The following is a 142,815-nucleotide window of genomic DNA, read 5'->3' on the forward strand; positions in this document are numbered from 1 at the left end:
GTTTGCTTTTGGGTTTTGGAGTTAAACAGTAGGATTAAGTGAGGCAGCCACTAGCGTGGGACCCACACGACTATTACGCGGCCCCCTTCTTACATACTTAATCCTGAATTCATAATTAGATTACATTTAGATCATTAATAACCCTTATTACTCGTTTTGGATAGATATTTGGATATTTTGAAATTTAGCCAATTGTCATTGCCCGTTTTCTCTTCTCTGTTTCGTCATTGGTCCATTGCTACCGTTGCTCTTTTCTCACACCTTTTTTGTTCTTCCTTTTCCCCTTCAATTTTGTTGTGTTATGCTATGAGTAATTGAATATGGATATTACTGGACCATCATTGCTGTGTTTTTGTTTCTCTTTTCTTTCTTTATTCACTCCAATTATTGCTCTACTCTTTTTATTGGATTTGGATCTTTTAAATTTAAAATTTTTATTTAAAAAGATAAAATATAATTTTTATTTTAAAATATTTTTTATATTTTTTTATTTTATCTATAAAATAAATAATAAAAAATTATATTTTATTTTTTAAAATAAAATTTAAAATTTAAAAGACCTAAATTTTTATTTATTCTTATTTATCTCTTTCAATTTTAAATCAATTCTTAAAGATATTTTATTTTATTTTGCATCCTAAATAATACTACTTCTTTTAGATATTTGTTAACAAAAATTCTCTTTAATATTTTGTTTTTTCTTCTTCTTTATTTTTTTATGTCTTGGCAGGCTGGCAAAGATTTCAGTCTTAATTTATTATTCAAAATAAAATAAAATTCATATATGCTTCCATATCAAAATTTTATTTTAAGGAAACAGTCTCCTACAAGATTGCAAATGTAAATATTTTTCTTTCAATGTTCAATGTAATAAAATTTCATTATGGAGATGAATAATAAAAAATATACTCGTTATTTTTATTGTTGAATAATTAAAATTTTCATAAATACTAAAATCAATTACCATTGAATGTTGCTAATGAGAGTTATAATTCAAATGGTATAAACTTTTCAGTTTTTATACTCACCTGCGAAAATTACCACTTAATGTTTGTATTTCTAAGTTTGATTACAATAAAATAATCAGAAAAAACTTGATGATATTTTTTTGGTGACTTAACTTGATGATTGTTATATGAAGTAATATAATTAAAGCATATTATAAAAAAAAAAAACTATGATTTGACCTTGCAAAGAAAGAAATGAATAAATGATGAATATCACAATAATATTAATGGAAATTATTTGATTTGATTGTCTAAGCGTTAATTGAGGAAGTGTACATTAAAATGATGGATTCTTGACTTTGTGGTTTATGTTAACAGGGTCAAGTTTTGTCAAGAAAAATGAATTATTTTAGAACTTACTAAATTGATGTTCCTTCTTATACGCGTAAGTGAATCAGACAAAATGGCCTCTAGACTGTAGACGAGAATTGTGGACTAAACATAATTTTAAAACTAATATAATCACGCTTAATAAAAAAAAGAGATTAATAAAGGTATAAGACGAACTGGAATTCAACCGTTAGGCACACACACTTTACTATGCAAAAGCTAAACTAACACTCTCTATTGCAATACACAACAAATACATAGAATAATATATTTTAGGAAACAATAACATGAAGAAAAGACCATATATAAGTTTCTGTAAAAATAAAAAAATTATAAGTGGTTTCATTATTTCATGCATTGTTGTGTGCACTGCAGCATGCATGTGCTTTACGAGGTGGAACATGTTCAAAATCCTCGTTCTTTTCCTTCAAAAACAGGGTAAAAACAGCAAGGTAGCGTTTGGTGGAGAGACAGAGACGGAAAAACTGAGACTGAGAGACAGAGACTAAGAGACAGGGATTAAGATAAATCTCAGTATTGTGTTTGGTGCAAAATGACAGACAGGAATTGAAACAAGAATGAAACTCTAATTTAATTTGCACAAAAGGTAAAATTATAATTAATTAATTGAAATGAAAGTATTTTAGGTATAAAATGTTATTAAATTTTCAGTCTTCATCTCTACAAATTTCAGTCTCCTGTGTCCTTACTTTTTGGAGGTATTGAAATACTGAAATTTTGGAGATAGAAACAGAAATTTTAATACCAATCTCTAAACCAACAAACACAATACTGAGTCTCAATCTTTCAGTCTTTGTCTCAATCCCTCAAAACAAACGCTACCCAAGAGAACGAATAAATAAATGAGAGGAGTAATAAGATGTTAAAATAGATAATATGTCCGTTGATATATAAATCCCGGGATTATTTGAGGCCTTGAAATCATGAAATTATTTGAGAAAATTAATAAATATCACATTTGATGTTTAATCACTTTTATTGATATATATAATCATTATATATTTGATATTTAATTTTCATTTCTCAATTCAACTTTTTTAGATATATAATTAATCAAAATCGTTTTTGAAAGATTATTCGATCTCCATTTTAGTTTTCAAAAGATAAAATTAATCAAAAGAGTTTTCGAAAGATAACTGTGTTGATAGAGTTCGTCCTTCCGTCATCTCAATTGATGAGCTGGCTAACGTTCGCTGATGTGAAACATTAACTGACAGCGTAACACACCTCAAACATTATAATGACAAGATAAATTTGTTAAATTAAGTCAAATCAATCCCAAAACTCTAATCCCAATCTTAAGTATAAATAAGTCTTCTTCTCCAATTGGATGACCTTATATGTTCCCTTAGCTAGCATATCCAACTTCAATGTACAACAATAAAGACACTGACCTTTCATCCTTAGCCTTAGTAGAAGCACAAATTGAGATAACAAATAGTAGTGTAAGCTCATTTAATTTCAGTACAAACCTAGATTTCATCATAGAAAATAATCTGATACACCTATCAAGCTGGCCCATTTTCAAAAATCCAGAAACCAAGGAGTTTCTCGACACAATTTTTGTTGGGCATTTCACCGAACAGCTTCTCTGCATCAGAACATATATTGAGGTAACTTGATATACCAGTTGATCACTAATAAATCAATCTCTAAAATTTAGAGATTTTATTACATAGGCATGGAAACAACTTTGGGAGACTCATCCACACCACATGGTAGTACTTCCCCACAGCTGCCACCGCCATCAACATGAAGGAGAAGAATTATTTATACTTGAGATTGGAATTAGGGTTCTAACATTGGTTCTAACATCCAGGAAATTAAGGAGTAACAATAACAACATGAATGCAAAGGTTGACTTCACTAATAAAATACTTGTACTGAAGAATAGGTAGGATCCTTGCAGGTAAAAATTGCATAAAAAAATTCTAAAAGAGAAAAAAAAATACAGAACAAAAAAAAGAATAAAACTTTTGACAGAATCACCACCACGGAAAAAAATAAAACCCAAAAAATAGTAGCTCATGTCACAGTAACCACCACCGCCACCATTATTAGAACCTACGTCGCCACCATCGCCACCGTCTCTGCCTCCGCCTTCGCCTCCGTTCACCTAACACGTACCATCCTGCAAAAGGGTCACTAGAAACGCTCCAAATCAAGGATTTTGAATGCCGCAAGATCTCGCAGTGCCGCCGCCGATGCACCACCTTGGACACGAGCATTTCACGCCAAAAAAGAAAGGTTTTAGAGCGAAACAGGGAGGTGGTTGTTATGGGATGTGGTGATGGAGAGAAACATTTGAATGTCCATTCTGAACATTAAACGACGTCGTTTTCGCACTTGGAGGGAAAAAATGAAACTACGTCGTTTTAGATGTACCCTGTTATTAGTTGATATTTCACTTCACCTACCGTTAGCCACGTCATCAACTGAGATAACAGAAGGACGAACTCCACTAACACGGTTATCTTTCGAGGATTATTTTTATTAATATTATTTTTTGGGGATTAAAATGAAAATCGAGTAATCTTTCAGAGACGATTTTGACTATTAACTGTAACAAAAATCAACATGAGACAAAACAAAAGGTTAAAGTTTGAAAAGGCATAATTAATATAATTATTCATATATCTCTAATCATCTACTAAAATTTTTTAAACAAGTAATTTCATATTAATTTTCTATTGTGCAAGTGTATATAATAATCAATGAAATTATTTTAATCGTGCATTATATATATCTTCTTTTAAACAATAAAAAAAATGTTCTTTTAATGTTTGAAAAATTTTGTAAACAAAAATTATTTGTATCCATAATTTTTATGAATATTAATAAAAATATTTGTCAAAGAAAAAAATTGACGTTATACCCATTAAAGATAGGTTTCGTACAACAAATATATTCAAACTCTAAAATTTTTATTGATTTTTTAATAAAATTATCAAAATATCTCCACCTTTTATCTTTAATTTCAACTCTACCACTATATCTTCTTCTCCAAATCCCAAACTTTCACATCCCTTTATCATCACTACCTTAACCACCTCAACAACCCTTTAACATTTCAATGCCAACCACTAACAATCTCTAATTCTCTATTCCATAGTTAAGAGAACCATGCAACAATTCATCGAATGACTAGTGAAAATTCTGAAACAGGATCATGGCATTCTATCTTATTTATTCTACATTATCTACTCATCACTCCTAACTCCCAAACCTTTTTCTCCTTTTTTCTTCTGCATCATGTCCCATACTACATTCACCTTCCTCTTCTGATTCTTATCACTCCTCTTCTCTTCTTCCTTTGTCACTTATCACCGCCACTTCCTCCACCATTTACTTTTTTCGCCACCTTCACTCCCCATTTCCCCAACACAACCACAACCACAACATCAATAACCCAAATTTTCATTCTCTGTTACTCCTCAAACAACCATCACCTTCTTTGTTCTCGGCCATGGCGGTTTCAGCTCCGTCTACAAAGCTACTCTCTCTTCCGACAAAACCGTGACACTCAAGCTCATGGACTTGTTGGACTTCTTTTAAGGCAAACGCAGGTTCCACAACAAACTTTTTCTCTGTTCGAAACCTTCAAGACACGCTTTTGAATCGCAAGTGTCCCGAGCTTATAAACTGGAAGACGCGCTTCGACATCGTCATTTTGGTGGCCAAAGGGTTGGAGTACTTGTACCTTTGTTGTGACCCTTTGGCGATTCACTGTGACATCAAAAATGAATAATATTTTGTTGGATTATGAGTTTAGGGTTAAAATTGGGGATTTTGGGTTTGCTAGGGTGAAGGAGGAGGTTGGGGTTGTGGTGGTGGGGGAGGAAGTTCACGGTGGTGGTTGTGGTGGTGGCACTGATAGTGATGAAGAGTGTGATCGTAGTTCGGTGGTGGAGAGTACAATAAAAAAATTCGGACTAATGCACTGGATTTGATTTGGAGGTTGCCGAGAGTTTTGTGGCGGTGAGAATTTTGGATTCAAATGCGTCTTCGGCGGCGGCAGAGACTCCGCACGAAAGTGGGGTTAGAGAAAGATAGCCTCTCATCAGAAGGGGTGTTTGATGGGGTGAGTGTAGAAAGTGAGAATCAAAGGAAAGAGGGTGGAGTTGAGGTTAAAGATAAATTATGGGAGTAATTTGAGAATTTTATTAAAAGATCAACAAAAATTTAGTATTTGGACACTTTTGTTATATAAAACCCATTTTTAATAGATACAACATCAGTTTATTTATAAAGTTCATGAATAAAAATAGTTATTTTTTCAAACTTAATAGTTACCAAACAAATATATAAAAATCAAATAAAGTTAGACTAGATATTATACATAATCATTTATCTATTTATACCTAACAATTTAAAATTTTAAAAATAAGTAATTTAAAAATATAATATTCCAAATTTTTATAACTAAAGATCTAAATTGCACTATATATTTGTATTAAATTAATGCATATTATTTCATTCAAATTGATAAATTTTTTAGATATAATAGTAAGAAGAAATTATTTGTTATTATCTAAGATTAATTATCCTAAATCAAAAGAAAAATAGTCTTTCCTTCAAATCAAAATCAAAATTGAAAAAAAAAATAAAAAAAACTGTTATTCCTTTGTAGTTAGTTAGTTTTATCCAGCAGTGGCGTATGAAAGAAATCATTTTGAATGTGAAAGCTAGTTGTATATACTATAAAGTATAAACACATTTTCATAATAATAATATACATGACACTATGACAGGGTAATTCCCTAATTAAGTAATAAGTACGTACAATTGGATAATTGTGAGTGAGTCAAACGTAGGTAACCGGTTTTTAACTTTTTATGTATTTTTGCCAACAAAAATTGAAGTCATTTAAATTTTTTTTAAAAAAAAGAACATTTAAAAGAAAAAACTCAAAAACAGTAGCTGTTACTCAAAGTTAAGAATTAAAGACCCCAGCTGGATACCACCAATATGCAATAGCTAACTACGAAACAAAACGTGGACGTCATTATTCATGAATATTATATAAAAATTAAAATGTGATGTATGCCAATTTGCGAAAAAAAAAAAACATTGTTTGAATTTAGTCAAGTTTACCGTAATATAGGAGTTTAGCTTATATTTCTTCTAACGATACATATTACTTATTATGAATTAAGAAAATTTGTATAAAAATATACAATTCAAACTTTTAATATATATTTATTAAAATAAAAAAATAAAAAACTTTTTTAAGTACATTTAAGTAAATCTTATAAAATAAATCTTGACAAAATTTACATCCAACATTATATTAAATTAATATATATTCTTTATAGTTTTATTTTTTCTTGTTATTTTTTATGAGAATATAGAAGACTAAATACTAAATAAAATGATATTCATAATCATAATAAATTACTATTGGCAGGTTGTTAATTATTCCCTGAATATAAAAATCATTTCTCTTATTTGTGTTTGATCATTTTAGAATTAAAAAGTAATAATAATCTCATGCTAAAATATTTTTTTTATATAGAAACAGAAAATATTTTATATATTATATATATATATATATATTAATATTAATACTATCTGTTTTCCTATATAATATTTAAAGTAAGATAGTTATAAAATAAATTAAGTTCATTTAATGATATTTCTCATTTCTTTTATATATATAATAACTCAAAAAATCTATATATGCTATGTCAAAATTAAATCAAAATACTCTTCCGTAATATTTAATAATCTTTGAGGATTAAGATTTAGGTTTTTCACAAATTTTGATCGATATATGTATATAGTTGGTGTTAAAAGGATAAGAAAAATTTCATGTTGTTTATAGTGTATTAGTGTTTCAATCATTTTAATTATTAATTTAAATTATAAATATATATATAATACATTAATTAAAATCAACCGATAAAATTACGGATATTTTAGATATATTTAAAAATTTTTCAAAAAGATATCATTATTATCACAAGTCGTAAGTGAATTTTCACCAAGTGTCTTTTGGCGAGTTAAATCTCAAAGTAATTTTTTAAGTTGCACTCGAATTTTAAAATAATTCCTAAAGTTAATAATTACTTAAATTTATCCTTGAAATTACACTTCAAGATTCATAGTAGTTCCTGAAACATTTTTCCTTCATTAAAACCTTGAAAGACGTCATTTTGAAAAAAAAATAAGATAAATTCATAAAGGCACCTCTTTTTTTTTTTTTCAGTTCCTAAGCTCACATTATTTATTTAATTCTTAGATACATAGACAACATACACCTGATGAGTCATGAATACTGATTGTGGAGTGTAGAAGACAGACAAATGGACACTGTGCATTTGCACTTACATTTTTAAATTAAAATATTTTATAACAAAATGCCAACGACACAAATTAAACAATTAAAAAACAAATTGACATATATTCTTAAGTATTAACTGGTCGTTGATGGTTCAAACTACTTAAAGAAAGGGTATGTACAGGCTGCAACCGTGTCTAATTAAGCTAAGCAGCTAATCCAGCCTGTGAATGAAACTTAATAACTTGCACTCAAGATTTTAAACGAAAACAAAAAACAAAAACCAGAAAACCTTTGGTTTAAATATATATAATGCATTTGATTTTTTTTTTTTCCTTAAGAGCTACCAAATAAAATTTTTAATATATTCCATAAATTTTTAATGCTGAAAACGACTGCAAATCCGTTTGTCATCAAGACGTTAAAAAAAGATAGTAATTTATCAATTGTCAAGGATCTGTTTAGCAATAATTTAAAACTGTCAGAAAACTTTTAGAAAATCGGTACTAAATTTCGATTTTTTTTTTGGTAGTAAAAGAAATCATATCTTAATGACTAAATCTCAACATGCATTTTATATTGATTATGTAAAATTGAGATAATTAGTCACACACCCAAAAAAATAGCATTCTTTTTTTATTTTTCTTTCTCTAATATAATCCAAATTCTATCTTGTTCTTTTTCCCCCTATTTATTTTTCTTTTCTTTTTTTTTTCATCATTTCTTTTATTATGAGATTTTTTATCATATTTTTTCTTTAATCACGTTTTTGTTTTTCTTCTCTCATTTTTCATGTTCTGTTATTTATATAGAATATATGTGTTTTATCCAAAACTTTCTATATTTTTCTTCAAAATTTTTTATTTTTTTTTTAATTTATGTGTTCATTATAAAAACTTTCTGTTTTGATCTCTTGTGTTTTTATTATTAAAAAATAATATTTTTTCAGTGACTTTGTTGAAAAATTCTATACAAAACATATATTCATCTAGCATTTCTCATATTGATTAAATATGAGTTATTTAATTTGTTTTTCTAATATTATCCACAATATTATCAATATTAGAGTATATTTAACTCAAATGTGATGTGATTCAGAATATATAGAAATTAAATAAACTTAACACTCTCAACATAATATTTTCATTCACATGAAAATTCAAATAAGAAAAAGTAAAATATTGGTGCTAAATAATTAAGTTTTTTAAAATTAAAAATAAAAAAATAAGTGAAGCAAATAATAGTGGTTAAAATTTTTTAATATAATTTGTTGAGAAGTGAAATCCACATGAATAGAAATTAGTGGTGATTTTAAAAAATATGAGAAGACAAATAGAAATCGCTAGAGCCATTTTTAAAATTGACAATTCGGTGAGGTGAATTTGAATTTTGGTTTTAAAAAATAATGAATTGTCTTTTTTATTTATTTTTCATTTTTTTAAAATAAAAATATATAAGGGCGCGAATTTACTTTTATTTTTTAAAATTAAAAATGTTATCTGAAAACACTTGAATCCGCTTACCAAAGAGAAATTGGTCCCAACGAATTCTGAAATGCACCTCAAACAGAATTCTATACAAATTAAAATGAAAAATGAGGGTTAAAGCCTTAATTAAGATTGACCAATGATAAGGACTGGCTTGAGCGGTAGCTGGCTTTAATTGTGGAAGAAAGCAATAACGACGCTCCAATCTCCATCGTCTTCGCCGTCTAAACCAAATCAAATTTGTGTGGCAGCTGCTGCTGGCTTGAAAGGACTGTTGGGATTATTGACTTTGAAATTTTCTCTTTAGTGCTGCTTCCATGTTGAACACCAATGTAATTAAACGTATTAACTTTAATTTCTAGAAGTGGGGACCGCGTAAAAGTGACGGTCGTCGTTTCAACCATTAGCCTGCGATTGTTTAAGAAACTCGAATAAGAATATAAAGATGGAAAAGATTTATGTTAAGTAATTAATGATTTTTTTGAACAATATAAATAATAAATTTTAAAATTTGTTTAATTTAAATAAAATATATTATATTTTAAATTATTTATATAAATTTTAATATTAAAATAATTATCAGCATATTTAATTAATTAAATATCTGATATATCTATTATTTATATTATTTAATATTTTTATTGTCTACATATATTTTTTCGATAAAAAATTATATTTAATGAATAAGATATAAATAAAATTATTATATTTAAAGATATTAAATTAGTATATTTTATAATTTTTTTATAAAAAATATATAAATATAACAAAAATTACAGTTTAATTTTTATTATTTTATTAATTTTATATAATTTTATATTTTTATTATTTTTTTAATTTTTGTATTTTATTTTTAGTATTTTATTTTATCTTATTTTTAGAATTAAAATCCTAGGATGTGAGACCAAAAGATTGGAAAGAATTTATTCAGAAAATTATTGTCAACGATAAGATAATTAATTACTAAATTGCTGCAAAAGAACAGAAATTATTTTTAATATGAAAATAGAGATGATGTTTTGGTTGAATATTTATATTTAAAGTGCATTATAATATTGTAAAAATTATTTAACACACTTCACATATTGGCTAATATATTATCACGTGTCCAACACGTCTTTCATATGTTGACCAATATATTACTATATGTCTAATACATTTTCCACGTATTGGCCAAAATTTCTTAAGTGTCCAATACGTCTTCCACATATTGTAACATGTCCTTTCCCTATTAACTTTTTACTTATAAAATTCATCCATTTATAATTACACTAAATAATTCCAATACTTTTTCATATAAAAAAAATCAGCAAAAAAAAATGCTATTGCAAAAGCTCCAACATTATTTTATGCAACAGTGCATGTAACAATAGCACACGCAGATTGAGTAGAAATTAAAGGTAACTAAATATTAGATTATGTTACGTGTATATTAAAATTTATAATTAAAATTAATTATTAATATAAAATATATATTAAAAATAAATTAAATTATATATAATTATATATAAATATATTAATAGTTTAATTTATTTTAATATATAAATAATATTTTTTTAAAATATAATAATATATTTATTGAGAAGAGAAAATATTAGAAACTACTGTGTAATTAGCTTGTATATGTTACTACAGGCCTACAGCCCAGCAGAAATGAATTCTAATTCATGTATCATTTAATAACTTATTACTAAGTCAAATTTATCAGAATAAATTCATAATTTAGTTACATTTTTTAGTATGAACTGTAAAGGTTGGTTACCTTGTTTATCCTTTTTTATTTGTAAATAAAATATCTTCTATTATTGGAATACTTTAGGCAGCTTTAGACTTATTTGGAGTCATTGGAAACTTTAACATTTTTCGTTAGTATTATTTTCTTTTCTAGAAATTCTTAATTTTTTTTCTCAGAATTATGGTGTTTTTTTGTTAATTGTATCTAGTTTTGTTTAGGAATCCCATTCCTGCTATTATTTTAGCTCAAATGATATTAGTTGTAAGTTTGTAACTTTATTCATATCAATGATTATCTGTCTAATTTAAAAAGAAAAAAAAATCTAGTATAAAGTTGAGAAGGTGGCACACCCCACCAATTTCAGCAGTTTGCAGATTTTTAAAAGATTAAAGTTACATGCATATAATGATTTTAAATAAAATAAATAAATAATCTACTATATATATTAATATATAAGGAATAAAAAAGGTTGATTTTTAATATTTTATTTTTTAAATATTCTTTTTATTATATATTAAAATACCATAAAGTATTTTTTATTGTTAAGATTTAAATCCAAAATATGACAAAATTATTGATTATTGTTATGAGGCTAAACTAAGAGTGTGCATGAGTCGGGTTTAATTAGATTTAGATTTGGTCATAAAAAATTGCTAGACTTACTTTGACTCAACCAGGAAGTAATAAAAAATAAATTGGATTACACTGATTGACCTTATATAAAAATTAGTATATATAATTTTTTAATTTTATATACTAAAACAATAAAATTTTATTTTTAAAAAATAAATTTAATAAATATTATATCATATTTATACCAAAATAAATTATGTTAGAATAAAAAATAATACTGTGTAATATAAAAATATTACTTGAAATATAAAAGTATAGTATGTAGTATGACATTACTAATTTTACTAAAAAATATATATTTTTATTATAAAAGACAATTTTGAATCGAACTGAATGATTCAAAATATAATACGAACCTAACCTAAAATAACATCGTATAAACATGACAAACTCAAACCCCATAAAAATATGTCTTGAATCTGAGTTGGATCAGACGTTAAACACTCCAAGATTAAACTACTCTTCAATAATAATAATAATAAAATTTTATTACTCTATTTAGTCTTTATAATTTTATCAAAATTTTAGTTAAATCCTCCTAGTTTAAACATTTATAATAAATTATATTAGATTGAAACTTTCATTTACATTCTTTCTAGTTAACTATTTTTGAAAAAATATAATTATTTTTTTAAAATATTTTAAAAATAAATATTCTAATTATTTTTTAAAAAATAACAACTAATAAAAATTTAATTATAAATTTTTATATAATATAAAAAATTAATTATAAATTTATAAACTATAAAGACTTGATCAAAAAATTATTGGAAGTATAAGAACTAATTAACAGACTAAATTAAACCTAATAATAATAATCAGAATTACGTTGCATTTGTCTCCGATAGGTTGGGAATGAACCCTCCCCGTTAGTCATTGGCATGTTTTAATTTGTTAAATGAAACAAAGTGCAGCCAAACATATGCAGCCAACCCTAAAAATAAAGTATATATATGAAATAAAAAAATACATAAAAATAAAATAGTAAGATATATAACTAGCTAGGCAAATGTTGTTATTTGTGTGTCTCTTTCTGCTTTGCTGTTTTGAACCCCTCCCTAAAGCAAATCTAAGGTGGGTGTGGGTGCCAGATTCATATGCCATTGTTTTTTTTCCTTTTTAAGCTTGTGCTTAGCGAAGCATATTCATCTCATCACATGGGGGTATCAAACTAACAATTATTATACTATTTTTCTTCCTACATTTCTCATAAATTTGTGCCGTGACATTCGTCTGATTTTAACTCTCTGTTTAGATATGTGGTTATTATATCATAGTTCGGTTTAAATGGCATATAACGTTTTATTTCGTAACCGATGTTGTGAAAAATAAATCACGCTATAAGACAATATTTGAGTACTAGTTTAAGTTATAACGGACGAATCAAGATATTATAAATTTTTATGAATCAAAACAGAATTAAAATAATGTTAGTTACAACTAAAAATTTTGAATATGCAGCATTATTCATAAATTTATATGTATGTTCATCGACCAATATTTTAGTTCCCGACCCAGCACTTAACTAATTTTTCATTTTTAAAATGTAATCGATGGCTTTTGTTTTCATATTTTAAGCTAACAAGTTTTTTAATGGCTTTAGCTCTTGTTTTCCTTTATTAAAAAAAAGACAAATTTGTTCTAACCACTTTTTTTCGTTAGTTATTTTGAATTTTCGACATTTATAAACTACATATGGTTCGAGTTTTTTTTTCCTACTAATTGTAAGAATATCAGAGTCTTGCTTAAACTGAAGAGAACAAAAATTTTGAGTGAGAAACTAAGATGAAGAGAAGAGAGATTAGAGAGAAGATTCAGAGAAAAAAAAAAGAACGAGTGATTCAGTGTATTCTTCACAGTTGAGAGGGTTACAAACTTATATAGATAGGCTCAGTAGTTGCCTCACTAACAACCTGTGCCAGCTTAGCATAACAGAAAAGAAAGACTTAACAAAAAGGAAAAGCAGGAAATGCAACTAACAATTAACTCAAGAAGGAGGGTGAGTAACTAACTTAGAGTAACTAACTCTTCCAACAATCTAAATTGAACTCATACATACTACTCATCATGACCCTCACATTTTTCTTTTCTACATTCTCTATCATGCCCCTGCCAAGTTGAAGTTGTTGATTTCTCCAAGTTCTACACCTTTAGCTTGTCCCGGAGCTGAATGAAAGTAGTAGAGAGGAGAGTCTTGGTGAACGTATCTGCAATTTACACTGAACTGGAAACATGACTTACTTGCACCACTTTACTTGTAACACAATCTCTTACAAAGTGCAAGTCTATCTCGAAATGCTTTGTTTTTTATTGTAGTAACGGATTTGCTGCTAAAAGTACAACACTTTGGTTAGCACAATATGCTATAGGTGGTTCTTGGAATGGCCATTTCAACTCACTTATCAGACCTTTGATCGAAATCAATTTTGCCACTAAATCTGCTAGTGCCCTGTATTTTATCTTTGTGCTTGATCTAGCCACCACTCCTTGCTTCTTTGACTGCCAGGACACTAGATTCCTTCCCACAAACACACAGAAACCTCCAATTGACTTCTTATCATTTGGGTTTCTATCCCAGTCAGATACACAGTAGGCTGTGACTGACATATCTCAGTATTCTTTTGACTAACTTCTAGTGAGCTACTAAAGGTGTTTGCATAAATTGAACAAATTTATTTACACGGTAGGCTGAATCTGGTCTTGTCACAGTGAGGTATTGAAGGCTTCCTACTACAAAACAATATAGTTGGCGATCATTAAAAGCATCTCTTCCCACAGCATGAATTTTAAGAGTAGATGGCAGAGGTGTGATACATGGTTTGCAGTTACTCATGCCAGCTTTTGCTAGCAAGTTCTGCACATACTTGCCTTGGGACAACATCAATCCCTCATCATCAGTTTTGGTCACTTGAATCCCCAAGAAATAATGCAACTCTCCCATTTCTTTCAATGCAAAAGTTGAATGTAGCTTTTGAGTAACTGTAGTGAGGATTGTAGGGCAATTCCCAGTCATAATGATATCATCAACATAGATCAGCACATAGCTGAGAGACAATTCTAATTGCTGGACAAACATAGACACATCGGATTTTGTTGGTGAGAAGCCAAGTTTCTACAGTGCTGAGGAGAGCTTGTGATACCACGCTCTAGGTGCCTATTTTAGGCCGTAGAATGCTTTTCTAAGCTTGCAGACCAAGCTACTGTCACCTGAGGTATACCCCTGTGGTTGCTTCATGTAGACATCCTCAGTGAGCTCTCCATGTAAGAAAATATTGTTTACGTCAACTTGCCTGATTGACCAACCCCTGGCTAGTGCTATAGAAAGTATGACTCAAATTGATGTTTGCTTTACAATTGGGCTGTAGGTTTCAGTAAAATCAAATCCAAGTCGCTGAGAGAATCCTTGAGCAACAAGGCAATCTTTGTGCTTCTGTAGACTGCCATCTGCATTGTACTTGAGGTGGAAGACCCATTTGCTGCCTATGGCCTCTCTACCTGGAGGTAGGGGAACAAGCTTCCATGTGTTATTTCGCTGCAAGGCCTCAAATTAAGCACCCATGACCTGCGTCCAGTTAGGATCAGCCAAGGCTTGCTGTACAGTTTGGGGTTCTACAGATGCTTGAAAGGCCCTTGGCCTCAAAGAGCCAGTTTTGCTTCTTGTCACCATAGGATGGACATTAGGGACTGAAGGATTAGGCTCAGCAGCTGAGGTCTAGGGTAGGATAATTTCTATGTCTGAAATTGAAACTGGAGTAGGTATGTCTGAGGGTGCTTTGTGATGTGAGAATTGAAGGTGAGATTGTATGTCTAAGAGTAGGTTGAGGGTTGAGGAAGGCTGAGGAATTTGCTCAATAGCTGGTGGTGTGTTAGGTGGGGGAGTGTGAGGTTAAAGATGATGAGGATTGGCAGGAGGACACTGAGGCTGTGACGAAATGGAGGGCTTTGGGAGGATTTGTAGTGGAGGTAGAGGAGAAAAGGGTGGGGTTTGAGCTTGAGAGCTGACAGTATTGAAGTCTGATTCTGGATCTTTAAAAGGAAACTCTTCTTCATTAAAAACTACATTCCTGCTAATGACTATTTTTCCTGAGCTTGTTAGGCATTTGTACCCCTTATGAGAGGTGGCATATCCAAGGAAGACACGTGCTGAAGACCTGAATTGCAACTTGTTCTTATTATAAGGTCTCAGGTGTGGAAAGCACAAGCAACCAAACACCTTTAAGTCTTCATAGTTGGGTTGCTTGTTAAACAATTTCTCAGTTGGTGAGGCTCCATTTAGCACTTCTGTGGGAAGGAGGTTGATGGTTTGAGCTGCAATGGTGAAGGCTTCTCCCTATAATTTGGTTGGCAATGAGGCTGCAGCCAGCATTGTTAGGCCCATTTCAACAACATGCCTATGATTACGTTCAGCAGTGCCATTCTGCTGGTGTATCTGAGGGCATCGAAATCTGTGAATGATTCCTTGCTCTTGCAACAGTTTAGAGAGATTGGGATATTCTGCAGCATTGTCACTTTGGAGACATTTAAGTTTATCCTTTAATTGTAGTTCAACCATACGTTGAAAATGCAATAAAACTAATTTTAGTTGAGCTCTATTTCTAATTATATATAACCAAGTGTATCTGGAAAATGCATCAATGAAATTAACAAAATAGTAATTTCTATTAGAATCAGGTGTTGGGGCTGAGCCCCAAATGTCAGAGTACACAAGTTTTAAAGGAGCATTGTAAGATGTTTTAGATTTAGAGAAGGGTAGGGTGTGAGATTTGGCAATGCAGTAGGTACTACATATTGACTTATTTGGGGAAGAAGGGATATTACAAAGTTTTAACACTCTAGAGACTACAACTGCTGAGGCATTCCCAAGTCTAGCATGCCAGAGCTTGTGTTTATTTGATGCTACCTCCACTGAATTGATGAGGGCAAAAGGTGTGTGAACTGGATGAAAATTGAGGAGCCTATACATTCTTCTGACCACATCTCCATGTAGGATAACTTCTTTAGTGGCTTGAGATTTGACAAAACAACCATGAGAGTGGAATTCGAAAAACACTTTATTGTCACAGCAAAATTGGTTGACACTGAGCAAAATTTTGGTTATATTTGGCACTAGTAGCAGTTTTTGCATTATTAGATGTTTAGAACTCAAATCAGTTTTAAAATATGCTTTTCCAACACAATTAATAGCTAAACCTATACCATTACCAACAACTACTTGTTCTGTGCCTGCATAATTTTCTTTTTCAGCCATATCTTGTGATTCCGTAGTCATATGATGTGTAGCTCCAAAGTCAGGATACCATATTGAATCTTGAATAGTTGCAGGGTTAGCCAACACACTGCTAAAATTTGCCTTTGGTTGCTCAACTTGCTACTGTCTTTCTACATAGTCTCCTTTGTATTGAGGTTGTGTGTACTATCCACTGTCATCATCATCATATTTATACCAACAAAATCTGGCTGTGTTACCATATTTATTGCATATCTGACATTGAGGCCTATCTTGCATTCTTTCATAGCTCTGATTTTCTAGCCTGTTTGAGTAAAATTGTTGTCTTCTTTCATATTCTGAATGAACAAATTGAGTTCTGCCATAGTCTTGTGATTGTCTTGCATTTCTAAAATTTTGAAACCTGCCTCTACCATGAGGACCTCGTTTGAAACCTCCTCTTTGTGCAAAATTAGCCTGATATGCCTCTTGATCGAACTGTCTTGTGTGACTTGACTGAGCAATATTTTCCTGCAACAGATGATCTAATTTTGGTTTTCTGAATCTTTCAAGCATACTTTTGCTCACCAACTGTGATTCCTTGAGATCTTGTTAAAATTGAAGTGAGTACCGGTGCATAATCTTCAGTTAGGCCATGAAGAATTGTATTTATATGTTCACTTTCACTCACTATTTCTCCTAATGAGGTTAATGCATCAATTGTACTTTTGATCTTTAGCACATAGTCATTTACTGAAACACCGATTTTCATGCTACTGAGCTAATTTCTCAATTGTATTGCTCTAGCCTTAATTTGTGAAGTAAAATGACTTTCTAACTGTTCCAAATCTGGTAAGTGTATATGCACCCAACCATTTGAGTTGTCTATGGTTTGGTTATGGAGACTACTAACCAAGATTTCAACAGTGCATCTTGTTTCTTCCATATCTGATATTCTGAATTGACTTCTCCATTTTCAAGAAACTGCTGTGGAATTCTTGCTCCTGTAATGTGGTCCAGCAGATCGTTTCCTTCAATCCTTGCCTCAACTTGGTCCTTTCATTGTAGAAAGTTGTCATTGTCAAGCTTCATGTAAATTGGAGTTGCTGTAAATCCTGGTACATTTGCCGTTTGAGCTGAGTTTGCAGTAGGAGCAGAATTGTTTATTGTAGCCATGAGAACTAAGCTTTGATACCATGTAAGGATATTAGAGTCTTGCTTAAACTGAAGAGAACAAAGATTGTGAGTGATAAACTGAAATGAAGAGAAGAGAGATTAGAGAGAAGACTTGGAGAAGAAGAAGAAAGAACGAGTGATTCAGTGTGTTCTGCACAGTTGAGAGGGTTACAAGCTTATATAGGTAGGCTGAGTAGTTGCCTCATTAACAATTTGTGCCAGCTCAGCATAACAGAAGAAAAGGCTTAACAAAAAGCACTACAAGAAAAAGCATTTTTTTCGACGCCAAAAATCGACGGTTATTTCTACCGTCGATATTTTTCGATGGCTTGCTATCGATATTGCTAAAAAAATAATTAAAATAAAATATTAAAATCGACAGCCAGGTCATCGATAATTTTATGATGCATTAACCTTTGCCCTTCTATCGTCACATTGTCGATGAGTCAGGGGCCGAAAATACTTTTATTTTAAAATCGACGAATATGGCATCTATTTTATTAATTAAAATATTGACAACAATTGTCTTCGATAAATTTGAACGGTCCAGATCACTTTCTAAAATTAAATTAACGGTGTAGATTTGATGTATAAAATATATGCTTAAGGTGTCGATTTTTTTTAAAATTAAAATCGACAAATATGCCGTCGATTTTTATCACTAAAAACACTTACCCGCGTCCACTTCCCACGTCCAAAGTTTCTCATTTTACCCCAAATTCTCCATTTCATTACCAACCCGCGTCATTCTCTGCTGTCATCGTTGCTCCGTCACATTTGCGCCGCCGTTGCTTCTCAAACACCCCCTTAACACACACAATTTCTCAACACTCCCTCAAACCAAGAAAGTGGTGACTATGAGCAAATCATAAATCCTACCCAGTGGCCAGTGCCTCTGTCACACCCACTACTCCGATGCCTTACTCAGTAGCTCGGCACAGCAGCTAATCGCACGAGCAAGGATTTTTAGCGTGACAATGAACCCAAGGCGAAGTAGAACTCTAACGAGGTTCTATACCATTTTTATTTTTTCTTTATCAAGGTTCTCTTACTTTTAATGCTAAGTTTTGCAATTATTAGGATGAAACAAACAATAAAAAATAATTAAATAATTAAATCGAAATGATGATGGTGGTAAAAGTTCATCTGAGCTTACCCTTTCTATTTTTTATCAACTGGTTTTCTTAGGGGAGCCAACAAAGACAGGTGGTTGACTGATATGGAAATGAAAGCCGCTCACTTACATATCTTGTTGAATTGTCCTGAAATCGATACGTTTAGAAGTCAATACGAGCATATTCATAGGAGCAATAATTCTTTATCCAAAACTTTCAATCATGGTTCCATGAGCATGTAGGTTATTACATTTTGTTGACTGTACCAAAATATGTCAAAGTAAATCTTGTTTTTCTAAATACTATATTTTTTTTTGACAAAATCAGGTAAAAAATTCCAGTAATGGCATAACTTGTCCTCATCTATTGAGTTTATCATTCGATCCAAAAACTAGAGCCACGAGTATTGGTATGTTCAAGGTCAACAAGTATAGATTTCATACTCCTGAACATACATGTGGAAGAAAGACAGATGATACATGCATATATGTTAAAGGTGATGGAGGGAATGATGCATCTGACTAGTACGACACTCTTAAAGAGATTTTGATTGTTGAATATCCAGGTCTCGGAAAATGCGTAGACACAAAGACTACAAAATAATTAAAAGTATTACCCACTAGGAGATATGAGAGTTATGATCCATTCATCCTTGCGCAAAAAGCTAGATAAGTGTATTACATGCCATATCTACAAGGTTGTAAGTCTAATTAGAAGGTTGTGATTACATGTAAACCATAAAAAATAATGGAGGAGGCACAAAATAAATATGAAACCAAGGTGTATCAAAATGATGAGCCTCGACATGCTAGGATCATTTTAGAAATCGAGTTTCCACCGTCATTAGCATCTATATTAGGAGATGTTGATATGATACAATTTCAAGTAGCTGACCTCCAGGTTTCCAATGTAAATAATGAGGAGGACGATGACATTGAGATCTATAATGACAATGATGCTTACATTGATGATGATGGAAGTTCAGAATTCTCATATTAAGGTTTTAGTTGTAAATTCTTAATTTGCAAATCTGTTAATTTACTTTAATTCATATTTTGTAATTTCTTATATCGGTTATATTATGGATAATAACTTGCTTATTTCAATGTGTACAGGATATGGTTGGTAGAGACGGAGATCGCGGTCATGGCCGTGGCCGAGGCCGAGGCCGAAAGGGGAGGCTTAGGCTTTCTATTGGTCACCCCCTTGACTTGCATGCGGATCCATACACTCTCGTGGGTTCATCATCAGGCACGACTGCTCCGACCAATGAGAGACCGCCACCTATTGCTACTACTACCCCCTCTCGTCAGGAGCCTCAGATACACATGATGCCTATTTTGGGTGTGCCAAGACCATGCACTCAACAAGCCAATAAACCTTCCAACACTGCCACACATGGTGTGCAGAGTGATCCAGCTATTGTAGCTCCCAGTCAAGCAGGATCTTGTAGGAAAAGACAAATCACATCTAATGCTACCCAAGATACTCAGGGTCAAGGAGCATCCACTGCCACTAGTCACTCTTGCACAAGTGCTCCCAAGCTTAGAAATGATGGTGCCAAATGGTTTGTTATTTGCTTTAAATTTTACGAATAGTATGTCTCATTTTTACTAAGTAATATGTCTTTATCATTTTTTCAGTTTTTGATGTAGTTGGCACCCACCTAAGCCTGGCTTGAAGTATATTTCTCAGATTTTTAAGAAAAACTACAACAAGCCTTGGCTGAGTTTTGATGAGGCAGATGATGATACTCGAAAAATATGGTGGACAGAGTGGAGGATAAGTTTTATCTACCTTGTTTTATGTATTTTACAATGTTATATATCATAGTATGTTATATAATAATAAGATGTTATTTCTTTTTTTAAAATAGAAATGCTTTGACATTATTTACACGGAAGAGGATGATATCTATCAAGCTTGGAGGTTTAGGGCTATCAAGCACTTGCGAGGTATGCTCCATGCCATTCGCAAAAAAGGTGTCCGTCCATATTGGATCCCACCAGAAGTTCTTGGTGAATTGATGAGACGTTGGGACACTGATGCCTATAGACAATTACAAGCGAGAAATACAGCTGCCAGGAAATCGACTCGAGGTACCTCCCTTCACACTGCAGGAGGCACCACCTTTTTAGAAGCGAGGTTACGCTTGGTAAATTGCTTATAGAATCCTCTTTTTTACTTTATGCATTGTTTAAGTTATTTGGTTAAAGTAAAAATGCATGAGAGAACTTGTCTTGTATTACTTTTGAACTTGTCTTGTACAAATTTTACATTTTCATCTATGTTTATAATAACTCTCTTTTTTGCACGGTCCTGAAGCATGCATCCTAGATAGGTAAGCAAAAAAGTGAATAAGAGCATATTATACATGAAGAGTGTTTATAACTTGATTCCAATAATGCATGCTTCTTATATTGGCATCTAGCAATCTCATTATTAGACATATTAAGTTTTCTTCTAATCAAGAGGCTGTAATACTTAAAGATAATTCTTACCATGAGTTTTGTTGTTCTGAAAATTTCTTAAGGCCAAACAAGTAAGAAAAAATTCACAGCAATTCTAATGTGTTTGTATTGTAAGGTACAACGATTAATTTGAGTAGGATGAGCTGTAAAAATAACTTTAACCTCCTATAGCAGAAAAAATAAAATTGAAATCAACAGAAAAAGAAACTAGAATAGGTTGCTTATTGGAATATGAGCAAAAAATAAGGAAATAATTGTTCACATAAAGAAAACACAAGGATTCCACTATGCTTCTCATACTATTCATATTAGAAATAAAACAAGTACAAATAAAAATAAACCTACTTGTAGACTGTGTCATAAAGTTCATCAGGGGAAACTCCACCCTGCACAAACTGGTTAAAGATATCATCACATGATTTTGTAGTTTGTGTTATATTATTCCCTCTTTTTGAAACCCTGAATAATCAGAATTAGAGTTAAAAAAACCACCACAAATTGAAAGTAGTACTTATTGCAGAATTTTAGTGTGACCAAAATATATAGGTTGTGATAATGTACCTAGTTTTACTCGATTTTTTATACTTAATGGTGTACCTATTAGTTCTTGGTGCTTTGGCTACTACTTTATTATGTTTTCATAAATAACACTTCACCTTTGAAATTCTTATATAGCTAAGATATTTGGAGTAAATATGCTTTACATTACATATACGTTTTGTTAAAAATAATTGGTTTCTGCTTTTATTATCTGTCACATGTTTATTTTTACAATATTTTTATGTCTTTGTCTCTTTAAGATTGGTTCTTTCTTGAAGAATTTAATTATATGATCAGATTGCGATAATGTTCTATCCTCTAGGGACTTAATTATATGTAGATCATTAAACATATTATTTTGTAAATTGTTATTTTTATTAATCGTTTGGTTACTTTCTATATGAAGAATGACTTTTGCACGAGAACCTCTGTGTATCAGATTTATGACATAATATGAAAAGTAGATATCAATATTAAGATTTGATGAAACTTGATTAGAGAGATTTTATTGATTCATGACTTTAAGTATATACATCATTAATTGTTTAGTTCAGTACATCATCAATTGTATATCCATATTTGTTGATAATTTGGTTACACTATGTAGAATCATTCGCTTGGAAGACCATCACGTATGGATGAATTTTTTTTAGCACACTCATACTCGCAAAGAGGATAGGACTCAATGGGTTGATGAACATTGATGGAGAGGATTAATGTCGGTCTAGAATTTCTCAATATAGAAAAGAGCTTCTTCGTTGATAGCATAGTCCAAACCGGTAATCAATGCTCACATCAAAGTTTAAATTAAAGGTTGTCATAATGCGAACCAATATAAAAAACCGAGAGTATTTAATCCTCGGGTCGTTCTCCCTAGAAATTGTAATCGAGTGCTAAGTTATTGGCTAAGAGGGAATGGGGGTTGAGATAGAAATTGGCAAGAAAATTTAAAGGATAAGAAAATAAAGATGCATGTAAGGAATTAAACTCAAAGCAAGTGAAATAATGAAAATAGAATTTAAGTGGCAAAAAGAAACTCTTGGCAAGTGTTAGGAATTAAGGATTTCTATCCTAGTCATTGACCACAAATATGGTAATTGTGAAGAATTAATCCCAATTAGTCAACCATAACATCGAGGATAAGTCAAAAAGGCATAATTGATCTCAATCCACAAATTCTAGCCAACTCAATAATTAACTTAGTGAAAGGTTAGCATTAGTGAAAACCAAACCAACTAATAATCCTAATCACAATAAAGAATAGACATCAATACTCAAGGTCACCTAAATACCCAATTCCAAGTCAAGAGTGTGAAAAACTACACAAAAACTACAATAGGCATTTTATCAAACACTTAGTATGCACAAAAGAAAAATATCATAAATTGCAATAATGATAAAATCTATAACTACTAATTGCAAGGAAATAATAACAATCACTCAAACAAACATCAAAGGAATATAAGACATCAAAATTGCATTAATGAAATCAAAATTGACAAGTGTTCATAAGCATAGAAATGGAAAGATAAAGAAAAATTAACAAGTAAATGAAGAGAATTAAGGGCTAGAACAAGAAAATATATAGAAAACTAAACTAAAACAAAATCAAAACCTAAATCTATCAAGAAAAGTAAACCTATCCTAAATTATAGAGAGAGGAGAGTCACTCTCTCTAAAATTCTAACCTAAAAACATGCTAAAACTAACTGAAAAATGATGTATATGTGTTGTGGTATGTTGCCAATTTGGTATAGCATCCAATTCAACTTCAGAATTTTCAAAATTAGGCCAAAAGGTCCCAAAATCGCAAACCACATGACTTTTTAATGAAGTCACGTGTCCAAACTTGTGTGTATGCACAGGATTGTGTGCGTACGCACACTTGCTGATTCTTTACTTGTGCGTACGCACAGAAAGTTGTGCATACACACACATTGGAATGGTCTTCTCCTTTGTTTCTTCTTGTGTTATCCCAATGTGCATGCTTTCTTTTCACTTATCCCAAGCCATTCTTGTTTAATTGACCTGAAAACAATTAACAAAATACATCATGGCATCAAATGGAATAAAAGTGGAATAAAATTGGTCAATTTAGGCACGAAAAAGCTTGCTTTCACATTTAGGTGTAATTTAGAGAGAAAACACAAAAGTATGCTATTTAAGTGAATAAATGCGAGTTTATGTGATGAAATCCATTCAATTCATGCCAGAATTTACCATCAAATATGGATTTATCAATTCCCCCATACTTAAACAATAGCATGTCCTCATGCTAATTATAATCAAAGGAAGGGTAAGTAACTTATTTAATGAAACTATCTATATGCATGCAAGTATACTAAAGGCTATCTATTTCTATCTATACTATATTTTTCTATTGATTTAGCAAAAACAGACAACCAAATTTTCAATCAAGCAAATGGACATGTAGGGCTAAACAAAGAAATATTTCAATGTGATCAAAATCCAAAGAATCAATTCGAATTTCAAAATGAAGTGAAGCAACTTGCAAGAAAACATAAAATAAGAGGTAGAGATATAAAATTGAGTAATCAAAACCCTCATCGGATGTGTATATGCACTCTAATTGCTCAAGTATTTTGGGTCAATTCACTTAATTCTCCCTTTATCATTCTTTCTAAAGTTTGTTCTTCATCTAACTAATCAACAAATATTTAATGTATATATGCAAATATCATGAGGACTTTTCAAAGTTGTAATGAGACTAAGAGTAAAGGTAAGAGTATATATATATATATATAAGTGAGCTTACATTTGAATCTTTGATTAACCTAAGTTCTCACCTAACACATATACAACCTATACACTTCTAATATCAAGCTTAGCTACCCATAATCTCACTTTTACATATACACATAATCATGTATCAAATTCAGTTCAATCACATATGCATTGATTATTGAATTCCACATTGGGATAATTTTGTTCTCATTTTATTAATTCTCTTTTTTTTGAAAAACATAATATATATCAAAACATCAATGCATATGATTTCTATAATATTACATGAGGGCATACCCAAATTTTTAACAAAAATTAAAACACACATTTCCATCTACCCATGTTTCCCGGCTTTTCACACACTTAAAATTACACAATCTTACTAATTTAAGCTAATCAAAGATTTCAATTAGGGACATTATTATTTTTTTGTTTATAGCTAGTGTTGTGCTTAATCAAGAACAAAAGGGAAATTAATAGGCTTAAAGTGGTAAACAAAGGTAAATGAAATGGTAGGCTATTTGGGTTAAGTGGGCTATAAATGAAGTGATGACCTCAATCACATAATGCACGTATATACATCAAATAATAGACATATAGAATTAAACAAACTAAATACTCCAAACATAGAAGGAGCATAGCACACAAGAATAAAAATTGTAGTTAAAATATGCAACCACACATTAAAAGCTCAACAACTCACAAAGTTATATGTTCTATCTATCTTCTATGTTCCACAAAACAATTCAAGCAAATTTAAAACAATTTTCAAATCAATTCAATGGAACGCCCTAAAAAAGAATTCTTGAAATTTTTTTGTTTTTGCCAAGATTATTTCCTATGTATGTATGTATGTTGTGTTGGATGCAATTTCAAAAATTTTCTACTTCTTTTTCTAAATTTCACTATTCAAAAGTTATCACGAACAATTAGGACAAAATTAAATTTGGTACTATACTATTTACAATATCCAATCACAATTAATATCTATAAACTATACACCATGTAAAGATGAAATGCAATATTAGAAATGAAACTAAAAATAAACTAAGATATATAGAACCAAACAAAATAAGAGTAAATAATGCAAAAGTAAAAAAAAATTCTAACAAATATCCACAAAAACATAATACTAAAAATAAATAGAGTGCAAAGTATTTGGAAAGAGAACTTTACGTCCCAAAATCACAAATCCTCTCCCACACTTAAGCGTTGCACGATTCTCTGTGAATGTACACAATCCAAGGAGATAGAAGTTCTAAATTCCTCCACCTTCAGCTAGTGGATGAGGGGGGCTCGGGCTGCTGTATAAAACAAACAAACAGGAATTGAGGAAGAGTTCATAGTAGTGTGGTATGATAAAAGTCAAAGTGTGTATTCTAAATGTGCGCGCAATTAGAACACACATATTGGCCGGTTAAATGTCAACCAGACTATGAAAAAAATAAGCATGTGTTCCTCAATTAAGCGGCCTAAATCACAAGTAAAGAATAAGTACAAGTTAAAGTACAAACAAACCTACACGACCACAACTAACGTGAATTGAGTTATGAAATTATTGGATATTGCAATTGTGCATGTGAATGCTCAAAGTTAGTATGAAATACAACAAACAATAGTCAATTCCATAATGAAAAGAACATTACTTATTCATCCTCAAAACTAATAGAATAATCACATGGACAAAGTAATCGTTCCAAAAAGGGACAAGCTTGATAAAAATCAAGTCAAGTCACTCAAACAAATGCAAAGCATTATAGAACAAGTGCCTTGGCATGGGATTATATTGATTGGAAAACTAAGATAAAGAAGCAATTTAATTCAATTCACTAAATTCAATATGCACTTGTTAAAAATTTCACCAAATATGAAACTACGTATAACATTTCCAAGTTGGTTTGGTGCTAGTAAATCAAAGCCACAAACAAGTGTATTATTGAAATTCAATCTAAAACAACATCATAATCATTCAAAAGTGCACAACTCTTGATTAAAATGCCAAACAAGGATATAGTCCAACACATATGGTAACTACAACACATGCATTAAACTAAAAGTTCATTCAAGCATTTCATCGAACACTTGACGCATGGTGCACATATCTATCAACTTTCAAGCCAATTTCAATCAATATTCAGCCCAATTAATCATCAAAGAAACACTTGCAACTTATTTAAGCAATAACCAAAATAAAAACTAAAATGCAATTAAAAGTAGACAAGGTAAGCAGAGAAAAAAGAAAAGAACCCGAGTAATAAAAGATGAAGAATGGAGGAGAGGGAGTGTAAGTGCGTTAGGGCTTAATTCAAAATTATGCCCAAAACGACACTTGCGCGTACGCATAGACAGGTGTGCGTATTACACTAGGTGGTAAATGTAGGGTGTGCGTATGCATAAGCATGTGCGCACACACCTGGAAGAGAGGCAATTAAGAGGTGTGCATACGCACAGTTCGGTGTGTACGCATAAAAGGCAATTTTTATTCAAGCAAAATAGGGTCATATGTGCGCAGGCATAAGTTTGTGCGTGCACACCCAGTAAGGAGCAAAATTTGGAGTGTGCGTACGCAACTATTCACACGTACGCACACATCAATGGAAATGGGACTTTTGTGCATACGCACGGGTTTGTGTGCACGCACAAATCAATGAAAAAGGAGCATGTGTGCGAACGCACAAGTGTGTGCCTACGCACAAAAATCTGTTTTTGTAAAATTTTAAAGGCTCTAAAGCACCAAACATGATAACCAACAAAATTTTTCAACCCCAAAACTTATTATCCCTCAAAAACACATGATTAGAACTAAAATACAACTAAACTAGGTCTAGAATCCAATTAAACTAAACTAACCAAAAGAAACAAAATTCAATAAGTAAAAGCTAAAAGAAGAGAGGAGATAGAAGGATGTTACCATAGTGGGGTGTCTCCCACTTAACACTTTTGTTTATTGTCCTTAAGTTGGTCAATTAAATTAAGCTTTTTCTATGGTGGCTTGTGCTTAAATCCTTCCTTGAATCCCCACCAATGCTTGCATTTCCAATGTCTTTCGGGATCCCAAATCTTGTTCGTCAACACCCTTCCTTGTTGATCTTCAAGCTTCCAATGGGGTGACCAAATTCTTGAATTCTTATCAAGGCTTTAAATCCTCCTTTAAAAACTATTCAATTCTATCTTACACCATCATTGGGACTCAAATCTTGAGGGTTCAACCCTCATTAGCCTTAATCCACCATGCCATTCAACATTGATCTCTTTCTCACTTAGCATTCCACAAAGAATCCTAAGTTGACCATTTATTTTCAACAAAACATATTTATGTGGGCTAACGAAGTTAAAGGATGAGATTGTTACCCACTTAAATGGTGTATCAGATGGTTGCTTAGGAAGGGAGACTTCCAATAACCTTAAATTTTTCACTCCCTTGTGCTCCTCTTTGATCACCTCCACTTCTTGTTCAATCCTCCCCAATTCTTCAACCACTTCTTCAACTTCAATAAGCTCAATTTCTTCCACTTGTGGCGAATCATGCTTCAACTCTTCATCTTTCACTTGGGGTTCCAAACCTTCCCTCATCATGCACTCTTCAATTGAGTTTGGTTCCTAAAATTCATCTTCAAAATTGCTTTGGTTGTGGCATGAATGTGACTATTTTAAGCGGGCTAAGATTTTGGCCAAGGTAGCCATGATAGCTTCATGACGCTTGATTGATTCTTGTTGTTTATTATCATTCAAGGGAGGTTGAGGTGGAATAGAAGGCTCATCATATGGGAGAAAGTCTTCATATATGTAGGGTGATTCATAACGGTGAGGATATTGAGATGGTGTATATGGAGGTAGTTGGTCAAGGTGATTATGGGGGTAGTGATGTTGGAGTGATGGTGGTTCATAAGGTGGGTTGTGAGATGGATATGGAGATTGATCCCATGGAGGTATTTGGTGACATAGTGAGGCTTGATGGTGTTGTGGTTGAGGATAATGTTGAAGGTAGGCTTCATAGGAATATGGTGGTTGAGTTTGGTAATCATGGCAAGGTTCACCATAGTCAATTGGGTGGTATGCACTATAGGATGAAGTATGATCATAGCAGTATGGAGGGGAAGATTGTCATGAAGATTGACCATATGAATGTGACTCCTCCTCAACCCTTAGTGCACGCCATCATTAAGATTGTCATTCCCTACAATATTATAACAATTAAATTCCAAGTCAAAATGGTGAGAATTCATAGAAAAGAGAGAACATAAAAACAAAAGTTATCAAGAAATAAGAAAAAAAAAACACAATTCTAACTATTAACAAAAAAAAGCAAACAACCAAAAAGTAAGCTATTTACATATTAACATATTCACAATAGCTAACAATATAACACCATTGCAACTCCCCGGCAATGCACCAAAAACTTGATGGAGAGGATTAATGTCAGTCTAGAATTTCTCAATATAGAAAAGAGCTTCTTCGTTGATAGCATAATACAAACCGGCAATCAATCCTCATATCAAAGTTTAAATTAAAGGTCGTCACAATACAAACTAATATAAAAAATCGAGAATATTTAAACCTCGGGTCGTTCTCCCTAGGAATTGCAATCGAGTAATAAATTATTAGCTATGAGGGAATGCGGGTTGAGATAGCAATTGACAAGAAAATTTAAAGGATAAGAAAATAAAGATGCATGCAAGGAATTAAACTCAAAATAAGTGAAGCAATGAAAATAGAATTTAAGTGGCAAAAAGGAACTCTTGGCAAGGGTTAGAAATTAAGGATTCCCATCCTAGTCATTAACCACAAACATGGTAATTGTGAAGAATTAATCCGAATTAGTCAATCCTAATATCGAGGATAAGTTAAAATGGCATAATTGATCTCAATCCACAAATCCTAACCAACTCAATAATTAACTTAGTGAAAGACTAGCATTAGTGGAAACCAAACAAACTAACAATCCTAATCACAATCAAGAATGGACATCAATGACTCAAGGTCACCTAAATACCTAATTCCAAGCCAAGAGTGTGAAAAATCATACAAAAACTATAGTAGACATTTTATCAAACACTTAGTATGCACAAAAGAAAAAATATCATAACTTGCAATAATGATAAAATGTATAACTATCAATTGCAAAGAAACAATAAAAATCACTCAAACAAATATTAAAGGAATATAAAACGTCAAAATTGCATTAATGAAATCAAAATTCATAAGTGTTCATAGGCATGGAAATGGCAAGATAAAGATAAATTAACAAGTAAATGAAGAGAATTAAGTGCTAGAACAAGAAAATATATAGAAAACTAAACTAAAACAAGATCAAAACCTAAATCTATCAAGAAAAATAAACCTAAAATCCTAAATTCTACAGAGAGGAGAGAGCATTTCTCTCTAGAATTCTAACATGAAAACATGCTAAAACTAACTAAAAAATGATGTATATGTGTTGTGGTATGTTGCCCCTTTGGTATAGCATCCAATTCAGCTTCAGAACTTCCAAAATTGGGCCAAGAGACCCCCAAAATCGCAAACCACGTGACTTTTTAATAAAGTCATGTGTCCAAACTTGTGCATACGCATAGGGTTGTGTGCGTACGCACACATTGGAATGCTCTTCTCCTTTGTTTCTTCTTGTGTTATCCCAATTTATATGCTTTCTTTCCATTTCTCCCAAGGCATTCTTGCCTAATTGACCTGAAAACACTCAATAGAATACATCACGGCATCAAATGGAATAAAATTGCTCAATTTAGGCACGGAAAAGCATATTTTCACATTTAGGTGCAATTTAGAGAGAAAACACAATAGTCTAATATTTAAGTGAATAAATGCGAGTTTATATGATGAAATCCATTCAATTCAAGACAGAATTTACCATCAAATATGAATTCATCAAACATTCTCGAAAGACAAAGGTAACTTACCTTTATTCATTGTAACTGTTTTTTTTAATTGGAATGTGTAAAAAGAAATAACTTGATACGTTCTTTCATTATAATGTTAGATTTATTTTTTTCACATATCCCCATAGCTTTTGCATTATTGATACTTATAGTAGTTTATCAATCATTTCTCCTCATCGTAAGATATATTTTAAGAGCGTATGTTTCAGGTTGAGCAAGAACAATAGGCTGCTATAGAGGCTGGTGTAACTGATCCACCGCCTCTCTCTAAGGAAAGCATATGATTGAGAGAGTGGGTGGAAAACGCAGAGGCGGTATATGGCATGGGTGAGGTAAGGGACTCTTCCATGGTGCGACCTCGAGTTGATGGGCTAACCACGACCACTAGCACTGATGTTTTGGATCTTAGAGAACGGATCACAATACCCAATTGAGAAGTTGAACAACATGCCGCTAAATATAAAGAGGTTGAAGACCGCTACCAAAGGGAGAAAAGAGAGTGGCAATAGACTGTTGAATCCTTGCGTGAGGATCTCAACACTAGTAACTCACAGATGGATCAGTTTAGTCATCAATTGAGCAACTTGACTGAGTATGTGAGGGCGGTGGGTCCTAGTAGTTTTGGATCACGTGTTCCTTCACCTCCTCCTTTTACTTTTCCAAACTTCCAGAAAAGCACAGCCCCAAGTAGAAAACTCCCACCTATTCTGCAGCGACCAGGACAACCACAAAGTTCTCAAAGGGAGGATGATTCTAACGATCTTGATGATTCGGATGATTATTTAGACGACTATGAGTAGGTTATTTACTTTACTTTGAATATTTTGTATTATTAGTAGATTGCAATTTAAACGAATATAAGTCTAAGTTTAGTTATTTATCTTTTCTTGAGACCTTATGTTAGAGGATTATTTATTATTTTGATGAGTTTGTGAACTCATTATCTAATATTTAATATAAATTTTATTTTTATATTTAAAAGTTTATTTGTCTTGTTATCTAATATTTTGTATAAATTTTATTTCTCTATTTAAAAATTTATTTGCATTAATTATTTACTATTTTTCAAATAGAAAAAATAATTAAAAAATATAGCTATTAAAATCGACGGTAGCATTGTCGCTTTTTAAATTTAAAATAGACAAAAGAAAATAAAATATAGACAAAGAACTTGTCAATATCTAAATAAGTAAATCGACGACCGGTCTGTCAATTTTATATAATAATATCAACGGCAAGGTTGTCGATTTTATTAAGCGGGTAAAATCTCAAACTCATATTATAGACAGAAATATTGTCGATTTTATTAAGAAGGTAAAATTCTCAAACTCATATTACAGACAAAAATATTATCGATTTTATTAAATTATTATCGACAGCTTGGTAAATCGTCGATTTTATTAGAATTTTGAAAAATCGACAAGTTTAATAGTGATCACTTCTGCCGCCGATTTTGCCGTCAAATTTTAATATTATCGACAGCCTAGCCATCAATTTTAACGATGTTTCTTCTAGTGAAAGGAAAGCAGAAAATGACTAACAACTAACTCACGAAGGAGGGAGAATAACTTAACTCTTCCAACAATCTAAACTGAACTCGTACATACTACCCATCACTAATATATAAATAAGTAAGTTGAAGTTGCACAAAGACAAATTATATCTGTCAGAATATATTAGGATCAATTAGCATTTATTAGAATTATTTAGTATATATAAATATTTATTATAGTATATTACGTCTTTATTATTACGATACTTTTAGCACTTATAAATATCATTTTATATTATATCATTCCAGACAACTTGAACACACTCAATTATACACAAATCATTTCTCCACTTTAGTCTTTTGTTTCTAACATAATATCAGAGTCATGGTATCCTTGTTGAGGAGAATATGTTATTTTTCTTTTGGTGAAATTACTGTATTGTTCATATTTTCTTCCGTGCCATTTTTTTCATTCTCTTTTGTCAATGCTTTGATGCTTTTTCACCTCACCAATTAGCTCGTTAATCAACTACTTATTCTCATGGAGAAATCATATATTTTTCGTCACCTTCCGATAGTTTGCCATCTCTTTACACTTTGTCACTTTTTTAGCAATTCAGCAGTTTGCCATCTTTTCGGTAGTTTTTTCGGCAGTTGGCCAGTCTTCTGTCTGTGTTTTCTTGTGACAGTTCTGTCTGGATTTCTTTGTGGTTTTGCGTTTCTTTCAGACCGCTGCAGTTCCGTCTGCGCTTTCTTCCGACAGCGGTAGTTCCGTCTACACTTTTTTCTGACAGTTCCGTTTGCACTTCCTTTTGGCAGTTCCGTCTGCACCCGTTCTATCAGTTTATGCATTTTTTTTCTTTAATTGTTTTAAATAAGTTTCAAACTCAAGTTATCACTTGAGTTTGAGGGGGATGTCAGAATATATTAGGATAAATTAGCATTTATTTGAATTATTTAGTATATCTAAATATTTATTATAAAATATTACGTCTTTATTATTACGATACTCTTAGCACCTATAAATTCCCTTTTATATTGTATTATTTTAAACAATTTGAACACACTCAACAATACACAAATCTTTTCTCCAATTTAATCTTTTGTTTCTAACAATACCATGGTTTTAAGTTCAAAAATAAAATAATATCTCTTGTCAAGCAATCATTAGACGTTGATTTGGAAGAACACAGAATTAAAGAAGAATGCAATTCTGAAAATTCAATCAAGTAGTATAATAATAAGATGGGCAAAATATTTTTTTTTTTTAAATATTTTTAAGTTTTATTTTATTTTAATTTTGTTCTAAAAATTTTTGATTTGTATCAAATATACTTTTGGTGGCTAATTTTTCAAGAAATTTAAGACCAATTCAGTAATTATTTCATAAGAATAAATAACCCTTAATACAAGCAAATTAAGCATAACTTTTATGTATTATTGTTATATTGGTCTTAAATTTTTTAAAAATTTAGCCATCGAAGGTATATTTGATAAAAATCGAAAACTTTTGAGATAAAATTAAAACAAAATAAAATTTAGGAATATTTTTAAAATTTTTGTTAAATTTCAAAGACAAAAAATATACTTTATCTTAATAAGATTGATGAAATTAAATGCAAAGAATGATGCACATAGATTAGTGTTAGAACCACCAATTTTCTTTAACTTCTCTGCTTTTTAAAGTAAAAAACTTCGTTTAATATAAAAATCATCAAAATATTTATTCACGTGTTGACTTATGTGATAAGTCGCTGATACCATCGCATTTCGACTTTAGAATCCCACTCTCCTTGTTATTATGGATATTCTCTTTTAACTTTGTTAGAAAAAATAAACATTTTTAAAAAAAATTAAGTTTGGTTTGTCGTCTCAACTAATCAATGTCATTTTAACGTACCATTTCTATGATTATTCATTAGCAAACAATAACATTGTTTAAGTTCGCATACAGGAACGTGCTTACCAAATCATCACGTTCTACAAAGTGTACAAATCAATAATTAAGGATACAATAACTCTTTTATTTCAATGCAATAAAAAATATTTTGGTTTAGAGGATATGTAATTTGCTTTAATTTGCACCGTGTTGGGTGAACATGAATGAGTAATTATCGATCAATTCCTTTGTGTGTGTTTCTCATATTGAATATGCCTTCAACTTTGCTACTTAATTTCATGCCACGTTACGCCAACGTAACCTATTATCTTTGTACGAGGCTGGCATATAACATGTACAATACATGAAGCAAGGTTTGTGTACCAACTAGGGTATCCATTATTCTGCATTAAGCATTCTTAACCCTTGGTACCGTGTTTGAACTTTAAGACTAAGACGCTTCATTGACACTGGTTTGAATTACTAATTTATTATTGAGAAATTATAGATAAAAATGCATATTATGAACGTGAATAATGGTTTTAAAAAAATAAATTACTTCAGATTTTTAATTAATTAATATTAATTTTTGAAATTTTAAAAATAAAGATTCACATAACTCTATTGCTATTCATACAATTATTCCATTGTCCTATGTCCGCCACTTATTATACACCTTCTATTTCCGGTCCACCACTACAACTCGGCGTCATCGTTGGAGACAGCCGTCCAAATGCTGCCATTCCCCCTCATTCCGTTCAGACACAGCAGAACGCCGCTGTCCCCCCTCCCGCAGCCCGTGCAGACGCAGCGTAGCCACACCTGTCCATTTCCGTCACTTTTCCGTGTTGCTTCCATCTCTCCCATTCATGTGTATAGGAGCGTCGCTGCCACGTTGTTGTTTTGCTGTTTTCGTGTCACTCTTTTCTAGCGGCGACGTTGCTACGGTGTCGCGCCACCTTCTTAGAGTTGTTGTGGTATCGCTGCCGGCTGTTGCCGCGCGAGTGATTTCATTGCGCGTGTTCCCCATGCACCACTGCGGCTGTCTCGCACTGTCTCGTCGCCGTCTTTCCTCCGCTATCGTGGTTCTCCTCCTCTTCCTTTTCTTCCCCTTTTTCGAATGTGGATGTTCATTTTATTACTAGGTATGTAGATGGTTATTTTCATTTTAAAATGGATATTCAATTAATTTGGATTGGATTTAAGTAGTTATAATGAAATTCGCTGGATGTTCATTTCATTAAGTATATGGATGGTTGAAGAGCAATGATACTGATAGAGTTTTCAAAGGAGACAGTAGCGTATTGTTAAAATTAAAAAAATAAAGTAAAAAGATTTTTTGTTATTTGATTTGGGTAGAATTTTTTTAATCTTTAGTGGGCCAAAAATTTGACTCATTATTTACGTTGTTCAAATTTTTTGTTGTCTACCCAATAAAACCGATTATTATTATTTTCAAGTATTATTCCTTTCTCCTACATATTAATTAATTATATTATAACATTTAGTTAGTTAAAATATAATGTCGTTCAATAAAAAATTCAATCATATTGTTATATAAGGATTTTGTTCATCAACTACTTGAGTTTGATCTTTTAGAAGAGATGAAGACTTCCAATCATATATGGCATGATTAGTTATTATATTATCTTAATAAAATTATACTACGTGTACACTAAAAATAATCACTAAATTATTTTTTTGTGTAAAATATATATTAAAATATAAAATATATTTTAAAAATAAATTAAAAATATATATTTTTATATACAAATAAATGATGATTGATTTAGTGACTAATTTAAAAAAAAATCTTTTAAAATAAGAATATTGATAAAATAATAATAATAAGGTATAATTATCTTTGAATTTATAGTATTTATTATTTATAAACTATTATTTTAAGTTAATAATGATCAAAATATTATTTTTTTTATTTTACTAACATTGTTATTTTAGAAGAATTTAGTCTAATTTTTAGTGTATATATAATTTGTTTTACTATATAAGTTCAGATATAACTAATTTCAGTTTTCCGTACATTAAATTTAAATGCGTGGATAATGTCTGGTTAGAATATTTAAATTCAATTTTGCAGTTAATATATTATATTTGATAACTTAAAATGCATATATAATATACCCTTTAATTAAAAATTCATTAAAAAAATAACATATTAGCTAAAAAATTACTTAATTAATCAATTATATTAATTATATATTAACATTAATTATCAAAATTAATTACTGTATAAAATATATATTAAAATATAAATATATATATTAAATAAATTAAAATAATATAAATACATAATTATTGATTTTAATATATAAATAATATTTTGTTAATCAATAATTGTAATTTGGGAGTAGGATGCTGAAAAGATCTAAGAAGAATGATTGAAAGGTTGAGAACATACAATTACAACACACGTATCCAACAATTCTTTAATAAGGCACTAGTATTCCTAGATGACATAGATCAATGAAAACAACTCATACACTGTTATCTCATTATTATTAGAGGTTGATGTTGATGAGTATATCATAAATCACAATCAAGAATGAACTTCATACATATAAAGTTTCACATTACTATTACAAAATAACAAAGTGGGTGCCACTCAAATATGTTGTCTCTTTCCACTTAATTAGCCACTTAGCCCCACAGGGCACAGAACATGAGCCAAATGGCATATTTTGATGCTGACAAAAAATATTTATGATTATTCATATAATTCGTAAGTGCAAATCACTAATATAGATAGATAGGCTTATAAATTAAAGTTTTCAAAGTGTTCATAATTTATTTGTGAGATTACTTTAATTAAGGCCTAGTTAACATATATATGTTTATGCAAGTTGAGATATACTACTACTCGTCTAGGATTAGAATTTTTCTTAAATTACGGAATAATTATTCATATTTTTCCTTTTCTGCGGATAAAAGTTAGTCCTTACTCTTGTTAACGTATATGTGCTTTACCTATTACTTGTATATACGAGACATGTAATTTTATGTGAAATTATTAATAAAAACAATAAGAAGTTTTCAACAAACAGAAGAAAGAAGGAAGGATAGTTTTAGTGCGAGTTTGGTTGAGAGAGAGAGAGAGTAGGAGAAAGTGTAGTCATGTGTTTAGTTTTTTGTTAGTAAGTGTTTTGAGTGAGTTATTGAACCAACTTGATTACAAAAAAGACTTGTATTAGCAAAAATAGTAAAAATAAGAAAAAAGAAAAACAGCATCAAAATCATCTTGTAGCTTTCATATAAAACTTTAATTATGCAATATAAAATAATAAAATGATCAACAAAATGCTTATGCATTCATGACTTATTGGAAAGACATTGTCTTTGCTCATTCAGTCATGTAAGTAGGAAGGAAAAGAAGTATGATGTATGTAAGACAGTATCTTAATTTAAAATGAGGAGGCTTTCTCACCAATTTATCATCTTATCCTTCTTTATATTTTGATTAGTCTGCCACTGTGACCACTTAAAAGAGAAGTATCCTTTGAAAATTAAAATAAAAAAAATCCATAATCATAGGTCATATATCTAACTACCATTTGCATGACCACCTTCGGTAATTTAGGCTACTTTTGTTTATGAGAACAGGAAAATACAAGATATTAAAAATAAAATATAAAAGATAAAAATACAAAATTTTGTGTTTTTGTATTCTATTTAGTAATAAACTAAAATAAATTATGAAAATCTAATTTATTCTTATTTTTTTCATTCAAAAACTTTGAAAAGAAAAAAATAATAATAAAAAAATATATAATTATAAAAAAATTAACAAAAATAATAAAAAAATAAAAAATAAGTTGAGTCCTTTATTAGTTTCTTTGTATGGACGAGTGAGCTATGGACGAGTGAGCTGACCACTCGACCAACCCAAGTTGGTTTATATGTACCTTATTTGATGGTACACATATAGCATAGTTAACTAAATTTCTATGCACTCAGCCCAAACTAGGACCCAATTCCATGAATCTTTCCTAAATCTGACATCTATCCTAAAGTGTGTCTACCAATTTAAAGAAGAAAGTATCATCCATATCTGATCTCATGACTCAAGTTCTAGTAATCTCATGTTGAATCAACTTCATAGAATGTTATAGTCAGTTATAATTATTTGAGTACATCGGATCCGATTCAAGTGTGATGGTAGTAAAATGTCTAGTAAGTCCGTGATTTCTAACCATAGATCTGTTCTTAGGAAAACTTAAAAACCTACTGATCAATATTCATTGGAGCCTCCAAAGGAATTCCGGAGTTAATTTTCTTCAAACTTCAATTTGGCTTTATGGAAATATCTTGATTATGATCCGTTGCTATAACATACCTGAGCTTTTCTTATTTATGCCTATAATCCCTTCAACATTCCACCATTTAAGCTGAATGGAAATTCACAATCCTCCAACTTCAAACTCTCAGTCAAGTAAGTTTTTATTTTAAATTTGCTTACTTGAACACTCATCTCTCTTTAAGGCATAAACAAACAAATATGGATGACGCATAAAATTAGACGCACAAAACTAGAGCAACAATTCAGAATATGCAAAGTGTACAGAAATTGAAATTCAAAATCAAATTACAATGAATAATTGAATTCCAACAATAAACAAGCTTTGATAAAAAAAAAAGACCATGCTATACAATATGTAAAGAAGATGAAAAATAAAACATACCAAAAATGCAAGTATATATTATTGATGCATGGGTACACATGATTTGAGCAGAGCAAGTGCTTTATTGTGCAGAGTACATGAAAAAAAGGTGTGTGCTCTATTTCTTTTTTCAGTTTGGTGAATATTAGATGAACTTTTTTGTTTGTTCAAATGGAATGGACAATTCCTAATTGGAAGTATTACAGTACCACAACACCCTTACGCTACACAATGCACAAACACCCACACAGAACAATTAGATGAATTCTTTAAAATTTGGTTTAATTTTATTAGTAAGGCCTTGATGTAAACAAGATTAAGAAGAAGAGCACAAAAAACAACTTTTTTATATATTTTTAATATATTAAACTGTATCAAAAATTTAAAAATTTTAAATGTATTCTTAAAAAAAATCTATTTAGTCATTTCAAATTATTTATGACGCCTTATCAACTTTCGTATAAAGATTTTAATTATGAAGTCAAATATTTAAATAAAATGATTTACAAATAAATATTTCAAATAGTTTCATTAGTTATTCAACAAATTGCACCTAAAAGAAGAAGAAAGAAAGAATAAGTGTTTAGTTTAATGAAGCTTTAAATATTAGAATCAACAAAATATTTTTTCATGAGTAGCAATATTCTTAAGGGAAATATTACTCATTTATTTTTCTTTCATAAACAGAATTGATACAAAGCAAAAATAGCAAACTTTATAATATGATGACTGACCTATGTTCAACAAAACTTTCAAAGTAAAGCTCCCTTAATAAATATATAATGTTGAAATAAATATATTGGGGATAAAAGATAAGATCCTTTCACTAGAGTCTACAATATAAAAGAAAGCTATACATACTATAATTAGCATCTCAATAGAGAATGCTCAACTTGAATGCAATAATGCAGCCTATACACAAAGCTCAGACAAGACATTATATTTAGCAACTTATAACATGGTAGAACAAAATGTCTAAGCTAAATGGTTGAAGACAATTTAGGTGGACATGGTGGAAAAAAGACAGATCCACCTTGTTTTATGTTATTGTGTAGAATCATTTTATGTTGTGTCTTTTGGTGATTTCAGGAACCAATTTGGCACCTCTACTAGACAAGCTTATATGCACTTTATCAAATGGAGCACCAAAACAACTTCGTCATGTTCCAGGCATGTTGTTACCCGTGCTGGAAAGGATTATGAAGGCGCAAACGACCGAGAGCGAGAACACCGATAGCCACGTGTTCTCCGTGTACATTTCCATTGCGTCGGTGAATGAGAACCGTGCACGATTTTCGGCCCAGTTCCGAAGCCGATCGGCCTCAGCCGCATACAGTGCTCTACCCTGAAATGTAAGAATAGGCTGCAGTGTAAGTCCTTGCTCAAAATATTAGCTATCAAGAGAAAATTCAATTGACTAACAACAGCAAATACTCTCTTCGTTTCAAAATAACTCTAGCTTTCACTTTTTTTGGTTCATTGAAACATTAATGTATCTAGAATATAGATATATTAATGTTTCAAAAGAACCAAAAAAGTGAAAATATTTTGAAACTGAGGGAGTAGTTTCAATGAAATTTTAGGACTAATTATGTTTGGAAGTATTGCAAGATCTGATTCTTTTATAAATTACTTGTAGTACAAGAAGAAAAGAATAATATTGGTATAACACAACATAATAGATCAATAGAGAATCACCCTTACCTCGTCATCGAACCAGCGACCTCGCCGTAACCATGCAGTTACCAAAGCAAGTAAAATTCTTGGAGGTGTCAAGTAATTGATGGCTTTGCCTGTTCCCTTAATGACACGCATCCGTGGAACTAACGTTCTTGCAACGGTTTCCGGAAGCTCGCAGATGATGTTAAACATTTGCCTGTTTTGGACAGTTGAGCCACTGCGCACAAGCCGAAGTTTGGACAATTAAGCAATACTCATTCAAAATACAAGGAAATTCTCAATTCTTGGAGAATGATAGAATCGCCTTTGGCGAAGATAAAGAAAAGGTGTCTCCTCACATGAAGTTGACACGTATTATGTTAACCAATTTAGTCAAACATGTCAAACTATTTAACGGATTTCAGTTATCTTCACATGAAAATATCTTCATGCATAGAGCCACCGAAAGAAAAATATGATGGAACTTTCCAAATTCACAGGATTTGGAAATAAATCCAAGCAAGATTACAATTCCACGATAATAGGCTTGTAACAAAAGACATACCTTAAAAGCAAATCTGTAAGAACCATGCCTGGAGATGCCGTATGAACACCTACTTTGGATCGCTTACATTCCTTCAACAATGATCCTTGAAGTTGCCTAAGACCGCATTTTGTAGAACCATATCTGCACATTAATTGTAAGGGACAGCAAATTGTAAGCATCATTGGCAACACCATCGATCATGACTTTACAGGAACATATGTTTTCTAGAAACTACTTCCAGAGAATAACTCACACAGCTGTCAGAGGTGTGCTGGAACCACCGGAACCGGCACCGTCCATGTTAAATATGTGGCCTGCCCTGTTTTGGTTTCTCATAATACGCATGGCTTCTCGAGTGCAAAGTATGGATCCGACCAAATTTGTTGAGACAATCTATAATTATTAGAAACATACCAAGAATGGATGAGTATTGAGCTTGTCCAAATTTGATTTTAACAAAATTTATAAGGAACTAGTCATCAATAATTACCTGCTTAATGTCTTCATCACTAAATTGAAGCAGTGGTCTAAACCCTTTATTTGTTCCGGCATTGTTTATCTGTTGAAGAGTTTGAATGACAAAATCCAAAAGATTAGAAGCGAAAACATAGAAATTGCATTATCAATTATATAAGGAATGCTTAGATGTTTATCAATGAGGAAACTTAAATTTCACAGAAGAGATAATAGAGTGCATGCAAAGCCAAAGCCAATTCAGATATATAAATATCCATTCAAGGCATACCATCATCACATTACTGAATGTAAATATCACAATTCTCATCTCTATTCCAAATACTAAATTGTAAAGCCTATATAAAGTATGAAATATGACACATGCTCAAAGAAAGTAAGGGATACAAGTTTTCTTTCATAGTCATACTTTTTGTATAAATAAATGGTTAGACAATATAATCCCAAAATAATAATTAAAAAACAAACAACAACTTAGCCTTATCCTGCTTGGCAGATCCAAGTACATGGATCAAGCAATATTATAGTTCCCTATCAATTATCATTACTATAATTTAATCTCTATAGTGCTTATTCATAAAACTCAATATTCTCAACGGCGAGAAATCGAGAATAGCCACAACACTTACCCAAATATCAATATGTCCAAGCTGATTTACAGCAAAGTTTGCCAATCTTTGCACATCTTCCGGCTCGCAGACATCACAAGCAATGCCTACCACTTTTGCATGAGAAAGTTTCGTCAGAGACGAACCAAACGCATTGGAAATGCCTTCCTTTAGGTTTTCCTCCAGCTCTTTAACAGTTTCTTGCACAGACTCAGGGCTGCCTTCACCAAATGCGAGCGCCGAAGCAATAGCATGGTGTGAATAAAATGTAGTACATCAAAAATAACCAAACATTAAATCTAGTACTCTAATCTCTTAAGAAAACCAAACAGTTCCCCTAATAGAGAATACCACCTGCGAGAGGTAACGACGACTCGGTCTCCAGAAAGAAGGAATTCGCGAGCCAGGGCTTTCCCCAACCCCCTTGTGCTGTAACAAATCATTCAGAACAAGCAACAAATAAAGCAATGTCATACAAAAACAAAAGATAATTGTATTTTAATATCATTAAAGTAACTTCTAACTACTACTAACATAAGTCTGCACAATTTCATTGAACATAAACAATTATGGGAATCAAATACCAATAATTGGAGAGGAGGCCTTAAGTTAATGTATATACCTGCCAGTTATTACAACATTACGTGGACCAGCACGACAATGTTCCTCCAAAACCATGTTAGCACCAATCATTGTCCCAATGATAATTCCTCCAAGCCAGCTATACCATATAAGTGCATCCAATTGACTATCTCCACCTTCACAAATATAATAACAAATGCATATTAGAGCAAGGAATTATTTTCTATGTGCTTACAATGTAACTAGAAAATAATCTCTTAGAGCAAATAGATTTCCATACACATTTTTCAATTGGGAAACTAAAGTTGTATGAGGACCAACCTGACATCTGAAATCCAACTGCAAGGATGACCCCAGTGCTCATCATAGTCACAATATACCTTCCAATTTGTATGGCAATCTTGAATACAACACAAGATAGAAATAAGAAAAAAAGGGGGCAATTTTGAATAGTAATAACTAATAAGATGACTATTTTTATATATATATAAAAAAAAAACAACTTACTGATGATAGCACTTCCTCAACCTTGACGACAGCTTGGCGATACTCATCATCTGATTTGGAACCCATCATGAAATTCCTCAATAGAATAGACCTGAGTGAGTTCCAAAACCCACCTACCCTTTTGTCTTTCAATTCATCATTTTTCTTCAAATTTCTAATCTTTTTGTCCTTCAAATCACCCCCATCTTCAGTCCTAAACGCCCTGCACTGTTGCTTCACATAAAGCCCTTCACAATTATGCCCAAAACCAAGCACCCCAAGTGAAGAACTTGAGGAGCCGCTCCTATGAAACCTTGTTCTGTGTTGGTTGCTGAAACTCTCTGGAAAAACATGGATCTTCATAACTGTAGCCATAGTTAGAATTCAGCAGATCCAAAGTTCATGGAACAAACCACAAAAGAAAATGTTAGAACAAGTTTGGTGAGTACTGAAAAAATAAGAAAAACTGTTGAATTTTGAGTGGCTTCGTTCAGGTTTATTTATTGTTATCCATTGTTGGTGAAAAATGAAAACAATGTTTTTGTAATTTTGTGGCTAGAGTATATGAAAAGAGAGAAAATATCTCAAGGGAAAGAAACCACCGATCCAAGTGGGACATGGACAAACGTAAGAAGGAACTGAGTTGAGTGTGATGACCACACGTTACAGAAACCTCATCTTCATTGGATTGGTTGACACGTGGCAATGTGGGTCTGTGTCCACCTCACTTTTTCAGTTTTACTTTTTCCCACTTCTACCTTCGAACTAGAGCTGGAACAAGATTTGGATTATGATTACAGGTAAAAGACAATGTTGAAAGTTCTAGTTTCGATTTAGTCCTAACTAGAGAGTACTTATTTGAAATGTAATGTTAATCTTTTTGTTTTTCTTGATTAAAATATTATTTATAAATTTTTGCGTGAACTCAGCAAAATAAAAACATAGGGAAACTCTTTTAATGGAAACAAAATTTGCCACCATTATTAACGTGAACGTAACGATAAATGTTGTTTAGATTTGAAGTGTGTGTTACTGTTTACATTTTTACAAGTTGCAGCCATGTTATTATCATGACATAACATAACATTTATTTCTATATATTTTAAAAATTTATGAAAAATAAAACAATTACTGATTACGCTTTTTAAATTATTTTTTCATTGCTTTCTCTAACAGGTAATTGAATGATAGCCAATGAATATAGCCATTCCTGTGGAGAAGGAAAAAGAAAAATGGAGAGAAAATAAAAAAGAATGAATGATGCGAGATTATACTTCAATATTATATATATGTGGTGGTAAGAAAATTTGGTTGGGTAGGTAGTGGATATAACTATAGAGTGTCCCTTCAAAACAACAAAAAAATATGGTGATTTGTATTTTTTTTCTATTTCTATTTTTATTTTTAATATTTTTTATTTTTTAAATTTTATAATTTTTATTTTTATTATTTTTATAAAATCTAAAAAAATATTAAAAATAAAAAATAAAAATACAAACCAAATGTCTCCTTAAAATTCATAATTATAAGAAAAGTTTCTTAATTGTAATAGTAGTATAGTACTGAAAAAGGCTAAGCTTAAAATATTGTCTAAATTAATACAGACGAATATTTAGGGGAAAATGCATATGAATCAGTTCTTAAGTTTCTTTAAAAAATAAAAAATCTTAAGTTGGCAAGGAGGATGATATATATTGCTCGTTTGTTTCTGTACTCAACAAGATCACTTTTGTAGAAGCAGAAACAAAAGAATGTTTTATATTTTGATATATTTATAGAAATAATTTTTTTATTATAATTAGTATCAATTAATTCTTTAATATGATAAATATATAAGTATTTTTTTCCATGTAAAATTATAACAATTTTACTACGTTTACACTTTTTATAATAATAATAATAATATTTTAACATCAGTATTTTTTAATAATTAAAATGTGTTTTCTTTATTATTTTGTTAATTAACAAATAATTTAAATATATAATTAATTACTAACAACTATATTTATATACGAGTGTCAAGATAAAGTATTTGATATATGAATAGTGTTTTTTAAATTATAATCATTTATATAGCATAATTTTTTAAAAAGTTATGAGGTATAATCGTTTTATTATATACTTACTTATTAGTAGAAATTATAAAATATAATGATTATATATATACTAACTGTATTATCTTTTTAATAAAGTTTTAATTAAAAATATTTTTAATATATATATATATATATAATTTTTTTTTTTTTTCATACCTTGGTTTGGTTAGAGTTTACAGATTTTGAGATCCTGATACGAGCCACTTTAATATTAGGTTGAGAGAGCTTAAATCAGTTATATTTTTGGGATGATTATAATGAAGAGAATATAGTCTTAAAGTTTCTCTTTCCTTTTATTATATTGTTACTAAATAACTAATAGGTATTTATAGCCTTGAGTATATATTTTGATATCATGATTTATCAGTTTTTTGAGTTATGACTCTATTTATTTTTTTAATATACGTTATTTTCGTGTTAAGCAGATAACGTATCAATTTTATTTAATCGGATTCTCAGTATACTATTTTTGTCTAGAATCGTACTCTAACTTAGATTTCTTGACTTACAATTTCATTAAGTGAATCCGAGTTTAATGAACTAAACCCATTTGATTTTTTTGTTCCCACAAAAATTTTAAGCGCCAAAAAATGCTTAAAAAAACTTTTCAATTCCTTCTAGCGAGCGGTTGTAACCTCTGAGTTTTCGAATAGTTTAGTTTTCTCTTTCTAACAATCAATGTTGCATTTAATCTTTATTAATGAAAATTTTTCTTTAACTTTACTTTTCATGTCTAATCCTTCTTTCGAAAGAAAATCTTTTTTCTCCTTCAAAAAAATCTACCGACCCTTGTGAAGAAAAAATTTCAAGTTTCTTCACTTCTACAGTACTCTTGGGTCTTTTGAAAAGGATGTGTTTATCACTCTTGCTATTCAGTTGCAACAGTACCTTTTATTTAGATATGGAAACTTAATTTTTCTCTTCCTCCTTCCAAATCGTATTTGTTATTCCAATTTCATCAACCTAGATGAACAATTTATTGCTTCTATTTTGATGATTTTATGTGATTAGAAATATGCAGTTTTATAATTTCATCTATTAAATTTTGTATGTCTATGTTTTAGTAGGGGTATCACTACTTAGTTCTCCCCCTACTTTGAACATTAGTAAAATTTAGAAAAAATCGTAGAGATTTTTCTGGGTTTTTTTTGGGTCCCATAGTATTTCATGGAATTTTCCTTTTCGCAACGTAGTAGTGGTGCCCTTGTAAGTCTATCCGAGATGTCGAGGAAAAAGATAATTGTTGTTTCCAAGAAAGTCGGTATATCATCATCTAGACCTGCTCTACATCCTAACCTAACTTGGTGAGTGAATTTTTATCCTTGAGTTTGGGAAGAGGTGAAATCTACTACCTCCACCATCACTCAAGATGCACTACAAGAAAATGCTGAATACCATCGGATTTAGTGGCAGACATTAGTGGTGGATTTGTTGGCGGCGGATTTGACAATAAATTTGTCGAGTAAAAAATTACCGTTAGATTTAACTTTTTCACGATAAATTCACCGGTAATAATTGGAGGAGAAAAAATGAAAAAATGGTGCGATCATTACCGTCGGATTTACCGGCGGATAAATTTTTTGGTAATCTGAATTAGTGTAACACTGCGTTTTGGTCATTCATAAAGTATTATTGTCGGATTTATCTAACAGTAATCTTGCCCTAAATTCGAATCACGGACCCTTTCCCCCCTCATTTTTTAACTACTCTCTTTCTCTCTCTCTAACCTTCTCCTTTCTCTCTCCATCTTTCTCTCTCTCTCACAAACCACCTCCGACATTCTTTCCACCAGCGTAGGCCACCACCAACAGCGTTCAAAGACTACGTAGTCTTCTTGCATCGCGTTGGTTGCTCTATTATTGCTTTTTGTCGTTCTCGCTGCCACTGCAGCCACTGCTGTTGCCGCTGCTCCCTATGTCGCTGAAACTGCCTCCTTCCTCCCTCCAGGTATGTTGTCCTCCCCTTTCTTCCTACTTTTTTTTTAATTTATTAAAAAATCATAATGCAACTCTACCGGTTGGTCACTGTCGTCGCCACTTTGCCGTCTATGTTGCCACCACGCCAGAAATGTCCTTTGCACTGTTACTGTCTCCAGGTAACTTACTAATTAGTTTTGGGTAGTTAAACTCTAAATCCTAATTTATCTAATTTTAATTTGCTATCGTATTAGAAAATTTGTAATTAGGATGTTTGTATTAGAGATTTAATTGTTTTTAAGATTTAGTTCATGTATTAGTTTAGATTTAAGATTTTTTTTTTAATTCTATTTTGATGATTTTGTGTTTAAAATTTTGTTTATGATTGTGATTTTGAATTTTGTTTTGATGATTTTGTGTTTATTATTATGATTTTTGTTTATTGTTCTGCAAGTTTAAGATCTCCAACTATATTGTTCTAATTTCTGTTTTGGTGTTATTTGAGTTAATTATTTTCTGAGTTAATTAGTTAATTACTGTTAACTGGTTGAGTTAATCTTAACTTGTTATTTTCTGAGTTAATGATTGACTTATTATTTATTGTTGTTAATTTTCTAAGTTTATTATTATTTGAGTTAATTATTTTCTGAGTTAATTAATTGATTGTTGTTAATTGTCCAAGTTAATCTTAACCTTTTTTTCTGAGTTAATTATTGGCTTATTGTTTATGTTATTAATATTTAAGTTTATTATTATCTGATTTAATCATTTTCTGAGTTAATTATTGATTTATTATTTATTATTGTTAATTTTCTAAGTTTATTATTATCTGAGTTAATTATTTTCTGAGTTAGTTAGTTAATTGTTGTTAATTGTCTATAAGTTAATCTTAACTTATTTATTTTCTAAGTTAATTATTGACTTATTGTTTATTGTTGTCAATTTTCTAAGTATATTATTATCTGAGTTAATTATTTTTTGAGTTAGTTAGTTGATTGTTGTTAATTATCTGAGTTAATCTTAACTTATTTATTTTCTAAGTTAATTATTAACTTATTGTTTATTGTTATTAATTTTCTAAGTTTATTATTTTTCGAATTAATTAGTATTCCATTTTTTAATTTATTAGTTTAAAAATGATTGAATTTAAATATTTAAAATCATATATTAATTTTTGGGCAATTCACCTAAATAAATTGTTTCACTTTTAAAATTACGCAAATGTATTATTTTCAAAATGAAGACGCAAATACATTGTTTTACATATCTATGGAAACCGCTATTGGCAGTAGCGATTTACAGAAATACAGAATCTGCTGCTGCCAGCCGCGGATTACGTTGAGTTGTGGCGGCATGGAAACCGCTGTTGCCTACTGGGGTTTCTGCATAATTATGATTGGTCATAATCCGCTGCTGCCAATAGCGGTTTATGTGCATTGGGACACGTGTGTAAACCGTTAGAGGCAGCAGCGGTTTATGTTGAGTACGAAAACAAATAGTAAAACTAATCTTTATCTAAAAAATAATTACAAAACAAATAATTAATGGTATATACTATTTAAATAATATCATAAATAAAAAAATTTAATTTATCATTTCACAATATAATTTAAAAAATATAAATATGCATGTAATAAATTTTTTATTTGTATTTATTATTAAAAATGACACTAAATTACAAATAAAAAAATACAATACTCAAAGTATTAAATTATATATATTAAGGCTAATTTTTTTATTATCGTCTCTTTTAAAATTTATAAATAATAAAATAATTTTTTTAGCCAAAAGTTCACTAAATCATATATTTTTCTCTTTAAAAATCATTTCATTCTCTTTTATTTATATCAACTATACAAAGGAGATTCAGATTTTGTATTTCTGTAAATCGCTACTGCCAGCAGCGATTTCCATAGATATGTGAAAACAATGCATTTGCGTCTTCGTTTTGAAAATAATGCATTTAAGTAATTTTGAAAGTGAAATAATTTATTTAGGTGAATTGTCCTTAATTTTTAAACAATTTTTTTAAAAAATTTAAAATTTAAGTTTACTGTCAGATTTACCATCAGTTAAATTCGCTGGTAGTTATTAATTTAATTATTATTTAATAATATATTATCGTTAGATTTACTGGAGAAAATTCTGACGGTAAAAATTACTAGTGAAAATTTTCTGACGGTAATTAGCGGCGGGCGAAAAAAACCTCCAGTAAACAATTACCAACGAGATTTATACCATCGAATTTCTTTCGACGATAAATAAATTACTGGTGAATTTGTTTGGTAAATCAAACGGTACTTAGCGTTTTTCTTGTACTAATGAGCCGGATGCATTACGAGAAGCCGGAATTATCTTTAATTCTGATGTCAAAAACTTGTACATCATTTTTGCCTCGAGCCAAAACGATGGTCTCTGCTACTTTAACCACCATGCGATTTTCTAACCTAATTGGTTGTAGATGTACGAGACGTTGTTTACCCGTCTTGGAGTCCGTCTTTCTTTCACACCCTTCCAATAAGATATTCTTAACTATACAGGATGTGTCCCATCAAAACTTTATCCAAACACTGGTGCCATCATCCAAAGCTTTGAGTTACTGTGTTCTTTCCTTGGACTAAATGCCTCTTATAGGGTCTTTTTTTATTTTTCAACCTAACCATGTCCTTTAGCTCGCAAGGTCATGAGTTTATCTCTTTCCAATGTTATTCAAATAGGAGAATCTTCAATTTTTTCGAAGAATCCTATCATGATTTCAAAGAGAGATTCTCTCAGGTTGAAAGAATAGAGGGAACAACACCTTTTTTTCCTGACTATGAAAAATGGCAAAAAAGGTTTAACTTGTATTAGAACTTTAATGTGTTATCCCCTAAGATTCAACTTTAAGACATCAATGCTTTCGAGTTTGCGAGTATCCAAATACTTTTAGAACTCTGAAATAGTCAACCTTTAAGTCTTCGAACCATTCTGACTGACGAGCATGTTGTTCGAAATGTCATTGGTAAATATTTTTATGTAGTTTATTTTTTTATTTTTTTACTACATCCCGACTTAAGAATCTTTTGCTCCTTCCTGGTTGACATGGTTGGAGGTCTGGAAGCTATCATAGAAATGAGAAGGAGGTTGGCTTTTTCTGAGACTAACATTGTTATTAATTTAGGTAGTGGATACAGAATTTCTTCTTCTATCACGATGAGCAATATTCTTCCTCCTCTAAAATTTGACTCAGGAATTAGTCCTGAGGTTCATAATGTGGACAATCTTTCTCCCACCAATTCTCTCAAAAAGAGAAAACAAAAGAAAAAGAAAATTCATATCGAAGTAATAGGAACTCCTATTCTAACTTCTTTTGATTGTATTTTGAAAAAAGAGTTTTAAATTTCCAAATTCATCGATGAGTATCTCCTAACTGACATGACTAAATTTGATTTAGCAAAACTTTTTTTTAATGAGACTCTATCTCGAGTTTAGAGGATGTTACTTCGCTTAGCCACATATATTAGGGATGTCGAGAAAGAGGTTTTTAGCTACCAATCTGAATTGTCAAAGCAAGAAAAAGAATTGAAAGAGACAAAATCGAAAGTTCAAAAATTTGAATGAATCATTGGCCAGCCTTAAAAGGAAAGCAAAGCCTTCAAGCCAAAGTTGGAACTCTGGAAGAGGCAAAGAATACTTCTGATGCTAGGGAAGAAAAGTTCAAGAAACAGATTTTAAATCATATGAAGCAAATTGACGACTTCTTCGCATCAGATTTTCATATTTTTGGTTGGTCACGAGCTTACGAGATTCTGAGACCCTGACGCGAGCCGCGTTAACACCAGATCGAGATGACAACTTGCAAAGGCACTCCAATACTTAAATTAGTAGTACTTTTGGGATGATTGTAGTAAGGAGAATGTATCTTACTTCAAAGTTCCCTTCTTCCTGTATTATATTGTCACTAAGTAACCGTTAGACATGTACAATCTTAAATATATATTTTGGTATCACGATTTATCAATTTTTTGAATTATAACTTCTTTTATTTCTCCTATATATATTACCTTTGTGTTAAGTTGGTAACATATCAATTTCATTTAACCGAATTCTCAATATACTATTCTTGTCCAAAACAATATATAATATTTTTTAGATATACATACATACATACTTAGCTAGACTATTAGTATAATTTTTTTTGTTTTAAAATAAAATAAAATTTTTAGACCCACCAACATAATTTGATCTCATTTTTAGGACAGTAAAATATAAAATCTCATAAAAATTTGTTTAGTAGTTAGAGATTTATATTTTCTAAATTGGTATATTTATTTTTTAAAAATATATGAAAATAACTTTGTAATTTTCTTTCAAAAAATGACTTAAAATATAAAATAAGTATTTTTTTATTCTATAAGCATAACCAAACGAATCTATAATTTTCACGCTTAATCACTTAATCATTATAAAAAAAAAACTCATATTAACAATAAACTAATTTTTATTTATTTTTTCTAAAATTCTTCAAAACCAAACTTATGTACACCATGTTAAATGAGAATTTTAAAGACTTTACTGAATTCATGGAAAGCTCCCTCGTTTAACTCGTTTTTTGGTAGTTGTAGTCGTACACTAGCAGTGGAGAACTCGTTTAACTCGTGTTAAGACTAACGAGGTATCATTTAAAATAAAAAATAAAATAAAAACTTATTACAATATTATTAAAATGAAAATTTTGCAAACGAGTGGCCATTATTTATAAAATATTCAACGTAAACAAATTTTATTGAAAAATAATAATTCATTTGAAAAAATAATTTTATTTGGTATTACAATAATTTTATTTGAAAAATAATAATTCATTTAAGAAAATTAGTACATTACTTTTTTTTACTAAAATACACTAATTTTTTTTAACTAGAATAAAAAGTATTTATCATTTTAATTAGACTGAAAATTTTAAATATAGATAAACCATATAGTTGTGTATACTTAAAAAAGATCCTGAATGATTGACGCATATATATGAGCATGCAATTTGGTAGAGGCAAAAAGCTCTTTTAATTGGAATAAAAAAAATCATAATTTTAAATTTTAACAATTACTCATAAAATTAAATTACTATTAAATAATAGTTAAATATTTTGAAAAGAAGAAGAAAAATCGTGAATGGATGGAACGTTGATAGCTTGTGAGTCAGTCTATTGGGTGAAGAGAAAAAGGATATTAGCTTAGTTAATCAAGCCGGACTTTTAGAAAGCCTATCACAGATAAGATAGAGCTTAGTTGATTTGGTGCTGGAAAAGATAGGTTTTGGAGTTCCATAGAGAGATTGGAATCAAATGGTGCAAAGTATATTAGCCAGAATCGAATAGGTAATGGAATCGATTAAGTTACTGATTTTAATCGATAAATTATTGATTGAATTAATAGAATCAGTTTTATGTTAATAAAAAATAAGAAATAGTAAAAAAATTAAATAAAGTGACAATTAGATCTTTAAAATTTTTGATTTTAGATTAATTAATCTTTAAAAAAATAAAATATTAATTTAATTTTCTAAGATAATAAACGATAGATATATTATACTTTTTTATTAATTTATCATGTAAAATTTAATGACAATACTTATATGTCCCTATTAATTAATTCTAAGTTGAAATTTTAAAGACCTATTACTTAACTCAATCCTCTAAAAATTTAAAATAAATATTTTCATTAACATTTTAATATATAAATATAAATATTAAAATATTTAATATTCATTTTAATAATTTTATAAATTTTAAAGAATTATAAATTAAGAAAAGTGAATATAAAAATAAAATAAAATTAAATAAATATAAAATAATTAAGTTGTATATGTATATAATAATTAGAACATAAAATAGTAAAAGAACACAACAGCTGGCAGCATGCCTTGTTGAAATCCAGCAAGGAGACATGGATATGGATTTGAACCTCTTTGCATACATTTTTGAATATTGTATCCAATATTCAAAATGCAAGAGAAGAGCTAGAGTACCGAGCACCGAAGACCTGCTGTCGTTGGGAGAACCGTAGGATCGGTCCGTGAACCTATAAGTTTTTGTGGATTTGTGACGAATTGGCCGATTTTAGGCGATTTAATTTCTTTTTCAGTCCAAATTTTTAATTGAATCGATCACACTATTGATTTATCGATTTTTCGATCGAATTGACCAATTGGTCCAATTCTTATAACTATAGTGCAAAATTATTTAACCTTTAGAGAGGATTGCGCCAATATGATATACTTTTTTTTTCCTTTTTGTATTGGTTGTAAAGTGTTAAATAACATATTGAATAGACTCAAACATTTTGATAGAATTAAACCATTGTTATTTGGGCAAAACATAATTTTATTGGTGCACTTGCAATTTGTAAATGACACAATTTTATTTTGTTCATGTGACCTTGAATCGGTGATCAACTTTAAGAGAATATTGCAAGGCTTTGAACTATTGTCTGGTCTTAGGATGGATAAATATACTCTTATGGTTTAAATTGTAATAAGGAGATGACAATGAATGCTTATAATTGTGATGTATGGACACTTATACGGATACGGGATACGACATGATACGAAATATGCGGACACACAAATTTTAAAATCTTATAAAATATGAAGACACGATGTATATATAAAACATGAATTTTTTAGATAAATTACAATAATATTTTGATATTTTATTGATATTAAAATATAAAATAATGTTTTAACTGTTTTTAATGTCTTCTTTTAATTATACAAAGTATTTAAAATATTTTTTTATTTTAATAAATAATAATATATATTATTTCTAAACTTATTTTAAGAATACATATTAAGAACAAGGTTAAACATGCTGATATATGATAGTACTTAGGTATGTTCAAGTGTGTTCGAAGAAGAATTTTTTTATTTTTTATTAAATCACGGTTAGATACAATAGACACGTGTGTCGGACGAATGTCAATGAATGTCGTATCCAAAATGTGTCTAACACGTGGACACGACAACTCAGCAAAGTATCCATATTTCATAGCTTATAATATGTTTGGGAGTGAACAAGTGAAATCATTCATTAAGTATTTAAGTATCCCACTTGGAGCTAACCCTAAAAGGGTGGATACATGTATCCAATTATAAAGAAAATTGAGAAAATATTAAAGGATAGAAAGGGAGGTTCTTGTCTAAGGCGTAAAAGTTGGTGGTAATCAAATACGTGTTAAACAATTTATTAATGTACTATTTAAGTATATTTGAGATGTCGAAAACGGTAGCAGCAAAGACTACTTTTTTATAATTTAGGTTCTTTTGGGAGAAAAATGATGGAAATAGAGGAATGACAATGGTAAAATTAAAAGTCGTTCAGAAACCTAAAGACCAAGGAGGGTTAGAAGTTGAAAATTTTGAACTAAAGAATTTATGGTTTGTTCTTGTAATAATTTGTCGACGAAAGAGTTCTTGGATGATCAAGTGATACAGAGAAATGGTGGTATTTAGATCCAAAACCAGGTAGTGAGGAGATGATTAACACATTCAATGAGGGGATGCAATTGCTAGTTGAAAATGGGACTAGAACAAAATTCTAACATGTCTTATGGCAGCAAAAAAGAAGATTAAGGGAGAGATTCTTACGCTTTTCAAAATGAAAAAGTTTAGGGGGCTAGCAATTTTATTGCATTTTAGCCAGCATGTAACCAGCAGAAAAAGATGAGCCATTGGATGAAATCTCACACCAATCTCACACCATCAAATCATCATTGATGGCTAGTTGATGGCTACCAATCACAAATGTTGCTGGCTTCCTAGCATTGCTCTTTAAAAATTGCAACCGATATTAATGTTACAATTAATGAGTGCAGATTTTGGGATGGTGTATCATGAGTTTGGAGTTTGAGTTGGTGAAGACCGTTGAGGGAGTGCCAGGAAGGTGATCATGCTGATTTGTTAAATGTGATTGCAAAAGTTAGGATTAAACAACAAAAGAAGGATACGATGATCTGGAAGTTTGAGAAGAATAGAGAATATTTAACAAAGTCAATTTTGAGAAGGGTCTATCATTATAGGAAGTCGAGGATAGATTTGAACGTATGTAACTTTGTTCGAATTCTGTGGAAGAGCTTGGTGTTCCCTCGTGTGGAGGAGTTATTGGTGTGGTTCATTATAATGAAAAAATTGAACACAACGAGTAAGTTAGTAAAGATTGGCATGATAAGAGCATCATATGTTAATTGTATTTTGTGCCGCAATGAGATTGAATCGGTCCATCACCTATTCTTCTTGTGTGTTGTCACATGGAAATTATGGGAGAAGGTTCTTGAGCATTGACGTTGGGAGTGAGTTTAATCGAAAATGCCAAAAGATTGTTTTGAGGCTTGAATACATTGGAAAAAAAGGAGATCATCTGTAAGAGTGTCGAGAACATTTTTTGCAGTTCTTTGGTGCAATATTCAGAGGAGTGGACTCTAGTATTAAAAGGATGTGTGAAAACGCGTCAAAGAGAGAGTCATGCTCTCATCAAGCTCTATCGTGCAAGTCCAAGAACAGAGGGTGAAGAGATTGGAGATGAGGAATCAAGCTTCATCCATGGTGAAGCAAGATGTGAGAGTATGTGATGAGAAAGAGTGAGAGAGAGAAATGGGAATTGAACTCAGAGTAGTGTGAGATGTTAAAAATGCTCAATTGGGAATTTCCCTTGTTTTGACATGCTGTTTATATACAAGCTAAAAGGAAAATGAGAGAGTCATTAACTTAACTGATTAGCTATAATCTCTAACTGACTATGCCAGCTGGAATTTCTAATTTCTATTTACAAATATACAATGAGTTTTAGTTACCAAGATGTCTATTCAAGTTACAGCCTCTCGCAAACTAGGACTATAAATATCCAGAAGTCCTAGTTTGGCAATGTTGCTGTTGAAGGGTGCTGGGGCCAGAGCTTTAGTGAGGAAATCGGCGAGTTGGTTAGAGGACGAAACCGGTATCAGGTGAGTGAGGCCCGAAAGGTGTTGATTCCTGGCAGTGTGATAGTCGACTTCGATATGTTTTGTTCGTTCATGAAAAATTGGGTTGGTGGCGATGTGAATGGCGGATCTGTTATCACAAAAGAGTGTAATTGGTTTCATGATGGGGAGTCCAATATCCTTCATAATGTAGGAGAGCCACTGTGCTTGGCAAGTTGCAAGTGCCAGTGCCCGATACTCGGCTTCAGAGGAGGATTGTGCGACTGTGCTCTGCTTCTTGCTCTTCCAACTAATCAGTGACTTACCAAGATAAAAGCAGTGACCAGTGATTGACCTGCGAGAGTCAGCACATGTTGCCCAATCTGCATCGGAGAATCCGGTAAGAGTAAGATCATTATCTGCCAAGAAGAAAAGACCAACTGCGGGACAACCTTTCAAATATTTTAAGACACGATAAGCTGCTTGCATATGAATATCAGTGGGACAATCGATGAACTGACTGAGCCTTCCCATAGCGTAGGCAATGTCTGGTCTGGTGTTGGTCAGGTACAGAAGCCTGCCAATTAATTGTCTGTATTCAGTTTTGTCTTCTAGTGGAGTCCCACTCTCCCTAGATAACTTTGAAGTAGTGGTGTAATCCATAGGTGTGCTTACTGATTTGCACTCTAAGAATCCGAAGTCTTTGAGGATATCCATGGCATACTTGCATTGGCATAGATGAACGCCCTTCGAAGATCTAGCGACCTCCATACCCAAAAAGTACTTTACATCACCCAAGTCTTTGATTTTGAACTTCTGATCCAGCAGTTGCTTGATAGACTCAATTGCAACAAGGTCATCTCCTGTGAGTACCAAATCATCTACGTATACCATAATAATGGTGACACCATGAGTGGTGAGTTTGGTGTACAAAGAGTGATCAGATTCTAATTTGATAAAACCAGCAGATTTCAAGGTTTCAGTCAACTTTAAGTTCCATTGCCTGCTTGCTTGTCTTAAACCATACAAGGACTTCTCAAGCTTGCACACTGACTTCGGGCTTAATCCTGGTTGCTGCAGGCCAGGGGGTAGCTTCATGTACACTTCTTCGTTCAACTCTCCATGTAAGAAGGCAGTGTTTACATCCAACTGCTTGATGTGCCACTGCTTTGCTGCGGCCAAAGCCAACACAACTCTTAAGGTCGACATTCGAACAACAGGGCTGAAGGTGTCTATGAAATCAACTCCTTCAATTTGTGTGAAGCCCTTTGCGACTAGTCTGGCCTTGTGGCGTTCAATGGTCCCATCAGGGTGATATTTGATTCGGAACACCCACTTGCAGCCGATGGCTCTCTTGCCAGATGGGAGTGTGGTGATTTTCCAAGTATGATTTCTCTCCAGTGCCTCCAGTTCACATTGTATGGCTTCTTTCCAGTAAGGGTGAACAACAGCTTGCTCATAGTCACTAGGAACAATATTTGAAGAAATGGCCAAAGAGAACGCTCGATGTTTTGTACTAAGTGCATCATAAGAGATGACCTGTGACATAGGATGCCTGCAAAGAGAGTTGGTAGCAGTGGTATTTATGTGGCATTGATAGTCATTGAGATAATTTGGCATTTTTCTAATTCTGGCAGATCTTCTAACAACACTTGAGTTGAAGTTAGGTGCAGGTGATTCATGAGGATTAGTGGAATGTGATGTGGCTTGTGAAGCAGTGGTAGGTGCAGAGCTGTATTGTGGTGAATCTTATTGTATTGATGTGTGATCTGTAATAGATGCATTATGATGCATATGATGAGATGAATTGGATGTGTTGTGTGATGAATGCATGAATGAGTTGTCTGTGTTGTATGTGTCATTGGTAAAAGAATCGTCAAAATTATGCCGAAAAAGCTGTGATTTTTGTGAATGTTGGATAAGTTCAGCATTTGATATTTTTTGGTTATTGGTTGAATCAGATTCTGAAGTTGAGTATGGAAAGTGGTTTTCATAGAAAATAACATTTCTAGATGTAAATATATTTTTGGATTGTAAATCTATAAGAGTGAATCCCTTTGTCCCTTCCTTGAAGCCCAAAAAAGCACATTTCTTAGCTCTCGGATCCAATTTTATTCTGCCATTAGTAAGGGTTGATGCATATGCTAAACATCCAAATACCTTTAAATTGGTTAAATCTGGTATTTTATTGAAAATTATGTTGAAAGAAGAGTTGTTTTTGAGAAATTCACTTGGTTGGATATTGATTAGATGCACAGCATGTTTGACAGAAAAATTCCAAAAACATTTTGGCATGGATGAATGAAATAGTATAGCTCTTGCCACCTCTAAGATGTGTTGGTGTTTTCGCTCCACAATACCATTTTGTTGGGGGTTTCAACACAAGATGTGTGATGCAAGATGCCATGAGATGCATAGAATGATTTTAAAAGAAATTCAAGGCCATTATCAGTTCGCACACATTTTACAGTCTTGTTAAATTGGGTTTTAACCATTGCAATGAAATTCTTAACAAGGTCAGATGCTTCAGACTTGGCTTTCATGCAATGTATCCAAGTGTATCGACTCATGTCATCCACAATGGTTAGAAAGTACTTGTGTCCATGAATGGAAGGTGTTGATATAGGACCCCAAATGTCAAGATGTAACAAATCAAAACAGCTAAGAGATTCAGAAGTACTATATGAAAATGGTAATCGCTTTTGCTTTGCTAAATGGCAAGAGTTACATGGATTTATTTGTTCATTACAATTGATGAAGGGATGTGTTTTATGCATTATTTGCAGTCTATGCTGTGAAATGTGACCTAATCTAGTATGCTATAAGGCATTTATGATATGTGTGTAAGCTGCAGAATTGTCATCAGTAGTGACAGCTGCTGTGAATGTAAGTGATGGGTGTCTGGAAGTGTGTGTGAAATCAGTTTTGTGAGCTGCAGAACAGAAAAATTGCTTATCCAATGTATAGAGACCATCAACACATTTAGCTACTCCAATCCTCTTCAAAGTAGCTTGGTCCTGTATCTCACATAAGTTATCATCTATGAGCATTTTGCACTTCAACTTGCTGGTTAATTTTGACACAGAAATTAATTTGAAATCGGAGTTTGGAATGAAAAGCACATTTGAAAGGTATAATTGATTAGAAAACCTTATGGTGCCAATGATGCTACTAGTCGTATGGCTACCATCAGGCATTCTAACAATCATGGGACTGATTTCTTGATATGATTGAAAATCGTCCAAATTAAAAGTAACATGATCAGTTGCCCCTGTGTCTATTATCCAGAGGTGAGATTTAGCAGTAACAAAGGATGAAATGTTGCTACTGTATTTTAAAATGACAGTGTTACCTTGAATCAATGGAGTATTGTTTGTGGTGGATTGAACCTGATTTGTGACTTGAGGTTGTTGCTGAGCCTCCTGTCCTTTGAGAAACTGCAGAATTGCATCCTTTTGGTGTGAAGAGAGTTCATAACTTGTAGAATCACCAACTTCCTTCTGACTGTTGCTTAGGCTGCATTGGCTGAGATCATCGAGTCTCTTCTTAGCAGGTGCTTCAGCAGCAATGTAGTTGATGCTGCTGATTTGCCTTTGCCTCAAGTGAGGCGGCAAACCATGCTTTTTATAGCATGTCTCAATGGTGTGGCCGGTCTTGTCATAGAATGTACATTGCACTCTGTTTCCTCGTCCTCTGCCAGGAGCCTGGTGTCTACCTCTCCCTCTGCCTCTCCCTCGATTGCTCTCATTGTTCGACTGCATGGCTCTGTTAAAGAAAATCTTGGATTCATTGCATTCATTGAATTGTCGTTCCTGTTGTGTTAACATGGAGAAGGCAGCATCAATATCAGGTGTGGGATTTATCAGCATTAGTTGGGATCTAACATTAGCGTATTGGTCATTCAGTCCTCTTAAAAACCTTGTGGTGCAATCCTCTTGCCTATGCTCTCTGATTATATTCAATCCACATGAGCACACAGAAGTACCATTTACGCAATCAGGAATGGGTCTAAAATTGTTCAAATCCTCCCAAAGAGATTTCAGCTTTGTGTAATAAGCTGTAACAGTAGCGTCTCCCTGTTTCAATTGAAATAGTTCTTCCTGCAATTCTGCCACCCGAAATTTGTCACCATGATAATATCTATTCCTCAGTTCCTTCCAAATATCTGAGGCGTTATTGTTCCAAATCACGCTTGCTGAAATTTCAGGACTCAATGATAGTGTTATCCATGACACTAAGTAAGTGTTGCATTTCTCCCAAGCTTCAAAAAGCGCATCGTTTTCATTTGGCCTTGTGATTGATCCGTCAATGAACTTGAGCTTATTCTTCGATTCAAGGCCAACAGCATGGCTCTGCTCCAGGCACTGTAATTGCTTGCAGTTAAAATAACTGAAATGAGAGGATTACCAGGACTTTCGCTCGGATGAAGAAAATAAGGGCTCGTCAGATCTTGCCATGAATTGACTGAATTTCTCGCCATCTGAGCTTGAATTGCTGACATTTGTTTCAAGAAATTCGCAATTGATTGAGCATCCATCACATTGGGATTCAACGGTTGAGTGTTATCCATTGCAATTTAGGGATTGAAGAAAATGAGAAGGGATCTTTTGAGACGAAAGAAATCTGAGCAGTTACCAGAAGGGAAATGAAAGGAAATGAAATTCAAGAACACAATTGGCGAATTCAAGAATCTGTTTGGTTGCCATATTCAGATCTTCTATTCTTGGTCTCGTTGATCGGAGCGGTACCTCTCTTCCACGCTCACCGCACCATGTGAAAACGCGTCAAAGAGAGGGTCATGCTCTCATCAAGCTCTATCGTGCAAGTCCAAGAACAGAGGGTGAAGAGATTGGAGATGAGGAATCAAGCTTCATCCATGGTGAAGCAAGATGTGAGAGTATGTGATGAGAAAGAGTGAGAGAGAGAAATGGGAATTGAACTCAGAGTAGTGTGTATATTAAAAATGCTCAATTGAAAATTTCTCTTGTTTTGACATGCTATTTATATACAAGCTAAAAGGAAAATGAGAGAGTCATTAACTTAACTGATTAGCTATAATCTCTAACTGACTATGCCAGCTGAAATTTCTAACTTCTATTTACAAATATACAATGAGTTTTAGTTATCAAGATGTCTATTCAAGTTATAGGATGAAAAATTCTATAATAACATGGATAAATGCTGGAAAAGAATTTAAAACAACAGCATAGACAAAAATATGGATATAACAACAATATAGGTGTCATATAGTCTCTTGTTTTTTATCTTATTTCTTTATCTTCTTGTGATTCTATTATGGGTGCTGATGAGTATCTTGTTATGTTTTGGTGGGAGTTAATCTCCCTTTTGTTTAGTTGTTTTGATATTGTACTTTGATTTTTTCATTTTTTTTAGAGATGTGTGAATTTATAATCATAATAAAAAAATATGCAGTTTTTTATGATTTTTTTATTTGGTAAATTAAGAATTTATTGTAAACTTAAGTTCTATTTCAAAATTTATTATTTCAAAATTTATTATTGGTTAATGAATTGTTACATATACAAAGTAATATTTGTGAATTCAAATTTTTAACATTTATTCAAGCCAGCGGATGAACTAATCATTTGATGAATAGAATGAATCTAAACATTAATTAAATATCTAAAATTATTTAACAATTGTAAATAAGTTTTTACACTGTACTAATATATGTACACGGAATAATATACAAAAATAGATAAAGTATTTTTTTTTGAAATTTCTAAATGAAAACATACATAATAATTTTTTATATAAAAATTTTATAAAATTAATTAAATTTAAAATTTAATTATTTTTAATATTAAAAATAATAAAATCAATGAGTAATAATTTTACTTATTTTTAAAATATAACCATTATTCATTAATAATAATAATAATATATAGTTTGTGATTAAATTAAAATATTTACATTAAAATCTTATTGTTTTAAATTTTTTTCTCTTTAAATAGCGTAGTCTTATGATTTTTGAGTAAAATTTTTAAATTCTCTTGCTCTTATATTAAAATTGATTGAGCAAATATAATCTAGTATGAGATAAAATTCGTTTTTGAATTACGTTCTTTATTATCATAACAAAATAAACTATTATGGAAAACTGTTTTTGTTAAAATATATTTAGAATTGTTTTATATTTTAGTATCATATTATTTTTGAAATCAAAGTAATATGACTAATATTGTTACTTGTTGAAACTTATCAATATATTTTGTCTATTCTTGAGTTGAAGTAATTCTATTTGTACCTAAAAATGATTTCATATTGTTTTTGTTAGTTTAAACACCTACTAAAGCGGTTAAAGATAAGATGAATGCATAATTAAATCTGCAATATGTTGTCTTAACTCTTGTGGAATGATAGAAAAGATTTACATCTAAAATTTTGAATTGACGAAATATTCTATTAAACAAAACGAATATACACCTAACACTTGATTGAATATTCTGTATAATTTAATTGAATATTTCATATAGTTTAACCAAATATTCTATTAATTTCAACGTTTTTGTTACAATAGGGATTTAGTTACAAAATCTGATATGATATACGAATCTAATTGAAAAGAAAAAAATATATATGAACCTAATTGAAAATTCGATAAAATTATAAGGACTAACTGAATAATTAAACAAAAAAATAATTTTTTTATTTAAATTAAATAAATATAATATTTACAAAAATGAACAAATAGTGAGGTAATTATAAAAATACATCCTCTGATACATCTCGGATGATGAGGGGATAATTATAAAATGGACATATCTCGGATGCTATGACCCTGTCTTGAGACCCCATCACAAACCGCGCATATATCTCGGATGATTTGTATCCGATATTAGCCCATATACATATTTCGGGTGCATTCAAAATGTGACTCGCTGTGATCCTATCACAGTATAGAATCACAACATCCGAGATATACCCATTTTATAATTACCCCTTAGCATCTGAAATATGTCCCAAAATACATTTTTGTAATTATCTCACAATTTATTTATTTTCGTAAATACTATATTTATTTAATTAAATAAAAAATTCAATTTTTTTTGTTACAATAAAAACAGAAATAATATTGGTTATTCAAGAATCGAATCGATTTTTTCATCTAATATAACCACTTTTCTTTTAAAAGGAAAATCATTTATCAATTCATTTATTCAAGTCAAATTAATTAATTAATTAATATAATTGATTAGTTATAATTAAATTAATATGATCAAATAAAATATTAAATAATTTAATATTTATGTTATTCAAATCAAATAAATGATTAATTATAACACTTTTAAAAATTATTAATTAATAAAAAATTCAAAATACAAAAAAAGTTAATACAGATTAAAATAAAATTAATTTATTTATTTTAGTCAAATCAAATAATGAAGGTAATTAATTAGTTATAAATTATAATTAATATGATCAAATAAAATGTTAAATAATTTATAATATTTATTTCAATGAAATTAATTTATAATAAAATAAGATTTTAGCTAATATATATCTTTAAGATAGTAGTTAATATTATTATTAATAAAAAAATTTAAATTTTTTATTTTTAATAAATATATAATAATTACATTAAAAATCAAACTTTGCATAATTTTTTATAAAAAAATTTAATTAGTAATTTTAATATATACTTTTAAACTAAAAGAATATATTAAAATTAAGTCTTAAGACACATGTTTGTTAAACATATAAAATAAATTAAGAAACATCTTAAAAAATATGTAAGGTGAGCTGTATTATTAATTGAAGAAACCAATTTTAATAATATATGAGTGTTGTAGTTAGCGAAAATTAGATTCGGAAAAGGCAATGATTTAGGAAGTAAGGATGAGATTTGAGAAGGAGAGAGGAAAAAGAGGAGGCGAATGCCAACTGTGAAATCAAAAGCAGTGTACAGGAACGCGAAGAAGAAACAAAGAAAGATCGATCAAGTGAGAATCCAAGATTCAATTTTGATTGATTGAGCTGCCGCAACACTCGCATTCGGGAAACCACACATACCAACCATATTCTTCTCTCTCCTCTTCCTCCATTCTCTCTTCTCCATTTTCTCTACTTTCTTTCTTTCTTTCTTTCTTTCTTTCTTTCTTTCTTTTTCCATTCGAATTCAGCAATGAGCAGCTCTCACGATCAACGGTCAAGATCTTCCAAGCCTCCCACCATCCACGGCTGTGCTCAGTCCGGTGACCTTGTTGGACTCCAGAGGCTACTTCGTCAAAACCCTTCTCTTCTCAATGAGAGAAACCCTGTTGTAAGATCTCACCCCTCTTTCCTATCATCTTTTTCAAATGTAGATATCTTTTCTTGTTTCTTTGAGTGAAATGGGGGTGATGTTATTTCAAATGCTTCTTTTCTTGGGGTTTCAGGATTTGGAATTGTGCCCATAACTCTGAGATCTGCTTACTTATCAATAATATAGAAGAAAGGACGATACAATTAGTAGGAGGTGTTAGGAAAAGATACCACCTTTCAATTGGTCTCGATTACTAGTCTAGCTGAATTTTCATTTTTAGTTACACTAGTACCATTGCTGTTCCATGGATTGAAAGAAAAAATGAGATCCAAGCATAGTTCTTTTAGTTTCTGATTCCCTCGCCGCAATGGAAAAGAGTGGCTTTTCGGCATCTCAATTGTTGTCATCTGTTGATATGGTCATTATTATTCTCATGATCCATTTCTCCAATTGCTTCCTTTTGAAGTGTTTAGTAATTAGATTTCGAAATGGTGGTTACTTCATCAATAGGCTTGTTGCTAGACTTTATACTGATATATTAATCTCTAGCCTTTTTCTTTATCATTGCATGTGATTTCGCATAAATTGGAGTTCTAATCTAACCTGATTTATGCAGATGGCTCAGACACCACTTCATGTTGCTGCCGGTCAAAATAGGGCTGACATAGTTAAATTTCTGCTCGAGTGGCAAGGACCAGATAAAGTTGAGTTGGAGGCGAAGAACATGGTAGGTACTTGTCACAATATTTTTGATTGAATTTTATTGTTAGAATATGTATGATTCTCAACTTCTAGTAATAGCATTGTAGTTCTAAATACCTTTACTTTATCACCATTTTGCAGTATGGAGAAACTCCATTGCACATGGCAGCAAAAAATGGATGCAGCGAAGCCGCAAAGTTGCTTCTGGCCCACGGGGCTGTTGTTGAAGCCCAAGCAAATGTGAGCTTTTTTCCTTGCTTCATCTATCATTTACTCTAGAATTAAACTAAGCAAAAACCATTTATATGCTTTGTATGAAAGTTTGTTTACAATCTTTTTCTTTGCAGAATGGTATGACTCCTCTACACCTTGCTGTTTGGTACTCTCTACGAGCTGAAGAATTATTAACTGTGAAAACATTGCTTGACTACAATGCAGATTGCAGCGCTAAGGACAATGTACGAAACTTGAGCCCTGTTTTTCTATTACTTAAAATCAGTTTTAGTGAAATCAAAATAGATTCTCAAAATTGAACCCTTGAATTTCAGGAGGGGATGAATCCTTTAAATCATCTTTCCCAAGGCCCTGGAAGTGAGAAACTTAGAGAACTACTAAAGCATGCAGAGGAAGAGCAAAGGAAGAGACGAGCGATTGAAGCATGCAGCGAAACCAAAGCTAAAATGGACGAGCTGGAAAAGGAATTAGCAAATATTGTGGGTCTAAATGACCTAAAAATTCAACTACGTAAATGGGCAAAGGGTATGCTTTTGGATGAGAGGCGTAGAGCTCTTGGTCTGCACGTTGGCACGCGAAGACCCCCACATATGGCCTTTCTTGGCAATCCTGGAACAGGTTATAACCGATAAGCTTGGCTTGCCCCCTTTTATTTTGCATACTGATTTCCTTTACTTTATGGATCATGTACTTTCCTTGTTATCTTTTATCTTTTCTAAAAAATAAAATTAACCAACTGTCTTCTCTATTTGATAGGTAAAACTATGGTAGCACGGGTCCTTGGAAGATTACTCCATATGGTGGGAATTCTACCTACCAATAAAGTGACAGAAGTACAACGAACTGATTTAGTTGGTGAATTTGTCGGCCATACTGGTCCAAAAACCAGGAGGAAGGTATGCCATTGCCTTTGAAATCTTTCCTGTTCCACATCTTCTTTGCCTTTTGAGAACCAGTCATTGAGTGCTTTGCTTAATGAGTTAAACTCTGTATGCAGATCCAAGAAGCGGAGGGGGGAATTCTCTTCGTCGATGAGGCATATAGACTAATACCAATGCAGAAGGCAGATGATAAGGACTATGGTTTAGAAGCCTTAGAGGAGATTATGTCTGTCATGGACAGTGGAAAAATCGTAGTTATATTCGCAGGGTACAGCGAACCGATGAAAAGAGTTATAGCTTCAAATGAAGGTTTTTGCAGACGGGTTACCAAGTTTTTCAATTTTGTTGATTTCAACTCAAAAGAACTAGCGCAAATTCTTCACATCAAGATGCATAACTTAGCCGAAGATAGTTTACTATACGGATTCAAGTTGCATCCTTCTTGCAGTATACAAGCTATAGCAGAATTGATCGAAAAGGTAACGACTGAAAAGCAGCGAAAAGAGACGAATGGTGGTATGGTAGACACCATGTTGGTTAATGCTAGAGAGAATTTGGACTTGAGGCTTAGCTTCGATTGTATAGATACAGAAGAACTTCTTACCATCACATTGGTAGATTTAGAAGCAGGCCTTAGGCTATTATCAGTGTCTCAGTAAACCATTCTTTTGGCATTCCGAATAGACATTTAAAGTGATCCTTTTCAGCTTGCCTCCATGTTCATTGTTGAGTACATTGCAAGTTTGAAGCTGCAAAATGAAGGAGGAGGCTGACATGATTTAAGTTTGCCACAATAGGTGGATCCCCATTTTTTCCCCCCTGGAAATTGTTTTGTCATATATTTGTTATTTTTTCTTATTTGGTAATGTTATAATAGGCTACATTTATGCAATGCTATTATTTTTAGTTTTTTATAGTTATATTCTTTGTATTTTATTCATTTTTTCTTCCAGTTTGTTGCTTTCTGAACCATTGGTGCTCTGTTAAATAATTGATCAATATTTTTTATTTGTTTGAGACCTTATGTATGGTATTGTGCAAATGACCATATTTTTTAAACTGGATAACGTGAGTTGAAATGGATAACTTTGTGTGTTGAAATGGACTGTAGATTTTTCTGATAACTCTATCATATTCTTAAAATGTTAAAAATGATTTGTTACAACTTATTTGTAACATCATTTCAATTTAACAATGTTAGAGAATGTATATAGTATAATGGTCAAATAGATAATGTGTGTAATTTTGATAAATTTTAAAGAATACCATATTATTCTATTCTATTCTATTTATTCTCGAAAAAAAAAATAAAACAAATTTTAGAGATATTTGACCAAATTTTCTAAGGATATCTAATATGCTTGTATTTAGTGACATTTTATTTCAGAAGGCAAGTACCTAAGAAAAGAAATAAAGATCCAAATCTTCACGCATGTAATGTAAAAATTGCCGTAATGAGAATCATTGATATTCAATTTTTGGGAATTCATGCGCAGGACATGTAATATTAATCAAACTTCCATCATGAAAATCAAGAACTCAAAAACATTACTACTAACCAGACTTTAATCATAACAAACAGGTGTAATGTCAATCAACTACTTGTCGATTGTCGTTTCTAAGTTAGAATAGTTTTAGGAACATGATCTATAGCTTGCTCATTACGTAAAAGTCAATAATAACAATAATAATAATAATACATCTAATAACAAACACTCCAAAGAAAAACCATGCTGAAGAGATTCTAACCCACAAGCAAACCCAACAAAAGAAAAAAAAATCAATAAGGCAGAAATAAAAATAGAATTACACTATTATTCATTATTAAATTTTAGGTTCGAATGTCTTTCTATTTCCTGAAAATATAGTGTACTAAAAAAAAGGGACATTTATCATTTGTACAACTGTATATGTTTGTAGTTTTAGATTATGTTTTAAAGGATAAAAGATGTTCTACCAAAAATTTTGAGTTGATATTTAAATTGTTGTCAACGAATTTTAAATTTTTTAATAAATTTGTTAATTTTTTTAAAATGATTTCTATTGGATATTTGGTTCTTTTATCGATTTCAATTAAAGTTTTAATATATTTGTTAAACAAATAAATTTTTAATAAATTTTATTATAAGATAATTAAGATAAAAAAATAACAATTAAAAATATACCATTTTAACAGCTAAAATTAATCTAACAACTAATAATTGAAAGTGAATTATTCAAATTATCCTCTAAAGTTTTGTTAGAATTTAAAAATAAAAGACAAATTTAGATAATTCAACTCATAAATATGTAAAATACCATTTTCCTTAATATTCTATCATAAGATACATGAGTTAAGGTTGAACAGCATAGCAACTCACCAACTCTAAACCAAAGTATCAGTGTTACTCAAAACTGAACCATAACCATAACCATAACCATAACCGCAACCAGAACAAAAATCTAAGGGTTCGTTTTTACACCTGGTTATCCAAACACCCCAATCTCTCTCTCTGTCTGTCTCTGGTGATAGAAGAGAGAAGCATGGTGCTAACTTCAATCTCCATAATCTCTTCTTCACCTTCACTGCCTTCAAACTCGGATTCACCTTCCACTTCCACTCCCACCCGAACAAGACCCTTCCGCTCCTCTTTCAAACAACAGAGTCTTATTTGGTTCCCAACAAGAAAACCCTTTTCATCATTCTCTTCCACCTTCCCAGTCTCTTCCTCCGCCTCTGCTTCAAGCCAAGTCCTCCACGAAGATGGGTCACCGGAACAGTTCCTAAACAACAATTCCATCGCGGATTTCATGAGGTTCAAGCGTGGTGTTGATGGTGGCAGTGGTGAGCTTCAAACAGCTGTTGTCAGCTACAGAAAGAAGTTCCCTTGGAACCTCTTGCGCCCTTTCCTTCAGGTGCTTCCACCTTTCAACCTTCATTCTTTTCCCTCTTGGGGTGTCCAAAGTTTGCATCTTTATCGCTTTCTCTCAATTGGGTTTTCTGTGTTTCTTTTGGTGTAGGTTGATTTGGTTTCCACAATTCACATCGCTGATGAAGAGTACGTGTTGCCTTCTTTTCATATTCTTCTTTTGTGATTTTGATAGTTATCAGCAACAGCTTATAATGGCGGTTTTAGTTGTTGCTAGGAATGAAGATTTGGAAAGGGAAGTGGGAAAATTAGGGTGGTTCTGTTGATGATAAGGCATTAGGGCAACTGAGGAAGATTGAGATTGGAACTTTTGCTCTGTGAATGCCAATGTGAACTAATCTTATGTTTGGAATTGAATTTGATGTTAATTTACACTTCTAGCAAAATTGCTTAACTCTTACAATTACTAACTCAATCTTTATTAGCATATAATTAGATGACAAAACCAAGCTATCTGTGCTGAAAAAGTACTAACTTAAGCTTATAGGTTATTGACTAGTTCAAAATGTTGCTAGAGTCTGGATGCTGTTTTCTTTTCACCCAAATATGTTAATTTCTAAAAGTTTGATGAACAAAATATCATGTTACTGGAAAAGAATCGATCTTCCTGATCCATTGGTACAACATGATACTCAATTGTATTGGAGATAGAGTGTGATTGAAGGATACATTTTGTACCTTAAGGTGTATCACAAAACAACATGACAAGATTACTTGCTGCATGCATTTGAGTGGTAGTATGGAGCATTGCTACTTTTATGCAAATGATAATTGCAAGTGATTCATTGAACTGACTTAATTTGTTATGATTGTAAGGTATTTTCTGGCCCTCCAGAAGGAACTTGAATCATATGATTGTGTCCTCTATGAAATGGTGACTAGCAGGGAAGCTTTAGAGAACAGAAGAAACCCTACTGCTTCAAAAAGGTTAAGAAGTTCACGCAGGGGTTTTAACATTTTGGGATGCATCCAACGCCAAATGGCTCGAATCCTTACGCTTGATTTTCAATTAGACTGCCTCAATTACCAGGCTGCCAATTGGTACCATGCAGATCTTGATTATGAGACCTTCAAATTACTTCAGGTCTTAAGCTGCTAATTTTTATTGCTCAATTCAATGCCATATACACATTTTGAGGGCTGATCTGAAGGATTCTGTACACTGCAATTGGTGCTTTGTATATATTTGTTGATATGATTTTTCTTCCTGTTAATTTTCAGTTAGAAAAAGGTGAAAGCTTATTTTCTTTTGCAAGAGACATGACCCTCAAATCTACAAAGGCAATATTGCAGCCTTCTATCCCGGAAGATCTCGACCCATTGAGATCCAAGCTTTTATGGGCTTCACGTGTACTTCCGATGCCACTTGTTGGCCTTCTCATCATTGGAGGCGTTTGTGCTGATGTAGGAAGTCAAGCATCAGATTATCCCGAAATCGAGGCATTGTCAAGGCTTGACTTTGGTGCTGCAATGAAGGTCTTCCTTGCAAAGAGACTAACATCTGAGTAAGTTTCTGTCATTTATTTCTTTTGTTCCATCTCTCTTTTCAATCTTGCTCTTGTAGGTTTCTAAATTTCTAGCATACTCTTTATTTTCTGTGCTGATCATCCCAAATCTTGCACCAGTACATGAGTGCATGTATATATGAACAACAAATACGCCTTGTCTTGCTAAGTGAGATAGATATTCTATGATAAGATTCAACGAAGTTTTATATTGGTGGTCAAGTTTTGTTCACAAAATGCAACCGTCATCTGTTATCTGAGCTTAAAACTGTTGTTTGTGTAGGTTCACACAGGTGACAGCAGATGTGGAGGAGAAATCAGTCATAATTGGTGAGCGAAACAAGGTCGCAGTAGATACCCTTAGAGCCGCAATGGATGAGGGACACAATAGGATCGCAATTCTTTATGGAGGCGGTCACATGCCGGATTTAGGGAGGAGACTAAGGGAAGAGTTTGATTTAGTGCCATCTAGTGTGCAATGGATAACAGCATGGTCCATAAGGAAAAGGGACCTAAACACTAGTTCATTTCCATTTCTGAAGGCAATGGCAGAAGCCTCAGGCTGGCCGTTGAACCGCTATCAGACGTTGGCATTGCTCATCTTTTCATCAGTGTTAGCATTGGATCTGTGGTTTTGGGAGCTATTCTTTGGCACTGCAGTGAATTGGGTTGCTGAAACTGGCTCTGAAATACTGAGGTACATTGATAGTTCACAGCTCATATGATTTATCGTTGGACTAAAAAATGTTCATACTAATAACTCATTTGAATGAAGAAATGTTTCTTTCAGCAGTGTAAATATGATAAAGCTTTGTTGTTAGCATATGATTCAATTGTTTTGTATTCAATGAACTTTGGCCGCATGACTTAAATTAATTGCAAGAACACCAAATTCATGTAGTGTGAATTTTGTGTTTCAGATATTCATAACTTTTGATGCTAACCTCATTGCATCTTGTTTGATTCTTATCCCAAAATATATTCTCCTTAATGTCTTTTTTGGCAAAGGAAAGAAATAAAGAGGAAAAAGAGGAAGAGTTTTATGGGCTCATTGGTAACTTTTGAATGAAAGGAAATAGGCAGAAAATATATAGAATAAAAATTAATGAAAAAGTGAGAGGAAAGCAAAAATTGATGTTGAAAAATTATAATTTCATCCATGTATAATATAGATTATTTTATCCATAATACGAAGGAATTTTGAAGAATTAGTTATAAATAAGATAAATATTTTAAATTTGAGAACTGTAAATATATATGGGTATATACTATATACAAATAAGATTGAATTGTTTTTTTTTTCTTTTTCCGTGTGGTTGGTCTCAAATTACACCAATGTAACTTGGGATCTAAAAAAACGGTAACAAATGAAATGCTGTTTTTTTATTTTTATTTTTTTGAAAAAACGTATTGGTCAAACTTTTAATTACTAAATTATATTACTTTTTTTTTTAAACTGACTCTTTAAGTTGAATTTACTTCTTAAGATAATTATTAAATTTTATTGAATTTCTATAAATTGAAAAAACAAAAATACCCTTGATTAGTAATAACACATGTTCTTTCCATGATTTGAAATATAGGAAGCCAATGAAGTATCTGTATAATGGGGGATTTAGGAATGTTTAATTTAGTAGGATATCAGATATTTATTATTCCTAGTATTGAGGTACTCAGGTACTCAGATGGTTATTCTGAATAGTATGTGTGTATTGTATTTGAGAAATTAATAGTATTTTATCCTAGATGTTCATTTTTTAACTCATATTGGACCAAATAAATAACTCATTATACACATTGTACAAATACTCCATTAGCTCCCTAGCGGAATTCATTTATAAATACATGGAGAGTATAATAAGTACAAAATAATTAATAAGTTATTGAAATTAAAAAATATAATTAAAAAAATAAAAAAAACATTTATTATGAAAAGGAATTTTTTAATAAATAAATTAAATTTTATATTTACATTTATATGTATTTTACAAACTATCTATATTTTGACATTCTATTATTCTTTAAACATTTAAATTAACGTATGTATTTGTGCAATGCATGAAAAATGTCTATTTCTTTATATTTGTATCTAAAATATCAATTTAAAATAAGTTATTCATGAATATATTTATATATAAAATAACTTCATATATTATTGTTATTTATACTAATACCAAACAATCTATAAAATAAAAAAATTTACAAAGTATTTATATTTAATAAAAAAAGGTGTAGTATACAGTAAACAAATAACTCAAATGTTTATAAAAAAATGAACTAAAATATTTTAAAGTGGATTTTATATATATTCACCAAATGTTGTCAAATTAATAATAATAATAATAATAATAATAATAATAATAATAATAATAATAAAAATATTGATTTGAATAGTAAAAAATAATAATATATTATTAAAAATATTAACAAATAATTCTCTAATTATTCATATAATTTAATAGACAAAAATAAAAAATATACTATGTTCAAAACATTGTATAACAAAGAATCAAGAATTATTAAAAAATATATAATATTTATAGAGATATAAATAAAAATCAAGATAATTATTAAAAAGATATAATATAAAATATTATAATTATTGATAATTTTTATTATAATTAATTATTAAATATTAACAAATATAATTATTCAATAATAATATATATATTTTTTTAAAATAGCATCAACATGAACATGCATAACAACATACTGGACTCTAGAACTTACGTTCATGAATAATAAACGAAACAATAATATATATAACATTTACAGAAATATAAAAAAAACGTAATGATTTTTAAAAGAATATATAATAAAATATTAAAATTATTGATTCATGAAAATATAAGAAAGAATCATAATAATTACTAAAAAGATATGAAATAAAATATTAGAGTTATTAATAATTTTTAACATAATTAATTATTAAATATTAATTTGTTTATGATTGATTACATAATACTTTTATAAAAAAATGGTTAAGATCGAAAAAAGAGATATCAAAATTGGCACTAGAATGCGTCACGTTAACATGTTTGGCGTCAGAATGTAATTTATTGTAGAATTAGAATTGTTCATACCCTGATCCAAATCATAAGCCAGGCCCAAATTAAACTAAAAGGCCCAATCTAAAAAATTGACATTCACCGCCTATTTGACCTCTTTAAAGAGGTTGGAGTCAACATAAGCAGATACTTAACACTTATCTAAGTGAATAACTGCCTCCATAAATCTCTCTCCCACTTCTAAAAGGGAGATCTCAACAACCCTAAGATAGAGGGATGGTTATCTACCATCAGAAGTGGAACTACTTCAGCGGTAATTATTGGCTCGTCTCTTATAAATACCTTGACACATTCAGGTATATCTAAGTTCCAATACACTTAAACCTGCTTAACCCCTTGCTGACTTAGGCATCAGAGTGTCTTGCAGGTACCACCCCCCACCTTTTCAAACACAACTCGGACGGCGGCTTTCTGACGCAAGACAAGTCGGAGACCACTCCATTGAATGTTTGGGCCTTGTAAGCAAGCCCAACCCACATCCGGTTTCAGGTAAACTCCGGAACATTGACGCCGTTGCCGAGGACTCGGAGATCAACGCATAATGGCGGACGACTAGCACGAAGACGGACACACTGCATCTGATTCCAATCAAGAGCATCAGGACGCGGTCAATAACGACCAAGCAATAATACATCTACCAGGAGCGGAGGGATCCGTGGTGAACGTCCCTCGAATACCTAGGGATCAAAGAAAGTTTCCTCTAAGGTCCATCAGCCTGGAAAGGAGGAGCAACCTCATTCCACCGACCTCATAGGGCTACTACATGGCCACCAAGGTCGACTCGAGCAATTAGAACAAGAGCTGGAACGACAGCGTGAAGCAAAGAGAAGCCTAAGGAGAGAAAACGAGCGACGAAGAGAGCTTGAAGAAAAGCTCTCGAGGCTGGAATCCAATCTTCGAAATAAGGATTCTCACGCAGATCGAGAGGACTCCTCATTGGGGGAAGATGACCCATGCACTGAGGATATCATGAGGGCTAAAGTTCCTAGAAACTTTAAAAGCCCTGATATAGATTTGTATGACAGGACGACTGACCCGAAGCATCACCTTAGTAATTTCAAAAGTTGGATGTATTTGGCCGACGCCTTCGACACTACCCGCTAAAAAGCCTTCTCGATGACTTTAACAAAGGCGGCCATGAAGTGGTTCAACGATCTCCTCCCAGGTTGGTCACTAGCTTTGACGACCTCTCGCGTAAGTTTCTTACGCGATTTTCAATTTAAAAAGACAAGGTTAAGCATGCTCCTAGCCTACTGGGGGTAAAATAGGAGGTCAGAGAACCTCCTGAGAGACTACATGGAAAGGTTCAATAAGGCATGCTTAGAAATGAAAGACCTGCCTAGTGAGGCAGTAATAATGGGTCTCGTTAATGGACTGGGAGAAGGACCCTTCTCCCGTCCATCTCAAAGAGACACCCAACTTCTTTGAACGATGTATAAGAATGAGTCGAGAAGTACATCAACATGAAGGAAAACGCCAGATTACGAGAACCAAGTTGGCAACTGGGCACCCTCACCAGTCAAAAGAAAAGGAGAGAGCCCAAGAGAAAAAAAGAAGTCGGATCTGAAAATTCTAGAAGATACCACTCTTATACTCCTCTATGAGTTTCCCTAGTCGACATCTACAGGGAAATTTTGCATACCGAGAAGCTTCCTCCCCCACGTCCAATAAAAAGTAAAAAGGGGGGAAGTCCTAATGAGTATTGCGAGTACTATAAGCTTTATGGACACTCCACAAATGATTGTTACGGCCTTAAAATGTGATAGAAAAGCTGGCTAGAGAAAGTCGGCTGGATAGATATCCAATGGAAAGGTCGGACACTCATGGGAAGAGAAAGAGAGATGACAAAAGTCACGAGCGGAGAGGCCCACCCCAGCAAACTCCAGAGCAACATATACATATGATATCTGGAGGATTTGTTGGAGGGGGGCTGACCAAGTCATCTCAAAAAAGACATTTCAAAGAAGTCTATTAAGTCGGTAGTGATGGTCTTGACCTTCCAACGATCTCTTTCACCAAAGAGAAGGGACACAGAATCATACCCAAACATGATGACCCGGTGGTAATCACCATGATCCTTGCAAACACTCACCTACACAGAACCCTGATAGATCAAGGGAGCTCAGCCCACATATTGTTCAAGCTAAGCCAGCCTTTGATAAGTTGGGATTAGAGGAAAAGGAGCTAAGAGCCTACCCCGAACACACTTTTTGGGTTAGGAAACACTCCTATCAAACCCCTAGGTCCCACAATTCAAACAACATATCATCCTCTGGTGGCCTTTGAATTTTCATCCACAAATTTTATCTTGTTCTTGGATTTCAATGCTCTCCACATGTCTCCCATTTTTTAAAATTATTTCCTACCAAAGCAATGAACCGTAACTATGGCTGATCCTAAATTTCTCCAGGATGTAAAAAATAAGAACTCACTAGGTCTAAAGTTGGATTTTTTTAGCTTTATTTGTATTTTGACTTATTCATCATATTAATTTAATTCACCAACACAACTAGTGCTTGTGTATCTATTGAAGAAAATAACAAATTTGTTTCAAGTTTCCTCACTTCTTGATTACAAAACCTAATTTGAGATTTGAATCAATGAACCATGTTAATGCAGATTCAAAAACTTCTTCTCTCGATCTCACAACCTAATTTGAGATTTGAATCAATGAACCTTGTTGATACAGATTTAAAAACTTCTTTTCTCGATCGCGTTAATAAAAAATGTTTGTCTATACTGAATCGGTGCAAGACAACACAAATTTCATCAATCTCTATCGATTAAGTTCAAAAAAAGAGGTCAAGGATTAGATGAGAAGAATGAAGAAAAGAGAATTCACAAGAAGAGGAGGAAAAAATCAAAGAATTGTGTAATGAGTTTCTTTTGAAGTTCCTTAACCATTTACTATAATTTTTATTTCCACGCTCATCACACCATATTAAAATTGGTGAATTTAAGAAAAAATGAAGGAAAAAATCTCACGAAGTTTAATGTAAAAGAGAGTGTATACTTTTATCGTAATTCTATCACTCTTATGTTCATTTTTTTATTGCAAAAAATAGTTATAATATTATATTTCTCAACTATAAATAATAGCTACTAAACTAAGTTACACAACAAATTATTTAGTCAGTATTCTAACAAACTAATTCACTAATTATTCACTAATAAAATTTGTTTACATCAATATTTCTTAACTAATTAGCTTATACTATTATACATAATTAATTGGCTCATGTAACATATATAAATATATCTTTGACTATACTAATATTCTTATGCATTATTTCATTTTCCATCTTCACCTATATCTGTGTTTAAAGTAGATTAGAATTTTCAGAGCAACGCACATCTTCGATAGGTACACTATTTAAACTGGTTATATTGACAGAGTAATGGTGTATTCAGGTGCATTCAGTTAAAGTCAGTTGGTCAGTTAGAGATTGCAGTTATGAGTGCCAGGCTGGACTTCAGTTAGTTAGTTTCATTCTGCTAGCTTTTCCAATCAGTTAGTTAAACACCCCTTCCAACTGTTCCTATATATATAGACTATACTGTCAAGTCAAGTGTGATGAATCATTAACAGAATACAACAGAAACTTACTCCACTCTTCTCTCAACTCTTCTCTCTTCTTTCTCTCCTTCTTCTCTACTAAGGCCTGGTACCTTTCATGGTATCAGAGCTTCACAGAATCTGCAATCATGGCTGAAGAACAAGCAACACTAGCTGCGCCGCAACAAAACTTCACATCCTCTTTGATCTCGATGAAGCTCGATGAGGACAATTTTCTACAATGGAAAGACCAAGCCGAATCTACGGTTGAAGGACACAATCTGTTGCATTACATAATTGGAGAAAGGATACCAACACGATTCAAGGAAAATGGTGAAGTAAATCCTGAATTCTCAGTCTGGAAGAGGCAAGACGCTCTGTTGAAATCATGAATCTTGGCCTCCATGACAAAGTCCTTCACCACCAGAATGGTTGGGTGTGTGTATGCGTATGAATTATGGAAACGTCTAGACGATCATTTCACTTCTCAGATCAAAGCAAAGATTATACAATTGAAGCACAAACTCAGCACTATCAAGATTGGGAGTTCTGTGAATGAGTATGTACTTGCCTTAAAAAGCACCATAGACGCGTTAGCATCGGTTGGAGAACCAATGAGAGAGAGCGACCATGTCAATGCAATTTTAAATGGCCTAACAGAGGAATATGGATTTGTAATCACTTCAGTAGTTGCAAGACCAGTAAGTATCACAGTTGGTGAGCTCGAAGCACTTCTTCTAACACACAAAAGCATGCTTGAAAGGTTCAGGAAACCAGAATCTTTTGTCCAGGCCAATCTTGCTCACACAAGAGGTGGAGGATTCAGAGGAGGCTTCAGGGGTGGAAGATCAGGTAGAGGAGGAATATTTTCATACAATGACTACAATAGGATCGATTCAGGACAAGGACGATTTCAGAATAGCAATTTTCAAGGCAATCAAAGTAATTCAAGATCTGCTGCTCAGTATAGTGACAACACAAGATTTACACAAAGAGGCTACAATGAAACTTCAAGATTGGTGCAAAATGATGATATGAACAATAGAAAAATGGTGAACGGTGAGAGGCCTGTGTGTCAAGTATGTGATAAGATTGGTCACACTGCTAATAATTGCTGGTACAGATATGAGAAAGATAACAGGTATGGAAGAGCTAATTCAAGATCTGAGCCCAATTCACAAAACTTACAAGCGAGCTCTCAACCTCAGGCACTGCTAGCAACTCCTTCTACTATCCAAGATCCAAACTGGTACCTGGACTCGGGGGCTACTCATCACATGACTTCAGATCAGCAAAATCTGATGGAAGGATAAGTCTATGAAGGGACAGATCAAGTGATTGTAGGAAATGGGCCAGATTTGCAAATTAATCTTGTTGGAAAATCTCTTTTTAAATCTGATTTGAGCAATAGGGATTTTATTCTGCAAAAATTATTGCATGTGCCTGACATCACTAAAAATTTGTTGAGTGTATACCAATTCTGCTGTGACAATGTAGTATACTTTGAGTTTCAATCTGATAAATGTTGTGTCAGATCCCAGGGAACCAGGGAAGTAGTAATCTAGGGAGATGTTGAAAATGGAATGTACAAATTCCTTCATTTCACACCAGCAACCAAATCTGCCTATGTCTCAACTTTGTGCAACAAGGATAGCTTCTTGCTTTGGCACAATAGGTTGGGGCATCCCTCCAATAGTGTAGTAGCCACTGTTCTGAAATCTTGTAATAGCAATGTTCAATTTGATTCCAATAAGTCAGTATGTGAAGCCTATTGTGCAGGAAAATCCCATCAATTGTCCTTTCCTATTTTTGATTCTGTGTACACAGCTCCACTTCAACTTGTGTATTCTGACATTTAAGGCCCTGCCCCTACACCTGACACTAATGAAAACTTCTATTTTTTTGTTCATTGATGTATTTTCTAAATTTTCTTGGTTGTACCTTATCAAGGCAAGGTCTCAACTCAAATCAGTATTTACCTCTTTCCAACGTATGGTTGAATTGCAATTAGATACTAAGCTAAAAATATTACAAACTGATAATGCTGCTGAATACACAGTTTAGAAAAAGAATTACAGGCATGGGGCATCATACACAGGTTCTCATGTCCTTACATACATCAACAGAATGGTAGTGTTGAAAGGAAAAACAGACATGTAGTAGAGAAAGGATTATCAATGCTGGCTGGAGCTGGCATATCTACCAAATACTGGGAAGATGCCTTCTCTTCAGCAGCAAATCTCATCAACCAACTCCCTACACCAACACTGGACAATGAATCACCTATGGAGAAGCTCTTTGGAAAGAGGCCGAATTATGACAGCTTAAAAGTGTTTGGCTGTCTGCGTTTCCCTCATCTAAGGCCCTACAACAAGCACAAGTTAGATTTTTGCTCTGCTCCCTTTGTGTTCATAGGATACAACTCAGCACATAAGGGCTACAAATGCCTTACATAAAGTGGCAAAATAGTGGTGACCAGAGATGTAGTCTTTGATGAAAATAGATTCCTTTTCAAAGAGGAAAATTTTCTGATCAGCAAGCTAGAAAATGAGAATCCAGACACCACTCAACATGCTACACCAAGAATATCTCTGCTGCCAAGTCTCATACCTCAACTGAATCCTCCAACCTCACCTCAGCCAACCACAACAAACACTAGCACATCTTCAACTTCAGCTCTATCGCCTAACACATCACCTATAAATCCCACACCACCACCTGAAATCTCTCACCACCAGCCAGTAACACAACCTATAGCACCATCTAGTCTTGCAATTTCAATTCCCATCTCTGACCTAGAAGTTGTCCTACCAGCACTACCAGATGATGCTGTTCAAACAAGACACTACAGTGTACATCCTATAATCACAATAAGTAAGAATGGCATTTTCAAGCCAAAATCCCTCCAAGCCACTATTGAGCCTAGAAATGTCAAAGAAGCATTAGCTCAGCTTGAGTGGAAGAAAGCTATGGATAGTGAGTATTAAGCTCTAATGAAGAATCACACATGAAAATTGGTACCACTGCCACAAGAGAGAGAAGCCATTGAAAGCAAATGGGTGTTTAGAGCCAAGTACAATGCTGATGGCTCATTGCAGAAGTACAAGGCTAGGTTAGTTGCACAAGGGTTCTTCCAAAGGCCTGGGTTTGATTTTAATGAAATGTATAGCCTAGTAGTAAAGTCAACCTCAATAAGAGTAATTCTCACAGTAACATTGTCAAATGGGTGGAATATTAGGCAACTAAATGTCAATAATGCATTTCTTCATGGAGACTTAAGTGAAGATGTCTATATGAGGCAGCCTCAAGGATATGTCATGGGAGATGGCAGCCTAGTTTGCAAACTCACCAAGGCACTGTATGGGCTAAAACAAGCACACAGGGTCTGGTATCACAAACTTTGCACAGCGTTTCATCATTTGGGTTTCACTGCTACAAAGTCAGATGTTTCAGTGTTTTCCAGGTTTACAAGAGGAGCTAGCCTATTTGTTCTGGTGTACGTTGATGATATTATACTGACAGGATGTCCAAAAGAAGAAATCAGCCAAGTAATTCAATAGTTAAACAACAAATTTACCCTCAAAGACATCAGTGATCTACACTACTTCCTGGGATACAGGTCTCGAAAACTTCCAATGGTGGACTACTGCTCACTCAAGAAAAATATGTGAAGGACTTGCTCGTCAAGGCTAGAATGGTAGGATGCAAGCCTTGCAAAATCCCTTTACCCTCATCAGTCAGAATCTCAAAATTTGGAGGGGCCAACTTTGAAGATCCCAAACTATACAGGTCTGTAGTTGGAAGCCTACAATATCTGACCATTACAAGGCCAGAATTGGCCTATGCTGTGAGTAAAGTGTCACAATTCCTCCATAACCCTTTAATTGAGCATTGGAAGCTGGTTAAGAGAATTCTTAGGTACACTAGTGGGACTTGCAACTATGGACTGCACTTTGCACCAGCATAACAACATGCAATTCACTGCCTATAATGACCAGGAAGTCTACAGGAGGCTTTTGTGTGTTCTTAGGCAAAAATCTCATTTCATGGAGTGCAAAGAAGCAGACTGTTGTGGCAAAGTCTAGCACTGAGGCTGAGTATAAAGCCTTGGCATATTTGGTAGCTAAACTAATATGGCTCAAAAATCTGATGATTGAATTAAGAGTTGATGTTCTAGGTCCTCCCTGATGTATTGTGATAATGTCAGTGCAGTGTTACTGGCAGCAAACCCCATTTTACACTCAAAGTCAAAGCACTTTGAAACTTATCTCCACCTTGTTCGAGATAATGTAACAAAGAAAATAGTAAATGTTAGTCACATCCCTGGTTCAATACAAGCAGCATATGTGTTTACAAAAGCTCTCCCGCATTCTTGCATTCTTGTAACACGAAACGGGCCAAGTAGTGAAGAAAGAAGATTGAAGTCAGAAGAGTTAGAAACTGAGAGCCATGAGGAGAAGAATTTCAAGTATGAAGAAGACTCAAAACTGGTGGAAGAAGTAGAAGAATCTCAAAGCAGGGACAATGACAGAGTAATGGTGCATTCAGGCAGTTAAGGCTTCTGCTGTGCATTCAGTTAAAGTCAGTTGGTCAGTTAGATATTGCAGTTATGAGTGACAGGCTGGACTTCAGTTAATTAGTTTCATCCTGTTAGCTTTTTCAATCAGTTAGTTAAACACCCCTTCCAACTGTTCTTATATATATATACTATACTGTAAAGCAAGTATGATGAATCATTAACAGAATACAACAGAAATTTACTCTACTCTTCTCTCAACTCTTCTCTCTTCTTTCTCTTCTTCTTCTCTAGTAAGGTCTAGTACCTTTCATATATATTGAATTTTAAATATGTTTTTGTAATAAAAATATTATTTATATATTAAAATTAGTAATTAAAATTAATTATTATATTTTTTATATAAATACATATATTATTTAATTTATTTTAAATATATATTTTATATTTTAATATATATTTTATATTAATAACTAATTTTAGTAACTAATTTTAATATATATGTAGTTTAATTGTATTTGTAAACTTATATTGTGTGTATGTAGTTTTTTTCTGTCAAAAAAAAAATTTCAACAGAGGAACTCGTTTCCTTTTTCGTTTTTAGTTCAATCATTTTAAGAGGGGCCAGTAGAGAAAAAGAATTTGTGGAAAATAATGAGAGGTTGGGAATGTGGGACACTCTTTGCCTTCTTTTCTCAACTATTATTTTAGCATGTGTTGTGTTGTGTGTCACAAATCAAAATGTGATGCATATATAGTCATAGAAATATCACAAAGAATTGGTCACAACTTACAAGTAGGACCTAGTGTTCAATTTGATCACGTTAATTAACTCTTAAGAAGAGAGGATCTTCTTTAATGCGGTATATATAAATGATAAAAATGGTGTTTATATGGAAGTGAAGAAATGGAGCTATATCTTAATTTCTAGTAGCAAAAGGCCAGATAAGAACGAGTTGATTGAAGCTAGGCTTTCTTTGGTTGATTTATTTTTCTATGAAATAAGTGGAACATATTATAACCAGTAAAGAAAAAAAAAGGGGGGAATATCCTTTTCTGAGATTTGTGTCCACATTTTGCATTCGGTTTATGAAATTTTGAGAAAGTCTAGAAGGTAGTATTTTTATTAAAATTTAATTATTATTTAATAAAAAAAAAATCTTATACCATTAAATATAATTTTATATTATTAAAAATTAATAATAATTAATTGATGATTACAAATTATAAATTTATTAAGTGCCTAACACTCTTCATGAAATTTTTATGCTATCCGTTTCTTTTCATATTTCCATACTAATATATTAAAATAATTACGCTTGCATTATATAGATAAGTATTTATCGGCTGCATAAGATAAACGAACCAATAATATAATAGTATTTAATTCGTATTGTTTCTATACCTGTGAATTTGCTTCGACCTTTCGCTATCAAACTTTATAAATAATAATTTTTTTTGGTTAACAAATATTCAAATAATAAATATTTTACTTAGATGGATTGTAGTCGTTAGACAAATTGGCAAGAACCTAAGCTTGTACCAAAAGAAAAAAAAAGAAAAAAAGGATAAAATATCTTGATGCCATCATGGATAGACAGCTCACATGTGATTTGGAATATAATTTAACGTTCTATTCTTCAGAAACTGCATAAATTATTGATACAATTGTCCAAGAGTAAACTAGTGATGATAATTTTAAAAGTAAAAGATGTAAATTAACTTGGTATTTGTTAAATATTGACTTATTCGACAAAATTATTATTTAAAATAAGTTGTTCATTAAGTATTTTTATTGAATATTTTAAATAATTTTACAATCTTTAATAAAAATTGAGTTAATTTATATTTTTATGGTCGAAATAGTAATTTATGGTCGAAATTATTATAGAATTTATGTATCTCAAAATAAAAGTCACACTATATCTCATATTAATAAAATAACATTAGCAAACAAATATATAGAAAATGAGTCATATTATTATGGATTGGAATTTCTCTATTTAAAGTCATTTTCTGATTAGGCCCCTTATGTAAACCCACATGTTAATCATTGATAATTACTTATCAGCCAAATATAATTTTAGACGCGTGGATCCAGATCGCTTAGTATTTTACTATTTTCTTGTTTCGTCATGCTCTTATATTATCATATCATCGTGTGCCATCCATGTATTACTATTATATTATACCATGTTCAAAAGATTTGGTCAACAGAAGATGGTTTAGCCTTTCCAATAATCCTTGTTGGCAATCATTTTTTATAATTAATAATCAGGATAACAATAAAAGGCATGAGACTTGCAAGTTAAAGCCACATTTAGCTCAGCATTAATATACATATTAATCTTATCTTGGGGGAAGGAATTTAAATAATTATTGTATATATCTTGATATATATGCAATTTCTTCGTTGATTATTTTTCTCCAGGATGCAAGACAATAATTGTGATCATCATCGAGAAGAGAAGATGAAGCACCACCATGATTACTACTACCCACTTCCTGGTTCAGATTGTTCTGCTGCAAAAACTGATGAAGCAGCTGAATCAAGCTTCTACAGGCAGCACATATCAGAAGAAGAAGAGAGTATTTCAAACCAAAGAAGCATCTCTCATCTCAACAACTATGCGCTTGCCGGTGCTATTTTGGCTTCCACAAACTCCATTCTCTTAGGCTACGGTCAGTTTTTCTTCAATCACCATTCTGCAAATTCAGCATATAATAAATCAAATTGAATAAGAAAGATTATGTGTATGCAGATATTGGAGTGATGAGTGGTGCTGTGATATACATAACAAAGGATCTCCACATCAATTCAGTTCAAGTTGAAATCCTTGTTGGCTGCTTGAATGTGTGTTCATTGATTGGTTCTCTAGCCTCTGGAAAAACCTCTGATGTGATTGGAAGAAGGTACACAATAGTCCTAGCAGCAGTTACATTCTTCATAGGTGCCTTGTTAATGGGGCTAGCACCTTCATTCCCATTTCTCATGGCCGGCCGTGTTGTCGCCGGCATAGGTGTTGGCTTCTCCCTCATGATTGCCCCTGTCTATGTCGCCGAGCTCTCCCCGGCTCTCACTCGCGGCTTCCTCACTTCCCTACCTGAAGTTTTCATCAATCTTGGCATTCTTCTTGGTTACATATCTAACTATGCTCTATCAAGCCTTCCATGTACCATCAATTGGAGACTCATGCTTGGCCTTGCAGCAATTCCGGCCGCTTTTGTAGCATTCGGCGTCTTATTGATGCCTGAATCGCCTCGTTGGCTTGTGGTTAAAGGAAGGTATTACTAAAGATGTTACGACTTTTATAAATATTACGTGCACACTAAAAATCAGTTACTAAACCGGCAGATATTTATGTATAACTAATTTTTAATTTTTAATGTGTATTTGTATTTTAACATATATTCTATAAAAGTAAGTATAGATGGGTGTAAAACTTAAGACAGTTAAAATTAGTTACTTGTTAGTTACTGTTAGTGTATTAATTAGTTACTTGATGGTTACGGCATTAAAGATAAATCAACACTTTCACTATTTAGTAAATTTTCTGATGAGCACAATTCTCAACAGGTATGAAGAAGCGAGAGATGTTTTGATTAGAACATCAGAGAGCAAAGGAGAAGCAGAATTAAGGCTTTCTGAGATATCAGAAGCTGCAGATTCTTCTAGAAATGAGAGTAATGGAAAAGGGGTATGGAAGGAATTGCTTGTTACACCTTCTAGGCCTGTGTTGAGGATTCTTGTTGCTGCCATTGGAGTTAACTTCTTCATGCAAGCTTCAGGGAACGATGCTGTGATGTATTATAGCCCTGAAGTGTTCAAGGAAGCAGGGATCAATGGTGAGAAGGAGCTTCTGTCTGTTACAATTATAATGGGATTTGCAAAGACATGCTTTGTTTTCTTGTCATCATTGTTCTTGGATAGGTTTGGGAGGAGGCCCATGTTGTTGTTGGGCTCAATTGGGATGGCAGGCTCATTGTTTGTATTGGGCCTGGGCTGTAACTATCTCCAATTCTCAGATGAGAAGCCCTTATGGGCCATAGCAACGTGTGTGGTTGCTCTTTGTTCAAGTGTGTCATTCTTCTCAATTGGGCTTGGGCCCATTACTTGGGTGTACTCATCAGAGATATTCCCTTTGAGACTGAGGGCCCAAGGTTCAAGCTTGGCTATTTCAGTGAACCGTTTGATGAGTGGGGTGGTGTCTATGACTTTTCTAAGCATTTCAGAGGCTATTACTTTTGGGGGAATGTTTGGTGTGCTTGCTGGTGTAATGGTGGTTGGGACAATATTCTTTTATTTTTTTCTTCCAGAGACCAAAGGAAAAAGCTTAGAGGAGATTGAAGCATTGTTTGAAGATGAAGGAAACACTAGTTTGAGACTAAGGTGAATGCAACTTTGGTCAAAACTCGAGTTTCATTATATTGTGAACATATAAGATCATGGATATAAAAAGGGTGCGTGCTGTTGTCAACAGTGTTGACAAATATTGCAATTTTGTGGGGTTTTTTTGTTGTTTTGTGAAGGAATTCATTTTAGACAAATTTGTTGATATCATGTACTATTTATCGCTTAGCAATTGCATAGTGCATTAAAAATATAAGGAAAGTAACAAAGACGTGTTACTGTTACACCGTGCATAGTATAAGATAAAATGAACATGTAAGAATGTCTTTTGGATTTATTCATTTTTATTGTTGGATAAATGTGTGACCAAGGTTAGATTGGTTGAGCATTATTGCAACATGCATTGGATATATATATAGACTTTGTAGAGTAACGATCACATAATTAGTTGTTCTCCCCATGATTAAATGGGTGATCTATTGCAGCATTTGTCAAAACTCAAGAGTTTGGCATATTCTTGAACAAAGACGAAAAAAGAGCGCTATTTTGGTAAGAAATTGGCAATTACATGAAGTAAATATTCTTTTTGTCTCTAATTGTTTGTCTAGGACAAAGCAATCTTCCACAAATCAAAAATTCTTAACCAATTTTCAATCATTTAAATAATTGGTTTAATCGATTCTCAATTATTTGGTCTGACCTGTAATGTATCAGAAATTGCTTAGACCAATGTTATTGATTTTGTGATTATAAGATACATCAATATGGAATTTCATGATGTCCAAATATTGGATCCCCTTAATAATTATGGATTCAATGTACAAATAAAGTGTCTTATCAAATCAAAATCAGAGTATCTCCATAGCTTATTTACGAAGGCCATTCGTATATTCAGTTGTATTCTTGAGAATTAAGCACGAGCGTATTAGAGTGTATATATATGGTAGTTACAACTTCCATCATATTCGTAAATCTTGTTTGGACAAAGACAGGTTCCAACCTCGAAAGATGACGTGCCCAATTTTCCATTAATGCTGAGACTTATTTTGGAGGCTATGGTATCTGCTTCCATCCTTATCAGATTTTGATTTTGATGTGTGGTTGGTTTGTCTTGGTCACTGAAATAACCTATGCCAGTTGTTCTCTTTTCTCAATCATGTTCCAATATTAGTTGTTCTAACTAGCTACTATACCTTTCTTATTACTTTCTTACTTGCATTGTGTATACCACTACTACTAAATTTGACTAATACATATGCCTAACTTAGTTGGCTACCGTCAATGGAGCAGTTTTTTTTTTAAGAAATATTTTATACATAAAAATAGCCTAAAAATATTTGCAGATAAAAGAAAAAATATTATATTTAAATTTATAAAAGAAAATAATTTCATGTTGAGCTACAGACTAGAGGTGAGTATTAGAGTATAATTAAGATCAATTATATCAATTAGCATTATTTAGCACCTATAAATATATACAACTTGAATAGACATATTTCTCTATTACTCTCTCTTATCATTTTCTAACATGATTTCAGAACACATAGTATCCTCCTTGAAAAGGACATGTTATTTTTCTTCAACCGTATTTTTCATATTTTTCTTTCGTTACTTATTCTCATAAAGAAACCATATGTTTTTAGTAACCTTTTGATAGTTTGTTACTTTTCAACAATTTTTCAACAATTTGCCATTTTTCAGTAGTTTTTCGGCAGTTGGTCACTCTTGTGGTAGTTTCGTTTGCATCTGTTCTATCAGTTTATGTATTTAAATAAGTTTTAAACTTAAGTTGTCATTGGATATTAGAGTATAATTGAGATCAATTAGCATTATTTAGCACATCTGAATATTTATTATAGAATATTATGTCTTTATCATTTCGATTGTCTTAACACCTATAAATATTTTTCTATATTATATCATTTTGACACAACTTAAATACACATAAATTTTTTCTTTATTCTTCTCTCTTACTTTTCTAACAGTAAGGATAAATTTTGATTACAAAAAATATTAACAAAATATAAGATATGTTTAATTTTAGATAAGGCATAATTTTGCTTTTTGTTAGTTTGTTAAATGTTCAGAAGTATAATATAATATTTGATAATACTAAAAAAATAAAAAAATTAATTTAAATTTATTTTATTTAATATTTAGTTTGTTAAATGTTCAGAAGTATAATATAATATTTGATAATACTAAAAAAATAAAAAAATTAATTTAAATTTATTTTATTTAATATTTATTTATTATAGGATGTATTAAATAAAATTAAAAATAATAAATTTTAATAGTTTTTTATTAAAAGTTGTTGTTTTCCAATATTTTTAATATAAAATATCGAGAACTAAAGACATAATATGATTCAATTCATATTATCCAAGACCCAAATCAGCCAAAACCACAAGTACACCAAGAATCATTTGTTTTCTCAATAACATTTGTCGGTCCAAAATCTGTAGTATAGCTGTAATATCATTGACCAAAATATATAAGACAACACATGTCTAAGACTGCAAATAAAAACAAGAAGATTGCACTTATTTTCAATGGATTTTATTTATGCATATGACGTAAAGTGTTGACAACAAAGATATATACAATAAACAACAAAAAATACCCAACTCCCTGAGGAAGATGCCACTTTTTTCATAACTTCTTAAGCTTAATTAGTAGATAATAAATATATAGAAATTTCTAACTAAAGCTAGTTGGCAATCATATACATGTACTTTCTCCCTATGACTGAACACCATGGTAAATTAGAAATGTGATTGTCCCAATATAAGAAGAGAAATGTTATTTGTACATCAAAATCAGTCACTAAAATTAGTTATTAATATATTTGTGTATAAATATATACATGTGTAATTTAATTTATTTTTAATATATATTTATATTCCAGCATATATTTTATACTGATAGCTGATTTTGGTGGTTGATTTTGGTGTACACGTAACATAGCCCATAAAAATATATAATATCTGATTAAGAGAAAAGTTGGCATAAACTAAGCTATAGATAAGTAGAGATATCACAATAAATAATTAACTAGTTTTAAGACAAGTCCAATTCAACAACCACCCCCTAACCTTTCATTTCATTTTCACAAAGAGGCCTACACACCAACTCTACCATCAAAAGTAAAAGCAACGAAACTACTCACATTAGAAACCAGAATTTGGAATGGAGGATCATGTTAGTAAAATTTGGAATTATTCCATTGAATGATCCACTACTTTATTAAAGAAAAACTAAAAGTCTCTCTCTATATAGAAATCTTCTCTATTTGATATCATATCATCACCAACTACAACCTAAATAGAGACACATACATTATTAACACTACTTTCACACATCATATGATAGACAATTCTTGTGTGTGTCTTCTTTTTTTTTTTCCTTCTCTTCATCATATCATCTCAAATAATAATAATAATAATGCTGCTGAGAAGTTCAATTTCCAGCACCAAGAAGTTCTTCCAAAAAACCATAAAGAACTTCAAATCTTTCTTCTCTCCTCCGGAATACTACCAAAGGCTTCCAAAATCGCCGCCGCGGCCGCCTCACCACAATAACCATAACCCCTTCTCTTATCCCTTGGACATGGACACCAACACCACCACAAGTTATCAAGAATTGGGCTTGGATCATAATCATCATCACAATTACTACAACAGTGATTTCAATGAGGAATGGGACAATTCAGAACAAGAGAAGAAAGCAATAATAGTAAAGAGATCAAAACAAGCAGAAAAGAAGAAGAATCATCATAATGAGGAATATGGCAACAGAAATCAGAAGAAGAAAGATTGTTCATCATTCATAGTGGAAGAGAAGCTGAGGGAATTGGAGATGCTGGACATAAGCAATGTGGAATATGTGCTTGACATTGAAGAGGTTCTTCACTACTATTCAAGACTCACTTGCCCTGCATACCTTCAAATTGTTGATAGCTTCTTCATGCAAATCTATTCTGAGTTCTTTGCTCCTCCACTAATTATTTAACATCATCATCATCAGTGACGAGTTTAATTTCTTCTTAACTATATGGCTTTATATTTGTCATATATCTTTCCTTTAACTTGTTTTGAATTTACCCTTTTCAGATTGTTTTATTGGCTTCATGATTTATTATTAATTATTCTTAAGTTTTTCTTTTTATATTATGTGCATGGAATCATGGATGATAAACACATGTCTTTGTTTTCTGCTTCTTTGTCTAATTCATTATATATTTTTGATGATCAAATGTATTATATATATGCATGCCACACACTTTAGATAGAGAATTAATTAAGGATATATACTTCATCATTATAGTAGCTCTTTAATTTCAATTTCAAGATGGTTTTATCATTGCTTATATTATTGATATTATATTATATTTAAATATCAGTACTTAGAGGGAAAAAAATATTTTGAGTGTAAAAATAAAACCGCAACAAAAAATATTAATAATGTAAAGGAAAGTATTCATACAGAAGAGAATACATACAATATTTAGGTTTTAATTTTATTTATTTATTTATTTGTGGAAGATGCTGTCTCCTAATTCCTAACAACAATAAATTAGATAGATTTCAAGTACGGAAACAACTCTAATAACTCATATTAAGCGTGTAAGAACAAAATTTATACTATATAAGAGGCAATTGATGATGAAGAAAGGTACCAAATTCATGTTTGTAGTGTATAGATCAGAAATGCTTGACTTGCAAACATGCTAAGGTCTGAAATTGATAGTGTTTGCACGTTTCATATTTTTATATTCGAAAACATTAAGGTAGTAATACTTTTAGAATAAAAAATAAAAATGGGCTAATAATATTGATTTAGATGCAAAGTAAACATAAACGATATTAGTTATTTAATATTTTTCTTATATATAAAACTCTTTTATTAATTAAGAATCAAGTTTTTCTAAAGTTAAAGAACTTAATAAAATAAAAAAAAATTTAATCACGTTTGTATTAAGAGAATGGAGTAATATAAAAATTACAAAATATTATTTTTTATTTTTTATGTTATTATTTTATAATTTTTCTCTCAGAAAAAATTATGCACCCTATGATTATAGATTTATAGGACTAATTCTAGTTCAGACTCTGATTTTTTTTTTTTCCATTTTTTCATGAAAAGTCAATATTCTTGCTCACAAGTCACAACACATAAATTATCTTGGTGGAAACAAAGCTCAGTATTTGGGAGATCCTCTACTACACTACTACCATTATTTTTTTTTCAAGGCAGTACTATCCTTTTTTTTGGTTAGGGAAGGCAGTACTACCATTATCTATTCTACATGTGGTTGAAGTCTTTTAAGCCCATTAATTGAAAGCCCAGTTAGTATAGTATTCCCTTTACTTTTATTTATTACATGTGATCCATTTTCCATTTGGGCCATAGCCCAATATATGTGATGGTGATAGAGAGTAGCACAGAGTTGAGCTTGACTTTAAAATAAAAAACAGAGTAGAGTCGAGAACAATTATTCCAGTATTAGTAAACCAAAACCAACATGGTCGACTCTAGCCCACTTAAATAAATGTCGGAAGTTCGAATTCCATTTTATACATATAATAATCTATTGATCACTTGACCAACGACAAGCTTTTAAATAGAATTTCAAATTATACGATAGATTAATTCTTAACCTGTCAGATCGAGAAATATAGATAAAAAAATGCTGATCAAAAAAATAAAAAAAGGCACCAATGTTGGTGAAATGTAAATTAACGGCCAGATGTATCAGAAATTTGATCTATACAATTTATACTCACTGTGTCGATTTAAACAAGTGTGGCATTTCATAAATTAATAATTTGTGTTTGGAGTCCCGTATGTAACGTTAATTCCTTTCACCAACATTGTGTAAAAACTAAAAAGGCAAGGGACCATTGAATCCTTATTTATTAATGTGCTTGGCTCCTATTAAGACTACAAAAAATGTTAAGTGCAGCAATTTTTGTAATTTGTAGCCACTAAATAATCATTAATGATATTTTTAATGGTGTGAGATTTTATCTAATAGTATGAGATTACTCATTTTTTTTGCTAGTTATATGATGTTCAGAATTTAATAAAGTTACTGATCTGTTAAACTTTTCCTAAGACTATAACTTAGTTGATTTTTTGTTTGTTGGGTTTTTTTTTTTCAGTAATACATAAAAAAAATTTAAATTATCTTATTTAATATTTATTAAATATAACAGTAATTAATAAATATTAAATAAGACATACAAATTTTGAATTGTTTTATCTAAATTTTTTTCGTCTCTCAAATATTAATTTTTTTTCCAATTAGTATTCAGATTCATCATCACTATTTTAACATAGGGTATTTCTATTTCGTTTCATGACTCAAACTTAAGACAACTAAAAGAAGGCGATGAATTTCGCAATTTGCTTATATCAGATTGTTGATCTTGAATAATGTCAATGAAACAAATAAAATTGCCACATTGGGTTATTTAGAAAGAAAACAAAAGAATGACGCATAGGGTGAAAGATACGTCCAAAAGAGACGAAGATACAGGAGATATAATGGTTTATATATCTTTTTCTATTAATTTAAATTAAACTTTTAAAATAAATAATCTTGTGACAATTTATATGACTAGTAAAAAGTTAAAAAAAAATAATAATAAGAATCCTACTACCACACACTTGTGCACGCCCTCACACACGTACACTTTCTTATACACACAAATATTGAAGCTACAAATATTCATATTCTAAGAGATTAAATTTATAAATGTGCTTTTGGATTGAGTTAAAACAGAGAGTCAATTTCCACACTCTTAACCAAGCTAGCTAGCCTCATTCACAAGAAGATTCCACAAGTATCTAATCGATATTCCAAGAATATTGGGTCAATGTCACTAGCTAAGATAAGTAGTGATGAGTTGGATAGCGTTCCCTTTTCTTTTAAAGCAAACACTATGGCCTATGGGAGTGAGTTTCACTCTTGTCTCTCTCATGTGCCTCTCTTATGGTAAAATCGAATAGACTTCTACTATATATGCTACTATTGCTTTAGAGCATTATTAATGGAGCTTGCATGATACATTGTCACTTCTCTTCCGTCCGTTAAAAAGCTCCACATGCAATTTAAGAAACCAAAAAAAGTTGACTAGTTGACTAGCTATAATTTATATCTTCGACTTAAGTGTTATCATGTTCTACTATATATGTAACTTATTCTCATCAATAACTTCTCCCTTCTTTATAATATTCTTCGCATCTGCCTAGCTATATATCTACAAGTTAAATGTGTATGTATATATATATGGTGAATGCTATGGTGTCTAAGACATGGTGCCTAACTTATTAAAAAAAGTATGTGGAGTGATTGATCACAATATACAAAAAGAAAAATTAGCTAGCTATAAAAAGCACAATTTTATTTTATGAAATAAATATTTATAGAATTTTGTTAATGTTTAAAAGGTTTAATTAAAATTAAAAATATATTTTTTATTATTTAGATTTTTTAATTTGATCATATTTTTTATTTTAAATTAAAAATATTGTCTAATAATAAAAAATTATGACACTAAAAAATAATATAACTAAAAAATCATGCTTTCAAATTTAAAAAATAACGATTTTTTATAAATTATATATAATAAAAATTATTTTATGAAAATAAATTTAGATACCAATCTTTTCAATATCCTTATTATACGTAGTATACTTAACCACGATGGAATGCACCAATATAAGAGAACAAGTTCTTTTTTTAATAATCTAAATAATAAGTTAAAAAATAAAAGTTAATTTTAATTTTAAATATTAAATTTTGAATTAATTAAATATAATTTTGTTTTGAATTTGACTTTTAACAACAACAAATCCTTTCCCTCACATTCGCATTGCGCCCCATCCCTGCTCATACATTCGTACTTCGTCGCGCCTCTCCAATTGTTGTACGCAGTCTAATCTCGTCATGCGTGCCTCCAACGTGTTGCTGCAAGCAGCCCAACTTCGTCCTCTATTGTGCCGCGGTGACTGTTTTTGCCCCTCTCGCCTCCATCGCACCGCCGCAAGCAATCTAATTTTGTTCTACATCGATCGCACATGCAGATCTTTATTTTTCATGCACGCAGTAATTGTCTCTGTCTCCTTTCATTGCACCGTTGCAAGCAGCCTAGTTTCGTCCTCTATCACACATGCGGATGTTTATTTTTCATGCAAATGAAATTTTTGTTTGTAATGCAAATGAAATGTTTGTTCTTCATGCAAATAGGATGTTTGTTCTTAATATAGAACGACTCACCTGCACTCAGGGTTGGTAACGGCAGGAGACGACAGCGCTTGGAAATTTTTTCGCTGGCGAGGAGGGACTGCGAGCTGGTAGTGATGGATCCAAAAAATTTTATTAGTGAAAACAAAATATACATAACTATACCTGAATTTTTACCTTAATATATTTGAACGAAATATATTACTCTTAGAAATAGAGGCAACAATCACGTATTCACATAGTCAGTGAAGCAAAGCAGTATTTAGGATAAGAAATGGATGACGATATTAAATATTTAGATTACTTGAACAATTTTTTAATCGGGAGAAAGAGAGTTAGAGAATAGAAAAAAAAACAAAATTAAATGAAAACAACGTTTTGAGAAATTAAAAATGATTCAAATTGATTAGGTTAATATTATTAATTTTTTATATTATTTATTCAATTATTTTTATTAAATAATTATTATAATATTTTATAATATAATAAAAGGGTTTAATCTCTTTTTTTATTTGTATATAGATGTTGTGAACCAAAAAAATAAATAAAGTGAATGGGATCAAATTTATTTACTTTGTGGGGGTAAAGAAATATTTTTATTTATATACTATATATAAAATTTTTATTCATCATTGGGGACATTTGCCCCTACAGTGACCAATATAAATCCGTTCTCGCGTGTTAGGGTAGGCGACGGACAGTTGACTACGATAAAAAAAAAGTTTGGGATAAAAATGGAATTAGATGGTTAATGAATCTGAAATATAGCCTATTATTCGTATTGTTCATATCTTTCATTATTTATCTAGTAGTATTAATTATTTTGATCGAATATAATAGTGCAAGTGTTCCATAGTGTCGTTTGAAAGTGAAACTTAAGACCCGTATTCTTGTGCGTGCTATAGTACCATCAGATTTAGTTTTAGCCTATGCATGCTTTAGTTTGTCAGCTCTCTGCAGTAGCAACTTTGTTTTGTGTTTATTTTGTCTCCTATATAGCCTCTTCTCTCTTTATTATTATTATTATTATTATTATTATTATTATTATTATTATTATTATTATTATTATTATTATTATTATTATTATTATTATTATTATTGTTGCCGTTTAATTAGGAAACTATTTTTTTTTTGTATATACTGAAATCTGATAAGTTTCTTGTCATTTTCAAAATCAACACAAGAGTTATGTTCACTCGTTTTATTCATTTATCTCAAAAGGATAAAAATAAGTAAAAAAGAAGAAATATAGACATGATCATAATCTTGTAAAGAGATAACCCTAATCCCTATGGTAAAGTGAGCGAGAAATAACATGAAACGAAATTAGGGCATATCAATGCAAGATCCTAGAAGAGAAGAGGGGCCAAGAGGAGATAGAGAGATTTCACCAAAGTGGGTATCAAGTGCAACATCTCTTTGCTTTGGAATCCCAGAACATGTGGAGTGTGGATTGGAGTAAATGATTGAACAAGACAAGTTCATAGTGGTGGTCCATGCAACCAAATTACCATTTCCAATATCCTTAGCTTCCTTCTCTCCCTCCCTTTGCTATGCCCTCTTCAATAGAAATTAAAGAAAAGCTCCCAATGTTAAGTACCCATCTACCACACATTATTCTTTTTTCTCACTACTGGCTATATATATATCTTTCTGTGCAAAAATATATTTTTGCTCTTTATACTTCTTTTTTCTTTTTAGGTACATGTGGAGTGTGAGTCAATTTTTAATTGGGGTGTGTCACATCATGTATACATATATACATATATATTATGCCAATGCTAATATTTCTCCTCCTAAATGGTAGGTAATAAACGACATGATTTGTTTATTTATATATAGCATGATTGATTGAGATTAATATTCCATTGCTAATTAGAACAAAGCTTCCATTGGAAACTAATTAAAACTAGTTTGAGGAAGTAAATAATGTTTACAATGTATTATAAGGTCTAAAGGTTCTTACTTTTGGTACAAACTTTCTTAATTTATTTTTTAAATCAGTGTACTCTCATAGAACAATGGAGACATAAAGACAATCATAAACCTTATAATATTATTGATTTAGTTAAAAATGTTCTAAAATAGTTTTATTAAAGTGTACCTAGACGAAAAATTGTCTAAATACATTAACTTTTCAATAAATTAAAAAAATATTTGTTCTATGAAAAAAGAATAAATAACAATGAATGACTAAGAAATGGTATGAATTGGATTAGATCTAGTGACAGAAATAGGTTTGTTCTCAAATTCCAAAATGTTAATGTTGGCATAATGGAAAAAAAGATGAGATTATCAGAGATATAATTATTTATGTTATCTTTTTTTTATCAGCTTAATTTTTATCAGAGATATGATATTAAAGTTCTATGTCCAAAAGATTTAGAATTTGATTATTGGTAAATTCTAAAAATAAAAAAATAATATAAGTTAAATAAAAAAAGACCTATATAAAAATTAAGCAAAGTCAGACAAGACTTTTAATCATTAAAAATATAATTATTTATATTATTTTTTTTATTAATTTAAATTTTTTAAAAAATAGAACCATCACATAAATAATGAATTGAATTTCAAAGGCGCAAAGTAAGATTCGCCGAAATAATGGCGTTGTCTTGTAATGAGAAAAACATAAAAGATATTATTATTTATTGAACCACTTTTTAAATGGTCATTTTGATTTGATGTTCAGATATAAATATAATTACATTAAAGTCCTTTAATAAAAATTATTTTTGTTATTATTGAAAGAAAAAAAATTATAAGTATTATGGATCAGAATACTTTAAAAGAAAATCTACTTAGTTATTTAATAGTTAGTTTATTAAATCTTTTATACTCTAGAAAAAAATAAATACTTTAAAAAATATCAAAAATCAAGAATAAGCGAGAGGAAACTGAAAATAGAGGGAATAAAAAAAATTACGAGGATTGTATTATGATTGAATCATCATCAACAAGTAAAAACTCCAATATAATAACCTACAAAAAAATGCTAATAACAAAGCCAGTCCTAATTGTTGTAACTACTATGACTAGATAGCAAAGGGAAAATCAAAATCAGTTATATTGGTATACAAAAAAGAGCCACTCAGATAAAGACGATTAAAACGTCTTTTTTTAAAAATATTTGTTAGTAATTAAAATTTAACACATACAATCAATTAAATCGGGTTAATTTTTTATCAAAATTAAACTAGACAAATTAATTTAATCAAAAAATAATGAATCAAATCTTGAACTGGTTTAAATTAATATTATTTTTTATAAAAATGACTATAATACCCTTATTATAGAAAATGATTAAAATATTTCTATTATATATATTAATTTTAAAAATTCTAAATTCTAACTTTTTACTTCTCTGTCATTGTAGGGTTAGAATTTATAGTTTTTAAATATATATATATATATTCAAATTTTTTTATGAATAAAGTTCAACCAAATTAAACAACAAAACTTAAAATAATGATAATCATAACTGATTTTTGTTATATTAAACTAATTTAGTTGGATTTGGTTAATAAAAAAAAATTTAGATGTGTAGCATTATTATGTATATAAAATAGGAGTATTTTAGTCATTTTCTATAATAAGGGTATTGTAGTTATTTTCTATAAAAAAATAACATTAATTTAGACCGGTTCAAGATTTTATTCTCCATTTTTTCGATCAAATTAATTTATCTGGCCTAATTTGAACAAAAATAACATAGTTTAATCGATTATATGTGTTAAATTTTAATTATTAAAAATATCTTTAAAAAAAGACGTTTTAAACGTCTTTATTTGAATAGCTTCCATACAAAAATACTATTTGTATATCAAAATCAGTCACTAATATATCTATGTATAAATATATATGTGGTTTAATTTATTTTTAATATATATTTATATTTTAACATGTATTTTATACTGGTGACTATCTTTAGTAGCTGATTTTAGTGTACAGCAATTATTTGTTTAACATATTTTGTTGTATATCTCTACAGAATTGATACATCTCTACATTATACATATATATTATCTAAGTTTCTTTATATATATTTTTTCTTCGAACTAACACATCTTTGTTTGTATATATTATTTATATTTTGTTGTAATATCGTCATATCATTATGCTATTCCTTTTTTCATTAAAATGTGTCAATTTTCTGTTCACGGTGCACATTGCTTTCATCTATGCCCCTTCTAATATATAGGATAGGCTTTAGAAGGTTGTGTAGGTAGATGGCTAAAGATAGAGGAAGATGAGAGTGTACCCTAAGAATCTTAGCTTTAATGGCATCATATTTGCATTCTCTTTTATTATAATAATATAATAAGTACATAAGTAGGGCATGCACTCTCATGCATGTTCTACTCTGATTGCTTCTTTTGATTTCTATGGCCTCTGACGACTCGTCATGCTCACGCTCACACGCTTACAAGCCTGCATGTCTTGCCCTTTTCAATCTATACGTAATAAAGTTGCAAATAACACTTACACTTGATGCTTTTAATTTCTTGGAATTTTATTTATTCGGCAAAGATCTCTTTGTTTATCAATTAGGACTCTATAGATATCTATATATATGTATCATCATTCATGAGTCACTATTGTGTTACTATTAATGAATTCAAAGCGGAAATATAATGTCCTAGATTTGGGACACTCTTTTTTTAGGGTATACTTTTTTGGCTGCTATGCCTAGCCAGCTATGGAGGAATATGATATATATATATATAATTATATATGGGTCGTGTTGATGAGTTACCTGCTCATTCAAACTTCTATCTTCAATTATATATGATGTGCATGCAATGTCGCTGTTTTGTACCCTGAATGTTAGATTGCGTATGCGTCCCAAATCTTATATATATATAATTCTCAAATGGAACGTTATATAGTTTTCTTTTGTAATTAGGGTTTCAAAGTTATTCTTATCTAATGAAGACTTGCTTTTTTTTTTGTTTATGCTGGCGATAAAGATTGTTAGAGGTATAATTATTTATATATTTTTTTTATTAGTTTAAATTTTTAAAAGAAGTAATTTTATGATATGACATCAGAATTTATATAATTAAAAAGTTTAGAGTTCAAATATTTGTTATTCTTTAAAAAAATTAGTATCAGGTAAATAAAAAAATCTATATATATAAATTAAAATTTATCAAACTCAAAAGACATTTTACATAAAAAACGTGTTAAAAATATAATTTGAGAGAAATAATTTTATAATTTAAGATTAATAATTTTTGATTTAGAGAATTAGAATTTAAGATAAATAAAATAATTTTAATTGATGTTAACTGAAAAATGTTGATTACCTAACATCACTCTTTAGTCTTTATAAAAAAGATTAGTCTCATGTTTTTCCTTTAAGCTGTTGGCTCCTTTCCACACACAGTTGGAACATCAGCTTCCATTTTACCGAGTTTTTAACTTGAAGGACTATTAGTATTTTCTATACCAATATTGTTAGACATAACCCTATGGAAACCCCATAATTTGAAAAATATATGGAGCCTAGCATAATTAGATTGAATTTATCCTATCCTTATCTTTCATTCAAGTGTTTCATTTTGACTTGTTCATATTTAGTGCTAAAGTAATGCAAACTCATTATTAATTTGTTGGAGATTCAAATTCAAAACGTCATCTGATATTTCAGTTGTGTTAGGGGTGGAATAACTTTTTGTATGTAAAATGGTTTTTCAGTATAAGAAAAAAAAAAAAAACAAGTGGCTACGCACACAGAAATATGTTTTTATGTGAATACAATAGATAAGATAGATATAGACATGTTGGAGTTTAGTAAAATATATTAAACTATTTATTATTGGTTCTCAATTAATATTTTTATATATAAATATTTTTTATGTAATTTAAAAAATATTTAACTTATTAATTTAAATTTTTTCTATATTTTATAATGATAAAATATCCAAAAAAAATTTATTACGTTAATAATAAATATATACTTTATATTCTTATTGTTATTATTTGAATCAACTAAATTATTATAATTAATTTTTATATATAATTATAATAATTATTAAAGATTATTTTAGTAAAATAGGTTCAAAATATGTTATTTTAATCTTATAAAAAAAGAATATATTTATTTCATAAATAATGAAGAATAAAATATTATTTTTTAATCATTTATTTAATCATTTTAAAGGATTAAATTATTAAATAAAAATATATAAATAATCAAATATCTAATTATTTTATGACACTGGAGAAGTATATTTTAAATAGTTATTATGAATTACATCAATACACGCTATAGTAGTACACAAAACAAGATATTTTATTGAATTATTTCTGTTGCTGCATTATGTGTATAAGAATGAAGATTTTGACACAATTGAATTGGTCATTAAATCGATAGAGATAAATATTTAATAGTTTAAATATTTAATTAAAATTTAATACAAATTGCAATCACATACAATAAAAGAATATTTATGCATATAATATATATTAAAAAATTAAAGTAAATTGAGTTTTTATATGGTATTATATTAAAGATATAGAAAACCAAAATTTTAACATTACAATAAATTAAATATTTTGGACCACGTGTATTAAAAGCAGTAAATAAATGAGCATATACCAAAATGTGTATGGTCCATATTCATGAACATAGGTATGTGCCTGCACACAGCACAATATATATATAAGTATATAACAGGAAAGCCGAACCAAGGGAGTTAAGTTTATAGAGAAAGTTTTAGGAGCTAGGGTGGAGCGCTTTTATTAAAATTTAATCGGTATTTAATTAATAAAAAAATAAATAATTTTATACTATTGAATGAAATTTTATATTATTAAAAATATTAATAATAATTAATTAATAATTATAAATTATAAAATTTATTGGTCTTTTAATATTCTTTAAATTTATATACGAGCTAGATTATGTAATTATAATTTATAATATCATTATTATGTTGTGTCACGTGCCATCTTGTCCTAAATAATAATAATAATAATATAATTATATACTTTAATCATAATAACCTTCATTATATTGAAGCTTTGATTGAGGTTGTAAGTTAACAGTTGGAACTTCATGTAGTAGCTAATCTATCACTACCATATTCCTACCCTCAATTCATGGTGCTACCTTCATTATTATGAGTGATATCTCGGATACACTAATACTAATATTTCTTAATAATGAATCATTGCCTCACATCACTAATACTAATAATAATATGGATTAATTTCTACATATAAGCATTTAAGGTTTATAAGTCTTACAAGTCCTTTATCTTCAAACGCGTTTTTTTGTGGCATCTGTCTTTCACACGCCTCTTTAATAGAATATTAAATCAATTAACACGCAAATATATAACTTCCAAATTTTAAAAGATTTCGTTTCCTTTTTCGAATTTCTTACCAAATTTGTTCGATCTCCTTTTTGCGTTCTCTCTTTGTCTTTTCATTTGTTGTTTTACTTGTAATTGTGTACTAAAAATATAAACCTTTTTTGTACATAATTAATTTTTATAATGACCTACAAACATGGTCAAAAAAGAGTTAAGTTTCTTCTAAAGGTATTGGACTAAAAGGATGGAACCCAAAAAACACCTTGAGGAGTTGAATTTCTCTTTAGTGGGAACTATATTGGTGGAAGTGGATTGGTTGGATTTGGAGTATAAAGGTGTCATCAAGTTAAAAGAAAACCAAACTAGATGTCCCTTCACTAATGTCACATGTCAGGAGCTTTAGTTTAGCGTGCGGGAATCAATTTCTTACCTTTCCAGTTGACAAGACTTGAGGTGACAGGAACATCTAAAGATATTTTGAAAAAAGCAGTAAATCAAATATCAGATTAAAAACCATTGGACAATAGATTTCCTCTTCATCATGGTTTTACACTATAAAAAGGACCTCAAGCCACCTCTGTAAAGCACCATTTACCCTTTACTTTCACCACTATTATTACGATAATCTTCTTCTTCACTTTCACTACTTTTCACTTTCACCTTCACCTTCTTCTAGATCTTTCTGACTTCTGAAGCTAATAAGCTAAAAAATCCATCTTTTTCTCTACCCAAATTTTCTTTCATTGTTCTTCATTTCATTCACCACCTTCACGAGTAAAAACTAGCGTTCTGGTGTTCCCCCAAAACACTTGACAACCATTAACCAACCCATGTCCACTTTAAACAAAGCTCATTCATCCTCTTGTGACATTAGTGGAGGTCTCGACACTTGTTCTCTACCTCTATTTCTCATCATTAGTTCTCGTATTGCTTATCTGCCATTAATAGAAGTGTTTTTCCTCACAAGTTTACTTACCTTGAATCTCTCATCTTAACTATTATTTTTCACTTAATCTATTTTTCACGAAACCCACCCGAATCATCTGGCGACTCCACTGGGGAGGAACACTTCGACGTAATGGCTGAGTCTAACAATACTCATCCAGGGCAGAATCGACCACCTAGGCGACGTTCAATAACCCCTCGGAACCTCGACCTTAACTTGGGATCATCTCAAGATGAGGACGAGCATAACCATGAAGAAGAACACATGGAGCAGCAGAATCTGGGTGCAGCAGGAGAAGGAGCTCATTTCTTCACACCCCATGCTGGAGGTACCGCTGGTATACACACTCATGTAACCATCCCTGCTCATGTGTACAATTATATGATAGACAACCAAACAAAGATGCAAGCTCTGATCACGAAAATGATGGCTAGGGATCAAACAAGGTATAGAACCCCCTCACTACCTTTGTTCGCGAATCTGGAGAATATGGAGGAAGACGAGAACACCCCAGTTACTTGTAGGGAGTTGACGCGTATTCTAAAAGTCAAGGGATCATGAAGCTGAGTTGCAAGAGTTGGAAGGAAAAAGAGAAGTTGTGGAAAGCAAGATGAAAGAATATCATCGGAGACTGGCATTAGCTTATGACAAGCATATTCGGCCAAGGGTGTTCCTAGAGGGAGATCTGGTACTAAAATCAGTAGACGCAGTAATGAGAAAGATGTCTTTGCCAAAATGAGCTCTCAAATGGGAGGGTCCTTACATTGTTTCTGAGGTACACCCCAACGGACACTGCATCTTGCTAGACCCGGATCATGGAACAACCATCGGCTCCATCAATTTCAAGTACGTTAAACAGTACTATGCCTAATCTCAGTTTTAGAAGTTAGAATTTTAATTCCAAAAGACTTCTTTATCAAGAGTCAATGTTTATGTTATATTATTCTGCAAGCATCCTGCAATACATGAGAAAACTGCTTTAGCAATCATACACTCAAAAAATGTGAGTGATGCATCTTAAGAAATTTGCAGTACAAAATAGTTCCAAAAAAAGTGAAGTGTCCCACCCTCCAAGTTCCTAAAAAGAGTCGAGCATAAATAGGGCAAGAAAGTTATGGGTACCTTCCATTTTTTTTGGAACTGTTTCAAAAAAGTGAAGTGTCCCACCCTCCAAGCTCCTAAAAAGAGTCGAGCATAAATAGGACAAGAAAGTTATAGGTACCTTCCTTTTTTTTGGCCTAAGAAAAAGGCAGAAAAAATGGCTACTGCTTTTCTTAAAATCATACACTCCCCCTACAAAAAAAATTAATTAAAATAAATTATTTTTATTTTTAAATATCTATTTATGGCTACAAATAAATATTGCTCATAATTTTAATTCAATTTCTTTTTTTTATTTGTGATTTCATTAGAAACATATACAAATGAGAATATAACATCCAAAGTTGTAAGGTGAAAGATCTTTATCAAAGAATCTCTATAGCTAATTCCAAAATTAGCAACCCAATATACATGGAGACTGAGAGGGGTTAAGACAAAAACAAAAAAAAAAAGAAGAAAAAAGGGTCTTACCAAGTAAGAAGACAGAGTAAAAAGACAGAGCAAAGTTGAATGTGGGAGTGTCATTTGCCCAAAAAAAACTCCCAATTGTTGAAGAAGACAAAGAATTTGGATGGTGGTGGTGATAGCAGTGATGATACTGCGTTGTGTAAAAAATGCCCTAGCAAAGATGATGAGGAACACCTCTCCCCTACCCTTTCAGGTGTTCTCTCTCCGTATATGTCTCTCCAAATTCAGGTACTCAAATTTAAAACGCGTCCAATTAAAAGGGTAAGAGTTTCTCCCCTTCTTATTCCCTTATATATTAAATTATTATATTAAATCAAATCATCCCTCTTTTTTCATAAAAAAATATATGTATATATATGTATAAATAAATAATAATAATAATATGTACACACATACACTACTTTTAAAAATAAATACATACGTATATACAAATAAATTATGAATATATTTATTTACTAATCTTATTTATCTATTTATTTATTTTATTAATATTTAAAATATTTGTACAAAAACATTCTTTTATTCATTTTTTATGAGTACATAATTATATTCATATTATATAAAAATATTTGAATATCATAATATTTACAAATACATATCTCATTATGACAAAAAATGAATAAAAGAGGAGAGATTTGATTCTTTAGAATTATGATATGTTAACAAAAAAAATATTCTTGTTCTGTTGAGTACAAAAAAGTTCAATGCAGCTTGAGGGAATACTTTGTACCCTCAAAGACTGCATGGGGACTTATAATTGTATACTAAAAATATAAATTTTTTTTGTACATAATTAATTTTTATAATGACCTACAAACATGGTAAAAAAAGAGTTAAATTCCTCCTAAAGGTATTGGGCTAAAAGGATGGAACCCAAAAGAACACCTTGAGGAGTTGAATTTCTCTTCAGTGGGAACTATATTGGTGGAAGTGGATTTGTTGGATTTCGAGTGTAAAGGTGTCATCTAGTTAAAAGAAAACCAAACTAGATGTCCCTTCACTAATGTCACATGTCAGGAGCTTTAGTTTAACGTGCGAGAATCAATTTCTTACCTTTCCAGTTGACAAGACTTGAGGTGACAAGAACACCTAAAGATATTTTAGAAAAAGCAGTAAACCAAATATCAGATTAAAAATCATTGGACAATAGATTTCCTCTTTATCATGGTTTTACACTATAAAAAGGACCTCAAGCCACCTCTGTAAAGCACCATTTACCCTTTACTTTCACCACTACTATTACAATCATCTTCTTCTTCACTTTCACTACTTTTCACTTTCACCTTCACCTTCTTCTAGATCTTTCTGACTTCTGAAGCTAATAAGCTAAAAAATTCATTTTTTTCTCTACCCAAATTTTCTTTCATTGTTCTTCATTTTATTCACCACCTTCACGAGTAAAAACTGGCGTTCTGGTGTTCTCCCAAAACACTTGACAACCATTAACCAACCCATGTCCACTTTAAATAAAGCGCATTCATCCTCTTGTGACATTAGTGGAGGTCTCGACACTTGTTCTCCACCTCTATTTCTCATCATTAGTTCTCGTATTGCTTATCTGCCATTAATAGAAGTATTTTTTCTCACAAGTTTACTTACCTCGAATCTCTCATCTTAACTATTATTTTTCACTTAATCTATTTTTCATGAAACCCACCTGAATCAACCTGTGTTTACCACTGGTTTCTTCTTCGTCATTTACGTGAGTTTCTCTCTATATACTCTAGCTTCGTTTTTTTCGATTTTCATGGTTTCTGAAATCAAGCTTTGAACTCATTTTGAAGATAATGGATGATTCAACTTTAGATTATCAGCTGAACCAGGACGAAGTGGATTTTGAATTTGAATCGAACGAAGTTCCTAAGGTTTGAATTAATTTCACTTAATTAAGATTAATTTGAATTTGATGCAGTTAGTCGTTTATGATTGTCTAGCTGAATAATCCGTGAACATTGTTTGTAAAATTAATGCGTGAACATAATTTGTAGATTGAATATAATGTACTAGTTTTGATTAATTTTCTGCATTTTATACCAGATATTTGGGTGTAGATCAAAATTTTTTGGGTGTATTTTAGGGAAGGTTGGGTGTATTTACAATTTATGGCTTTTCTTGTTATTTTAGTTGAGTTGTTGTCGTTCGGGTGTAGATCATGAATCCTTGGGTGTATTTTAGGGAAGTTTGTGTGTATTTACAGTTTATGGCTTTTCTTCTTATTTTAGTTAAGTTGTTATCGTTCGGGTGTAGATCAGGAATTCTTGCATGTATTTTAGTTGAATTGTTATTTTTTTATGAGGTGCAGAAACTCTATAGTATATTCTTGTTTTTAACATAGTGTATTTTGTAGCCCCTCTGTGTTGATGATGACCAGTTTGTTCCCAAGGTTGGAATGACTTTTAACACCCTTAAAGATGCTGCAAAATTTTACAAGGACTATGCTAAGGATGCATGTTTTTCTACAAGAGTTCGGAGCACAAATAGGAAGGAAAACGAAATTAAGAATCAATCGATTACATGTAGCAGAGAGGAAAAATGGAAATCTAAAATATCTCCGACCGAGAAGACAAATCCCATAGCTGGTTTAAATTGTCTTGCAAGAATTTTATATACACACATTGAAGGATGTTGGTGCTTGGATCATTTTGAAGGTCGTGCTGCATCATTCACACCCTTGCTGTCCAACTCAAGCAGAGATGCTCAAACATCACAGGAAACTAAGCATGTTCGTTTGTCGTACAACAGAGAATAACGAGGAGGCTGGTATCAGACCAAGCAAAACTTTCCAATCATTCGTTGCGGACTTGCGGTAGCTGGGGGTCATCACGAGTCAAATTTTATCGAAAAAGACGTGAGGAATTACATCACGAGAGAAGTGCGGAATGTTTCAGAATAAGAAGATGCAAAGGAATTCGAGAAATATTTATTAAGAATGAAATATAAGAATCAGAATTTCTTTTTCGAGCTTGAACTCGAGGACGATTAGTCGATTAAGTTGGCTTTTTGGGCCGATGCAAGGAGCAGAGCTGCCTTTGAGTATTTCGGAGGTGTTATTTCAATCGACACCACCTACAATACAAACAGGTAATATGCTGTTCTTGTTTATGATGCTAAATTAATTTTGTTCTATGAATCTGCTGCAGAGGTGTATATTGGATGTTTTTAGGTGTATAAAATGATTATTTGGGTGTACATAATGATTTTCATTCTGTAATCTCGTAATTTGTTTCAGGTATAATTTAGTTTGTGATTATTTTGTCGGGGTGAATCACCATGGTCAGTCAACACTTCTTGGATGCGCTTTGATGAAAAAGAAGAAATTGAATCATTCAAATGGTTATTTCAATGTTGGCTTCGTTGCATGGGAGAAAATGCTCCTAAAGGGTTTCTCACCGATCAATGTGTGTCAATGAAAAGGGCTATAGAGGCTTATATGCCAACAACAATTCAATGTTGGTGTATTTGGCACATCACGAAGAAGATCCCAAGAAAATTAAATAGGTACAAGGGACATGTAGAAATTGAACAAGAAATGAGCCAAGTTATTTGGAACTCTCATAGTAAAGATTCATTTGATAGGAATTGGAATGATTTTCTGCTGAAGTATGATCTTGCGGACAACAAGTGGCTTTCAAGTAATGTTGTTTAAAATCTGCAGCAGAGGTGTAAATTGTATATTTTTGGGTGTAACATAACCTTATTTGGGTGTATTCTGCATATCTTTACGAAGACCATTATATATGGGTTCTAATTTATCTGGATCACCACTTTTGGGCAGGAATGAGAAGCACACAAAGGAGTAAGAGCATGCATTCATTTTTTAACAAGTTTATTACCCGGAACAGCTCGCTTATTGAATTTGTTAAACAATATGATAATTGCCTCGGAAGTAGGGAGCAAGCAGAGAGAGAATCAGATACTGCAGATTTTCATACAGTCATACCGTGTGCAACAAAATCCTCTATTGAAGCTCAGTTTCAACATGTGTACACTCACCAAAAGTTTAGGAAAGTCAAAGCACAATTCAGAGAAAAGGTGAATTGCATCACAAGATTAATGAACTCCACTTTAGGCTATTCAGTATACGAAGTTGGAGAACAAGTTTCCAGCTCAATATTCAACAAGTTTGCGGTTACCTATGACTCAATAGCAGCCGAAGTGAAATATCAATGCTTATTATTCGAGTCAAGAGGGATATTGTGCCGTCACGCACTAAGCATTTTAAGCTTTGAACGAGTAACCCAAGTGTCACTGAGATATATATTGGAATGATGGAGTAAGAAGGTAAAGAGGTGACAAACACACATCAAGAGCAGCCACGACGAGCCACTGTTGGTGCCAAAAAGCAAGAGGTTTGACAACTTGGTGTTTCATTCGCAAAATATTTGCGAATTTGCAACAAAATTGGAGGAGTTGACTACCATTCTACACCGTGCGTACGATAACTTAATGGTTGAGATGGAAGAACTGAAAGCCAAAAAGAAGGGGACATGTTTGTTATCTCATGAAGACGCCAACTTGGAATCCATTAATGAGCTTCAAAGCTCTCCAAGGATTCGAACAAGAGGACGTCCAAAAAATAGGCTAGGTTCAAAGTTAGACAAACAGATTGCAAATGCCTCAAAGAAGAAGAAAACAAAAGCTTTAAACGAGGTAAAAGTAATGTTCTTTAAATATGTGGTGATTGAGTTTAATTTTCTTGTTAATAGTTTTGCTAATATGTGAGTTTATTATTTCCAGTTAAACCTCTTTGATGTTGCATCAGTTGTGCGTCCAAATTCTAGCCAATATCAAGGACGTATTATGAATTATCAATTCAGGAAACCAACAGCAGAGGATAGTTTTTTGGGTGTATAGTTACAGAATATTGGTGTAAAGCTCAGTTTTTTAGGTGTATTTCTGAATTTTCTTGTGTTTGACATTTTATATATATATTTCATATGTTGCTGTTTATGTTATAAATTATTATTTTTTATTTTTTATGGTTTAGGATTTAGGGTTTAGGGGTTTAGGAGTTTATGGTTTAGGGTTTTTAAGGTTTAGGATCTAGGATTTTTAGGGTTTAGGGTTTTAAGGTTTATGGGTTTAGGAATCCAGCATCAGGGGATAGAAGTTTGGGTGTATATTGAAATTGTTGGGGTGTAAAATTCTATGTTTTGGGTATATAGTAGGTTGGATGGGTTAGTGTTTAGGGTTTTAGGGTTCAGGGTTTAGGGTTTAGGGTTTTAGGGTTTAGAGTTTAGTGTTTAGTATTTAGGGTTTAGGGTTTAGGGTTTAGGATCTAGGGTTTTTAGGGTTTAGGGGTTTAGGAATCCAGCATCAGGGGATAGAAGTTTGGGTATATATTGAAATTATTGGGGTGTAAAATTTCATGTTTTGGGTGTATAGTAGGTTGTGTGGTTTAGGATTTAGGGTTTAGGGTTTAGGGGTTTAGGTTTTTAGGCTTTAGAGTTTAGGGTTTTAGGGATAAAGTATCAGGGGATAGAAGTTTAGGTGTATATTCAACTTTACTTGGGTGTAAAATTTCATGTTTTGGGTATATATCTGGTTTGATATTTTCCTTCATATTTTAGCACCTGTAATTCATACCTTTTGAATACAGCAGAGACAGTTTAACTATGGAAATTTTTTTATAATAAAACTGAATTATAATTGGCAAAATTTTACAGCATGTGTTAAAATTGTTACAAGACTACATAACAGTTAGATTAATCAGTGTCAATATCATTAGAATCTATCTGACAATATGGACTCAATAACAATGAGGATGGCTTAGACAGTCTTATTGCATGACTTCCCCTAATGGCTTCAACTTTGTCTTGATTCATTTCATGGAATAGAATCCGGAAAGCATATTCTACTCTATAGTGGTCCACCTTGTCCTACAGGTTAAAAGAATATTCTTTTTAATCAATCATGTTAATTTAGTAAAGTAATATAGTTATATAGTTTTAAACACAATTACCTGGGTCTAATTGTCATACTCATACTTCCCCCTTTTAACGTTTTCGGGCTGAATTATTTCAAGCCACTTCATTACATAAATAGCACAGTCATAGCTGAAAAACAAGAAATAAATTAGCAAATTATATATAGAAAAGATTAATTTTCAGAGTGAAATACCTTGTCTTTTGGCTTGAGATGTTAATGTACGGTGGTTCATCAATTTCCTGATCCTTTCTCTTTAGAGGTGCCCCCAAATAATACTCTCATTCTTGAAATTACATATCCCTTAAAACACAAAACAAATCAGTAATATATGAATAAATTTAAAATACACCCAAAGGAGCACACACTTACACCTTATATTAAACAGAAATACACCCAAATATTAAAATACAAAACACAGAAAATAACTTACAATGAATTTATTTAGGTTCATTCTGGCATCGGATGGACATGTCTTGTGATATGGGTCGAGTATATAAAATTTTCTCTTTCTTGTATCAGCCACACATAACCACCAATAGTTTGAATAGCAAACAAGTACAAAAATCTGAAGCATGTCCAAATTGAACAGCGTTTTATTTTATTTGGCACATAACTAAAGAATGGTAATAAGAAGTTTTAGAAACGAAAACTTACATATGGATGTGATGCTAATTTTTTGAGGTCCAAAAAGGGTATAAACATTGGGTAGTCTTCCACTTTGAATGGCTTATTGGTTTTAGGCTGTAAGAATTCCCCATTTGGATGATTTCCAATGGCCATGTTCTGCAACAATTGGGAAACACCAAATGAAATTCAGAAAATACATCCAAATGAATATAAAAAATACACCCAAATGAATAAAGAAAATATACCCAAAAGAATACAGAAAATACACCCAATTGAATATTGAAAATACACCTAAATGAATGCAGAAAATACACCTAAATGAATACAGAAAATACACCCAAGATTCGTTGAAGTAGACCTTACCACTATATCAAGGGGGAGACAGTATATTTCTTCTTGAAACCTTTTAATGTTTTAATTTGCTGGTTAAGGATGAGGCACATTGCAGAGACAATCTAGAAAAAAAAGCCCAAATCAATTTACATCAATCAACATTGCATTTACATTTCATGATAAAATCATTAATGTTATTCTAATATTACCTCAGCTTCTATATGTGCATCAGCTTTGAGAGATGCGAAGTGGACTTTTGACAAAATGTATCGATCTTGGGCATTGATTGTGCACACGGCGTCATACTCGTTACTGCTTCCATCTCCGTATGTCTTCACACATGTGGTCCAAATGTAGCATTTCTCTTTCATTTCAGCCGACATCTCGTTAGTCCTCACAGGAGTTTTAAACTTTTCAAAACTTTCTTTGCCACTCTGCTTTTGAATCTGTGGACTTTTACCTTCTGTTTTCACCCCATTGCCTGCAATTTTTCCACCAGCTTCCCTAATTGTTCTATTAGTTTTGGAGTTTTAGGAGTTTTTGCCCTCTCTCCCTTTTGTGTTGCTGCTTCTTCTTGACTTGAATCAGTCAAGCCAAGGCTGAATGATGGCATCGGACTTTCTTTAGGAATGTAGGATGCTGTCCGTGCCATCATCATCAGTGCAGCAACATCTTCTGGGGCTAGATTACTGCGTGATGACATATAACGTACTATAAGAATAAGAATAGACGAATGATATTGAAAACCGAATTTTACTCTACTGAAACTTACATTTTAGATGGAGCTGGTGGAAGCGTCGGTGTGCTTTCTTTAGGTTTTGCAGGTGGTTCTGGAGTGCTATAGGGTTACATAAAATGAATCATGTTATAAAAAACTAGTTACAGATCAATTGTGAAGATATACACCCAAACAATAACGAAATACACTCCAAAATTATTCTTTACCTTTTTATAGTTTCTTCATTAATTTTTTCACTTGGAGACTTTGCAGGGGTTGGTTCAATTTTTGGCACAGGGGTTGTCTGGGACAGAGGTAGATAAACTTGAATCGAAACTCTAAACAAGACAAAAATAAAAGGTTAAGAAAGCCCGTAAAAATAAAATGGTTATAAGGTTGAAATTTACTTGAAAAACTCACATTGAAAGTGCTTCAGTTTGTGACTGTATCTCTACCCGCACAACCATCATGTTCTCTTCAGTTGCGTTATTGGCTAATTCTTCTACTAAACTCAACCTAAAATACACCTAAAGAAACTTAAAAAAATACACCCGAAGCATTCAAAAGACACATAGCCTTTGTTTTTTGAGAACTTACGCACTTTCAGTTTTTGCTTTTTTTCCTGCCTTTTTTTTATTGAATAAAATAGTAAAGGGCTTTTTTTCTAAAAAAAATATATACATAATTAGAAGCAGTAGGTAATAAAAGATAAAAGCAACCATTATTGGAAAGAGAAATTACATGCTATCCTCCAGTTTGTTTATGCTGCTTTGATCTATCTGTGTGTCCTTAAGACAAAGGATCATCACTTCCTAAGTTTACCTCCGGTATTCTAAACATACAATAGATATCATTCAGTAAAAGTACCATACGGTTAAATCAGGATAAGAAGATTTTATCAAATAAAGGTTCTTACGTTTCCGATGAGTCATAGTGACCTTCTGTCGATCGCAGGTCAGCTCCCATCTCCTTGGGAAACGAGAAACAATTATTAGCAACGAAAACACCTTAAAATCGGTAATATACACCCCAAATATAACAAACCCCTGTGCAGCAGATTCTTCATTATTTTTCTTCTTTTTAGATTCCCTTAAGAATTCTTCTAATTCTTCAGTTCCAATTTCAGATCTGACAGTACATGCATAAAAGAACATGTTAACAAATATAATTTTGATGAAAAATGGTAATATAGCTTTACAAAGTATCCTACCCATGATAGGATTGAGTTTGTTCAGGAGATGAATCCTCAATAATGAGCTTGCTCTTTTTGTATTGCGCCGTGGAAAAAAAAATATGAATCAGAAAGACAAAATAAAATTGATCAGAAAACACTATCCAAAGTAGTGCTTACTTTTTGGCTCTAGTCTGAATTTTTTTCTTTGTTTTTTGTTTTTCTACTGGTGATGATTCTTCGCTTCTGAAAGTTAATAAGAAACGCTTTGTCAATACATGAAATTTTGAGAATAAACAAAAAAAAAGCGATGATAATTTTAGAACATTACTGATCATTCGATTCAGTTTCTGAATCGGAATCCTCCTAAATCTTCTTCCTTTTTTTGGATTCCATTTTGGAAGGCAAACAATCATTAGCAAAAAACACCCTAAAAGTGACAAAATACACCCTAAAAGTAACATAATACACCCTAAAAATGACAAAATACACCCAAGTATGTTACTTACTTTTTGGCTGTTCGGGTGGGTTGTTTCCTCTTTGGTTCTTCTGTCTCAGACTCAGAGGAAGAATAGACTTCAGCTTCAGACGTTTCACTCTCAGATGATGATTAACTTGCCTTCCTTTTTTGTTTTTTTCTTCTTTTCTTTCTTTTCTTTTTTCTTCATTTGTTTCAATTTCTCTTTTATTTTGGACATCTTTACAATTTCCTAAAACAGTAGAAATGTTAGTTAACAGCATCCACGTAAATAAAATACACCCAAGATATTCCGTTCACTTACCATATGTCTATCAATTTCTGCTCTCATTCTTTCAACCAACTATTTTCTATTCCATTTGACAATCCAGGGTTGTGCAAGTCTTTCTTCTCCTTTTCTTGTCTTTGTTTTTTAATAGATGGAAATAGACTATCATCAGGGCAAACAAGCATCCGTCTATTGACTTTTTCTTTTTCAGATTGTAATTAGTTATGCCCTTGATGATAAAATTCAGAACATGGACTCCCCAGTTGCCCTCCTTTATTCTGTCCATCTTGAAAATTGGAGCTAGGTGCACATGAGATATTTTGTTTATTGTGGTTGTAATAGGAATGCCATCTGTATATAAAGGATGAAAATCCTCTTGAACATGAGGCGATCCTGTTCATTTTCAATACCAATACTCATCATCTAATCCGTCAGACTTTTTAGAGTCTTCCCCTGAAATCTTTTAAAAATCTGTTTGTTTTCTTTAGAAAGTTCTTTATAACTGAGTTTCTCAGAAAATAGATCTCCTACAAAAAAGAAAACAACTTAAACTAAAAATCACTTGAAATACACCAAAACATCACTTATATACACCCCAATATCACTCATATACACCTATGTTTGTTTCTTGATTATATGATAGCAGAATAATATATTACGAAGAATGGAAGTATAGAGGTTTTCTGTAATGAGTTACCTGATGCGTTGAGGCCAAGCGCAGCTCCTATTATGTTGGGTTTAACTCTAAACGAACCGTAGCCGGTTTCAAGTGTGTTTTTCCCCAATTTAAAGGAGTTGGCCAACTCCTTTAGTAGTTTGTGATGCACCCTCATTGACGGGATGTGCATCAGTCCACCAAAACCTAAATCCCGAACAATTGCTTTCTTTTCCTCACTCATTTGTTCAAAAGTTTCACTCAACAAATGGGTTGCACACTTCAAGTCTTTGGTTTGCTGTAAAACAAAGCAAAATTAGAGTCATTAGAATAAGATATATTTGTATTAGGAAAATTTGACTTATTTTAAAACATATATTTGTGCTTACATTGTATTTTTTTTCACCCTAGTTTTTGCTTGTCATTTTTACTGCAATAAAAAAGAGATGATGTCAACAGATAAAAAATAGACTAAAAAATCAGAGACATACACCCATAGATCAGTCAAATACACCCCATACTGTAATGAAAATGAGATGCTGTCAATAGTAAAAAAATACACCAAAAAATCAGAGACATACACCTATAGATCAGTCAGATACACTCCAATATCAGTCACATACACCCAAATCCAGTCCCATATCTATTTTGTTTTTTTTTTTAATTAAACAAAATTAAATCAGTTCAAAATCATATTCAATTCAGCCAAACATCCATAAAATGACACTATAAGGTCAAGCACAATTAGAATAGTAAATGTTAGACTTCAAAACTCCATATATATATATATATATATATATATATATATATATATATATATATATATATATATATATATATATATATATATATATATATATATCATTCCCATACACCTCTACATTTTTTGGATTATATGACATTATATGAGTTTAGAAATATATTTAAGTTCAAAATGCCACATATAAGCAACAGTCGCATGCCAAGTCCGAGATATACACCCGATAATCGGCCATATACACCCAAAAGTCAGTTAGAAGAGAAAGAGTCTTTCATGTAAACATGTACAAACCTACTTAAAAAACATGTAAACATGCACCAAATATGTACCAAACAGATCAAAACACACGTTAAAGTATTCGCTAGAAGTATGTAAGATAGCGTAAACGAAGAATAGTTTCATCAGAACAGTAATATGAGATCTGAAACAAGAAGAATAGTAAAACCTAGAAGAACCTAGAAGAAACAGAGCGAGAAATACTGACGATATCGTGCTTCGATTTTGAAATCAGAAACAGATATGTGAAAAATCTTGAAGAACAGTAAAACAGTACGTTACCTTGAATAATGTTTCTTCCTTTTTTCTGCTGTTTTTTTATGGAGATTTGTATCTTTTGTTCTTGAATTTTTCTACTATTCGCGAGGAGTTGGAACGTTTCTTCAGAATCGTTCGAATGTGGCTTAAAACTTGACGATTTGCATTTTGTTTGAGGAAGAAGAGGAACAGTGCGCCATAATGAGCATGTTTTGGAAAACGCAACCGTTGTGTGAGACGCGTGTGTTTGGCGCTCCATTCTAAAGAGTGAGTGTGCGTGATTTTTTTTTTGTTGGGCCAACTTGTATATCTTGTAAGCCAAAAAAGACTTGTATACGTAGCAGGTTTTAAGTAATATATACCACTCGTATATAATTATTCATGATTAGCAAAATTAATTAAGAGTATTGAGGATTATAAACTTTTCATCAAGATTTAAGGCATCATATATTCGTTTCAATCCTTTAAGATTAATTTGTTATAAAATTATTTATTTCAAACATTTAATTTATTAAACAAAGACATACCAATAATTATATAACTAATTATTTTAATCCACAAGAGGGCATATAGCTAGAAGCTTTTATACACAATATCAAGAAACCACATCTTCTATAAAGTTAAATTGGTTGATTGATATACATGAATAATGTTTATATGTTTAACAAATTTGAGTAAAACCTAGTTCAAAATTTGCACCTCATCCAAACCTAAATAAAGCATAATAGAAGACTATATATATATATATATATATATATATATATATATATATATATACAAATAGGGTATTTAGCTTCCATAAATAAATATATATTGTTAATGTTCTTAAAAACAAAAACAAAAATAAATATCTGATTACAAAATCTTTGTTAGATGCACTGTGAAATATGAAATCACTCATAAGATAGTTAAAGAACTCAACTATCTACTAATTGTGCCACCTGACGCCTATTAAAAAATTCTAACGAACATAGAAATTGATAGATATGAAATACAATACAATATGAAATATATAAATACATAAATTTTAATTTGTTATAAAATACAAAAATATTATATATATATATATAATATTTTTTAGATAAATTTTAATAATATCTTAATATTTTATTAATATTAAAATTTTAAGTGTTTTTAATGTATTTTTAATTATAAAAAATATTTAAAATAATTTTTTATTTTAATAAATAATAATATATAATACTTTTATAGAAATACTAAAAAGCTATCAAAATATATTATTTTTAGTCATTAATTCTTTTAATTTAGTAATCCAATAACATACTTAAACTCATACTTTTAAATATTGATGGTTAATTTATGACAAAAAATAATAAATTTTAATAATTTTTTAATATTCCTTACATTTTTAAATTCATTTTAAAAGTAAAGGTTAAGAATAATGTTAGACACATTAATATATATGAGGGTATACATCTAAATGTATCCAGAAAAAATATTTTTTATTTTTTTATTAAGACACATCTTAACATAAAAAATACACATATTAATTGAATGTTGTATCTAAAATATATAAAACAACACACAGACACAATAACTCGCTAAAGTGTTCGTACTTCATTTATGAAGATAATTCTTTTGTCTTTGTATTATAATTGTGCCATCATATAAAATTCACTTTCAATCAAATCTATCTTCAGCTGATCCTCAAGTATTACAACTTTAAGATGATGATGTAGCATATATATTTTCCAGTTTGGAACTCAAAATCAATATCATTGATTTCGTTAAATAGAAATAGAGCCATCGAATTTGTCTCATAGGTTTGTTTGTATAAAAGTGTGAAATTTCAGCATATCAATCTTGAAAAGTATTTTGACCCAAAAGTGCTTAGACTATAGATAAATTACATAATCATCTTATTATTCCAGTCAAATGTAATATAATGCTTGTCTCAATCTTCGGTCGTTGGATAATGCTTCATCACTATCACCGTCCTATCTTCATCACGATCACTGCATTATCACCATCAGCATCCATCGAATAATAGATAGATTAATTAGGTAACTTCAAATTAAATTTTATATATAAATATGTATTTTTAATTTGTTCATATTATGTATACATATATACCTTTTTACTAATTTGATAGTCATTTGTTTGAAATGAAGTTGGTAATGCATCACATTGAATCGAAGTGCTGCAAAATTTAAATTAGATTAGAAGTGAAATTGTATCATCGATTTCTTTCTTCCCGAAAACACTCATTCTTATATGCACAATATTTTTCATTCCCCGAAAAACATACCGCCTGCTTGAAAATTTTTAATGATATAAAAGAATTAAATTAAATTTTATTAAAAATTAAATTTTAGTCAAAATTAAATTGATAGTATTTAAAATAAATTAGTAAAATTATATAATTAAATTGAATTCTAGTATTTTAAATATTTTTTAAATAAATTAAAATTTCATAATGAATAATTTTATTTTTTATTAATATAATATCATATTTAAATAATAAATATACTTATTTATTAAATTATATAAAATACTTTAAAATTTATATTATTTAATTATTAAATTTTTTTTCAACTAAATTTTTTTTACCATTTTTAAAAGAATAAAAATTAGATTAATCTAAAAATATTAAAATTAAAAAATATTATTATTAATTAAAAAAATTAAATAGTTCTCTATAGTTGATTTTCACGAGAAACCAACAACAAAAAACAAATATGAACTATCAAAAACTAACTTGTTAAGTGATCTAATGACATAATAAATAAAAAAAATAGTTATTAACAGAAATTATAACAATTCATTAATGTCATTAAAATAGAAAAAAAGTATGCCACTTTTTTGTTAAATTATGATTGACATACCTTTACTTAAAATGTTCAAACGTAGTAGACTGATAAATGCTTGGTGTCATTAATCTAAATTAAATATATAAAATATATACATGTGGATATTTTTTTAGATCTACATAGTATATCTTCTAAAAAAATAAGTATATATTATATTAAGGGAGTTGAAGAAAAGAGAAGGGAAGAAAATAAAAATAGTGAGAGAAGAGAGAATATGTGTTGAAAGATGGGAGGCGTTGAGAAAAAGTGAAGGAGAAAAGTTAAGATGAAGTAATTAGATTATAAGAACATTTTAGACATTTTAAGTTTTAAGTGAAATTCCAATAAAATAGAATTTCAAATCGAAACTATTTTGGGTTGAAATTGATTTTGAGAAAAAACAATGGAATCGAATTGAATTCCATATAAAATAATTTAATTCTTTTTGTTTTCAAACACTCTGGATGAAAACTCATTAATAATTATTCACATAAAAATGTGTTCGTAACATGTAGCGAAAACAAGTAATTTTTTTAAGATTTATTTTTGTATTAAAAATTATATTCAAATAATATAGATCAGACGTAAATATTTGAGTATGCTAGTAAAAATAAGCTTCTTCGATTGTACAAAAAAAATCCATGCTTATCCACATTGAGACCAATTTTTATTTCTAATTCCTTGACCAATAGATTTCTAATCTAAATTGAGAAACCGCTTACAACTCTTTGTACTACCGCCGCAAGAAATGGGACACTGCCGACCGGAGCTTCCTGTTCGTCCTGTACACGTGCTCCAAGTCTCCGACCCTGTTCGCTCATCGATCGCAACTTCTTCCTCGAGATTCTTATTTCGCAGTATAAGAGTACGTACTCCTTGTACTCCATAATCTGTCTATGTCTAATGCAAGGTAGGATAAAGCTAGGCGACCCCATATTATGAAAGACCAATGGATTGGAAATTGGGAAGCGTATCTCTGATGGAGAGTGAATCATTCACAATTTTTGTGGATAATTTACCAGACAATATTTCGAATAATGAATTATTTCGTATGTTCAAGTGGACAAGAAGGATCAATGACATTTATATAGTCAGATCTATCTGTTTGCTTTCATCAGGTATACTACAAAAGGAGGAGAAATTAAAGGCCATCAAGGAGATGAATGGAATGTGATTACAGATTAAAGAGATTTTTGTGGGTGAGGCTAAGTATAGGAGGAGGATTGATGTTCGAACTACGTATGATGAAGATGCCAGGGAGTCTTCTGATGAAAAACAGGAAAGAATTAAAGAAAAGGATGCCGAGATGAACGAGAAATGGAGAGTTGTCTTGGAACACCATGGAAGTGAAGAACTAAAAACTCAGAGGGAACCATTAGAGTTGGGAAGGGATACGGCGGCAATGATGCCACAGGGGCTATGGGAGGCAGAGCATGACAAGGAGATAAAGGTAATTGCCGTTGAGGATTTGGATGAGTGGCATGAGGATTTTTTGAAAATGTGAACGGATAATTCTTTGGTGTATGCGCCAGTTATGGTGAGTGCAGAATTTATGGGATCTCAAACAATAGTAACAAAGTAATCTTTGAAAGAACGGAGACTTAGGAATATGGGAATAAATGAAAAAAATGGTTGATTTGGTATTGAATAAAAGTTCAGTTGGGGCTAGGTTGAAGTATATAAGACCCAATGTTAGTGGAGTGTGACGACAAAGTGGTTGGGTGGTGCAATGGAGAGTACGTCGTTGTGCGTTTTAAAAGGGCCTCCTTGCTAGCTACTGTAGGCGACCGTAAAGAGAGGGGCGTTGCTGGTCATAGAGTTCACGAAGGGTTGATACCACGGTGAACAGCGCTGACAAGGCAGATCTGGGAGCAGCGCCGAAGTCAGCTGCTGGTGGCAAAGGTGATAATGTCCGCATTGAGCTTGATGGTGTGGAGGGCAGGGAGGAGCGTGAACCCCTTGATGCACCCGGCAAGCAAAATCAAGTCGGGAAGGAGATTGACGGAGGTGCAGAAAATTGTCCGAACAGCACAGCGGAGGGAAACATTCCACCTAGTGCAGTTAATGAGATCCGTGCTAGTTTGGACGGGAGTGATAAGCAGCATGTTGGCATATGTCTGAAGAGGGGTGAGGCAGTGCATGATTTAGATTTAGAGGATGAGAATACAGTGGTGGAGGACACTGGGTTAGAGGATGAAGGGGCTATAAAGAACTTAGAAGATTCGGAGACTCAGAGAAAGATGCAGACGGTGAAATTAATCAAGATGAGAGCACAGAAGAAGTTGGAATAAAAATATGGCTGAAAACAGGGTTATTTGGGATCTGGTGATCGAATCAAAAGCTGTTTATATGACGAGGATGAGGACATTACGGTTATTCTCCAAGCACAGAATGAAGTATTGGCACAAAAAAGAAGGTAAATAAAACAGAAAGAGAAAGTAAGAAGGAGCCGCCCCAAAAACTCGAATAAGATGTGTAATAAAATTTTTAAAATAATTTTAATTCGTGGAATGTGAGGGGTTTAACGGGTATTGGAAAGTGGGAAAACGTAAAAATTTAAGCGTAAAATTAATATGAACATATTAGGATTGATAGAGACAAAAAGGAGGTGATTACTAAGTTTGATGTAGTATAATTTTCGGGTAATGATGCGGTGGGTTAGAAATTTGTAGGATCAGAAGGTACTTTCGAAGGTTTATTAATAATGTGGGATGATATGATATTTAGGTTAAGTAATTGTTACAAAGGAGAGAGATGGTTGTGTATAGAAGGAGAATTGACAAACAATAATTTTTATTGTGCAGTTTGCTTTGTGTATGGTGCGCATATAAGGGAGGAGAAGCTTGCTGTGTGGGAAGAGTTGAATTTTTTATCGGGAATATGTGAAGTTTCTCTTTGCTACATGGGTGACTTCAATGAGGTTGTGCAATTGGAAGAAAGGAAAGACGCTAGTGTGTTAATAGTAACAGTAGAAGAGTTTAAAACATGGATACAGAATATGAAAATGGTGGGTATAGAACTGAATGACCATAAGTTTACGTAGTTCAATGGTCAATCGTGCAGTCGAATTGATAGAATGTTGGTGAGTTTGGTCTTATTGTTATCATTTGGAGCACTTATGACAGAATCTTTAAGAATCAAGAAACAGGTGTTGTGAAAGTAGTCAACAGGTCGATTAGGAGTTACAAAGAGTGGAGTGATATTTGATCTTTTAGGTTGTTGATGGCATTGCCAAAGATGATTAGGAATTAGTTTATTTTATCTGTCTAGTAATTTTCCATTGATGTCCCACTTTGTTGTGTTGAACTTTTTATTTCAAAAGAATCTTCTCCAAAAATTAGATTTACATATATTTGTGTGTCTATAAAGATAAATGAATAAAATTATTTTTTTGCTCTTATTATATATACATATATTTTTTTTTTTGAAAAAAAAATTAACACAACAAAGTGGAGCAACTAGAGAATGCAGAGTTACTAGTCAAACAATATAGATTAATCTGTATTCATCACCAACATTGTCATCAACAACTAAAAAGATCAAAATCAATTCACTCTTTGTAGCTCCTAAATGACTTGTTGATAACTTCCAATACACCTGCTTTTTGATTCCTGAATATTCTGTCATTTTTTTTCAACCACGTATTCTAAATGATAGCAAAAAAATCAATCAACCACCGTCCACATATTACGTTCTTCCTTCCTTACAGGAGTCCCCATCTAACTCTCAAAGTATTACTAAATTGTTTTTGGAATAGACCCTAGTTTATTATAGGCGAATAATCAAACACACCACACCTGCCAAGTAAACTCACAACTAAAAAACAAGTGGTAATCATTCTTATTAGTATCTCTTTTACATAAAACACAAGTATTATCATTTTGATCAATAATGCCAAATCTACTCAATCTCTCCTTATTGACCTTGCCAATTAACATAAACCAGGTGAATAACTCAACTTTTAGTGGTACCAATCCCCTCTAAATAGAACTAGTGAAACTATAACTTGTAATGTCCTTTGGGAGTGCTTCAGTATGCAAAACCTACACAAATGAATTAGTAGAATAAATACCTGATTTATCAAATTTTCACACTATTCTGTCTTCTCTCTCACTTGTTAATCTGATAGATTGTAGAATCACATGAAGTTAGTTAAATAATTCCAACTCCCATTGAAATAGTTTATTTCTCCAATAAAAATTTCATATACACTCTAACTCATCCTAGAACCCACAATCCCCTATTATAAATCCGAATTGGTTTGAAATCGAAAAAGGCCTTGGAAATACGTCCTGCAGCACACCACAGGGTAACCAGTTATCCTATCAGAACTGAATTCTTCTTCCATCCGTTACCTCCAATAACAACCCTTTTATACATATATTTGTACGCAAATACATAGTCACTGATTTTGGTGGCTGATTTTGATATATACCTAACATGGTTGATATATATATATCAGTATTGCTACACATCCAAGTATTTTTTCATCCAAGTTTATCCAAGTAGGTCCAACACCAACAAAAACTACTCTCATTAAAAGAGCCTCATTACACGCGCTTTCTTCTTCTTGCTCTTCTTTCAAATTCACGCATATGTTCTTCTTCTTCGTGCATGCAGATTCTTCTTCTCCTCCTCCTCCTCTCTTCTTCACCAACAACACCAACATTTTGCTAACATCTTTATTGGTTTTGATTTTCTCTAGTGTCATCATTAAATAATTTTAGTTCATCTTTTAGTTTATTTTGGTTTATTTGTGAATTAATTTTGATTCATTTGTATGTTAATTTTGGTTCAGTTCTGAATCAAAAATTTGGTCAATACTTATCAACAGTATCAAGTGAACCGAAATTAACACACAAATGAACCGACAATTAACACACAAATAAACCAAAATAAATTAAGAAATAAACCGAAATTATTTAATGATGGCAGCAGAGAGAATCAGAACTAATAAAGATGTTTGCAAAATATTGGTATTATTTGTGATGACGATAAAGAAGAAGAAAGAGGAGGAGGAGGAGGAGAAGAAGAAAGAGGAGGAGAAGAACAAGACGGAAAGAAGAAAAACCTGCGTGTGCAAATTTAGAAGAAGAAGATGGGAAGAAGAAGAACATGCGCAAATTTGGAAGAAGAAAAAGAAGAAATACGAGGAGGAGGAGAAGGAGAAAGAAATAGAGGAGGAGAAGGAGAATGAGTACGTGACTTAAAAAGTTGTTATAACAACTTGGATAGACTTAGATAAGTATTTTGCTTGGACGTAGAGTTTTATTCTATATTATAATATAGAATAAAACTCTACGTCCAAGCAAAATACTTATCTAAGTCTATCCAAGTTGTTATAACAACTTCCTTCTCCTCCTCTGTTATATATATATATATATACACACGCTTTGTTTATTGATTTCAAAATTTAAATCTTATCTTATTTTAAATTTGAATCTTATCTTATTTCAAATTAAAATCTTACAAATCATATCACAACTCAATTTAAAATAAAATCAATTAAGACTTTATCTAAATTTAAAATTTAAATTCAAAAACAGAATAACTAATTACTCTTAATTTTTATTTAATAATCTCAATTATTATATTATTATATTCTAAGTACTAATAAAGAATATAATAATATTTCATTCGAATTACTATAATTATTTATAAATCAAAACAATAATTAAATAATTCTTTAACAAATATTAGAATATTCATTAGTTTGTGACCCTATAAGTTTAATATTAAGCGGATAAGAAATTATTCATACTAAATTTACTATTGAAAGTTGGCGTCTAGCAACACTTCCTAAGAATTCGATAAGAATAAAGTATAATTTCTTCAATGTCTTAGTTAACCTTTAGAATATAATTTTATTGTTAAAATTCTAACTTGTTGCCATTATTATAAGGAATTGTGAATAACTTAAGAAATTCATTTCTTCATTCATTCAATTCCTCTGGTCGAGATTTTATTTATTCCAGTCATTATAATTATAGAGTTTAAATTCTTGAACGAGAGTTGATGAATTTTTTATAGACTAATCATTAATTCTACGTATTTAAATCATACCTAATATCCATTATTCAACTAGCACTCTATAATATTAGGTGATTAAAATCAAAATATAATAATACATTATTAATTAGCATAATAATCACACGTGTTTGAAATCAAAATATAATAAATACATTGCATATTAGCATAATAATCACATATTAAAAGAAACTCAGAAATAGATTCTCTCTATTTTTTTTCATTGGAGAGAATAAAGTGTGATCTCTCACCTTTAATTCTATAAGTGGGGCAAGAAATTAATAAAAGAGAACAATAAATGATGAGATCACACACTGGACACTATCCAGTTTTTTTCTCATTAGAGATGATCCACTCCCAAAAAAATATGTTATTACTATATTTGTTATGAGAATATTATATTGACAATTCAAAAAAAAATCTATTATTACTATATTTGTTATGAGAATAATTATTAAAATTGTTTAGAGTGAGTTAATTCAATAGTCACACATATATATTTAGATTAAATTATAAAAAACACATACATATATGACAATAATTTAGATTAAATTATAAAAAATATATACATATACACATGACAATAATTTAGATTAAATTATAAAAAATTATTTTTTAGTATCATAATATTTATTTTTAATATTATCAGTTTAAATTTTTGAAAAAAATAGTTTTATGATATAATATCAAAAAAATTTTATATAAAAGTCTAAAATTCTATTCTTGTTGACCTAAAATAAATTTTAACATAAAGCCGCAATAATAATAAAAAGAAAAAATAAATTTATGTAAAAATTTACGTAAATCTCCAAAAAAAATTTGCATGAATGATATATTATTCATGTATTTTTTTTATTAATTTAAACATCTAAAGAAAATGATTTTATAACAAATATGTTATCAATTCTTGAAATAAGAATAGTAAAATTATATAATGGGAAATGTTATAAGCTTCGATTTTTTTTATTTAAATAAAATAAGCGTATCAAATATAGATATACATGTAGTTTTGGAGACATTTTCACTTTTACAATGTGCATTTTACAAACGAGATACGATCAAATTATTTAACAAAAATATGGATAAAAAATATTTGTTTCCTGTGCAAATGAGATAGTAACAGTCAAAAAAGTTTATCTATAAACAAGCAACTTACACAACTTCCAATTTTCCTTCTTCTCAAAAATGCCTAGTGATAAATATTGGGTTAATACTTAGAGTTGTTTTTGAAAGATAGCATATTTTTTAAATTAATTTTTGAAAAAAAATTTTGATAGCTATATTAATCTTTAAAAAATCCAATCACAGGTTAAATCGATTCTTTTATCATTAAAAAATAAAAATATTATTTATATATTAAAATTAATTATTTATATATAAATATATATTATTTAATTAATTTATTTTTTATAAATATTTTATATTTTAATTTATATTTTATACTAATAATTAATTTTTAATATGTTAAATTAAGTATTTTGTGACATAATAATATGATAGATTAATAATACATTACTACGTGTCACGAAATAATTAATTAGCGTATTCATAACTATCATTTGTTATAACTTATAACACGTGTCATAAACGGACATTTGCTAATGCTATTCATATCTGTTATTATTATTAGGGATTATCCGAATTTGTGGGCAACTACTATTTGGGGCGAGCGTTTGAATAATGACACCCTTAAAATCGTTATATTTAATTAAAAGAGAGAAGAAAGAAACAGAATGTAACAAAGATATAATAACAGGTTTGCACAAATTAAAATAAACAATTAGGGAGAGATATAGATAGATGATCCTACTGAATTTGTTAGTGGGAATCTATCTATGCGACCCAAAAGAAACAAGTTAGTGGAGAGGGTGGAAACGTGCTCAAATCCAAAAAGAGAAGAGATGGTTGCATTATCTTCAGGAATCTTTGCCTATATGTTGGCTCTTTTCTTTGCTCAATTAAATTAAATATATATTATATAATATAAACACAATATTAATTATATATTCCTTTTTAACTAATATATATACATATATACATGAATGAGCAAGGGAAATAAAAGAAGATAAAGACAGCCAAGAATTATTAAGGGGTTATTAAGAAATTAAATAAACTAAAGGAATTCCATATGGGGATGGCAATAATTAGTAGGGCATATATACTTCTAGTGGTCCTCAATAATCTTGATTGTATCGACGTAAAGGAGAAATCCTTATATACTTTTAGACAATGCATGCTATCTGTACTTCTATTTTGTACACTCTAATTTATATTTACCATAACAAAGTGGTAACTAAAAGAACGAATATAATAGTAACTTTTTAAAAAAAAAAATAAATTATATATTAAGAAACAAAAGAACAATAGTAGAACGGAGAAAAAAAAGATGAGGGGGATGTTATATAAAAGAAAAGAAGACATAAAAAAGAAAAAAAATTAAAAGAAAAAGAACAAGACAAAAGAAAAGTTGGTGTAAGATGGAATGGTACAAATGTTATTTTTTCAATGTGTACTACTAAAAAATAACAAAATTTTAACTGAAATAAGAAAGTAATGAAATTCATAAAATTAGATTTTATTTTTATTGCTTTTTTCGGAATTCAAATATATCTTTTATAGGAGCCAAAGCAAACCTACTCAAATAAAAAAGAAAAATATACAAATCATGGTGGACTAGTTCCTTCAATATATAGAAATTATTTCAGTACTCTACAAAACTCAAATCGAGTATCTTATTTAAGAAGAAACAAGCATGTGTTATACAACCAACTCTACTCCATTGACCTAAAACTAGATTAACAAGATTAAAAAATAATAATACGAGGATGAAGGGGTTCAAATATTGAATACTTTATATGAGATGAAGATAATCTCATCTATTGAAGTGATTTATCCATTATATAGAACTGAATTAATCTCTAATGTTGTATATCTAATTATTTTTTTAAAGGTGGTATTCCCTATAAAGAATTGAGATTTAGCGACGGTTTTTAAGGTTTTTTCGACAATTTCAAATAGCCACGAAAATAATTCACAACTTGGAGGACCAACGTCTTTTAGGCTGTGTTTGGTTGTTGTCTTAAAAAAATAGAGATATAGACACAAAAAATACAGAAATACATACACAGATATACACAAAATTTTTAACATGTTTGGTGATAATAGTCATAATACACAAAATACGTCTATTTAATTTAAAAGTCAAATTTATTTCTAAATTAGAACAATCTCAACACCACCACCACTATCACCACCACCATCATCACCAATTTCTATCACCACTATCATCATTACTGATCTTTCAATCTTATTTTAAATAAATAAACTTAACAACTCCAATTTAAATATCACTTAAACAATTCAAATTAAAAAAAAGCAAAAACAGATCTAAAATTAGGGAGGGTGAGAGTTTGTTGACGTATTGGAGGAGAAACAAATGATGAAAAAATGACGGTAATGACAAGGGGCGATGCGGAGGCAAATGACAGTGTTAGACGACCTTCTTCGTGCCTGTGATTACTGTGGCGTTCGGTAGAGGCAACCTTCTTTGTGTTTGCGGTTATAACAGCATCAGATCTATAATGATAGCCGATCACTTCAATCACCAACACTATTTCTTATCACTAGACGAAGATAGAGATGAAGGAGATAGAGAAAGTGAAGGCGATGTCGTCGGAAATGGTGATGTCAAAGAGGAGAGAATGAAAAAGAGAGATCTAGAGAGAGAGAGACGTCGATATTGGAGAGGATAAACAGTGTTTCGGAAATGTAACTACTTAATAGGTTTGGAATGGTGGAGGATGAGGATGAAATAAATTTGAAAAGGAGGAGTTGAGATAAAGTAACAATGGAGGTTGGAGGAAGGAGAGAGGAGAAGAGAAAAAAGAACGTTAATGTGAGTTGGGCCGATAATTTTGGAATTTTGATCTGCGGCTCAAGTCAAATTTCTGTTTGTTTTTATTTTGGTCAGACACAAATACATATTCTCTGTGGATAGTTATGTGTAACCGTGTCTCTTTTAAATTTGTGTTTTACAAAATAAACAATATACATATATTGTTGTGTGTGTGTCTTTCATACATACGGACACCATCCAAATGTAGTGTTAAGGCACAAACACTAGATAGCAAATAGATTTATAACAGTTTTAAACTTTCACAATTATTTTGTTGGTTTAGAAAATTGCAACAGTCTCACTATTTTTTTATTGGTTTTAAAAATTAAAGTTGTCGCAGTTGTATGAGTGAGTGAGAATAAAATTGGGTTTTATAGTAGTATTGGAGAGTAAAACAAGCTTGCGTATTCTGTTTTACTTGTAAGTGACTTTTTCTTGAATTTTTTATTTATTTATCAAAAAATTATTCTTCCCAAATAGTTAAAGTGATAGAAAAATGTAACACAGACCCCCTTTTTTTATTTTAAATTTTTCGGATATAAAATTCTGATATCATATCAAAAAATTATTCATCTTAAAAATTTAAATTAAACTGATATGAGAAGACAATATTAATAATTATATTTCTAACACTATCTATATAACTTATAAATTAAATAATACAACTTTATTCAACTTATACAAATTTAAACCCCTCTTTTATTCATTTATTTATTAAAAGAACCCCTTGACATATATGGTTTGTGTATCTAGAGCATGGCGCTGGCTTGGGACTTGGAAACAAGTGGTACTTAGTGGTTGCCATTCGTCTTCATTCAAAGCACATTAGATTCCATCATTAGAGGCTCAGCGCCTCACCAACTCTACTAGGTTGGGATCATATAAAATCCTAACTATTAAGGCTTCTTTTTTTGGTATAATAACTATACTTGTGTCATTTTCAATTGAAAATCCAAACTCTTTCAGGTTTATATCTTTTTTAGCATTATATCTATCTTCTACTAGTTAGGCCCTCCTACTTTTTTGTATAGTTGGAGAAGGAATAATAAAATTATAGGCACTTGTTCTATGTCAAGATTAATAAATTAATTAGTCAAAGTCTTATCATATATTATCTTTTATTATGTATATAATTATATCATTGATTGATTTGTATTTAGGGTATTAGCACGCACTAAGTGCAATTATGCATTCTCCAAATTATTACTATATTTATTTTGAACAAATCGAAATAATATACACCAATAGTAAATTCTTTAGACATATGCGTACATAACTTAAAGATAATTCTTTTTTATTCTAGTACTAATTATTATATTGATGGCTCTTTTACAACTAAGATTCTTAGAATTAAATAAACTATTTTATTGTTCTTCTCAACTTTCCAAATAACATCATCGATATCTAAGGATGTGACGCACGTGATGACGAGTTTGTAGTGCATACAAATAATTAATAGGATTCACTACAAATACATACTATTTTTTGTTTAAGATGCGATATATATATATATATATATATATATATATATATATATATATATATATATATATATATATATATATATGGGGTCCATCTAGTGTAAAAATGGATATGTACAGATTTTTGTCGTTTTGTGGCTGAAAAAGCATGTCATTAAAAGTGTTGTTTAAAGAAAAAGTGTTACCCTTAATCGTTAACTTGGCTCTGATACCAATTTTTAAAAGTCGATTTTTTTTTTCAAAATTTCTATTAACTCTTCATATTTTGCTTCGAATAAGTTTGTAATTTGTATAGATTCGGTTGGTGGTGCTTTATAATTTGCAATTTCATAATCAAAAGTATTGACCATTTCTACTATTACTAATTCTAATTTTTCAATCTTGTTTTAGTTTATAATATTCTTTTTTGCATGGATTATTGTATATAAAATCTTTTATCTGTTTGTCTTTTTCTTTAATATAATTTTTCAAATCCTCAAAAACTTCTTTTATTTCTACACTTTCTGTTGTTTCTAAATATCTTTTTAATTTTTCAACTTCATTCTCCATTTTTTTTTCAACAGCTTTAATTCTTTTAAGTCATAATATAATTTTTCAAGCATTTATAAATTTTTTAAGTTTAGCTCCAACTTGTTTATATTTGTTCTTATTTCTATCCTTTTTATTATAAGGTCATTATTAATTTCGAACTGAAGATTATTTAATTCCCTTTTATATTCCTTTATTTTACTTTTTAATTTTTTTGCCCTTTCTCTTTTTATTTTGTTTTCTGGTCTTTCAATATTTGTATGCTTCATTATTTATCTTAAAATTTCTGCAAATTCTATCATCGATTCATCACTATTTTCTAGAGATTCTATTAATTTTTCTAACTCTTCGACTTCTCTTTTTAACTTGTTATAAATTATTTTTAGAGCTTCAAATGCTCTTTGATTTATTTCAGAAAACTGTAAATAATTCAACCGATTTTCTCTTTCAAAGAGATCTTCTTTCTTGTCTTGATAAGTTACATATATTTTTTCTTTATCTATTGTCATAATTTAATGTTTAGGGTTTCATTTAATTTTTTGACCTTTTTTGTTAATTCTTTTATTTCAGAATTTTCTTCTTTAATCTTTAACTTGGATAAACTTAAAGGGCTATTAATTTTAGATTCTCTTATTTGAAAATTCGATGAAACTAATTTTTCTGATGGTTCTTTTAATAATAGAACTGGGTTTTCAATAGCTTTATATTTTGGTATTTCTGTTTTTACAATTTTCTGAAATAATTCATCAACATAAATTCTTTCTTTGTTTTTAAATATTATACTATGATGGCTGTTTGTTAAAGCATAATTTATTGCATATGAAAAAGGTTCATCGTCTTGTTCCATTAGATTCTTTCTATGAAATTTATAAGCCAAACTTATAGATCTTCCAAGGTTTTCAGTTGATAAAGGTATAGCATATCCAAGATGGGCATTGAATTTAACATTTACGTTTGCCAAGTTTCCATGAACAATTCCAATTATTTAGTCTATTGGGTCATCAGTAATTCTTTTGTCACAGACTGCTAAGCTTATTGGTGAATTAATTCCTTTCATATATGTAGATTTGATTAAGACTTGTATAGTACTAATATGAATCCATCCAATTTTAGATCTTTTTTGTTGATCCTTAATTTTCTCAATCTGTTTACTCAATTCTTCATCATTTATCAAAGCTATTTCAAGTTCTCCATTGGCGGATTTTATCTTTATAGGGGCTTCAAGTTGAATTTTTCCATAGTACATTATATTTTTTCTATTAAAAACTTCTTTTAAAAGATTTTGTTTATTAAAATTTTCATTTGATTTGAGATTTAATTCTGTTTTTAGAACAGCCTGTTTTTCATTATCTAATAAAGCAGTTAATCTATAATAATCAGATTCTTCTGTTAATTCTAAACTTTCTAAATAATTCATAACTAAGAGATTAGGATAAAGGCGTACCTTTCTGGAGAAAAACTTCCTTTATTTAGAATATTTTACATAAGATGTTTTTATCTCCAGAGGGGAGATTGTAGATACTAACTCCAGAGGGGAGTTTAGAATTGGTTTTTCCTAAGGGAATTCTTCTTCAAACTATAGAATCGCCTCGGCAGCTTCCTCTTTGCTCTCCTAGCATATGAGTACTCTTAGCCTCCTGCTTTCTATGGTTTGATGATCTCTACAATTGCCTAAGCAACCTATTTATAATGGTTGGGTCTGATGGACAATTCCCATCCTTACCCTTCTTATGACGTCATTGCTTACGTCATTGTTTATTATCTTGCACCAGCTACATTGTTGGTGCTCTATGACCTAAGCGCTTACGTCACTATGCAATAATGTTGAGAGATGCTTCAGATGTGCTGTCCTCTTCTTTCATTATGTGGCCTTCAGATGCATTGTCTCCTTCCTTTATCATGTGGGTTGATTCTGTTTCATTATTGCTTTCTTCAGATAACTCTGAGACACATAGCTGGCACTTGTGGTCTTCTCTGTCTTTTATCAAATAGCAGAGATTCCTCTTTATCCCTTTGGGGAGCTTTTCTAAGAGTCCGGATAAGTTGTAGAATGCTGATTCAAATTCCACTAAGAGTCTCATCTCTCTTTCTTCAATTTCATTCCTTTTACTGGACACAAGTAAAGTATTTCTGCTTTTATAATTGATTCTTGTGTGAGATTCCCTTGTTATCTTTTGAGTTCTTTCGAAGACCCTTGCTAGTATGCTGGCTAGTCTTCCTTCATGACTGTAGATTGTTAAATCTTGAACTTGATCAATTGGTTGAAAATTTCCTGGGAAGACGGACATGAAGATTACTTGATGTGCTGGAACCAAGCATTCTTCTTCTTCATTAAAAATAGGTTGACTATTCGTAAATTTTAGGGATATATCCCTTGGATTACGTTGTCAATCATATTTTTAAATCTCTTTACTGCATCAATAAATCCTGCAGGAAACTCACTAATAATTTTCAAATCATTAAAAATTAAAATTGTATCAATTAATCCATACTGGAAAAACTGATAGGTGTCAGATGGGGAAGCCTCTAGAAATATAACCAGCTTTGTTAGCTGTTCTTTGGCAATAGGATAATATCCCAAGATTGCCCTTTTTTCTTCAGTCTAATTTAGGACTATGTTAAGGGTTTCTCTGAGATTTGATCTACAGACCCTTTTCTTTTCCTTGATTTCGGCCCTTGTAGGAATGTTTCTTATTATTCCTGTTCTCTGGGTTTGAATTGGAGCTTTATCTGCTCTTTTTAGTGTTTGCTCTGGATGAAGAGCTTCATATTCCCTGAAAGATTCCTTTGCTTCTTCCAGTGTTAAAAACCCTCCTTTATGAATTATCCTTGATTGATGTGTAAATGGTGCTGCTTTTTCCCAGGCATCATATACTCCTTTCATGGGGCCATTATAAATTACATAATATTTTTTATCTTGGGTGGATTTTTTGATAATTTCAGCAATTGTTTTATTTTCTGGAATTTTTTCTTCACCTGATTTGTCCACCACGCTTAGCTGGCTGAACTCTGATGGTTTTGGTTGTTGTGTTGATTTCATTGCTTCGATGGCCTTTTTGAGGGATTGGATCTGTGTCCTTATTTGCTGACAATGCTTGCATTTTTCAAGTTCTTGTTCGTATTTCTGAATTTCTTGATCTAATGCGTTGTAGACGAACTCCATTCTCTTGTTAATGTATCTGCAATAACATTTTTGTCACCCTTAATATATTCAATTTTTATTGGATATTGTAACAAAAATAATTGCCATCTTACCAATCGTCCATGATTATAATCAACTTTTAAATTATATCGTATGAAACCTGTTAGATAACTTGAATCTGTCCTTAATGTAAATTCTCTGGGTAGTAAATCAATTTTCCATTTCTTAAGAGATTTAATTGCTGCTAGAGTTTTCTTTTCATGAGTGGTATATCTCCGTTCTGTTGGAGTAAAAGTTCCTGAAATATACCTGCAAAGTAATTCCTTTGGAGAATATTTAGAATCTAGTGATTCTGTTTCTTGTTCCAAACTTTTTATAGCTTTCTTAGCTTTTAGACATCCTGACCAGGTTATGTCTGAAGCATCTGTTTCTACTATTAAGTAATCATTTTCTTCTGGAATATAAAGTTCTGGAAGTTTTTCACATAATTCTTTAATCATTTGAATTTACATACTGTCTTTTTCATCCCATTTCCATTCTTTTTTAGTACTTATTTTTGGAAATAAGATTTTAGTGTATTCTGTTATATTCTTTAAAAATCCTTGATCAGAAATATAATTTATACATCCTAAAAATTTTTGTAATTGTTTTCTATCTTCTATTTTATTAGGAAATAAATTTACCTTTTCTAGGACATTTGGCTGAAGTTTTAGCTTTCCTTGAGTGGATAGAATTAATCCAAGAAACTCTATTTCTTGTTTTGCTATTCTTGCTTTCTTTTTGCTAAGAACTAGTCCTTTTTCTTTACATCTTTCTAAAACTATTAATAATTTTTGAAGATGATCTTCTTTATCCTGTTTTGTAAAAATTAGTATATCATCAATGTACACTAAAACAAATTCATTTAACTCTTTTAGATTTTCTTCCATAAATCTTTGATAAATACCTGGAGCTTGTTTTAATCCGAATGGTAATACATTCCATTCATAGAGTAACACACTTGTTGATTCTTTTGTTGGGCAAGTAAAAGCAGTTAATTTCCTTGTTTCTTCGTCTGAACGAAGTTGCCAATATCCTGATTTTGCATCAAGAGATGAAAACCAAGTCGCTCCTTTTATTTTTTCTAAAATAGAATCTTTTCTTGGAAGTTTATGAGCATCACCAATAGTTGCTTCATTCATCTTCTTGTAGTTAATAACCATTCTTCGTTTTCCCCTTTTAATTTCATTATTGTTTTCGACATAAAAGGCTGGAGCCGCATGAGGACTTTTACTTAATCTTATAATTCCTTTTTCCAAAAGATCTCTACATTCTAAAGAGAACTCTTCTCTATCTCTTGCGGAATAAGGAATTTTATTTGGAACATTTATCTCTTTTGTAGGATCTTTTAATTTAATGCTTACTAATTCGCTATTTGTATTTTTAATATCTAAAGAATTTTCAGCACAAATTTCATCCAAAAGTTCCTCTATCTTTATTTCAAGATTATTTTTTGGAATGTTTATCTGAAAGTATAAATTTAAATAACATGTTTCTAATATAGAAAATATTTTAAATTTTAAGATCTTATCTATAGTAGTAGTTGGTATTTTTATACATTTTGATTTTTGATTTATTGAAGAATCATGTGGAGTTTTTAAAACTATATATGTTAATTCTTGAATGAATGGATGATATAGTTTTAAAAAGTTATTTCCTATGATAAAATCCATTCCAGAATCTAACATATATATAGATGGAACAACCTATAATTTTGAATAAAAATTTCAGTCATCTCTGTTTTTTGGTCAATTTTATGTATTGATTTGTCAGCTATTCTAACTCTTAATGGTTTCTTTAATTTTTTCCAATCAAGTTTTATATTTGAACTAGCAAAGCATTGTGTTGCTCCAGAATCTATAAAAGCATTTATAAATTTTTCTGTTATTTTTATAGTAATAAATGTGGCATTATTACTCAGTCTCTGAGTCTGTTTCTGAGACAGATTCAAAATATAGTCTAGGTTATCATCAGATTCCTCTAAAGGTTCCATAAAACAAGACTTAGCAATTTCTATTTGTTTAGTAAGATCTTTTTTATCCTTCTTTTTCGGACATTCATTTGCATAGTGTCCTTCTTCTTGGCAATACCAACACTTACAGTTTTCTTTTTTATTTGGGCAATAGTCACTTTTTTGCCTTTTGTTTTTATTGTTATTTCTTGTTCTAAAATAAATCTTTTTTCTCCAGTTTGGGTAGTATTTTCTTTTTCTAAATTGATATTTTCTCTTTCTCTGAAAATTTTTATTAAGCCCATATTTTTGGAGTATCTCTTCATTATCCTGACAGCAGATTCTAATTATATTTGCAAATCTTTTTTGAGTTGCTTCTTGCATACAACGCTCTTTTATTTCCTCTCTTATTGCAGCGGTTGCTCCACCAAAATTATTTTCAATTGTCCCTCTATTTATTTCTCTTATAAATCTTCCCATTATAAATTCATTAGCAGGATATGGAAGTTTTGTTATATACATACTAAGATAATGATTTTTATCTTCTTTTAATTTGTAATAATATATTCTATATTCACATATATAAGATTCCACATTACATAGATCATATATCTGGATATTAGCTAAATGGTTTTTTGCTTCTTGATATTCTTTATTATAGACTTCTTGTCTATGATCTATAATATTTTTTCCAAAAAATTCTTTATATAGAATCATCATTATATATAATATGTTATCATAAGCTGTTATTTTTGTTGCTAAATCTTCTATTATTTGGTTTTCTATTGATGTCATATAATCTCTTATAGTTCCTTTAGTATGAAATCCTATGTAATTCCAAATATCTCTTCCAGACAATTCACTAAGCTTTGGATTAGTAAAAGCTTCTAATAAAAAGGAATTCAACCAGTTTTTGAAAATTTCTTTTTCATTCTTTTTATAGTCTAAATCAAGCATTCTTTCTCCTTCCATTTTCTGGATTTTAGGAACGTATTTTGATGGTATTTTTGTATATTTTGAATCTTTATTTATAAACCCTTTTTTAAAAGCATAATTATCAAAACATGTTTCCCATTTATATTGAGATTGGTTATCTTTAGATGTTCCAGCTTCATTTTTTACTTGTATTAGAATTGCTGGTTCTTCGTCACTTGAATAATCTAGGATGTGTTCTTCATTTTCTATATTTTCAGAATTTACTAATTCTTCTTCTATTTGAAATCCTTGTTCCATAATATTATTTTCTTGAGCCATTTTTAATTGTTTAAAAAGTATTGTAACTTCTTCTAATTTTTCTTCAATATTCATAATTTTATCGGTGGTTTTACTTTTAGATCTGTTATGTTGATTATATTTTGAAAATTTTCTTCTTTGGGATTCTCTTTTTCTTTATTTCTTTGAAATTTTATGGATACTAATATTTCTTCAAGCATATCTACTATAGAATTTAATTGTGGGTTAAAAGTATGATAAAGATGTGGAGAATCATTTCCATGGTAACATTTCTTAGAAATTCCGTGTGAAAAATAAGTTTTTTCAGGTTTTTGAAGTCTTTCAATAAAACTTATAGTAAAATAAAGATTTTGAGAAAAATCATTTTGTATTGATTTTAAGAATTCGGTGTCACTACAGTTAACATTAGTTAAAATCATTAATTTTTGATCTATTAATTTTGATAACTTAATTATTTCTTCTCTTAAATCTTCTAATTTACTTTTTTCCATTAGGTGACGCTTTTCTTTGTGAAGAGCTACGGTTTAAAGTGTGGCTTTAGAAAGTGTGGTGTAGACAAATCTTTAAATCTGTACCAACTTTTGCTCTGTATACTAAAATTCTCATATATATATATATATATATATATATATATATATTATTAATTAAAATGGAAATTATAATTTTAATATGCATTCAATATCTTATGAATTTAAAATTCACTTTTATTTTTTTTCCTATCAAAAATTATCCCGTGCATACAAATAATTAATAGGATTCACAACAAATACATACAATTTTTTGTTTAAGATGCGATATATAGATTTTATTAATTAAAATGGAAATTATAATTTTAATATGCATCCAATATCTTAAGAATTTAAAATTCACTTTTATTTTTTTTCAATATCTTCATTTTCGTTTTCGAACAATTTTTTTAATCAAATTAGTCCCTAGAAGATAAAATATAAGTCAAATTAGTCCTTCCGTCAGTTGAATGATGACGTGTCACGTGAAGTGCCACGTGGCATGTCACATGGCAGGTTAGCGACATGTAAAAAAATTTTTTATAGTCAAAATAGTCCTTGAAATCCAGACGTAAGTCATTTTCATTTCTCAAACTCTAAAAATTAGTCAAAAACTAGTCCTTATATAATTTTTTTATAATATTAAATTTACAATATTTTTTGATACTACCTAATTTTAATATTATTTTTTAAATCTTAACAAACAAAATTCTCTTTACATAAAATAATAAAAATAATTAAATTTTTATAAAGTTATTTTGTCATTTGTATTTTAAAATTTTATATTTTTAAATTATAACTTTTTATGTGAATTTTTTTTATTTAAATGAGTTTATCAAATTATTGTTAATTATATATTTAAAAATTTAATATTTTAAATTTTACTAAATAATATGGTAATTATTTTAAATTTAAATCTTTTAAATTTTTTAAAATAATAATTTTTATTATTGTTTAATTTATATAGTAAAACTCAATAATTGAAAAACTAATTTATGGAATCACTTTTTGAATCTTAATATTCTAATATAATTTTTTAAATATTTCATTTAAAACAAAAGGAATTTTATTTTAATACGAAGCAAATATATTTATATAATGTACTAGTGCGGAGTAGCCTGTGTTATGTATAGGTATAATGTTTCCTATTTCATTTTATCTCATTGATTTATGAAATTAAAAGAAAAATTATATAATCTATCTCAAACATATGAAACACACAAAAATTTATTATGATCTTTGTACGTATTACGCTTAAAAAGCAATTCGTTTATAATAATAATAATAATAATAATAATAATAATAATAATAATAATAATAATAATAATAATAATAATAATAATAATAATTAAGCAACAAATTTTTAATATTTTGTAAATTTTGAAATTGAAGTAAAATTTGTGGATCTTCTTAAATTTTGACTCCAAATATCACTACCATTACATCTTATATGTAAGTAATACCGTAATGGAAAAAAAAGATGTAGTAGAAAAAAATAGTGGTATAACTTTGTTTAGGTTAATAAATACATATATTTTAATTTTGAGTGTATATATATATATATTCCAGCAAAATGTAATAATGTAAGAAAAAGGTTTTAGAATAGAAAAGAATAAGAGAGATTTTGACAAGAATTAAAGGAGAGAGATAATTTTATTGAAAAAAATTTAAGAAGAAAAGATACAATTACTAATATTTTGTTTGTCAATTACATTTCTATTAAAATAAGTAGTATTAAAAAATATTTTAAATTTAATATTATGAAAAAATAAAAAAATTATATAAGGACTAGTTTAACTAATTTTTAAAATTTGAGAGATGAAAATGACTTACGTGTCATGTCATGTCGTCATCCAACTGACGATTTGACTTACATTTTATCTTTCAAGGACTAGTTTGATTAAAAAAATCATTTGGGGACGAAAATAAAGATCGCGTGATCTTTTAGGGACGAATTTGAGTATTAACCCATATATTAAATTTTACCATACTTTTTGTAAAGTATCATGTAATTTATCCTGTGTAATGTGTTACTTTTTAATTGATTATTAGGTTAATCATGCTTAGCCTATTTTATAATTAAATTAGTTTTTAAAATGAGAAATTATACAATTTTTTAAAGTATTAAAAATTGAAACATGGCTTTTTCTCTAAATAATTTCTAGAAGATGTATCCTAACCCTCTATAATGGTTTTCGATCTTTCGCTCCTCTCATATTCCTTCATCTTCATTGTGTCTCCCAAACAGCACTGCCTCGCTACTTATAATCAAATTATAAGCCAACTGAAAAACTAAAAAAACTGATAGGGAGTTTCAAGAACGTAGAGAAGAGAGAAAACCAACCTGTCCAAGTACGGCGAAGCAAACTCTGGCCAGGGGTGACAGCAGCGACAGATGAGGACGCGACGACGAGAGATGCATCGGAGCAAGGAGACACGATGACGCAAAACAGGGGAGTCACAGACGCGACGGCGCAGTGTTGGAGATGCACTAGCGAGACAAATTAGAGGAGCCGATGATCGTGATTTCTGGACTCTGGAATTTGGCCGTTCGAGACTTCAGGACAGGCTCACTGGTGAGGAAGAGTTGTTGAGTGACATTGAGAGAGAACTAGGAAGAAAAATTTAGGATTAGACCACCGTTAACATGATTTGAAAAATAAAAAAAAATTAGTTTCTAATCTTTTAATAAATTATACATTTACCCCTTTTAAAAAAATTAAAGAACTAAATAGAAATATAATATAATAATATGGATATACATGATATAACTGAAAATTTTAATTTCTATCTTGATCTTAATTTTAGAGATTTTTATTCTATTTTCTCTCTAATTTCTATCTAAATCTCTCTACTTCTTGATACAAATTCATATCATATACATCAACCAACATTTTTTTAAAATAAGCTAACAATTAAAAATATGTAGTATTTTCTTGTCCTAATTCTGGTCAAAGTCCTTTTTTTATTCCTCTATTCATCTCCTATATTTCTCTTTCTTGCCATAACATGTCATCATCCTTTTTTTTTTTGTTAAAGTCAATATTGTTGTTGTTACTTGATGAGCGGATAATTTGTACGCTTTTTGGCATTGTTTTTAGTATGTTTTTGGTATGATCTAGTTAGTTTTTAGTATATTTTTATTAGTTTTTAGTTAAAATTCACTTTTCTGGACTTTACTATGAGTTTGTGTGTTTTTCTGTGATTTCAGGTATTTTCTGGCTGAAATTGAGGGACCTGAGCAAAAATCTGATTCAGAGACTAAAAAGCACTGCAGATGCTGTTGGATTCTGACCTCCCTGCACTCGAAGTGAATTTTCTGGAGCTACAGAAGCCCAATTGGCGCGCTCTCAACGGTGTTGGAAAGTAGACATCCTGGGCTTTCCAGAAATATATGATAGTCCATACTTTGCCCAAGATTTGATGGCCCAAACTGGCGTTCAAAGTCACCCTCAGGAATTCCAGCGTTAAACGCCGGAACTGGCACCAAAATGGGAGTTAAACGCCCAAACTGGCACTAAAGCTGGCGTTTAACTCCAAGAGGAGTCTCTACACGAAAATGCTTCATTGCTCAGCCCAAGCACACACCAAGTGGGCCCGGAAGTAGATTTTTATGTCATTTACTCATCTCTGTAAACCTTAGGCTACTAGTTTTCTATAAGTAGGACCTTTTACTATTGTATTTTCATCTTTGGATCTTTGGATCATTTTTCGATCTTAGGATCATCTTCGGACATCTAGTTCTTAGATCATTGGGAGGCTGGCCTCACGGCCATGCCTAGACCTTGTTCTTATGTATTTTCAACGGTGGAGTTTCTACACACCATAGATTAAGGTGTGAAGCTCTGCTGTACCTCGAGTATTAATGCAATTACTATTGTTCTTCTATTCAATTCCGCTTGTTCTTGTTCTAAGATATCACTTGTTCTTCAACTTGATGAATGTGATGATCCGTGACACTCATCATCATTCTCACCTATGAACGTGTGACTGACAACCACCTCCGTTCTACTTTCGATTGGGTGAATATCTCTTGGATTCCTGATACACGATGCATGGTTGATCGCCTGACAACCGAGTGCTCGCCTGACAACCGAGCCAGCCATTCCGTGAGATCAGAGTCTTCGTGGTATAGGCTAGAACTGATGGCGGCATTCAAGAGAATCCGGAAGGTCTAACCTTGTCTGTGGTATTCTGAGTAGGATTCAATGATTGAATGACTGTGACGTGCTTCAAACTCCTGAGGGCGGGGCGTTAGTGACAGACGCAAAAGAATCACTGGATTCTATTCCGGCCTGATTGAGAACCGACAGATGGATAGCCGTGCCGTGACAGGGTGCGTTGAACATTTCCACTGAGAGGATGGGAGGTAGCCACTGACAACGGTGAAACCCTTGCTTAAGCTTGCCATGGAAAGGAGGAAGAAGGATTGGATGAAGACAGTAGGAAAGCAGAGAGACGGAAGGGAAGGCATCTTCATACGCTTATCTGAAATTCCTACCAATGAATTACATAAGTATCTCTATCTTTATCTTTATGTTTTATGCGTTTATCACCATACCCATTTGAGTTTGCCTGACTAAGATTTACAAGGTGACCATAGCTTGCTTCATACCAACAGTCTCTGTGGGATCGACCCTTACTCGCGTAAGGTTTATTACTTGGACGACCCAGTACACTTGCTGGTTAGTTGTGCGAAGTTGTGTTTATGCCATGGTATTGAATACCAAGTTTTTGGATTCATTACCGGGGATTATTTGATTTATGAAAAGTATTGATCACAATTTCGTGCACCAAGTTTTTGGCGCCGTTGCCGGGGATTGTTGAGTTTGGACAACTGACGGTTCATTTTGTTGCTTAGATTAGGTATTTTTTTTTCTTCAGAGTTCTTAAGAATGAATTCTAGTGTTTCAAGGTGATGTTCTTATCATCACCAAAGCTGATTGATCTTCATCAATTTAGCTCTTGAATGCAATGTTCTGCTGAAGCTTGGCTGACCATGTCTAATTCCTTTAGACTGAAGCTTTAGACTAACATTGCATGATTCCTGGAATTCTCATTAAGAATTTTGATACCTTTTTCCACTTTATTTTCGAAAAAAAAAGCACAAAAAAATTTTACAAAATCATAAAATCCAAAAATATTTTTGAGTCTAGTGTTTCATTTTAAGTTTGGTGTCTTGCATGCATTGTTATTTGATTTTAGTTGCATTTTGATTATTAAAAATTCAAAAAATATTTTTAATTTGTGTCTTCTCAAGTCAATAATACAGAGAATTGAAGATTCAGAACATACAGCAGAGGAATTACACAGAAAAAGCTGGGCGTTCAAAACGCCCAGTGAAGAAGGACAGACTGGCGTTTAAACGCTAGCCAGGGTACCTGGTTGGGCGTTTAACGCCCAAAAAGGTAGTGTTTTGGGCGTTAAACGCCAGAATGTGCACCATTCTGGGCGTTTAACGCCAGGATGGCACAAGAGGGAAGATTTTGTTTTCAATGCAAATTTTTTTCAAGTTTTCAAAGTTTTTCAAAATCAAATCTTTTTCAAATCATATCTTTTCAATCATATGTTTTCAAAATCAATTTCTTTCTATTTTTAAAGATACTTGCTACCAATTAATGATTTGATTCAACATTTCAAGCATGTTGCCTTTTCTGTTGAGGAAGGTTTAA

At 31.1% G+C, this 142,815-nt stretch overlaps 7 protein-coding genes across 7 annotated transcripts in view; 4 read left to right on the plus strand and 3 right to left on the minus strand.

The window, feature by feature from the left end:
• The window catches only part of LOC112802144 (proline-rich receptor-like protein kinase PERK15), a 3,824-nt gene extending 3,719 nt beyond the window's left edge, over positions 1-105 (minus strand). The window contains exon 1 of the mRNA XM_025845207.3: positions 1-105. This exon is cut by the window's left edge and continues 988 nt beyond it. The gene's annotated coding sequence lies outside the window, so the exon portion shown is untranslated.
• A 39,332-nt stretch (positions 106-39,437) lies between these two features.
• On the minus strand, positions 39,438-43,701 carry LOC112802145 (probable chlorophyll(ide) b reductase NYC1, chloroplastic). Its single transcript, XM_025845208.3, has 10 exons — positions 43,065-43,701; positions 42,879-42,957; positions 42,598-42,733; positions 42,330-42,404; positions 41,997-42,192; positions 41,384-41,452; positions 41,147-41,286; positions 40,912-41,034; positions 40,392-40,584; positions 39,438-40,032 (listed from the first exon to the last, which is right to left on the minus strand). The coding sequence occupies exons 1-10, from the start codon at positions 43,416-43,418 to the stop codon at positions 39,847-39,849; spliced, it is 1,551 nt and encodes a 516-aa protein (XP_025700993.1). The 5' UTR covers positions 43,419-43,701; the 3' UTR covers positions 39,438-39,846.
• A 15,101-nt stretch (positions 43,702-58,802) lies between these two features.
• Positions 58,803-60,553, minus strand: LOC112803825 (uncharacterized). The gene is made up of 2 exons (XM_025847284.1): positions 60,449-60,553; positions 58,803-60,347 (listed from the first exon to the last, which is right to left on the minus strand). Exons 1-2 carry the CDS (start codon positions 60,551-60,553, stop codon positions 58,803-58,805), a joined length of 1,650 nt encoding a protein of 549 aa, XP_025703069.1.
• A 3,229-nt stretch (positions 60,554-63,782) lies between these two features.
• Positions 63,783-67,072, plus strand: LOC112802146 (uncharacterized). Its single transcript, XM_025845210.3, has 7 exons — positions 63,783-64,267; positions 64,866-64,976; positions 65,093-65,191; positions 65,299-65,409; positions 65,500-65,803; positions 65,942-66,081; positions 66,183-67,072. Exons 1-7 carry the CDS (start codon positions 64,130-64,132, stop codon positions 66,723-66,725), a joined length of 1,446 nt encoding a protein of 481 aa, XP_025700995.1. The 5' UTR covers positions 63,783-64,129; the 3' UTR covers positions 66,726-67,072.
• Positions 67,073-68,377: 1,305 nt separating this feature from the next.
• On the plus strand, positions 68,378-71,401 carry LOC112802147 (uncharacterized). The gene is made up of 5 exons (XM_025845211.3): positions 68,378-68,961; positions 69,067-69,104; positions 69,792-70,059; positions 70,197-70,480; positions 70,764-71,401. The coding sequence occupies exons 1-5, from the start codon at positions 68,590-68,592 to the stop codon at positions 71,203-71,205; spliced, it is 1,404 nt and encodes a 467-aa protein (XP_025700996.1). The 5' UTR covers positions 68,378-68,589; the 3' UTR covers positions 71,206-71,401.
• An 11,074-nt stretch (positions 71,402-82,475) lies between these two features.
• LOC112802148 (probable polyol transporter 6) lies at positions 82,476-86,255 on the plus strand. The gene is made up of 3 exons (XM_025845212.3): positions 82,476-84,302; positions 84,383-84,905; positions 85,198-86,255. The coding sequence occupies exons 1-3, from the start codon at positions 84,053-84,055 to the stop codon at positions 86,012-86,014; spliced, it is 1,590 nt and encodes a 529-aa protein (XP_025700997.1). The 5' UTR covers positions 82,476-84,052; the 3' UTR covers positions 86,015-86,255.
• A 2,826-nt stretch (positions 86,256-89,081) lies between these two features.
• On the plus strand, positions 89,082-90,221 carry LOC112803826 (uncharacterized). The gene has a single exon (XM_025847285.3). It carries the CDS (start codon positions 89,416-89,418, stop codon positions 89,980-89,982), a length of 567 nt encoding a protein of 188 aa, XP_025703070.1. The 5' UTR covers positions 89,082-89,415; the 3' UTR covers positions 89,983-90,221.
• The last annotated feature ends 52,594 nt before the right edge of the window (positions 90,222-142,815 follow it).

The sequence above is a fragment of the Arachis hypogaea genome, chromosome 5 (assembly GCF_003086295.3).
Source record: "Arachis hypogaea cultivar Tifrunner chromosome 5, arahy.Tifrunner.gnm2.J5K5, whole genome shotgun sequence".
NCBI lineage: Eukaryota > Viridiplantae > Streptophyta > Magnoliopsida > Fabales > Fabaceae > Arachis > Arachis hypogaea.

Excerpts from the sequence above, each read along its gene's own strand:
- LOC112802145 (XM_025845208.3), bottom strand. The coding sequence starts at position 43,418 with ATGGCTACAGTTATGAAGATCCATGTTTTTCCAGAGAGTTTCAGCAAC. Across the intron at positions 42,405-42,597 it reads AATGTTGTAATAACTGGCAG|CACAAGGGGGTTGGGGAAAG; the intron begins GTATATACATTA and ends GATTTGTTACAG. Across the intron at positions 42,193-42,329 it reads GTCGTCGTTACCTCTCGCAG|CCCTGAGTCTGTGCAAGAAA; the intron begins GTGGTATTCTCT and ends TGGTGAAGGCAG.
- LOC112803825 (XM_025847284.1), bottom strand. The coding sequence starts at position 60,553 with ATGGATAACACTCAACCGTTGAATCCCAATGTGATGGATGCTCAATCA. Across the intron at positions 60,348-60,448 it reads CTCAGATGGCGAGAAATTCA|TGCCTGGAGCAGAGCCATGC; the intron begins GTCAATTCATGG and ends AAGCAATTACAG.
- LOC112802146 (XM_025845210.3), top strand. The coding sequence starts at position 64,130 with ATGAGCAGCTCTCACGATCAACGGTCAAGATCTTCCAAGCCTCCCACC. Across the intron at positions 64,977-65,092 it reads AGTTGGAGGCGAAGAACATG|TATGGAGAAACTCCATTGCA; the intron begins GTAGGTACTTGT and ends ACCATTTTGCAG. Across the intron at positions 65,192-65,298 it reads TTGTTGAAGCCCAAGCAAAT|AATGGTATGACTCCTCTACA; the intron begins GTGAGCTTTTTT and ends TTTTCTTTGCAG.
- LOC112802147 (XM_025845211.3), top strand. The coding sequence starts at position 68,590 with ATGGTGCTAACTTCAATCTCCATAATCTCTTCTTCACCTTCACTGCCT. Across the intron at positions 69,105-69,791 it reads ATTCACATCGCTGATGAAGA|GTATTTTCTGGCCCTCCAGA; the intron begins GTACGTGTTGCC and ends TATGATTGTAAG. Across the intron at positions 70,060-70,196 it reads AGACCTTCAAATTACTTCAG|TTAGAAAAAGGTGAAAGCTT; the intron begins GTCTTAAGCTGC and ends GTTAATTTTCAG.
- LOC112802148 (XM_025845212.3), top strand. The coding sequence starts at position 84,053 with ATGCAAGACAATAATTGTGATCATCATCGAGAAGAGAAGATGAAGCAC. Across the intron at positions 84,303-84,382 it reads CTCCATTCTCTTAGGCTACG|ATATTGGAGTGATGAGTGGT; the intron begins GTCAGTTTTTCT and ends ATGTGTATGCAG. Across the intron at positions 84,906-85,197 it reads TGGCTTGTGGTTAAAGGAAG|GTATGAAGAAGCGAGAGATG; the intron begins GTATTACTAAAG and ends AATTCTCAACAG.
- LOC112803826 (XM_025847285.3), top strand. The coding sequence starts at position 89,416 with ATGCTGCTGAGAAGTTCAATTTCCAGCACCAAGAAGTTCTTCCAAAAA.